We start from the raw sequence: 122,369 nt of genomic DNA, 5'->3' as shown, positions 1-122,369 counted from the left end.
CAAGGCTGAAATCAGAGGTCTGGGTGGCACTGGGTCCTGTCCGCCCTCACCGCCCGCCCCCTGGCCTCTCAGTGTTATGCTCTAGTCGCCCTGAGCACCCGCTGGTCAGCGCACTGTGCCTCCATCTGGGCCTCATGGAAGCGCCTATACTTCCTGCAAATCAGAGTCCACACACGCTAATCCTTGTGGGGGCCGTGTCTCAGCCTGACCCCAGAGTTGGTAGACGCTCCTTGTCCCTTTGTCCCCAACATGGCATCTGTCCGTTCACTGATCTGCTTTCTCTCTCTGTGAGATCTCCGAAGGCAGGGCTGTTCCCTGAAGCCTGACACTGTTCTCTCTTCCCGTTAATGTCGTTAAGGGCTTAGCATGAGATGTTTGATGATGTTAGATATCAAGCTAGGGACACAAGAATACCAGAATCCTGGATTAGCAACGCTGGATTAACCCGGCAATGTTGCTAAGAAAGACACAAGTTCAAAGGCCGGTGGCAAATCAGAGCCTGTGGCTGAATATCTACCGCCAATTCTTCTGTTACTGTATGCTTTTAAGTGGGCAATTATTCCCAGCCTCCCTTGTGACGAAGACTAGCCATGCATAAAGGTGTGTGAGCGACCTGTGAGGTGTGGCCTTTCAAAGGTTTGTCTTTAAAAGAACTGAGTGCACCCCCCACTGGCTCCTGTCTCGATTGTGGCAGATGCCGCATTCCTCATGGACCCATAGATGAAACTTTACAGAGGAAGATGTGAGCCAGCCTACCAGTCCAGACTGGTAGGTGAGAGAGGAAATGAATTTTTTCCTTGGTTGCACTACTGTATTTTGGGGACTTTGTGACAGCAGCTTTGTCTTAATGAATTCAACTACCGTGCAACCATCATGTTGGAGAGGTTGTGCGTACACAGTTGAGTCAACTGTCCCAGCGGAGCCCAGCCTTCTAGCTGAGCTATCAAGGCACCAGACATGTGAGGGAAGCCACCTTGGACCCTCCAGTTCAGTCTACCCACCAGCTAACACCACCGGTGGCCTCTGTCAAAGCCACATGGAATCGGAGAACATGCAGCCAAGCCCTACCTGGATTCCTGACCTATAAAATCATGATATATAATAAAAGACGTGCTGTTTTAGGCCACTGAGTTTGGGGGGTAGTGTGTCATTCAGCAGTAGCTACCTGGAGAGGCATTAGAGGAAGACCTCACATCACGGCATCCATCGGTTCTGTAACTTTAAGTGAAATGATGTATAATGAAACCCATTTTACCACAGGCAAGTTGATAGAAACAACAGCTAAGTACCTATGGCATCTCACTCACGGCACAACAAGACGATATATAAATGTTTTTAAACTAACGAGCTAATAAACAGACAGCAGGTCAGATACCCAGGTAAGGACAATGGCCAGAAACTGGAATCATTTTCGGTCTTCTCATTAGATAATCCAAGACCTAGTGTTGCCTCCAAAGGGTTTCATTTCCCCCATTCCCATGGCTGACCCTATCAACTTTGATTTTGCTACCCCCAAAAAAGTCCCATACTAATTAACAAGAGAAGACATTGATTATTTGAAAAGAAATATTTTATCCTCTCCAGTTTTGCTCCAGATTTTGCTCCGTTTTGCTCTCACTTCTGCCTGCAGGAGGCATATGTCGGGTGGAAGAACGGGGAAAGGCAAGCATGATACTTGGGAAAATCTTTTCAAGGCAAGACATCAGAATCTCCAAGTGAAAAGTGATGTTAATATTGTATTATTCAATAGCTCATGCTGTGATTGGGATGGTTCCCACAGAACGCGACTACTTTAAATGGACTGCAGGTATGTTTCCTGATTGCCCCCAGGACCCCCTAAACAGTTCTAGAATGATTCTCTGTTAACAGAACCTCATACAATTCCAAAGATAAACCAGTAAAACCTGAGAAAAATTCATCAAATGCTCCCAATTTTCTTCACGAGATTTGGGGCTTTAATTTCAGGATCTTCATCTCAGTAGAGGGAACCTAGATGGGGTTTCACGGGGAGCTGAAGGAAGGACGAGGAGCGAGACGTCTATGAAGGCAGGACCTCTCCCACACTGGGGACAATCTTGCTGAGCACACCCAGACCTGTGGGAGAGGAAGGGATGAATTTCAAATGGGTCTGCTCAGCACCAGTTCCCAAACCAGGTTCTCTAGGCTGGGGGTGAAGACCTGGGGAGGAAGACTTGGTTAATTCATCGCAGATCCAATAGCCTTCACTTTCCTCCCTCCCTCTTTCCTTTTTTGTTCTAACTTCTCTTAATTTTCATCTGTCCACATGGTTAATTCATTAGGCTCAACTTCGCTTCAACATCAAGACAAGTTGCCGTATCTTCTGCATTATTTTTTCATAACTAGATGTCTACTTGCCTTTTGAAGGCTAAGACGTGCTCCTGTCCCCATCATTGCTTGCTGTCATCTGACAAACTCCAGGACAGCTCCCACCTTTGATGACTCTAGCCCACGAATCAGCACTCCCACACCACATCAATCCACTGGGTCACCAGTGTGACTGCAACGTCACCATCTGTGATGGGCCAAGACTTTGACATGACGATGGCAAGCTGTGTCTTCCTGGTTCACATGGCAGTTGAAGGAGGGCTGCAACGTTGAGGGATTGTCAAATGTGACGATAGGAAAGGGGTTTCTTTCTAAATAGTCATGCATGTCTTCGAGTCTTACCCCCTTTTGAGCTAGGCAGCTTCTAAAAATCCATGCCCACTTTCTGAGTGGTCCAGCAATGTGGCATTCACAAAAATCTCCTAAGATTTAAAAAATGTAGACTCATGTTTGTCTTTGCAACCTTACCAAAGAATTCCCCTACCGTACACACAATAAAACTGGGGAGGGGGGGATCCTTGTACAGTTTACAAACAATTTGCATGAAAGCTTTATTTCTCTTTCCCACCTGAGAAAGGAGGTAAAAATGGATTTCCCAGACGGGGGATGGGGGGGAAGGAAGTAAAAATTTTTCTTTCCTTTAACTGTGCTTTGAGCAACCTGCTCTGTCCATTGTGCTGAATATTCAATAATCTCCCTCAATCAGTTCTTCCTGACTTTAGACCAAAATGAAGGGGTTACCGCGCATCCTCTAGAGGACACAGGCTATTTTGGGGGTTTGGAACTTGGGGTAGAATGAAGACCCCTCTCCCTTTCCTGCCCATCACCCACTCAGTTGCAAATTGAGTCACAGCATGTAGAGTTCAGACATTTCACATAAAGATCTGGATTTCTGGCTTCTCTCAGTGTTGTAGGGCGTCTGTAAACACAGGACCCAAGTCCCCAACTGACGGCCACCAGCCAGGGTGGGGTAGTAACCTTGGACAAGGCTTGTTCTTTCCAGTTCACCACAGAGCTCACGAGTCCCGCTTGTTACCTCCAGGCTCTAATATGTGTATCTCACTTTGAATCCCTACCCTAGAATCCCTCTAATGCCTAAGATTACAAGACGAATCTGAAGCTTTCCCTTGGGTTTGGTGATGAGAAGGGGGTATGTGCAGTGCATTTTAGCTGGCTCCCTGCCCTGAAACTCAGCACTTTCTTGTGTCTTAGTGTCCTGGCATCTCTCAGTCACTGGGCTGCTGTGTCTTTTTCTGCTCCTGTCTTACGTCCTGTCTGCCTCACTCTCTGCCTCTCTGTTTCTTTGGAGGAAGAAAGGGACACGGGAAGAGAATGAACTTTGGGACCAGATGTGCCTGGGTTTGCGTCCCAGCTCTGCTTAAGTACCTACCTGAGTGTCGATTTCATCATCTTTAAAATAGGAATAACAATTTTAAAGAATTTCTTTTAATAATAATAATTTAAAAAATGATATCCTCACAGAGTTGTTAGGACAATTAAGGATTGAGGACCCTGAATATAAAGCAGGCAGGGGAGGGACTCACTGTGGCAAGGTCTTCATCAAAGATCATCCTATTAACAGTGATTGCCAGCACGTACCGCATTCCCAGCGACGTGCTCAAGACTTGTGTGCCCGACCTCACTGAATCCTCCCCCCATCTCTATGACATAGGGATTATACTCCTCGAATGCATGACAAAGACGGAGGCTCAGAGGGGTTAAGTTACTTTCCCAAGATTGCACAGCTAGCAAACAACCAGATTCAAACCCAGGCACTTGGACTTCAGAGCCTGTTTGCTTAATCATCATGCAATCGTGCCTCCCAGTCATAGTCATGATTAGAGAAGGGGCCATGGTTGGCTCCCAGGTCACGTGTGAGGAAGGAAGTGGAGGACATTTCCTGCCTGAATGGTTCTTTTCCCTATACTGATTCACACCCATTTGCACCGTAACAAAGCCTCAGTCCCGTGCTTTTATCCTCTTCCCCCTCTCCTCTGTTTTCCACAAGGCAGCCAAAATATTGCTTTTACAGTACAAATTGGATGATGCAACTCCTGCCCACAACCTTCCAGTGCCTTCCCAGAATGCCAAAAATAAAATTGCACGCTAACTTTAGCCCCCAAACGTTCATGACTCACCCCTCCTCCCCCTCCTTGGTCCAGCCGCGCTGGCTTGCTCTTCCTGCGGCGTGGTCCCGGCTGGCCCCTCTCCCTACATCGCTGTGCCCCGACTTTTGCACGGCTGGAGGCTGGACTGGCGTCATCCAGGCCTCCACCCAAGTCCCTCCTCAGAGACCTCCCATGACGACTGAGTCTCCACTGTCCATCCCCAAAATGTCCTCTTCATCGCATCACCTGCCTTATTTGAACCAAGTTTACCACTGTTGCAACCCCTTTAGTCATCTGTTTACTGTCTGTGTCATCTTCCTTCTCTCTCCCCGGACAAGGACTTCTTCTTGGTTCCCTGCTATTTCCACCGGCCCCCGACACCAGGCAGGCACAGATGCTCAGTAAATTGTTGAATAAAGGAAGCTTTTAGAAGTGATTGCACTGATGGCCACAGTTCTCCACCCACCCGCCCCAATCCAAGCCCTCTGCAACCCCCGCATCGAGGGGCAGGGCCTTTTCCCTCACCCTTGAATACAAGCTGGTAAGACAAGGTGGCAGTGGTTGTGCTGGCCTCAAGAGGCCTCGCACAGCTCTGCTCTGTCACGCTCTCTTGGAACCCTGCCACTGCCAGGTACAAAAGTCCAGCAGAGTCTGCTAGGCAAGGCTGAGTTTCGCTCAGTGGTCACTCACTCCCGTCTCCCTCATCTGCGCCTCATGCCCCAATGTCATCGCTCACAAGAGCAATCGAGCCGTGAGGTAAGTTTTAAGAAGGAGGGAAGGAGAACGAACACACACGGCTTAACCCGGAGGAGGGGTGGTAAAGATTGAGGGACGGGCACGGCTTTGGGGTACATTTCAGAAGTGGCATCAGAATGGATTCTGGGGACCAGTGAGCAATCACCCATGTGACCTGGCTACTCCTGTCATTCACCTCCTCGTACACTGAGTGGAGCAGGGTTGGGACCTGGTATGTTAACCTCCTGTAACTGGGAGTCGGACAGGTGACAGGAGGTGGGTGCAGCAGCCAGAGGAGAGACTGAGGAAAACTCAGCTGACCTCCGCTGGGTTCTGACAGAGCCCCCTGCACCAGGACACAAGGACATGGAGCAGGAAGGAAACCACCGTGTCCTGATCCAGAGCCGCTGACCACCTGCCGGTTCCTACAAGGACTTCCATGGGCACCCATCTGGCTCCTCCCCCATCTGGCTCCTCGTCACTGCAGAAGCAGCAGGAAAGACTCCAAAACCACAACCCAGGTTTTCCGTGATGGAGGCCCAGCCACTTACGCTTCCGGTGCCTCAGTTTCCCTGATCTGTGTAATGGGGATAACGACGCTGCTTGCCTCTTTTGCCATGACGATGAAATGAGTGGATGGGTTTAAGCACTTGACAGAGGGTCTGGCCCGCCCACAGTACGCCCCATTTTTTTGCTGTTATTATCAGAACCCGGTCCTCAGACCCCAGCCTGGCCTCATCACCCCCCACCACCGCCACTTCATGTCCCTCCCAGTCCCCTCTTACAATGCTGCAGCTGATGATGGGGCTTCTCCAAGCCAGTTTTCTCTGCCAGACAGTGGGCACGGTGACACGGACCTCCCGGTGCGAGGAGACACTGCAAGGAAAGGCTCCTGGGGGTGCTCACACTGGGCTGGCAGCACCAAGCATTTGCATTCATTCCTTCCCTTTATTCCAACAATGGGCCTTTCCAGCAGGAGCCTCATCCATTGTCTAAGCAGGTGGCACTCAGGCCAGGGCCTTGCCCGGGCACCCTGGTGGTCGCTTGTCACTCCTTGAGACTGCCGGGCACCCAAACCTCCCTCAGCTGCCTGGGCACTTTCCTACCTCATGAGTCTTGTGAGTGTAACTGCGTGTGAATTTCATTTCTTTAGCACACATTTTGTTTTAATCCAAGCTAGCTTTGTTTATCCTGGTAGAATTATAACTCACCTGCATTCTTTCCCCAGACCCTCCTACCTGTACGTATGCTGTATGTGCGCTCCTTTTAATCATTAAGCCCTTAGGACACTGGGTTCTGGTCAGCTCAGACTCACTTCAGGGGCAGCCAGATGGCTCAGTAGGTTGGAGCGCTAGCTCTCAACAACAGGATAGCTGGTTCAATTCCCACATGGGCCAGTGAGCTGTGCACTCCACAACTAGATTGAAGACAACAAGCTGCCGCTGAGCTTTCGGGGAGGGGGGGTGGGGAGGAATGGCCGGATGGCTCAGTTGGTTAGAGTGTGAGCTCTCAACAACAAGGTTGCTGGTTCAATTCCCGCGTGGGATGGTGGGCTGCACCCCCTGCAACTAAAGACTGAAAATGGCAACTGGACTTGGAGCTGAGTTGTGCCCTCCACAACTAGATGGAAGGGCAACGACTTGGAGCTGATGGGCCCTGGAAAAACACTCTGTTCCCCAATATTCCCCAATTTAAAAAAAATGCTTTGTTAAAAGAATTGCAGATTAAAAGTCAAAAAAAAAGAATAATAAAGCTTCAGGTCTATCAACCATGACTAGGACACAATAACCAAACCTCAAACTAGAATAAGGCTTTAGTCAAAGGTAACAACTTGGCCTGTTATATTCCAGCTCCAGACTCAAGAAGGTGGAACGGCCCCATGTACTGCATGCCCTGCAAACTGGACCAAACGACGCCATGACAACAGGACCTGGAGCCATGATCAACTGCTCCCTGCCTCAGCCCCAACAAGTCACTATGGTCAATGACCCCGACTCTCACAGCAACCATGAATAATGATTCTTCCCTTTCCTAGCCTGGCCACTAGAGGCCATAGGGAGACAGGTTTTTGAGAGCACTAGCTCACCTTTGTCTCTGGACTAGGTGCCAACTCCTTAAACAAACTTTTACTTTGCTGCACACTTCTGTTCGTATCTTATTTTGGCTTGGATGTGCACAGGTGAGTGGACCCTTTCAAGTCCACGGTAACAGAAGGTGGAGCCAGCCTCTGGCTGTAGACGCTGGACAGTCTAGCTACTTGCTTTCTCAGACTCCCTTGAAGCTAGGACATGGCCCATGGCCTGGGGTTTACTGGCCAGACGTTGGTGCATCACCCTGGAGAGAAGGAACCAGGGCCTGGACCCAGGACACTGTGCTAAACTGAGGACCAGGGGTGAGACAGCAGCCCCTCACCCCACCTCCAGAGGGCCTCAGAGTGATGGCCGCCGGGAGAGATCCCTCTCTTGGCAAAATGGGTCACCCAAGAGTCCTACTGACAGTAATATTTGGGGGTCCCCTATGAAATGGGGTCAAGTACTCCAAGTAATACTCTTAGCAAGAGATGTGGGTACCATTACTCACAGATGTGGAAACTGACAGGTGTGACCTAAGATTATTGCAGCCAGGAAGCAATTGGGTAGACCAAACCCGGGCCAGCTTTGCACTGAGCTGAGTCCTTCCACCAGCCTCCTGCCTGCCTTGAGATGGAAGTGGGGTGATCTTTCCTGGGCCAGTGGGCGGCGGTTGATAAGCAATGTGTGTGTCTCCCATGCTGCCAGACATGGGTGACCTGTCCTCTCTCACAAAATCCTTTGTCTTTGGCTCAAGTACAGGAACTGCTGCCCTAGGGTTAAACCCATACTCCCCAGGCCTCTCCCGCATTGGGTGGGTCCCAGAGAGCCCCTCCCCAGACACTCTGCTCCTGGAGGGTGGCGCCTAGGACAGAACCTGGGACTCTGGTCTGCACACCTCATCAGTGACTTTATTACTCTGCAGATGCTGGTGAATTGTCTGCAACGAGCTTCCCAGAGCAGGCATCTCTGTCCATCTCATGCCTTCCTGGGTGCAGAGAAAACCAAGACCAAGGAGTCTACTGCCAGGCGCCTTCCCTGTCCCCCAATCTGTCCTGGGGGGGGGGGTCTCCTAGGAGCAAGACCCAGTCCCTTTCCTTTAGCCTTCTCTCCATCAAGGAGCCTGCCTGCTGGTCTTGCCCTGTGCTCTTCTGTGCTCCTGGCCAGCCTTGTTCCCCCTTTACCCCCCAGGGTAGGGGATAGGTGGAGAGGGAGACGGGAGCGGTGGGTGCAATGTGGAGGCCCCTTTTCAGAGGATGGGAGAGGCTGGGGGGTCAGGAGGTGAGATCCGAACAGGAAAGGGAGATTCGGGACAGAGCTAGGAAGGAACGCAGGATGTCAGGGCATCGGGCAGTTCAAACACGGGGGTGGAGGAGGGCGGAGAGAAGCGGGTGCTGGAGGTGGGCTGGGGGCAGGACGACGGCGGGCGGAGCGGCTACCCCAGGGGCCAGGGTGGGAAGGGCCCCCCGCCCTCGGGACCGGGCGCGCCTGGCCCGCCGGCGCCGCCCGCCGCCCGGCCGTGGATGCGCTGGTGGCGCAGCACGTGCTCGCGGCGCCCGAAACCCTTGCCGCACTCCCAGCAGGCGAACGGCCGCGCGCCCGAGTGCGTCTTGCGGTGGCGCACAAGGTGCTCGCGCCAGTAGAAGGTCTTGCCGCACTCGCAGCAGGCGTGCGGCTTCTCGCGGGCAGGCAGCGGGCGCAGGGCCGGCCCGGGGCCGCCGGGGTGGGTGCCGCGGTGGCGCCGCAGGTGCTCCTTGCGCCGGAAGGCCTTGCCGCACTCGGGACAGGCGTGCGGCTTCTCGCCCGAGTGGCTCTGTCGGTGGCGCAGCAAGTGCGTCGGCTTCAGCGCGGCCTTGCCGCATTCGGGGCAGGACGCGGTGCCCGGGACGGCCAGGAAGGCAGGCAGGCCCGGCGCGGGCGGGGCCGGCGGGGCCAGCGGGGGGCTGCCTGGTTCCTGCTTATAGGGGCGCGGGGCCCGGGTGTCCCCCGTCGCCGGCTCCTCAGCCCCCGAGGCCGCGTCTCCTGCCAAGCAAAGGCGCAGTCAGGGTGGCTCCGGGCAGGGCGGAGAGGGCAGTCCCGCAGGGGTGAGCCGGCGGTGACGACGCGGCAAGGGCAGGAAGGGCAGAGCCGGGGCGGGGAGGGAGCGCGACACCAGGGGACACCGGGGTGGGTTCTCATCACTCCTGTGATCCCCACAGCACAGTAAGTGCAGATGGATGGGAGGGGGTGGGTGAACAGGTGGGGAACGTGGTACAGCACACAGGTGAAGAGATGGTGTAGGGTGGACTGACGGGTGAAGGGCAGGTCAGCAGGTGCATGGACGGGTGGAGGAAGAAATGGGGAGGCAAGTGAGTAAATGGGTGAGGGGTGGGTGGGTGGGTGGGTGGAGGACGGATGGACTGGGAGGTGAGCAGGTGAATAGATGGATGGTGGAGAAGCAGTAATGGGGAGGAAGATGAAGGCATGAGGAGGACGGCAGACGGAGGGGTGAACGGTGGGTGGGTGGGTGACTGTCCAGTGTACGCGGCAGCAGGCAGGCATCTGCGTGGGAATTCAGTGACAAACGGGTGGATGGGTAACAACAACAAGTGAACCATGTATTTCCTTTCTCCACGTTTTCAAACTGTTCTATGGAAACGCAGGGAGATAAGCAACATGTTTTACACACTAGGACGGGCTTGACAGACACAGCAATACTAACACCTGCCATCTGTCCCGAGGGCCTGGACGGGCTGAGCAGGGTAACTGTACACTTCGGTTCAACCTCACACACCACAGTCAGAGCAGGTCTCTCTCGTCCCGGAGGCAGGAGGAGGAGGGCACTGAGCTCAGAGGCAGGTCTAGGTGACCTGCGCAACCCTGCTGGCTCCCCTACCTGCCCTCCTGCAGGGAACACCAGGGGACTCTGACCCTCCTTCCCGGCCACACAGATACACTTGTACTTCACAAGTCCTTCCCGTTTGTTTTTCTGCTGTTCCTCACGCAGGACCGGAAAAACTACGATCTCCCAAACATAACCTTGGTCCCTGTCCCCCCTGCGTCCTCCAGCCTCTTCTGTCCCCGTCCTCCCTGGTCCCACATGCTCCCCTGTCCCCATCCTCCCTGGTCCTCCATCCTACCCTGTCACCGTCCTCCCTGGTCCTACATCCTCCCGTCATCGTCCTCCCTGGTCCTCCATCCTACCCTGTCCCTGTCCCCCCTGCGTCCTCCATCCTCCCGTCCCCATGCTCCCTGGTCCTCCATCCCCCCATCCCCGTCCTCCCTGCATCCTCCATCATCCCATCCCTGTCCTCCCTGAGTCCTCCGTCCTCCCTGCATCCGTCCTCTCTGCATCCTCCATCCTCCCGTCCCTGTCCTCTCTGCATCCTCCATCATCCCATCCCTGTCCTCCCTGCGTCCTCCGTCCTCCCTGCATCCGTCCTCTCTGCATCCTCCATCCTCCTGTCCCTCTCCTCCCTGTGTCCTCCATCCTCCCTGCGTCCGTCCTCTCTGCATCCTCCATCCTCCTGTCCCTGTCCTCCCTGTGTCCTCCATCCTCCCTGCGTCCGTCCTCTCTGCATCCTCCATCCTCCCATCCGTCCTCTCTGCATCCTCCATCATCCCGTCCCTGTCCTCCCTGCGTCCTCCGTCCTCCCTGCGTCCATCCTCTCTGCATCCTCCATCCTCCCGTCCCTGTCCTCTCTGCATCCTCCATCATCCCATCCCTGTCCTCCCTGCGTCCTCCGTCCTCCCTGCGTCCGTCCTCTCTGCATCCTCCATCCTCGTGTCCCTGTCCTCCCTGCATCCTCCATCCTCCTGTCCCTCTCCTCCCTGTGTCCTCCATCTTCCCCTCCCTGTCCTCCCTGTGTCCCCCTCATTCTCCCCAGGTCCCTCCCTCTCCATGGCCTCCATCCTCCTGATTCCACATGCGACCTCGAGATGGCTGTCAAGCTGCTCTGTCCTCCACACCTTTACCCCCAGCACTGGCTCCATGCTGACTCCCACAATCATCAGTCTCCCTCTGATGGACATATCAGGTTTCTGCCGTCCACTGTCTGGTCCCTTCTTTGACCTCCCTTCCTCACCCTAAAGTGTGGTCTGGATGGAGCTGGCTCCAGCCCCAGCTCCAAGGGCGGGTGTGTGTGCCAGGCCTGTGTGATTGGCACGGGATGCTGACCCCTGGTCACGGTGCCCAGAGAAGGAAGAGCATGGTTGAATGGGAGCCAGCGAGCTGTGGTCCTATGCCTCTGTGCAGCTGCAGGAGGCAGCACCTTGCTGAGACCGTGGGCACATGTCTTGGGGTGCAATCCTGGTTTTGCCAGCACCTGCTCTCGGGCAAGCTGTTTCATTTCTCTGCACCGGCCTGTGTGGCTCTAGATGGCAGGCAATGCTGCCTCTCTACAGGGCTACCACGGGGCTTTGCCTGACCCCCCACCTGCTGTGCCCTTCAGTGCAGGGGGGCAGGGGAGGGGGGTGTCTGATTCATCCCCAGCTCCAGGCCTGAACAAATGAATGATGGGCAGGAGGGCGAGACCCCACCCCCACCCACAGGGCTGGGAAAGCCAGTGGTGTGGGAGCCACAGGCCAGCTGCTCACCTAATGGGATCATACCCCCTTCTTCTTTTCCGAGGCCGACCCCAGAGCCTTCTGTCACATCCTGAGGGGCCCTCATCGCTGGTCCCTGAAATGAGAGAGACCACATTCGCAAGTGAGAAACCTGAGTAAGGGCCTCCATTTTTCTCCTTCTCTCTCCCCTTCACCTTTAACCAGTCAGTGAGTCCTACTCCCACTATGGGGAAGCCAGCTGTCCTGGATGCCCAGCTCTCCCATGGCGGGGCCCCTGAGGAAGCTACCGCAGGTCAGACCCTCCAGCCCCAGGCCAGCCTTCAGGTGACAACGGCAATCTCTCAGAGACCCTGAGCCGGACCCGCTGCAGCTTCCTGACCCACAGGTCCTGCGTGAGGTGACAAATGCTTATCTTTTTAAGCCACTAAGTTTGGGGTGACGTTACACAACAGATGACTGATACACCTGGTTTGAATCTTGCTTTAGCTTCTTACTGCCCTTTGCAAACTCCTTGACAAAATGCAGAAGAAAAACATGGAAGCTACTTTTAACTCGGAAAAAATTAAGCAAGCTCAGACCCTTCTGTTCCTGGCTTGAGTGGCAACAGCCCCGAGGGAATGGCACCAGCCAGGAAGGTTAAAGAAAAAGCTCAAAGTGGCAATTTCCGGTTCTTGGACACTCGTCATTGCTCCTCAAGCCCCTGCCCCCCAGTGAAGACCAGACTTCTCCTGGTGCCCATGGAGAGTTGACTCATGAGCTGTCTGAATCCAACCCACTTCCTCACATTTCACTTGTTTCAAATGCTTTTGGATTAAAGCAATGGTTAGGGTGAAAATCAGCGATGCCAACATTCTATCAGCTGGGGAGAGGACTCAGCAGGAAGCTTCTGGAGCCTTTCGTAAAAGCACGTTGTTTGGGATGTATGCCCACTGTCTGGGCTGTGGCAGGATGGGTGAGTTGCAGCTGTGAACCGACTCCTGGCCACTTGGGCTACACAGGCTGTGATGGGGCCGCAGGTGCTGTCCTGTTGCCTGCTTCTGCAGCTGCCCACGTGCGCTGGCCCCTGCCACCCCCTGCAGCCCCACCTCTGGCCAGGTCCCCGCCTGGAACTCTAGTGCATGCCACAGTAAACAGCTTATGTGTCCTGTGCATGCCAGGCTCCCACACACCTCCACTCTTGCCTGAAACACCCTGTCCCATCCCGTCGACCTTGGGAGTTGGCTGAGCCCCTATCTCAGCCACACACACAGGTTTACAAGGAACGTCCCTTTTAATAACACCGCACTTTTTAATAGTTTTATTGAGGTTTAGCGGACGTACAATAAGTGCATGTAAAGCACATAACGCGATGAGTTTTGACATACGTACATGCCCAAGAAGCCACCATGTCAATCGAGTATACAGCTACCACGCAACAGTCCTCACACACAGGTGGGGTCCCCCCACACCAATGCAACCACTGATGTGCTTCCTGTAACTACAGAGCGGGTTTTGTCTTCTAGAACTTTACCCAAATAGAACCACTCAGTTAACAGGTGGTCTGTCTGTTTGTTTGTTTGTTTTGGTCTGGTTTCTCTCACTCAACATAATTATTTTGAGATTAGGATATTGGCTTATCGTTTTCTTGTAACATCTTTGGTTTTGACATCAGGGGAATGCTGGCCCCATAGAAAGAGCTGGAAGCGGCCCCTCTTCTATTTTTGAGGATAGTCTCTGTGGAGTGGGTGTCATTTCTCTCTGGGATGTCAGACTTCACCGATGCAGCCACCTGGCCCATCACACCAACTATTCGCGTCCGTGCTCGCCCGTCTCCTCCAACAGACGGCAGGCTCCCAGGGCCCAGGGCCTGCCCTGTCTTGCTTCTGTGGTGTCCCTGGTGCCAATATTTTTATAAGAGCTCTATTTAGGTATGATTCTCTACCACAGCATTCACCCACTTACAACACAATTCAGTGGTTTTTAGTAGATCCAGAGCTGTGCAAGCATCACCGCAGTCAATTTGAGGGTATTTCCATCCTCCCCAAAAGAAACCTTAAACCCATCAGCAGTCACTGCCCTTCCCCGCCCCCCAGTCGCTGGGAACCACGCATCTACTTCCTGCGTCTGCGGATCTGAAGCGTCTGGGCAGTGCATAGAAACGGACTCACGCAGACACGGTGTTTCTGACTGGCCTCGTACACACAGGTCCTCAGTGCTCATCCACGCTGTGTCGGGGCTCCATGCCTTCTCATGGCTGAGTCACAGTCCATGCTGTGACCACTGTGTTTGCTTTCCCATGCCCCTGCCGGTGCACGCGCGGTTTCTACTCTGGGACTATCACGAGTGATGGCGCCCGGCTGGCCCTCATCCCACACAGGGTACAGATCAGTGTGGACGTGTTTTCATTTCTGCTGGGTGCACACCCAGGAATGGAACTACGGGCTCACAGCACGCAGTACGTCCTCACTTAACCTTGGCAGCGGGTCCTGAACTTTAAGCACAACCCGCTTCACCACTGGCTGACGTACACAAGAGTTAAGTTCCCATGGCATCTCATCTGCGTTGTACGTTTAACCTTCTGGAGGAAATGCTGGACACTTTCCCACCGCGGCTTCCCCACTTAACACTCCCGGCAGCATGGAGCATGGAAGAGGCCTGCAGTTCCTGGCACTGAGAGAGTGAACGGATGGATGGATAAAGGTCAAACCGTCTGCCTTCACGGTGAAGAAGAGGAGGAGACGCGGCCGTGCGCAGGTAGGGCTGGGGTATGGCATGAGGCCAACCAGGTGCCTGGATACCTCCATCCACAGACCTGCTTGCAGGCGCTGAGCGAGTTCCCTGCCACCCTGTCAGTCCAGAAGGGGCTGGGCAGCACACGGTCTTCACCCTGAGCCCCCATTCAGAGAGGTGGAGGCTGAGCGCACAGCGTGGAGATCCCCCAGCATCTTGGTCAGCATACCTGGGAGTGGGGGCCAGGAAGCCGCACTGCCGGCGGCTCTCCCGGGGATGCTAGAGCACTCCCAAGCCTAAGAACCTTCAGTGCTCTGCAGGACCCCACAGATGTCCTGGGGCTCTGGCCTGGGGTCACGGACACGGGATGCTGCCACGCAGAGGCCAAGCACTGCCCACAAGCAGAGCGACCACGGGTGCTCAGGGACCAGAGGCAGGCATCTGGGGCCACAGCATGTTAATTCTGTGCCTCCCACCACCCCCTAACTAGCTGTGCGACCTTGGCCAAGTTGCTTAACATATCTGAGCCTCCTATCGTCACCTGTGAGACAGAGGACAGCAGTACCCAGTGCCGACCCCTCAGGACCATATGGTCAGTGGCATTTATTGGGGGCTTTTAGCCATGCTGTGGCAGTCCAACCCCCAGAGGGAACTGGAGACTGACGCCAGCCAAGGGGCAGTCAGCTGTGTGTATGTGCCCGACCCCTAACAAAAGCCATGGACAGGCTCGGGAGCCCCCGGTGCCTCTGCTCCACCCCTGGGAGAGGAGACCAGAAGCTCCACGTGTGCAAGTCCCCGGTCCCTGGCCCTGCACCTCCTCCCTGGGCCGATTTAACCTGCGTCCTTCTGCTGTAATAAACCATAACCGTGAGCACGCCGGCCTTCCCTGAGTTCTGAGTCCTTCTTCTACTGGGCTGTCAAAGGGAGGGTGGTCTTGGGAACTGTTCCATCTACACTACACCACCAGTCTGACCCCGTACCTGCCCTCCAGCGCCCCTACTCTCCATCACACCCTTGATGCCAGGGTTCATGGAGCCTGTTTTGTTTGCACACGAGCAAAGTGTCACTCCAAGCTGAGGCCGGGTGGCCGTCTGCAGAGCAGACAGTAAGGCCACGAGGGGCAGGCAAGTCTCCGACCACCGGGAGGTGGCTGCTGAGGGACGTGGGTGCACGGGCCCTCCCACCAGCCGCCCGCGGCTCACCCAGAGCTCCTCCAGCAGGGCCACGGCCTCCTCCCCGCTCTGGGGCCGCCGGCTACACACCCAGGCCTGGATGTCGGCCGGGAAGGCGCTCAGGAACTGCTCCAGCACCAGCAGCTCCAGCATCTGCTCCTTGGTGTGCACCTCGGGCTGCAGCCAGTCCCGGCACAGGGCACGCAGCCGGCCCAGCGCCTCGCGGGGGCCCGGCGCATCCCCCAGGTGGAAGTGGCGGAAGCGGTGCCACGGCGAGTCGAGGGCCAGGCCCTCAGCGGCCTGGCCCTCCTGCTTCACAGGCTGGGGGCATGGGACCTCCATGGGGGCTGGCGAGCACTGGGGGGACAGCACCACCTGTGGGGAGGGAAGTTCAGCATGGTGAGAGCCCAACCAGATGTTCTGGAACCCTCCACTTCCCACTGTGGGGGAAGGACAGCAGAGGTGCGGGGTCTGGAACCATACCACAGAGATGCACACCCCAGCACCCCACTTAGGAGCGAAGTGACCTAGAATAAGTGGCATTGCCTCTCTGTGCCTCAGTTTCCCCCCTAAGATGAAGTGCTCACCCACCTGGTGGCTGCGGATGGCTGCCTGAGGTTGCTGAGGGGTGCTGCTCTCAAGTGTCTCACAGACGACAGGTGCTGGAGGAAGGGGGGCTGTGAACCCCTCCTGGGACAGGACAGGTGCAAATCCTGGCTCAGCCCCTCCTGGGGGTGACCGGGGCACCACTGTACCTCAATCTCCTCCACGGCCTCATTGTGAGGGTTAAACAAGAAAACACACACAGGACTTACAGAAGGCCTGGCACACAGCAGGTGCTCAGAAATGTGAGCAACCATCGGCACCACTGGTACTACGATCCCTTTGCCTGATCCTGTATCAACCAGTGTCCCCCACTGCAGGATGGCTGCTCAAAAGCCACCTTCTGCCTCTTCCTTACTAACTGCTGTGCTAAACTGTGATTCCCAAATCCATTAGGTTCAAGCTCTAACCCCCATGTGACTGCATCTGGAGATGAGGTATTTCAGGAGATAATTAAATGAGTGGGGAAATTGGTCAAAAGGCACAAACTCCCAGTTACAAGATGAGTATGTCATGGAGACCTAATGAACAGCACGGGGACAATAGCTAACAATACTGTGTTGTATACTTGGAAGTTGCTAAGGCAGTAAATCTTTTTTTTTTTTTTTTTAATTTATTGGGGTGACAATTGTTAGTAAAATTACAGAGATTTCAGGTGTAAAATTCTGTATTACATCATCTATAAATCCCATTGTGTGTTCACCACCCGGAGTCAGTTCTCCTTCCATCACCATATATTGGATCCCCCTTACCCTCATCTCCTACCCCCCACCCCCTAAGGCAGTAAATCTTAAAAGTTCTCATCACAAGAAAAAAAATTGTAACTATATGAGCTGGATGAGATGGATGTTAACTAGACTTACGAGCATTGTGGTGATCATTTTACATACATACATATCAAATCATTATGTCGTACAACCTAAATGAAGACAATGTTATATGTCAATTATATCTCAATAAATAAAAAAAAAAGGATTAAATGCAGTTCTAAGGGTGGGGTCCTAATCTAATAGGACTGATGGCCTTCTAAGATGAGGAAGAAATATGTCCCTACGATCTCTCTGCCAAGTGGGGACACAGCATGGAAGCCCCACCTATAAGCCAGGAGGAGGGCTCTCAGCAGACACCGAATCAGCCTGCATTTGATCTTGGACTTCTGCTGTGCAGAACTGTGAGAAGTAAGTATCTGCTGTTGAAACCGCCCCTCACTCTATGGTATTTTGTGATGGCCTCCCAGGCATACTATGACATTAGTGGACCCAGTCGTGTTTGGGTCCTGGGAAATGTGGCAGGCTGTGCGAGTTCCCCTATATCCATGCTCCCATTTTTCCTTTGTGTAATCACCCCACTCTATCCCAGAAGAAGCTCTGTGCCCTCCACTTCCTCTTCCCCCTTCCCAAAGCAGGGAACACAGATGTGGTAGTGGCTTCAGTTATGAGGATGACACAGAGCCTAGAGCAATGGTTCTCAACCAGGGGCAATGTGACCCCCCCCGCCCCCCGCCCGCCACTTTCCAGCTGGAAATGTCTGAAGACACTTTTGAATGTTGGAAAAGGGTAGGAGTAGCGGTGCTGCTGCCTGGGGGGATGGGAGGGAGCAGGGATGCTACTACGGATCCTGCAGTGCACAGGACGCCCCCACGGCACAGAATGATCCCTCCCCAGTGTGAGCAGTACTGGGGCTAAGAAACGCCAGCTTATAAGAGTGGTCCTCAATGATCTGGGGACGCCTGAGGATGCAAGACCCTCCTGGGGGACACTGCAAGGTCTGAACTGTTGTCATCCTGACACTAAGACAGTATTTGCCTCTTTGCCTCTCATTTTCTCCTGAGTGTACAGTGGGGTCTTCAGAGGCCGATGGCCACAAGCTGAATGCAGAAGCAGATGACCCAGCAGTCTTCTTTTAAGTCAGACATGGGAGAGATTCACAAAGAAACGTTTCCAACTGTTCCTTTTGGAAAACACGGTTGTTTTGTATTTTTAAAATGTTATTTATATTAACACATGAAGAATTGACTACTGCTATTTCTAAATGCATGACTACTTTGAAATTTTCTCAGCCTTCTTTTCTTATAAGATACATACCTTATCTTAAAAGCTGTAACTCCTGTAAACTCTGCTTTGGGGCCTTCGATAATTTTTAAAAATATAAAGGAGTCCTGAGTCCAAATTGACAGCCCCCGACCTGGGGCGGGGGTCAGCAAGCAGCTGCCTGTGGGCGAAATCTGGCCTGCAGCCTGTTTTTAAAAAAATGATGCATGCTGATTAATTAAATGGTTAAAAGATGGGCTCTGGCACTGGGCTCCAACTTTCAGCTCCGCCATTGCTCTGCTGTGTGACCTTGGACACACGACTTGCCTCACATGGTTTGTCTACCTGTAATACAGGACTAATAATGGCTCCTTCCCCATAAGGGCTTTTAGAAATGGGCCAGCACTGAGTAAGCACTCAGTGAAGACCCGTCTACTCCAGGTTTCCTAGCCTTGGCTGGATAATTAATTCTGTGTGTGGCAGCCATCCTATGCCATGAAAATGTGGAGCAGCTTCCCTGGCCTCTTTCCACCAGATGCTAGTAGTATCTCCCCAGTTGTGACAACCAAAAATGTCTCCACGTATTGCCCGGTGTTCCTCAGGGGGCAAAGTCGCCCCTGGTGGAGAGCCACTGGTCCACGGGATAAATATTTACTCAGAGCACAAGGGCTCTGGAGCAAATCCCAGCTCTGCCACCTCCCAATTATTTGTCCTTGGACAAGGTACACCAAAACTCCATTCCAAAGCAGTAAAATCATACTAACCCAAGAGCCGCAGTAAGAATTCAACATATAAGGAAACAGGTGCTGAGAACAGCACCTGGGCTAAGCCAGCCCTCACCCAGAGTTAGTTACTTAAATTACTGTTACTTCCTGAGGTGCTGGGGATGCCGCTGTTACAACCACCTACATTAAAATCTAGCTATAAATTGGAATAGGTGTTAAAATACGAAATAAAAGAGGGATAGAGTGGAGGCTGACTGGACTAGAGGTGGGGGGCGGGGGGGGGCAGCCTCAGATGATAACGGCAAACACAGCCTCGAAGCACTGCCCACCCCCATCAAAGAATTTAATCCCTTGCAACAAGCTAATGAGGTGAGTACTCTTCAAGAAAGAAATAAAACCAGGCAATTCATCTCATCCTCAGGAATCCTACAACTTACAAAAGTGAGACTGCGCTTGTGAAAACAGCGCAGAAAACGGACCACCTGCACCCCGTCTATGTCGATGATCTTCCCCTAAATCGTATTCCCCCCAACCTTTCCAACGGGTTCGGTCCCCGAACTCCTCGGTAGGGCCCAGCCCCACCCCCCGCCGGAATCCCCTCCCCCTCCCCCTCCCCCTCCCCCCTTCTTCCTTCCCTCCCTCCTCTCCCTCCCACTTCCTAAGCCCTCCCCAATTCCCCTCCCTCCATTTCCAACTCTCACCTGCGATATCCACCTCGGGAATCCACAACCCCCTCCCACTTCCCAACCCTCCCGCTCCCCCCAGCCCATCCTCCTCCCCTACCTCTCCCTTCGCCCAGACCCCCTTTTCATCTCCTCCCCCTAACTCTCCCATCCCCCTCCTCCGGCCTCCAGCCCCCCCCAAAGAACGTCCAACCGCGCCCCCCATCTCTCCCTCTTTTCCCCTCACTCACCTCACTCTCCCAGGCGAGGCCCCCCAAGCCCCCTCACCTCTTCGCACATGCGCACAAAGCCCATTGGGGCTCCATGCCCCGGCAGGCTTTGCGCCAAACTCCTCCGTCCCTCTCCCCCACAACACTCGCAGAGATCTAGTCGTCCGTTCCGCCCAACAAACCACCCCACAACTTTGCCGGTCTCACCCAGAACTACATTTCCCGGGAAGGCTCGCGGCAACGGCGGCTTCCCATTGGTTTCGCCGTGGCGACCCACGCGCTCCTATCCTCGAAAGTCTCCGCCCGCGCCAGAACTACACTTCCAAGGATGCACCACGGCCTGCGAGCGGCCTATTGGCCATCGCAAACGGCCTCCCACTGGCTCTCCGGGCTTCGGACTACATTTCCCAGAGCGCATACAGGCTTCCCATTGGCCCGCGCGCGGGACCCGGGCATGCACAGATGTGCCGACAGGGAGCGGTGGAGCGCCAAAGGACGGAGGAGGAGCCATAGTGGCGTTGTCGTGGAGATCGGAAGAGGCCGGTGCTGCCGGGCACTCGGGAAATGGGGCCCCTGGACCCGAGGAATCGGCAGGCGAAGAGGACGGGCCAGGACGAGAGTTCTGCGCCAATCGGAGCCTGTCGGGTGCGTCTCCTTGACAATGGGTCGCCTTTCACCCCTCCCCCACCTTGCCGAACTAACAAGGTCCCAGGTCGGTTCGCGGTCTGGACGTGACCCAGGCGCCCTGGTTCGGCTCTGTCTGTGTGAACCTGACACACAAGTCTCTGGCCTCAGTTTACCCTCTGTTAATCGGGTGAGGGTACCACCTACCACACGTCCTCCACGTATCCTCGTTGGACATGGAGACTGCCACCGATTCCCCATCTCAGAAACGGGAAGAATATTTGGTTGTTAGAGCGGGAAAGAATCCGAGAGATGGGTTACAGCTCCAGCTCCAGCTGGTTCCAGGCCTGAGGACGGCTCACCCAGGCCGCGTGGACCTGGAGAAGTCATCCCCGCCCGTATACACCGCGTTTCCTCATCTGTTACAACGACCTGCATTAAAATCTAGCTATAAATTGTGAGGTTGAGGATGAGACCCCGCCCGCACCTCCACGGCCCGACTGGTGTTAAGACAAAGTATGACAATGGCTGGCACGTAACAAGGACTCTTCTAATGGACAGTAACTTTTTCCCCAGGTTTCACGAGCGGTTAGTGGCTCAGTCAGAACTTCCTGCTCCAGAAAGCCAACCGCTTTGCTGTGGCCTCCCCTATCCCGGCCACCTCTCTGGCCCCTCTGCCCTTTTGCCTAATGTGTTCCAGTCACAGCGGCTTCTTTCCTGTTCCAAGAACCTGCTGATCTTTTCCCCACTCACATCCAATTGCCCACTTGACGGCTCCACTTGGACTTTATTTTTTAACAGTTGACATACAATATTGTGTTAGTTTCAGGTATACAGTGTCTGGTTCGACATTTATATACCTTAGGAAGTTTACATACCTTAGGAAGTGATCACCTTTAGTCTAATACACATCTGACACCGCACGCACGTAGTTCTTACAATAGTATTGACTATATTCACTGTGCTGTACTTTACATCCCCATGACTGTTTTGTAACTACCAATTTGTACCTTTTTCACCCAGTCTCCCGACCCCCCTCCCATCCTCCCACCATCAGAATGTTCTCAGTATGAGTTTGTTTCTTTGTGTTTGTTTATTTTGACCATTGCTCTCCACCCTGTCACCTGGTTCCCATGACTCTCACCTGAACAAGTGCACAGGCTGCCTAGAGAGTGTCCTGCTGGCCTCCTTCCCCTCCTGCACCCTGGTGCATCCTCTACACAGCAGCCAGAGGGATCATTTTTCCCTAATTGTGGTAAAATATACATAAAATTTAGTATTTTATCCATTTGCAAGTGTCCAGGTCAGTGGCATTAAGCACGTTCACATTGTTGTGCAGCCATCACCACCATCCTCTCCAGAACTTTCTCATGTTCCAAAACCGAAACTCTGTACATTAAACACTGACTTCCTACTCCTCCCTCCCCTAGGCCCTGGCAACCACCCTTCTACTTTCTGTCCATGAATTTGACAACTCTAGGGACTTCCTATAGACAAATCACACAGTATTTGTCTTTTAGTGACTGGCTTATTTCACTTCTCATCACATCCGGTTCATCCATACTGTAGCAGGTGTCAGAATAATAAAAGACTGAATAATGTTCCATTGTATGAATGGACCCCATTTTGTGTATTCGTTCATCAGAGGGCTCTTAAAACTTAAATAGGATCATGTCACTCTTTTGCTTAAAACGCTCCAGTGCAAACACATAATTGCACCCCTTCAGACCCAGGATTCCTCTGGCTTATATGTGCCTTTGTGCAAATTAGAAAAGGGCGCCCGAGCAGGGCATAGGGCTCTGTAGGTAGATCGGGAGGTGGATTCAGCCCCCATGTCCCGCTTGCCCGGGTGCCGGTAGGTGGGATAAAAGTTGTACCCCCACCCTCAGGCAAACGCCACTCCCCCTCATGACCACTGTGCTACACCACTGTGCCTCACCAGCCTTTAACAGTGGTTCTCAAAGGCAAGGACCCAGAGCATCACCGGGAAGACTTAGAATTGTAAATCCTGGCCCCCACCTGAAACCCACTGCATCAGGCACTGGGGTGGCCCCCGAACTTTGACACGGCCCCCAGGGGATTCATGCACCAGCCGGCCGGCCCGTTAGAATAGTAACCACAGGGCTCTTGCCAGGGTTCCTGAGTGAGTACCTGCAAAGCACCTAGAACGCTGCCCGCCCAGCAGAGAGGAAGCAGTCGATAAGCATTACTTGACCTACAGCTGAGAACTAAGAAAAGCAAGCCCAACCCAGATGCAAAGTTGATCCCCCCGCCCCCCCTGCACGACCCCACCCTGTAATGAAAACTGCTGATTTTACCACACAATGTGCACTTCACGTGTGCTGGACTCTATGCTGAGACATCCCGAGTTTAGGGCACCACGCAGCAGGTGTGTCAGGCTTCAGACTGCCACCCAACACCCCCGGCTGCGACACCCTGGGCAAACCAGCTAATTAGTGTCTTGATCTGAAATGGAGCTGATCTAGCCCTACGATCCTAGGGGAACAATGAGGACCCGAGTAGGGGCCCTGCCTATTGGCCTAAGCCCATCATGATGTTCCCATTCTTGCTAGTGATTGGCTGAGGGTCGGGTGAGACACGGTTCTGGCCAAGAAGTGTGAAGGAAGCTTGGTGGGGTACCCTCAGGAGAGGTTTCCCCACTTCTTAAACAAGAGGTGGGCAGCAACAGGTATCCTTCTGCATTGTCCTGTCTGTGGGAGACACTACACTGTGGCAGCCACTAGGCTGCCATAGAGGTGATCTTCAAAGACCCCACGTAGGCTGGGAGGGAGGAGCGGGCAATGGGGGAACCAGGCCTTCCTGGCACCAATGAAATAATAAGTCCTCTCAAGGCTTTCCAAGTCAAGTCCAAACCAGAAGTGACAAAGTCACACACATATCCAGGGCCAGCTTCATGGGACTGCAGCCTGGACAGTCTCATGGGGCCCCACGCTGAGTTTAATGCCCTCATGTGGCCATCGTGAAATTCTTAACACTGTTGTTTCCCCAACACGGGGCTTTGCATTTTCATTCTACTCCAGACCCTGCAAATTAAGTTAGCACTTCAGGGAGCATCTCCTTGCTGATTTGTGCAGTGTCTGCCCTCCACCACGGTCGTGCGGGGTGGCCTGCGGGACCTCTGCTCCCACTCCCCACACAAGAACGCAGGACATGGTGAGGCCAAAAAGGAACACCCACGGAGCCATAGGTAGGGGAGTCACACCACTATACTCTCACTGGCGGCTGGGTTGGAGACACAGGAAGCAGGAGCCACACAATTCTCACCCCTCACTGTGCCGCTTGCAGGCTCAGCCACCATCTTCTTGCTAGCCGCCCATTTTATGCTAGCGTAGCCACGGCAGTTATATTAGTGGCCAATGGCTCACTGGTTACAGCTGACAGCCAACTCGCCACAGCTGATGGCCATTTGATCACAGTCGATGGCCATTTACTACCTGAGCCAGCACCTTTCTATGTGAGGCCGAGAGCCTGGAAACTGCTTTCTGGGGCACTGTCCCCACAACCACTTTGTGTTCATCATTCAAGTGCATCGTAAACATTAGGGAGGAGTGGGATGAAGGAATGACTCCTTGAATGTCCTCCCTCCAGTTCTTCACCTGCTAATATTGTACATCCCTCAGTGATCAGTTCAGATGCCACCTACTCCGTGAAGCCTTCCCAGACCACTTCCACCCCAATCAAACTGCTTCATCTGAACTCCTGAGGTGCCCCTACTCTCTCCACTTGGTGCCTGGCCAATTTTTTGAGTCAACCCCACCTACCCTCTGGTGAGCAACTCAATAAGAGAGGCCCAATTGTTGCCAATTCCCAGCTTGAGGCCTGCCCAGTGAAAGACTAAACAAGGTTTGAGGGAAAGTGGTTCTCACCCTACTTCCTGGGCCCAAGGGTGAGGATTCCTTTGGCAACAAGGTTAGCCCATACCTTACCAAAGCTTGCAGTCTCCTTTGTAGCACCGCTATAATTATAACCCAAAATAATAATTAACATTTCCCTTTGCATGAGGCTTTAAAGCAGGTCGATCCCCCAGGGCAGGGACGTGTCTGGTTCATCTCTGGGTCTCCAACCCCTGACACCCAGAGGCTCAGGTAATGTTTATTGGACAAATGGATGATGGATGAGAAGGTGAAAGTGGGAGAGGACAGACCTGGGTGGTGTGTCCCTGTCAGTCTGCACCTCACAGTGAGGGCTCCTGGGGGGCTGAATTTGAACATGAGTCATCTTCACCAGGAAACACTGGAGAATGAATAATTAAATTGTTAATGCATTGCTTAATGACGGGCTCACACTCCCCACGGTGCTGTTTCACCCTTACGCTCACCCCAGGGGATGGCAGAGCAGATCAAAGCATCAGCCCATTTTACAGTCAAGACAAGTGAGGCTCGGGGAGGTGACTGTGCCTTCCCCAAGGGACACAGCAAGAGAGAGACAGAGGTGGGGCCACACCCAGGTTTCACCACCAGCCTTGTCTCCCTCCTGGAGGACCCTGGGCCAGCTGAGGCGGCAGGTCTTCCCTGGCCAGGAAACCCTCTTCCCTGGACACACTGTGAGCAGGGCCTATGACAAGAAAAAGTCAAATTTATCTATCATCTCACAGTTCTGGAGGTTGGAAGTCCAAGTTCAGGGTGTCAGCAGAGTTGGTTTCTCACAAGCATTGACTTGGGGGTAACAAGTAAATTTCAGTGAGTAGGCAAATTTGCAGATATGGAATCCACATATAATGAGGACTGTCTATTTTTTACAAATAACTTTTATTTCTTTGTCAAGAGAGAATACCAACCAGACCTGAAAGTAGTGTTCTTGTGTAAACATGAACTACGGGTCGCTGTGTGAAGTGGCCTTTTCCCAAGGTCAGTTATTCTGGGATACTGAGGACTTTGTGTGAGGTTTAGTGTCCTTCCACAGAGGCTTGCAGGGGTTCAGAGTTTCTCTCTCCACCAAATTATGCATATATAAATATAAAGAAGGTGCCAAAAAAATGTACACACATTTTAAAAAAAGAAAACAACCGTATTAAAATTGTAATACTCGATATACACCAATAACAAAAGATGAATACAAGTCACGTTTGATTTCTGCAATTACAAGAGGTGCTCAAAGTGGTTACCCTCAGCGTCCAGACACTTTTGATTATGGCAAACATTGTTTTGTAGAAATGTAACACATAAATGACATCACTTAAAATGTGTATACTTTTTTTGGCACCCCTGGTATATATACATACATGTATAGGTATAGGTATAGGTATATGTATATGTATATGTATATGTATATGTATATGTATATGTATATGTATATGTATAGAGAGAGAGGGAGAGAGAGAGAATTCCGATCTGGGCAGCCTGAAGTCAGAGCGGGCTCTTCACCTTTGTAAAATGGGGCCCCACCTCACCAGTGGCCCCTTTGGTGTGCCAGGGAAATGTGAGGTCAGATATGGAACCAGCAACCCAAAACATCTTATGTCCTGTGATAATGTCAGGAAAACCTGCCAGAGATAAATAAGCATTTATTTAAAAATGAACGCCTGCGGCAATGAAGAACCACTTCTGTGGTCCCTCAAAACCACTAGGAATTCATGCTGAACTTTTTATAGTTCTGAGAACAATTCACCGCCTGAAGAAAAAAGTATAACCGGTTTTACAGTTTGTTTACACTAACCAATACCACTTACACCTCTCTCGTTAATTTTCTCATAACATTTGTAATTGCCAAAGCAGGTGTCTGTTGAAATGAGCTGAAACCTTAAGCCTCACATATTTTTCTTGTTAAATAAGGAGCATATTTTTAAAAATGAATTTACAAAAAGCTTATTAAGTTAGCGTTATAGTTAAGGAGGTCTTTGAGGGGATTTTTTTGTTGTTTTTTAATTTTCGTTTTTTGTTACGTTTTTGGTAATCCATCTCTCCTTGGTGTCAAGAGTTTTAAGGGACAGAAAGTGCAATGTAGGCCAATTCAATCTCATTTGGGGATTTCAATTCTTTAACAGATGTAGTTAGAAAAGCATTCTAGTGAGACAAACATTTATTTCACAATTAAAGAAGAAATGCATATTTACGCTTTCATATTTGTTTTCAAAAAGGAGTTGCTGTGGTGGGGGAGTTTGCTTACCCCACCAAAAAACTCCCTTTGAAATACAAATGCCCCACTAGTAGTGTCAGGAGGTAGGGCCTTGGGGAGGTAACTAGGTCATGAAGGGATTAGTGCCCTCGTAAAAGAGGCTTCGGAGAGATCCTTTACTGGCTTCCACCTTGTGAGGACACAGCGAGAAGCTGGGCGTGAACCAGGAAGGGAGTGTTCCTCCTGAAGGTGACCATGGTGGAGCTTTGATCCTGGACTCCCAGCCTCTAGGAACAGTGAGCAATACGTTTCTGTTCTTTATAAGCCACCCAGTCGGTGGCATTTTTGTGATAGCTGCCCAAATGGACTAAGACAAGAGGAAACACACTTACGCGTGTGTGTCTACAGCTCTGTCTTCCACATCTACAACCTGTTTCATGGGCTTCATGGAAGGATGCAATGAGATCCTGTGAACAGATCAGCAGTGTCCAGCTGCCTAATTTCAGCTGGTACCATTAACTCCTTGGACTGTGACTTATAAGATGTCTGGTCTTCATCCAAGGTTCCTGGCTCACAGCTCTGGCCACCCTTGGAATTTTCTAAATGTGGAGTAGGACAGGGGTGTCTTTTCTTATGTTAATGAGGTGGCTTTTGGCCGGGGCTCATTGTTGGGAGAATCAACCACATGGTTAGAGGTTTGGAACTTTCAGTCCTAGGGCTCCCACCCTGGAGGTCTGGGAGGAGAGCAGGGCTGGAGGTTGAATCAGTTGCCAATGGCCAGTGACTTAATCAGTCGTGGCTTGTAATGAAGCCACCACAGAAACCCAGGACAGCCCCTTGCCTCTTTTTTCTGAGAGCCTGGGAACCGGAATACGCAGGGCCCCAAGCTCGAGGACAGAAGCTCCTTCGATCGGGCTGTTGGTTCATATCCTATAATGTCCTTTGTAATAAATCGACAGTCCTGTGAGTACACAGGTTTTCTTGAGTTCTGTGAGCCATTCTAGCAAGTTGACGGAACCCAAGGAGGAGTCACTGGAACCTCCAATCTCTAGCAGGTTGGCAGGAAGCACAGGTAAGACCCGGGGCTTGCACTGGTGTCTGAAGTGTGCGTGTGTGTGCGTGCATGTTTCAAGAGTTTCAGAAACAGATAGATATGGGTTTCAGTCTCAGTGCTGCCCTTGCTCGCTGTGGGTTCAGGACAAGAGGGCTCATCATTATAACCAGGGGTGGCAGGTGGAGGGGACAGCTGGCACAAACACTTAGAAGTGGGGAGATGGCAGCACATCTGGGAAACTTTCCAGTAGTTCCCTATGGCCATAGCCTAGTGTTACCTCGGGGGTCACCCGTGGGGCACTCAGAGATGCCGAGTCTGGAACAGTAGGTCAGATGAAGGCTCTCGGAGGCTGGGATGAGCAGCTCTGCCTCCCTCATTGATAGGAGGATTTTGGACGGGAGAGGAATGGTCATAAAGGGGTGTTAGAAAACTCTTTCTGAGGCTGTGTTCATATCCCAGCCCCACCACTTGCTGTGTGGCCTTGAACATATTATTCAACCTCTCTGGATCTCAGCATTTTTGTCTGAAACTTGGACAAGAGTCTTCCCTGCCTCCTTCAAGCAATGTTGTAAGTTTGAAGATGCTTTGGACACATGGAAGTCTTAGGTGTCTCCATTACTAAGGAGCTTCCCCAAATTGGGTGAGCAGGGGCATGGCTGTGAGCACAGCCTTTGGCATTACACACCCTAGAATTAACACGGTGACCATGTGGCTTTGGGCATGGAAGCTCCCCTCTCCCATCACCAGTTTGCTCCCGCATGCAATGGGAACAACAATACTTTCTATCCAGATTAGTTGGGACACACTCAGTTACAAATCCTAGGAAACTCAGCTACAACTTGCTCAAACGCAGAGGACTTCTTGTTCAGGAGGAAAGTTTCAAGTGAGGGATCGGGCCAGTCAATGTGATTCAGTGGCTCAAGAATGTACCATGGGCTTGTCTTCTTTCCCACTCTCTACTCTGCTTCCTATGCTGTGGATCTCTCCCCAGGCTGGTACCCCTCATGGTGGCAAAATGACTGCCACCATTCCAAGCATCACAGCCCATATCTCACCATCCAGAAAGAGAGGTGGGGTGAGCTTTTTGTCAGAACCTCACTTGCAATACTTCTCTATCACATTGGCATGAATTGGGCCACATCTGACCCAAAGACAGGGCTTGTGGGCTAGGAATTGACTTTGACTTGCTCAGCCCGAAGGCAGGTGTTACTCCCATTTTTTAAAATCCAGGGGTGGAGTTGCCTCCTCCCTCCCTCCCACAGACCCCTCAGCACTTGGCATGGAGGAGGCTTGGAAATCTGGGGACATCAGTGCAGAGAAGAGGGTGGCTGGGGTTACAGAAGCACCCATAGTGTCTGCTACCAAGAGTTGCCAGATTTAGCAAATAAATACACAGGATGCAGTTCCACCGGTTTTTTAAAGAAATGACAAATAGTTATTTTGGATATGCATCTTTCAGAACATTTTCATGCTAAAGATATTACTTTTGTCTGAAATTCAAAGTTCGCTGGGCATCCTGGAGCTTATCGGGCACCATCTCGTGGGTGAGAAGCACTTGAGAGTTGGGGAAAAATGCAGATTCTGACTTGGTAGTGGGAGGGGGCCTGAGACTGTTATTTCTTGAAGGCTCTTGGGGCACGGATGCTGCATGTTGGAGGGAGGGTCCATAGTGTCCCACGGGGTAGGATGAGGAGTAAGGACGGTAATTGAAAGAAAGCACTCAGCACAGCGTCCAGCCCATGACAAAAATTCAAGAGATGGTTGGTCACTATCACGATAATGATAATGTGGAAAGTGTTATTATGTGTGTGTGTGTGTGTGTGTGTGTGTGTGTGTGTGTGTATGTGCACGTGCACATGTGCGCCTGTCTGTCTCAGGGCGCTTCTCAGCAATTGTATTTCAACAGCTGCAAACTCTGCATCTCCAATTTGACCACTGCAGCTGTTCCCAACACTCAACAGAGATGTCATAGGAGGAACTTGTGAGGAGGGTTGGAAGGGTTGTAGTGTGGGAGCTGTTCCTTGGGTCCCTGCACCCGGGATTTCTGTGAGCACAGCCAAAGCAGAGGCTTACATATTGACTCATCCAACCCGTCTTCATTCCCTCATTTCAACATCAAACGAGTCTTTGTGGTACACAATGTGCTGTGGGAGACTGGGGGTTCTTCTGGTTACAAGTGGCCGAAACCTGAGTTGAATTCACTGAGGCCCGAATAGGGATTTCCTGGAAGGAATCTGGAGAGACTCACTAAAGAGAAGAGCTGGACATTGAAACTTCAAGAGAGTTAGGGGTGTTGGGGCACCAGAACTTAGGTCATTCGCTCTCTCCATCTCTCACTGCTCTGTGTAGCTTCATTTTCTCCTGCAGACTGCCTTCCTCCACATGGTGAGAAACAGGCTGCCATTGCTCCAGAATCTCGAATCCCAGAGAGGTGACTCTATTTTCTCAATTCCAGAGAGAAAAATCCCAGGGAAGGCCACTGATTGGCCCCACTTGGGTTACATGACCACAGATAGATCTGCTTGTCTCTCTCTTCCTCCTGTGATCCTATTCAGTCCCATGGGTCTTAATTATGTCTAGATGCTGATGAATCTCCAAAGGGGAGTCTTGCCATTGTTTTCACTGCGTAGCATCTGATAACCCTGTGTTAGTTAGCATAGAGAAATCTTCCAGAACAAAGAAACACATATGTCTTAATCCCTTTGGGCTGCTATAACAAAATACCACCAACAGGGTGGACTATAAACAACTGATTTACTGCTCACAGTTCTGGAGGCTGGAAGTCCAAGATCAAGGTGCTGGCATAGTCACCTTCTGTTGGGGGCCGTCTTCCTGGTTCATAGCTAGTGAGAACCAATTACAAGGCCACACTCTCATGGCATGAGAACTGGTCAACGAAGTCTCTGGGTGGGAGCAGCGTTCCAGGAGTAATCCCATCCTTTGGAAGGGAGAACAGGTTTTGGTGGTGAATTAGCCATTTCTACTGCAACCCCATCCTATGTCTGGGAAATACCCCAACATTAGTTTGGCTGATGAGACTGAATGACCCATGGTTTAAATCAGAAAGTCGTTTCTCAAGTAGTATCTCAGCTGGCACAGAAGCCGTCAAGTGTCTGTCTTGCTCCTTTTAGATTATTGATTTACTGTCTACACTATATGGCTTCCATCTAATGTTCCAACATAGATGCTCCAGATCTTACATTTAGGTTCTCAGTTTGGCCATCTGGGAGTGAGCAGCTGGAAGGAGAGAGAAGAAGTTGTCCCCTCCCATCACCAGGCCACTGCAGACGTAATCATCTGATTTGGAGGAGCACACATGTGTGACGTTTCATATACACAGGTATAAACTTCACACCCATAATAATTCGTGCTTATTTTTATTGTCATAGCACTTTCCCTCTGTTCTAAGATGTATTGAAACATTTACCTTTGTGATATTTCTGAAGGTGAGATAGACATATCTTGCTATTTACATGTACATTTAATACCGTCCTGTTTTTTTTTCTCCTGAAAAATGTTATTAAATCAACCGTGCACATCTTATGAGTGATGGTGACTGAGAATTTAGAGTATACAGGGGCCACAGTAGTAGAAATACTACTACTAATAACTAATATTAATCACTACCATTTTCACTGAGAGCTTACTATGAATCAAAAACGGAATTAAGCAAATTTACACTGACTATCTCGCTAAATCGAGGCTGTGAAATGTGTTCTTCAACGAGTGAATTGTACATCCCCTTTCCAACTCCCAAGCTTGATGACTGTTAAAATGATGACAATAAACTTGTTATAAATAATAGTAAATCATCAGGCTCTTAGGTGAGAGCCAGCCAAGTACAGAACACGGAAGGGACTGCAAGGACTCTATGGTGTAAACAACAACTTAAAAATGTATTTTATGTATATACGAACAAGATCAGCTAACATTCAGCCAGTGCTTACTAAAATGCCTGCCTCGCCAGAGGGAAGCGGGTGAATCTTTAGCTGCTGATCAATATTCTATTCTAGGGGTTTAGCCGAGGTTAAAGTTGGGAGCCAGACGGGCTTCAGCCCGGGTTTTGCACACTCCGCGTGTGGCATTCTGCAAGTGCCTTGACCTCTGTCCCTCCTTATCTGCAGAATGGGACTGCATTATAGGATATTAATAGGACCTCATGAATGTAGAGCCCTCGGAGGCATACACTGTTAATACTCCAGAAGGGGGGAAACTGAAGCTGAGAGAGACATGGACATGGGCCGGCGCCTGTGGCCAACACGCTCTGTCGGGTAACGAAAGGACCAGGGTCGTAGATTACAGACCCCTCCAGCATGCGGGCGCGGGTCACTTGCAAGGAGCGACGGCAGGGAAAGGGTTACGATGATAGAGACTACTGGAGGACCCGGGGTGGCACGAGCGGCCCTCGCCACCCTCCTCATACCTCCCACCCACAGCCGGCGCGGGGAGCGGACTGCGCAGGCGCGAGTGCCAGTACCGGGGGCGGGGGGCACCTCCCCAAACACCGGAAGTCTCCGCCTAACGGGCCGAGCCCGCGCCTCCGGTCCTAGGAGGGGGCGGGGCCGCAGCCCCTCGGCGCGCGGAGCCATAGAGCGCAAACGGAGGACCCGCATCCTAGACGCGCCCGGAAGTGGCTCCCTGAGAGCCGTTTCGCACCATAGAGCTCGGGGGGGCGGTGGCTAGGGGGTCGCGGGCTCGCCTTCCTAGAGCGGCGAGGACGGGGTGGAGGCCGGAGGGGGGGGTGGAAAAGGGAGGGGGGAGTGGCGCGGGCGGAAGCGGCCTGGAAGGTCACTTCCGGCCTGGGCGCCCGTCCCCCTGACCCCAGGGTCTGAGTCGCCGCTGCCGCCACTGCCACCATCCGCGAGGGAGGAGAGAGGAGGAGGAGTGCGGCGCGGCGGCCCCGGGACCGAGGAGGTGAGGGGAGGGTGCGGGGGCGGGGGGCGTGCGCCCGGGGCCAGGGAGGCGCGCCTCGGCAACCGGGCTGTGGACGGGGGGCGGGCGGGGAGGCGGGCGGCGAGCGCGACTGGGTGGTGAGTGCGCGTGCGCGCCACTGGGGGGGCGTGAGGGCGCGCGGCCGGCGTCGCGGGGCGGGGCAGACGGGGGCGCGCTGGGAGGGCCGCGGGCGAGCGCGTGCGCGGCGGGCAGTGCGCGTGCGCGGCGGGAATGGAGCGCGCCCAGGTGGAGCGCGCGTGCGTCGCGCCGGGGGCTTTACCCTGGAGCTTCGCTCCGGGTGGGGCCGCCGCGTACCCCCAGCCTTCCCCGCCGGTTGTGGCCGGAAGTGGTGGCGATTCCGGGGGGAAGTTGAGGCTCCGTGGGGGAGGGGGCCACGCTGGCCGAAACGGCTTGACCGGAAGCGGCGGCCCGGGGGGGCCAGTCCAGGTCCCGGCCTGACCCCCACTGCTTCCCATTTTCAAAGCTGCCCGGGTCCGTTGCTGCCTCGGGCGAGCCGCGTGCGGCCTTTGATCCGAGCGGTAATTACGAGCATTCTGGCCGACGGAGGCTCATTCATTCCCTGGCGCGGGCGGGGGCAGGAAGCGCGTGCGCCGGGAAGGAAGCGACTGGGCCAAGGTCAGGCCCCTAGTGCCCCGCGGTGCAGGATGAAGAGGGTTGCTGGGCCTCCTGGCGACCCGCAAGGCCTTCTGGGCGCCGAACCGCGCGCCCGGTATCCCCCGACTCTTGGCCACAAAAGTGGACACCCCAGTTCGTGGAGATGAGTGCCCGTGGTGTCCTGCAAGTTCAGGATGGCGTGTTCAGACAGAAAAGTGACCCACAGGCGGGAGAGCCAGCAGCGAGCCTGGACGCAGGATCTTCAGTGCTTGGCACCAAGGACAGGGCCTGAAGCAGGCCAGTGGAGAAGCACATCTGGAAACAGAGTGCTCACCTGGTGACCAGAGCCCTGATGGATAGGTTCAGGGACTGTGGGAGCCTGAGGAGGGCACCCAGCCCAGCCCAGTGGACAGGGGCCGTCAGAGTTTTAGGAATGGAGTGATTTGGTCTATGCGTTTTCCTGTTTCCTGGTGGAAGACCCCAAGTTGGGCAGTGCTGAGGATCCAGCTGGGAGGCAGATCTGGCCTGGCTCCTGGAAGCACAGTTGCTGTTGATCCTGACTTATCTTCTTCCTAAGACCATAAGCCTCTTTGCTAAATGCAGCTGGCATTCACCTGCTGCGTCTTCTGCAGTCCCTTCAGCCCTCCTTAGCCCCAGAGAACACTCAGATCAGGTTCTTCCTTGTGTTATTTCATGTCTTCGCTCTTTTCCTCTTGGAAGCCTTCTAGACCTACCCCCCACCCTGGTGGTGCTGAAGAATGACAGTGCCTGGTCCGTGGGTACTGTGTTTCCCCAAAAATAAGACCTAATCGGAAAATAAGCCCTAGCATGATTTTTCAGGATGACATCCCCTGAACATAAGCCCTAATGTGTCTTTTGGAGCAAAAATTAATATAAGACCCGGTCTTATTTTCGGGGAAACACGGTAGATAGCACTGCAGCCTGTTAGCCAAGAGCTTGGGGGTCAGAGATCTGCGTTCAAATTTCAGTTCCATCTTTCATACCTTTGTGACCTTAGGGAGCTTTAACCTCGGTTTCCAACTGGATAAAAGAGGGATGATGATAACAGTATTGATCTTGGTAGGAAGGCTCCTAATCCTTTCCTTTTAGAGCCAGAGAGGTGGGTGTAGAGAGTGTGGAAAGGATTCTGGAGCCAGACGTTCCTAGGCCGCTCTCCTCCAGTCCTCAGCTTCCTCTCCTCCAGTCTTGTGACCTTGGACCTGCCACTTCCGCTTTCCCAGGCTCAGTTTCCTCTTCATCCCCTAAGGTGGGGAGCACAGTTCACCATTCACTGGATCAGCCTTGTCCAGTGCTGGGCACATGGACACAGTCCTTTGCTGTAGGGTAGGAGAGGAGGGTCAGTCAGCACACATTTCTCAGTGTCCCCCTGGGCCAGGCCCAGATTTGGGTGACACTGGGCAGCAGTTGCTCTCCTGGAGCCACTCAGAGGCCTGTGGGGAGACACACGCACAGGAGCACGCGGCAGAGGGGCTGGGGTTGCAGACTAGCTCCTGGGAGCTGTCGAAGCCCAGGGGGGCCCTCTGGTTGCGGGAGGATATCCAGGGGAGGTAGCACGTCCTGAGTCTTGAAGAACAGAGGAGTTGGCCGAGAGGACCCTGGACTCCAGGGAGGATGGCGGTGAGCTCTGGGCCGGCAGTGCCAAAGGTCCGCCATGTTCTCCGGCGGCTGCCTGGCTGTCCAGGGTCGTTGGTTGTCACTGCTGGGCACTGAGCTTTCAGGGTACCTGCGCCCAGATGCATCCCCCTGCCCCTAACCTGGCTCGTTCCTCCTCGGTGCTGCCTGAGGCCTCGCGGCGGAGGCAGACTGCAAATGATCACAACTCGCTTGCTGAGCACTTGGCAGGTGCCTGCCCTGTGCCCGGTGCTCACTGTGCTAAGCCCTTAGGATGGAGGTGGTCCCCCATTTTAGGGGGTCGGGCCTGAGCCCCAGACCCCACAGCAGCATTGGAGCATGGGTCTACGTCAGATTCCAGATCTTGGCCCTTTACCATAATGGTGTCGTCTTTGTTGACTTAATTTCTTTTGGCCAAGGTTGGGGTCTGGGAAGACAGGCTGTTCTGAGGCCTCTTAGGTGTCAGTCATTGGGCTGGGGACTCGGGGCTCTCACTCCCGTGGAGCACAGCCACAGGCTGGCTCGGGACCCCCAGCTGCAGCCCCTCGTTCAGGTGTGACTTTCACAGGTGGCAGGAGGAGTTGGGACGGGTACACTGCCAGTGTTAGCAGCACTGTTGGATGAGCACAGAAAGCTATGGGGTTTCTCTGTTCTGTCTGCTTGGACGTTGGTCTCATAGAACATGCTTCTGTCTGATGCTGAGTGGGGAGTCCCATGTGGCCTTGGAATGGGCGATGCAGTGGACCCTGAGAGGCGTCAGGCATGGTCCCGGCCTTGAAGCTCAGGCCGTTCAGAGAGTCTTGGATTGTTGGGGCTGCTGCGTGGGTGTCTGTGCTGGGAGCTAGTCCCTGCCCTCCCTTAGCATGAAGTCTGCTGGGTTGGGGGTGGGGGACCCCACCTGCGGCATGTAGGACTCAGCTGTAGTGATGGGAGTTACAGGGTCAAGTGCCAGTGTCCTCAAAGAGAGAAGGGGAAGAAGCTGCCTTTGCGTCTGGCCGACCCAGTTCATCCCCCCCGCTGCTCTGGCTGTGTGACGTTGGGTTGGCCCTTGAGCTTGTCTGAGCCCTGGCATTAGGCTCTGACAATCCAGTCAATGTGACAGCGGCACTAGGCACTTACTAGGTTCCTGGCTTCTCGTTGAGCACCTCACCGGCATCATCTCATTGTTCACAGAGAGGTGAAGGGCTTTGCCCAAGGTCATATGGCTGGTGGGTGGGGGGCCAAGTGTAACCAGCCTGCCTGAAGAGGTTGTCCTCCGTCGCTCCATGTGCTTGTGGGATTAGGCTTTTGTGCCTACAGCAGCCTGTGCCCAGAGTCTGCCATGTAGCCTGTCCTTGATGAATGCCTTCTGCAATTTGAGAAGTGAGGACACTTGAGCTGAGGGAAGAGAGACATCTGGGAAGGCTTCCTGGGGGAGGTGCTGTTTTCGCAGGGCTCTGGCATCAAATCTTTAGGGAGGAGGTGGATGAGGTGGAAGTGTCTGCAAGAAAGGCCAGGGAGGGGGAGTCACATCCACCCAGAGGATGGGGCGTCTGGCCCTTTGGCCCAGTTGAGGGGTGACAGCTATAAGATGGTCCGTAGGTGTGTCAGGTCATTTTGTGGGGGGGAGTCTAAGAGTATTTTCGTTTGTTTAAACAATTGTCAACATTTAAGAATCAGGAGCATTCACAGTCCTTTCTGAAGGCCTGGGAACCCCAGATGGCGGCAGGTGGCTAGGGTGGGGCAGTGGCTGCTCTGCTCTCTGCCAGTCCTAGGTGGGGCTGCTGCCATAACAGTAGGTCAAGGTTCTAGAATTCTAGAATCTTCTCTTTCTCTTACGGCGAGAGTGGGGAGTGGTGATGGGCTGCACCTGTCCACCCTGGCCTAGCTCATTTTCTGGCCTGGCCCCTGGGGAGGGTTGGGAAGGACTGGAAGGTGAGCGGGGAGGGGGAGGGTGGGGGGCTCGGGGGTATGGCTGGTGCCTGATCCTCAGGATGTGGGGAGGGTGGGTGGCTGACAGCAAGTGTGTGAGTCTTGGGAGGCCAGGTGGGAAGCTGCTGGGGGGTCCAGAAGTGACAGGAGGGGGGGAATACTGTGCTGAACTAGACTTACAGGAGGCACGCAATCACGGAAGACGGTGAGCGAGAGGAGGAAACGGGGCAGGACGCTAAGGGACTGTGATGCTCAACTCTCTAAATACACTGGAAAACCCGAATGGGGTGCAGGGCATAGTCTGCGGGATTGGACCTACCTGCTGACTCCACACGGGGTGGAAAATCTACAGAGACTAGTCTCCATGGGAAAACCAGAAAAAGCTCCAAAGAGACCCCCCAATATTCAGACCACAGGATGGCCCACAGGGAGGGAGGGGCAGGATGGGTTTCAGGCCTGGAGTGGGGGGAAGCTGCTCACGGGAAAGGAAAGAGAGGGGGGCTGGTCATGGGGGTGGAGAGGCTTGTCTGCAGCCCATGGGACCACTTGGGGATCACTCCAGGAGTGTCCAGCTGGGTTGCAGAGGGTCTGAGGGGCTGAGGCAGCCCCCGAGATTCCGGAGTTGAGCTGCAGCCATGAGACCAGACCCTAAGGAAGGAAATGGGGGACATGCTTCTAGACGGTAGTAGATGCTAGGAAGGAAATCAGCCCTGCGCTGTGATATGGGGCAGGGCCTAGGAGGCCTGGGCAGTGACATTTGAGCTGTCCCTTGAAAGGTGAGACAGCCCAGGCAGGTGGAGGACTAGGACGTGGCTTTCTAGGGAGAGGAGGTGGGGCGGTGGGCAGTGGAAGCAGGAGGGGGAAGTGCTTTTGCAGGGGTGACCGCCAGGTGGGCCCATGGGGCCTGCGGAAGACTTTGGATTTTGGACTCAGTGCAGGGGGTGCTTTAGGCAGGGGAGTGATAGGAACTGAGCTGCCTTTTGAAAAACAACAGTGTTACTGAGATACAATCCTACTGTGCAGTCTACCCAGTTGCAGCATATTTAGTGGTGTTTAATCACAGACAGGTGTAACTGTCAAACTGTCACCACACTGCTTTTAGGACATTGTCATCCTTCTGAAAAGAGACTACCCCTCCCCACCCCAGGAGCCACTGAGCCATGTTCTGTGCACATGCCTATTCTGGACACGTCATGTACATGGAGTCACGCCTGTGTGGTCTGTGTTTGGCTGCATTCCCTGGGCATGTTTCGAGACCCACTCGTGATGCAGCAAGCGTCAGTGCTTGCTTTGTGGCTGTGACATTGTGGTGTGTGGCTGAAGCACAGTTTACACGTCCGTTCACCTGTGGATGGGCATTTGGCTCCAGCTTTTGGCTGCTGCACCGTGTGTTCCTGTGAGCACGTGTGTGTAGTGTGTGATAAGTGTGTTTTCACATGTGTTGGGCATGTACCCAGAAGCAGAGCCGCGGGTCACGTGGTGGTTCTGTGTGTGGCCTGAGGAGCCGCCCGTGTCAGCTGCCCCCTCTCACATTCCCACCCGCAGTTTCTCCATGTCCTTGACACACGTGCTGCTTTCGGCTTTTATTCTGTCCCCCCGGCACTGTGTGATGGGACCTCAGTATGCGTTTCATGAGGAGTGTGTCCCTGAGGGCCGTGACATGGAGCATCTGTCGTGTGCCCATCAGCCTTTGCGTGTGTTCTTTGGGGGAATGGCGAGTTCGATCCTCTGTTTTTAATTGGCTTGTTTGAACTGAGTGACTTACAAAGATGAGTTGCTCTGTGGTCTGGGGAAGGGGCTGTAGGGGTGAGCGGGCGGGGGGGAGGAGGAGAGGGGTGGGCTGCACGAGGCTGCGTAGGGCGGAGTGTCCAAGCTGAGAAGTCCTTACTGCATTTGGTGCCCAAAAGGTTGCAGGGAGCAGTGGGTAGGGACTGGCTGGGAGGTAAGGGGAGGAGGCGAAGGAAGGCAGAGAGAGGGGTGAGGGAGGGACGCAGCGAGCAGGCGCTCGGCAGCAGGTCTGGCACAGATAGGAGGGGGCAAAGGGCGGACTGGGGCAGGATGAGGGGCGGCTCTTTCCTGCCTCGGAGCAGCTGGGGCAGCGGCTGTGGGAGAAGCCGGAGCCGGGCTTGGCAGCAGAAGAAAGGGCTGGGTAATTGGTAGGCAGGCGTCCAAAGGAGGTGGGTGGGTCTAATAACAGCAATAACAATAATTTGTCTACAGCTTAATACCCGCGGGCCCTGTCAGCTCTGCGCTAATTGGATTGCTGGGGTGGGCTGCGCAGTGCAGGTTCTGCTGGGTGAGGACGCGGCCGCATGGTGGCAGTATGACTAGGGGCTTTGAGCTGCCAGCTGAGAGGTGGGGCACTGGGTGGGAAGGTTGGCAGGGCAGGATCCACCTCCTCCCTGAGGAGGACATCTGGACTGGCCCGGGCCTTCTCCAGGGCACGCTGGGGACCATGTGCTCCAGGGAGCTGTGGGCCCTGCCACCTAGGTCGGGACTGCCCGGGCCACAACCCTGGCGCTTCCTGTCTGCAGGAAGATGGAAAAATGTTATAGCCAGTTCACCCCTAGATGGCAAGGGGCTGCAGCCCCCCTACTCTGAGATCCTGGTAGGACTCAGAGTCCCTGGGATCAGGACGAGAGGCCTCAGCAGCTACGTGAGTGAGCAGGACAGGAAGGACCTGGCTGAGCTCTGCTGGACGCCCTTCTTCACTCACAAGGACCCCGCAGTCACACCGCCTGGTCCCCACACCCAGCTCTGCGCTGCCTGGGTCCCTGGATGCAGAGGCCCAGTGCATGCACAGAACCCATTGGGAGCTGGAGGGCAGGGTCCAGGCAGGTGGGTCGTGTGCCGAGGCCCACGCCTTCCCTCTGGGCTGCAGTCTGGCCTTTTCTGCCCGTCTTTAGGGGAGTGAGCTTGGCCTCTGGCCTCTCAGGGTTTCCGGCCAGGACTGATGCAGGTTAAGAGAGAAGCCTAAGAATCGTATTTCCATGAACACGAGGACCCACAGAAGTGAGCAGGCCAGAGCGCTTGTCCTCCAGGCGACAGAGTGGTAGGTAACTGCCGGACCTGGGAGATGAGAGGAGCAGCGATCCTTGAACCGCTCTGTTCGTGCAGATTTCTCTCCCGGTCGCGACTCTGTGCAGCCCGAGATAAGCCTGTTTCTTCCTCCTGTTCAGGAAGCAACTTCACGTGGGGGTTTCATCTGCTTCAGCACGAAAGGGGAGGTGGAACGTCCTTGTACCTGCTGCCTCCTTGAGGTCAAGATAATCCAGCAGAGCAGCCTGTTGTGTGTGGTCTCAGGGCCAGCCCTCCTGCTCCATTCCTGCCTCACAGCCTTCGTGCGCGCGCGCGCTGTTTCTCCATTGGTTCCCTGTCGGCCGTGCCCTGGGCAGTGGGGCTCCTGGCCATCAGTAAGCACCTGCCGAACATGCCGCATGGCCCCAGGCAGGTACATGGCCCCAGACACCTTGCCTTGAGCAGACAGAAGGAGCCCCAGCTGCCTGGCCCAGGACTGCCCCAAAGCCTCGCAGGTTTCCTCCCTGCGGGAAGCCAGGCCTGAGCTGGAGGCTGGGGCTGGGGAGTCCTTCCACTCCAGTTGTTCCACTTGGCAGGCACGTTTGGAAGAGAAGAAGGCAAAGGCGTGGTCTCTGTCATCTCACCTCCTCAACCCCCATAGCGCTTGGCGTCTTTCTTCCTGTTCTTTTTTTAATGTTTATGGTGTATTTGTACAGTTTTTGAGTCTATTTTTTAATTGAGATATGACTCGCACACTGTAAACTTCGTCCCTTTGACGTCTACAGTTCAGTGGTGGTTAATATATTCACAGAGTTGTGCAGCTATCACCACTGTCTGGTTCCAGAAGGCTTTCGCCACTCTAAACACCCTGTGCCCAGGAGCAGCGCCTTCCATCCCCACCCAAGCCCCTGGCAGCCACTTGTCTCTGTCCTGGACATTTGTGTGTGGCCCTTTGTGACTGGCTCCTTTCACCCGGCCTTTGGGAGGTCTCCGATTTTCGGCTGCTGCGAACATTTGTGCACAAGTCTTATGTGGACATGTTAGGTTTCTCGGGTGCATACCCTGAGTGGAAACCGCGAGACCGATTTCCACAGAGCCAGCTGCCTAATTTGCACACCGCCACTGTGCGTGAGGGCTCGTGCGGTGCTTGTGTTGACTGTGTGACCTGAGTGCCCGCACGGCTCTGTCTCCTGCTTTGCCCCTCAGGGTCCTGCGATTGTCCTCTTGTGATGCATAGACCTCATGGCTATCAAAAAGAGTCAACTTAACAGTCTTTTTCAAACCCTTATTACAGAAGCAATTACCCATTATTGTGGGGGGAAAATGAAGATGGAAAAATGTTATAGCCAGTCTTCCTGTTATCAGCGGGCCTGGCCACCGACCACTGTTGCCGAGCCTGTGACACCTGTGGGCCCATGTCCATATGACATATTTGCAGTGTGTCCCCACACGGGACTGATGGGTTCTTTCCACTTTTCCTGCAAGAAGCATTTTCTGAGGTTTAGGTTTCCCCCTCAGATGAGCTGGGGTGGGGTCATCGGTCAGGGGCCGACTCGCGACTGTGCCGTGTCATCTGGCCTGCAGATCTCACTGTCCCTGCTCTGCCATGTTGCAGGTGCTGGCACCCAGTGGGTCTCAGGGCAGTTCGGGGAGGGGTCTTGGGGGCTGAGAGGTGTGTCTGAGGAGCTGGTGCCCCAGCTCACCAGGAGACAGACTGCTGTAGGCAGGTCCGTACGCGGGGCCTGGCTGAGTGGGCCAGCTGGGCAGTGTCCGGACACCACAAGTCTCCTGGGAGTTGCTGTGCCTCTGAGCCCAGCATCACCTGTGCTAGCGACCTAGCTGCCCCGCCATGGCTGCTGGTGTCCAGGTGTGCTGCTGCATCTCAGCCCATTTTCCCACCTGTAAGGCAAGTGTGACGGTGCCCATCTCAAAGGGACCTGCATTTCAAATGACTCCTTTGTCCCCTGTGGCCTGTGAGGCTCCACAGGAGGCTGCCCACATCTGTGGCACCCCTGGCTGCTGTGGCCAACCTGGGCCTGCCTTGGGCCTTGTCCCCATTGACCCTGCTGTCTGTGGTCCCTCCTCCTGGGAGATCTGCTGGGCCTCCCTGATCCTCCTCCTGCCTCCATACGTGACAGCACGTGGCAGCACTGGCCTGCGTGCCTGCATGTGTTGGAAAGGGGCCGCTGCAGCGAGTGGCTGCAGCCTGCGAGCTTCCCCCCAGATTGTGTGTGTCCTCAGGTCTGTCCCCTGCCGTGGGGCTGGGGCCAGGCCTCCCCAGTCCCTCAGATACCCACTGCCCTGCACCTTGTCTGCGGGTCCGTGGGGCCACTGTGAGCTGGAGCGCAGATCGGAGCCGATGCGTCCCTGCCCTGTGGGCCCACTGTTCATCTGCCGTTCTGTAAACTGTGTCCTCTTTTCTCGTCCCTTTCTAACAGGGACCCACACATGGAGCTGCGGGAAGAGGCCTGGTCTCCGGGGCCGCTGGATTCCGAGGACCAGCAGATGGCCAGTCATGAGAACCCAGGTGAGGTGGGCTTGGGCAGTTGTCAGCTGACCCCAAGCCCTTCCCCGGACCCTGGCTCCCTTCGCCTCCCCTCCTGTGGTTCTGAGATCCCATCTTTTCCTCCAGAGGCCTTGGCCTCGGCCTCGGCCTCAACCAGGCCGTCTCCTGGGCTGGGTAGAGTCAAGTTTCCTTCCAGCTGCACATCCCTGGGGGCCGGTGGGGACCAACTTGTCGCTGTCTCTTGTCAAGGGTGTCCCCTCCTTCCTGTCCCTCATGGCGTGGCCCCTGTTCCCCCAGTGTCTTGGGCACTCAGCCCCATTTCTAGTTGGTCTCTCGATTCTCCCAGGCAGGAAACTCTTTAGACCAGGGTGGCAACTCCAAATACTGGCAGGGCCTAGGATGTGACAGGGTGGGGATGAGTCGAGGCGTGTGGGGAATGACAGGACTGAAGAGCAGGGTGTGGGTCGATTGTGGGTGGGAAAGCTGGGTGTCTGCGTTTTTATGGGAAATCTTCCACTTTACATATTGGCGACGTGTTTAAAGCTTGGGTTGGATAAAAGTCATCCCTCAGTGGCAGCGGTGCTCCCTGTTTCCAGGGGCTTTCACACAGGGCCTCTGAGAAATAAAGTGTGGGCTTTTTTTCATGTGGCTGTTGATGCGTCTTCATGCCGGGCGTCATGCTGGCACTGGGTCCGCATGTTTCTTACTGTAAAGGGTCAGAGCAGAAATATTTTCAGCTTTGCAGGCCACGAGCTGTAGAGCAGTCACCGACAGACTGGAAATGAATGGGTGCGACCATGTACCAATAAAACTTTATTCACAAGACAGGCGCTGAGTTGGCAACCCCTGTGCCACCATTGTGTAGTCGTCTTAAGAGAAAGGTTATGAAGACCTGGATGAGAGTGGGGGCAGGTTTTATAAAGCACCTTGGCTCCTTCTGCTTCTAACACCAGAGGAGAATGAAGAGAAGCTTTCTGCGGGCAGGTCCAGGCGGCCTTGATTGGGAGGAGGCCCGGAGCCTTAGGGCCGGGTGCTGCTGAGGACCCATGGCCAGTGGGGTGCACACTCTCCCGCCCCTGGTGGTGAGGACTGTCACCCATCCTTCCCCTTTTTACCCCTGGGCTTGCTCCCTCTTCTTCCTGTCATACAGCCTTGGCCTTTGTGCCTTGTAAAAATTAACTTGAAACTCTTGTTCATTGTGGAAATTTCAAACACAAATATTAATAAATAAAGTGATGCCTCTCCATTTTCCCCCACCCATCTTCAGCAACTAGCAGTACTTGGTCAGTCTTATTTCACTATTTGTGCCCCAAGTTTTGTGGATCTTAATTTCCTGGAGTATTTTAAAGAAAATCCCAGACGTTACATCATTTCAAACCCATAAATTCTCCAACAGATAAGGACTCAAAAGAAAAAACCAAGCAAACCAACAACAACCCAAAACAACTACAAAATGTATAGCTCACCCAACAAAAGATTACTCCTTAATGTCATCTAATATCCAGTCGGTGTTAAAATACCCAAAATTGTCTTTAAAATATATGTTAATTTTTAATTTTACAAGTCATCCGTTAAGTCATTCTCTTTATAAAACCTTTAGAAAGTACAGGTGGGTTCTCATGTTCCCCTTGTCCAGTCTGCTTCCCCCCACCCACTCTCCCCCACTGGGGGTCTGTTGGAAATCTCTGCTGGGGTGCCACCACCTGTGACCTCCCCCTAGCTCAGCTGTAAGCCCTGTGGCCTGGATGCTTCCAAGTGCTGTGTTGAATCGGAGTCTCCTGTGACGTGACAGTGCTAGGTGACCCGCCGGGTGGGGGGCGGGTAGGGGAGCTCCCCTGGTCTGTTTCCACAGGTTTCCCTCTGGCCTGTTGGTGAGGGAAGTGGAATCCGGGGGCAGGACAGGCACACGGAGGAGGGGCATGTGGGGGACAGGCCGAGCTCTGTGGAGAGGACGGGTCTGGATTGTGTGAGCACTCCAGGTGGAAGGAAGGTAACCTGTGGGCTCTCACCCCTGCGCAAGGCGCAGCCTGGCCCTCCGCTGCTCCAGCGCCCCCGGCTGAGTAAAGTCCTCACCTGGCTCCGAGGCCCAGGGGTCTGCAGAGGAGGAATGGCAGAGGGGAAGGAGAGAAGGGTGCCGTGTGGAGAGAACAGGCAGCAAGGAGGCAGGGCTGAGCCCCGGTGGGCAGAGTGGGGCTGGGAGACCGTGGGTGGGGCGCAGAGGGTTCCTCCGAGTCCCAAGTCCCCGTGTAGGGCCAGGTGCAGGCTGTAGCTTTGAGAAGGTGGGCGGATGCCAGCCCAGACTCGCAGCCACGCTGTAGGACAACCCTGACCCTGGCGCCGGAGCCTGGGCTGCGGCCCTGGCATCTCCCTGCACTCAGCGCCCTGTGCACCTGATCTGTGCGTCTCCTCTCAAAATACATCCAGAATGAGGCCAGTCTGCCCTGCTAGGCCCAAGCCGCTGGATCTCAGACCTGGATCGCCAGCTGCCCTGACCTTCCCGCCATCCCGGCATCTACCATTGTCGTCCACCTTTGTCCACAGCTGCCAGCAGGAGCCTCTTGAATTAGAGGTGAGGTCCTGGCTCACTGGAGTGGTACTGGTGCCCTGCACTGCTCACCTGGCCTGCGGCCACCTGGCACATCGTCCCCAACAAAGATGTGGGCAGCCTAACTCATGTCACAAAGAGGATTCCAGCAAAGACCGCCTCTCCAGAGAGCTCTGCCTAGTGGGGTCAGCATAGACCTGCATGAGGAAAAAGGGCTGCCTGCTGAAGATGTGACCAAATGGAGAGGGCAGCGGCTGGCATAGATCAAAGGCCCCATGAAGAGCTTGAGGAAGGAGATGAGGCAGCCTGGCAGGACGGCGGGGACCCTCTCAGCTGCCCAGAGAACCCACCCAACAGCCGGCTGGAGGTGGGTGGTTTCAGGGGTGGTTAATTCAGTCATTTCTCCATGAGCCACTGATACAAGGGCCCTGGTGGCCTCTGTGCCGTCCTGAGATGGCACTTCAGCCCCAGCCATCACACCCTCCTAGGAAACACCAAAAGAAGTAGGACAGGAAGGGTAGGATGAGGGAAGCTTTTGGGCATCTCTCCCTCTGTCCGCCCCCCTCTTGGGTGTCACTGGCCATATTGAGACACATGACATGGGGAGGTGGCCTCAGGGTCACCATGACTGGCTTATTCCAGGTCAGTCCTGTGCTTGGGACTTTCTGGCCAGGAAGAAAGCGGATCGACTGGGCAGCACCCAGAAACATCCCCTGACAGAGCAAGGCTTTGCGCAGTCTCAGCAGTGCTTTGGGACCCCGGGCACATTGTCCTTGCTGTCCACTGAGGAGCTGTGGGCACCCTTTCCCCAGGCAGGAGCTATCATGAGTCCAAGGCTCCTTCCCTGAGGCCAGTGGCTTTGCAAACTCAGTGTTCTCGGAGACTGTGGGCTGGGTGCAGTCGAGGAGGTGGGCGTGGCAGTTGCCAGCAGGCCGGGCTCCAGCATAGGAAGTCTGCAGAAAAGATTCCAGCCCTTTCTTTCCTCAGAATTTTGAACCTTCCCACCCTAATGATAGTAAAGCACCTTGAGAGACATGGCAGAGGGGACACTTGTCACCTGGGGCAGGTCCAACTTCCTCTGTTTTGGTGAGCTGGCTCTGGAACTCCCATGGTGTGTTCTTCCAACTGTGCCAAAGCCTGAAGTCATTTATGTGCTCAGTTCCCAGGTCTGCATACACCCCAGCCCCACGTTTGTTTATATGGGACTGAAATAAAAGCTTCATAGAAGAGTCCTCGTGTACTGACAGCACACACAACGCTTGCTGCTCCTGCCCTTTGTCATTCACCCGCTAAATCAAGTTGGCCCCCACTGCCAGGCTGTGACCCTCAGGGACCATGCTGCTCGGCACAGCTCCGTCAGTGACTGAAAAGAACTAAAGTCAGTTTTTCTTCCAGATGAGATGGACTTACCCAGGGCGTTTGGGGAGCCTCAGAAATGTTACTGTTTCCCCCCTGTATTTGAACATTTGCGGCAAGAGTGTCCAGAGTCCCCGAACTAATGCTGTTTTCAGTGGCGGCGCTCCACAGCTCATCGGGGCAGGTCATGTCACAGAATTGTCATCACACCCTGTGGGCTGGGGGTACTGATCATAGATGCTGGGGCAGGAGAAGGATGGCGAGGAGGGCAGACCCACTGGCCCGTGGTCAGGCAGTGCTCCCTGCCCGGCTGCGGGCCCTTTCTCCTGGTGGCCTCAGCCTGGAGGAGGTGATGGCTGTGGGTCGGGAAGGGGGTGCTGGGAGAGCCATCCCGGTGCGTCTTGAGCCTTAGCTACAGGCATTCAGAAAGAGAAGCAACCCGACAAGTGAATGCACATGCGGAAGACATCCTGATTCTGAGGAGGGAGCTCTCCCGGCAAAGATGTCAGCTGGTGTCATGGAAATCAGTGGCCTGGGCCAGGCTTCTGTCCCTGTCAGCTTGCTCTCACGGCCCAGTGCGCTTGAGACTCCTCTGAGAGGTCACCCAGGACGCCCGGTCTGAATCCAGGATGGTGCAGCCTTTGATCTCAGCAGATCCCTCATGAAACAGCAACCGCATGGCAAACCCATCCCTCCGGGCCACTATGAAAACATGCCCTAAGTGCGAAGGTGTCCCCATGAGCCCCAAACTAGAGTTGCGTCAGGGTAAATAGCCGCCTCACGTCTGTGTGTGAGCAACGTCATACATCACACCCTCTTCGCATGTTCGCTAGCGTCGTCTCGGGGACAGTATTGGAGTTCTTTGTGCCTGCTGTGCGTGGTGTTGGAACATGGGGACCCCCGCTGCCCACGTGGAGCTTCAGGTCTAGTGAGGAGCGGGCTGGAGAACCTTGCCCGGGATTCGTACTGGGAAGGAACCTGCAGAGCGCGCCTGGGGCTGCCGAGCCTGAGGCGGGGCCAAAGCCCAGGGGCGGGGCTGTGCTCCATGGGGCGGGGTCAGAGCCCTGCTGGAGTCACCATCCCACGGTAGTTCAGGCCCAGGGACTGGCCCAAGCCGCATGGGGGAAGCAGAAGTGGCAGGTGCACACAGACCAGTATCCAGACCGGGCGAATTGGGGGGGAGGCAGGCTCATTTATCCCGGGAGACTGCTCGGCCAGGCGTGGTGCAAATGTGTGATTGGCTTTGTTGGGCTGCTGGTCTCTGGATGTATCCCCACTTTGCAGACAGCAAGACCCTGGCTCCACTGGGTACACGGATCCACAAAACTAGGGACCAGTGCGAGGACGTCTGTAATAAAGGCTACATTACGCGGAGGTTGCTCACCCAGTTAATGGGGCCAGCACGCTGGTGCTGGTCTGTGATCCCATTAACCGTTCCTTTTTCCCTTCCTCTCCTCTCTACTCCACCCTGCGGTCCGGACAGTGTCCTCGAGCGCAATTGTGGCCCCACTCTCCCTGGCTTGTGCACTTTCAGGGTGCTGCCACCCACTGCCCCTGGCCCAGGGTCCGAAGGCCCAGCGCTTCCTTTACGGCTGGCTTTGCCGCCCTCTCCCTCTCTCTCTCCCAGGGAGCTCTCCCTGGAAGCCCCCTGCCCCCAGTTTGGTGTCCCTACTATGTCCCAGGCATTGTCCTAGATGTGGGGGAAACTGCCGTGAAGGAGAAATCCTAAGGGCTGGGTAGTGAACAGATGAATGTTTCCTGAAGTGCCAGGGACTGATGGGCACGCTGAGGAAAATAGGGAGGGTAAGGGGTGGAGACCGATGGGACACCTCCAAGGGCCAGGTCTGTGCAAAGTTGCGCACTGACTGGGCGCATCCACGTCCTGTGTCAGGTGAGCCTGCGAGGCACACAGGTGAGTTGAGTGGGTTACCTGTGGCCTCTCTGACTCCTCTCTCCTCCCATCTTCTTGCCTTCTAGTGGACATCCTCATCATGGATGATGACGACGTCCCCAGCTGGCCCCCGACCAAGCTGTCCCCTCCCCAGTCGGCACCCCCGGCCGGCCCCCCGCCCCGGCCGCGGCCGCCCGCGCCCTACATCTGCAACGAGTGCGGCAAGAGCTTCAGCCACTGGTCCAAGCTGACACGGCACCAGCGCACGCACACGGGTGAGCGGCCCAACGCCTGCGCCGATTGCGGCAAGACCTTCTCGCAGAGCTCCCACCTGGTGCAGCACCGGCGCATCCACACGGGCGAGAAGCCCTACGCTTGCTCCGAGTGCGGCAAGCGCTTCAGCTGGAGCTCCAACCTCATGCAGCACCAGCGCATCCACACGGGCGAGAAGCCCTATGCCTGCCCCGACTGCGGTCGCAGCTTCACGCAGAGCAAGAGCCTGGCCAAGCACCGGCGCTCGCACAGCGGCCTCAAGCCCTTCGTGTGCCCGCGCTGCGGCCGCGGATTCAGCCAGCCCAAGAGCCTGGCGCGCCACCTGCGGCTGCATCCGGAGCTGTCGGGGCCTGGCGTGGCGGCCAAGGTGCTGGCGGCCAGCGTGCGCCGGGCCAAGGCGCCCGAGGAGGCGGCCGCGGCGGACGGCGAGATCGCCATCCCGGTGGGCGACGGCGACGGCATCATTGTGGTGGGCGCGCCGGGAGAGGGGGCCGCAGCGGCCGCGGCGGCAGGGGGCCCGGGGGCCAAGACGCCGGGGCCCCGCTCGCGGCGTGCACCGGCCCCCAAGCCGTATGTGTGCGTGGAGTGCGGGCAGGGCTTTGGGCACGGGGCCGGGCTCTTGGCACACCAGCGCGCCCAGCACGGGGACGGGCTGGGGGTGGCGGGGGCCGAGGAGCCGGCGCACATCTGCGTGGAGTGCGGTGAGGGCTTCGTGCAGGGCGCGGCACTGCGCAGACACAAGAAGGTCCATGCCGTGGGCGTGCCCTCGGTCTGCAGCCGCTGCGGACAGAGCTACTACCGGACCGGCGAGGACGACGAGGACGACGAGGACGAAGCGACTGGCGCCAGGTGCAGCGAGTGCCGGGGTGGGGAGGCCCGGTAGGGGCGGAGGGCCCGAGGGGGCAAGGCCCCTCGGGCTCGGCGGGAAAGACGGCGCAGGACCCAGAGAGCCGTGGAGAAACGGACTGACGGTGGCCACGGACCAGCGGCGACCTCCACGGGGTGCAGTGGCCTCCAGGAGGCGCTGGGGGGCGCTCACTTGGTCGCCCACCCTCCCTGCCCCCTGTCCCTCGGCCTGGCCTGCTCCTGCTAGGTTCTCGGTCGAGCCCGAGATAGACGTGAACTAGAGACCAAGAGATCGCAAACCCCATGAGTGAAAGACCGTTTCCCGCCTTCTCTTCCCTCACCGTCAGGGAGCGTGGCAAGGAATGGAGAGCAATTCAGCCCTTTCGGTTTAGAGGGTGGCCCCAGAGAGGGAAGGGAAAGAGGGGTCCTTTTCCCTTTTAGAATTTTCTTTTAATCGTCCCCATCTGACTCCACCCACCACTATTTTTTCTCATCTCCCCTTTGGTCCCATCCTTTTTTTTCCGCCCGAGCCCTTTCTCCCCATCCTGGGTCTGGCGGTGCAGGAGTGTGGAAGCAGAACCAGCCCTGGTTCCAAGCATGCTTCTCGGAGAACGGGGTCTCTACTCCTTGGCCTGGGCGCGGTGGAAGAGGGGTGTGAGGGCCAATAAATGGCACTATCTGATTGTCCCTGCTGTGCTTGGTTCTTGGGGAGGGAGAAGGTAAGACCTCTGGAGGGGACACCTGCCAGGGGCCAGGCTGGAGGAGAGGCAGCCAGCAGGGCAGCTGCCCAGTCAGTCCACATCCTGCCAGGGTGTAGACCTGGGTTGTTGTGGGCTCTGAGTCACAGAGGGGTGGCTGTCATGTGTCCAGGCTTGTGAGAAACGGGGCTCACATTCCCCCTTTTTAAAGGAATCCTGCAAGTTTGTTCAAGGGACAGCGGCCGGTGGCTTTCCTCCAGCAGCCCTGAAGCCCCTCCCTGTGTCCAGCTGCTGGGAGATTTGGCACCTGTTCCCCGTCCTCACATCCCACCGCAGTGGACGGCAGTCTTGGGGGTTGCGTCTCCCTGCAGGAGAGGCGAGTGACCCTGCCTGGGCCACTACTTACAACGATAAAGCTACACGGCCGAAGGAGAGAGAGGACTGGTGGGCCCCCAGCTGTCCCCTCGGGTTTGACGGCAGGAGCCACTGGGGGGCGGGGGAAGAGGAGCAGGGTTTTGGCAGCTGTGTTCAGGTGCCACTGGTTCCTGACGGCTCCACAGTCATCGCAGCAGTGCTGTGAGGTGAACACTGCTAGTGTGTCTTCTGGGGTGGGGCCCTCTCATGCCAGTTCCAGTTTCCTGCGACCCGCAGCCGGAGTCCTGAGGACCCATGTCCTTCATATCTTGGGATGCTGCAAGGTGCTGTTCTGTAGGGGAGCGAGCCCGGCCAAGGGTGCATTCAGTCTGGCTGGACGGTCACAGTTGTGCAGAAGGGAGTTGGAGAAGGGACATCGTTCCTGTCACTTCTGCAGAAGAATGGACAAGTTGACAGTAGAGGAAGAGCTGAAGTTCAGTCCTGAATCTGCCACATGGCACTCTGCAGTGTGGACAGATTATGGCCCCGCCCCTGGGGGGCTTCAGCTCCTCATCTGGAGAGACTCAAAACCAAGCTCTGTGTGGCCATCTGGCAGGTGGGAGTGTGGCTCCCTGGGAGGATGTATTAGACCTTCGCGGTTGGGATGGTAGGTCAGAAAGGCCTTGCTTGGAAATTGGTGAATGCAGTTTAGTTTGAGGTCTTGGGTCACTTGAAAGGAGGGAGGGATGAAACTTGTTTGTCCAGAGAGGGCACAGGTACTCAGGGATGGAGACAACATTGCCTAATGTCTGTAGGACCCGTGGGTGCTTCTGGAGAGAGGGAGAAGAGTCGTGGGAGCCTGGGTGGCAGGAAGTGCGCCACTCAGAAGCCGGCAGTTTGGTTTCCAGCACCAGCTCAGGATGGAGCTGGAAGGCAGGACAGTGAGACTGCTTTCACACCTGCCTCGTCCTCTCCTACCCCAGGAGGTGGTGACAGGAGCTGACACCAGGGCAAGACAGGTGCAGGGCCCATTCCCACGGCCACGTATAGGCTGTGTGACCCTGGGCAAGTGAAGTAACCCCTCTGACCCTCGGGTCCCCCCTCTTGCCTGTGACTGTTTCTAGGGCTGCCCCAGGGTCAGTAAGTGCTGGTGCTCAGTCTCTGACAGCTCTTTCTTTAAAGCCCGGGTGAACCAACCTAAACACGTTTGTGCCCCATTTTGGTCTAAGGACCTTCAGTTTCCGATTCTCTCTTTAGTATTCATTCAAGAGAATTAAGTTCTCACCAGAAACAAACATGAAATACGCGAGGTGATAGGCGTACTAATTAACTAGATGGTGGGAACACTTTCACATGTGTACATATGTCACATCAACACGAAGTGCACTTTAAATATTTTACATTTTATTTGCCCATTATGCTTTAATAAAGCTGAAAAAAATACAAAGAGAAAATTAAGGTTTTGGCAGCCCACACCAGTAACTTTTGACTCCTTTTCATGATCTTGAGCCAGAATTTTAAATCAGATGTGGCATAAAAATAGTGGGTTATCTGGCTTCTGTTGAAACAATCCAGGGCAACACGAGCTTAATGTTGACAGGACAATTGGCTGGAGTTGTGTGTGTGTGACCTTCAGAGTCTGACACGCCCCGCCCCCCCCCCCACCCCCCCCAGCCCAGAGGCAGGGTGGCTGTTGTTCTTGGTAACAGGACCCTGAAGCAGGGATCTTTACAGCTTGCAGATCCAATGCATCTTGAGTTTCCCTTTTAGCTGGTACAGTTGGTTCTGGAGGCCAAGGATTTTGACTTTGGGACAACCACTCCACATTGTAACTGGAAAAGGCAAATGCTGGTTCCAATGCAAATTCCACGTCATTTTATATAAGTGACCAGAGAATCCACGGAGTTTGGTATCTGCAGGTGTGTGTGTCCTGCAGCCAATGCCCCATGGATGCTGAGGGACAACTGTGTGTGTTTTTATGTACATGTTTATACATGCATGGGTGTCTGTGTGTCTATGTTTCTGTGTATTTGTGTGTGTGTGTGTGTGTGTTATAATCCATTCGTCTTTTCCCTTCCACTTAACTCCCAAAGAATTTTGGATGGGAGTGGGTTGTTTCTGGCCCGGTCCGTTTCACCTCCTCTCCTGCCTGGATGGACAAAAGTCTATCCACGAATCCCCGCCTCCCCATGCCGCTGGGGCAGGTCCTTCAGCACCGCGGACAGAGCCCAACTGCTGCGTCTTGGTGACAGAGCTCAGCTTCATCCCCACTCAGCACCTTTAAGGTTTGCAACTGTCACGAGGGGGCATTATCCCCATTTCACAGACGGGGAAACAGGCTTAGGCGAAGCTCCGTGTTGCCTGCAGCCTCAAGCTACTAAGTAGCAGAGCTTACGAGTGAATCAAATGCCCCCACTCACGCTGGTCTAGACTGCATGGAACACTTGAGGGACTGCTGCGCCACCAGCTGGCAAAGCAAACAGTCTGTTTTGGTGGATAAAGTCATTATGACGGATGGGGGCTATGCCAGGCTCAGGAGTTGATATGATTGGTCACAAATTAGACTTAAAAAGAATAGATACTTGGAGGAAAAGCTTACTTACTGAGACTCATATTGATTCCCATATTCCTCATTCCTCTCCCTACATTATCCTTTGAGATACTCAGTGCATGCACACGTGCCTTTTAGAATTAATCTTTCAAGCAGAATGTACCATGTGTACTGTTCTGCCACATGTATGTATCTGTGTATCTGTGTGTATCATGTATCTATCAATCCTTGTTATTTCTAATCTATGTATCCTTTTATCTATAAATCTGTGTATCTATATCTATCTTTGTATCTGCGTATATGTATCTATCGGGGGTGCCAAAAAATGTATACACATGACTTGTATTCATCTTTTGTTATTGGTATATATTGAGTATTTAATAGTTTTTTCCTTTCTTAAAGTGTGTATACATTTTTTTGGCATCCTTTATTTACCATCTCTCTATACACATATGGCTGTCTATCATCTATGTGTGTATGTATCTATGTTCTCATCTGTTTTATCTATCATCTATGTATCTATCATCTATTATATCTGTGCATGTATGTCTATCACTTATGTATCTATCTACAGATATATCTATGTATATTATCTATCATGTATGAATGTATGTATATATGTATGTATCTATATATCATCTATCCATCATTTATACATCTATCATGTATCTATCATCTGTCTATCTATCTATCTATCTATCTATCTATCTATCTATCTATCTATCTCTCTCTATCAAGATTGTTCCAGAGAGGCACATATACATCGTGTTATTTGCTTTAATATTTTCCAAACGTTTCGTTGTGGATAAATTTTCCTTACCTAGTCCCAGTCTGATACACAGTTAGATTGTCTCCAGTCTTGTGCTACTATACCAAGGCTACAGAAAAATCTCTTCATTCCAATGCTGGCATCCATGAGCTGCATGAAGGGGTGTGCATTTGAATTCTGACAGATAAGGCCTCTCCCCGGAGGTTAGACTGTGTCCCCAACAGTGTCCGCAGTGACTGCCTCTGCATACCCTCCACACGTGAGGGTGTTGAGATGGCTGATATCCGAGAGACTCTGGGAAGGACGATACAATGTAACACACATCTACTACGTGCCTGGCACTTCACGGATATTATCTTGCCTGATCGTCACCCTAATGCTGTGACGTAGGAACTGTTCCCTCTTGCGCAGAGGGAGAAGCGGCCTCAAAGAGATGACATAGAGACACTGGGTTCTGGCCCCTGGGTTCTGCCACACACAGTATAGACATAGCTGGATTGTGTTAATTTGTTAAGTGAAGTGCTTGAAGATCTGTTCAGCACTGTCGTTACCAACAGGATAAAAACACTGCTCAGAACCCCATCTTGTTCTGAAGCTTCTCTGTCCAGCCGCCTGGTCCTGGACCTCAGTGGTCTCTCTCTCTCCTTAGCTGCGTTCACTGCTGTGGGTTAATCCAGAACGGTTTGGCGGCAGCCTTCTGTGTGCCGACTCCATCACCGATGCAGGCTAGACTTGCTCGCTGCAACCTGGCGAGGTAATAGCTCCTAGTCTAGAGCTTCCTTGGGGGTGGGGTGAGAGGTGGGAGCCTCTAGAAAAACGCTGGTCTCTGCTGCCACCGTCTGGATTCTTGAGAACAGCACATGTCTGTGAAATGAAAAGACTGGCTCCAGAATGAGGAGCAGTGGATTTGTGGTCACCATAGGTTTGCCTTTTCTAGAATGTCATAGAGTTGAAATCACACAGTGTGCAGCCTTTTCAGATTGGCTTCTTTCACTTAGTCAGATGCAGCTAAGTTTCCTCCACGTTTCTTCATGCTTTCATAGCTCATTTCTTTCTTTAAGTAACGAATAGTATTGTATTGTCCGAATTGGCCACCGTGTATTTATCCACTCACCTCCTGAAGGGCACCTTGTTTGTTTCTGAGTTTGGGCAATTACGGATAATGAAGCTACACTCTTGGGTGTCCAGTAAACAGTTGTCCCTCCTATGGAAGAAGCAAGAAGTGGCTGGCACCCTCAGCACTGTGTGCTCATGTGGGATGGCCTGTGAGCCCATCCGTCAGTGGGGTGCGGGGAAAGCTGCTCGCGGGGCTTCTGAGGGAGGTTTCCCCACTGAATGTAGGGCAGGGGTCGTCAGGCGGGGGGACTGTGCCCCACAGGTAACATCTGGCAATGTGTGAAGTCACGGCTGGGGCTGTGCTCCTGGCGTGTAGCGGGCAGAAGCCAGGCATGCTGCTCAACCTCCTACGCACACAGCACAGCTCCCTCCGCGCCGCACGCGCCGAGGCGGCCGCACACGTCAGCAGTGCCGGATCGGCGCCTGTGAGCACCTCATTTCTCCTCGGTCTCCTCTTTACAAAGATAAGAACGGTGCTCTACTGTCACCTAGTGAGCACCAGCGGAAGTTCAAGGGAGTTGCAGAGAGGCGGCATCCTGACTTCCCAGGGACGTGGAATTAGCTAATCCTGCAACTGCCCATTGACGGGCTCCTGAAGTGGGGAGCGGGAAGCTTCTAGTCAGTGACTGCAGGTCAGGCAGGTCAGGTATTCCGTTACTTGTAGCTTAAAGCTTCAGAATGCGTATGGCTTCACACAAACACAAACCCTGCACTTTCCCCATCTACAAAGTGTACACAGTGGGTAGAGGTGAATTCTTATCGTATGACATGGGGGAAAGGGTCCTACTGGAGAAAATGACAAGTGAAGAGCCCAGAGTCATCAAGGAGGCAGCTTCTCCCCACCCCGAGTCTCCACCCCATGGACAGAGGTACCAGTCAGGGCAATACTGCTGGGATCGCTAAGGGTTGCCCTCCAGGAGAGGGTCCCTGTCGTCTTGGGCTCTGCCTCCCCTGTGCAATTGTAGATATAACTGTGCATGCAGGCTCTGGACAATGGGGACATACACACCCGACACTCGGACTGTAAATCTCAGGGCTTTGGGAGGTAGTCTGAGAACCTCAGTCGCCAGGTGAAAGGACCTCTGCTCTCATGGGAGGAGGGGCATTGAGGATCTCCAGACCCAGTCCATTTGCTGTCAGGTGGAACCTCTCCAATGACTTCCTACTGTGCTTAGAATAACCCCAGTCCTCACGTGATCTGGGTCACATCCCTCTCTGCCCATGTTCCAGGTGCCCCTCTCCTCATATCCTGGCTCCAACCTCAGGGCCTTTGCACCAGTTGTCCCTGTGCCCTAACACCATTCCTACGTGGTAAACTCCTCCTTGATATTCAGGTTCTGCTTAAACATTACTTCTTGTGTCAGCCAGGGTTCTCTGGAGAAACAAGACCAATAGGATATATAACAAATAAGATCTATAATAAAATACAACAAAATCTATTCACAGCATGTACCTGTGTTTATTATGAGGAATTATTTATTATGAGTGATGATGGCAGCTAAGTCTCACCATCTGCCATCTGCAAGCAGGAAAGCCAGTGGTGCGATTCAATCTGAATCACACAACCCACGTCCCATTGGTCTAATGGACAAGCCTGGTATAGTGTGAACTAATTCTTCCAGAACACGTAAGTGATTAAAAGGTATTTCTGCAAAGAAACCACAGATTGAAGATAATGCTAATAACATAAGCCCCAGTAGACGACGGGGCTGATAATTCTCGTACGCCTGCCATAAACCTTTCCTCAGCCACACACAAGGGCGAGGGAGGCTGGCCAATCACCATCTGATTTGATCTGACAGAGAACAAGCCTAAAAAAGTTTAGGTGTGAAAAATTATGCTTGAATTTGAAGATCAAATGAGTTCATTTATAGGTAAGTGCTTAGAAAAGAGCCTGGCACACAAGAAGGGGTGTGTATTACCTATCATCGTCAAGGATTAGAGAATACATATGAGAAATCATAAAAAATATCTATTGGTAAGAATGCAAGAATTTCCCAGCCTCTGGGAAGAGATTGTTTGTTTTGTAGCCATGGTAACAAGTAGCTCCCCAAACAGGTTTAAACCCGTTCAGTGGATCCAAAACAGCTTGCCTCAGTGCATATGCCTTTGTAAGCCAACCAATGATTCAACTTTAGCTCCTGAAATGCAACCAATTAGCAATGATCCACTTTGATGAACACACCTGTTAGTGCCAATCAGTCTCACTTGAGTAACTATGTGTCAACTCTCCCCAGTCATCAATCCCTAAATTCCGTGTTTCCCCAAGTTCCTACCGACATAAGGTCAGAGAAATGGTGGTAGACCAGTTATCTTTGACTGCACTAACCAATACATTTGTTTATATATCAGGTTTTTGAGTGATAGTCACATCATTCTTTGACGTTCAGATATGGGCTTAACATTTTTTTTCAAACACCAGCAGAGTTATCAAAATTTGGGGGCCATGTGTAAGGACCTAAGTCCTGCTATCTCTGCTCTTGAATCACATCCCCAATGACCAAGAAGGCCACTTGACACTTTTTCCAAATGCTCAGTATTTATTTGATTCTCTCTGAGGTAGGACAGACATTTCATAGAGAATGAGGTCCTACAACTTGACAGTCACAAGCCTACATGCAAGGGAAATACAATAAACAAGTTGTACTGGACACACAAGTGTCACTACCAGCGAGGGCTTTGTGAGAATTAGAAAGCATTTTCCATCTCTGAGGAGGAACTCCTGGGCACAACTTTCCCCACAAAGACAGCTTTTAAAGTTCCTCTGTCAGAGTGGGTGTGGATGGGGAGGGTTTCTCATCTTCAGTTTTTCCACCAATACCGGTCTTCTTCGTCAAAAGCATACCAGCCATCGCTAATCACAACCTGGGGCTTCAGTAGTTGCACCTCCTCCAGCAACTTCCTCACTTGAGCTGGATATTGCCATTTCCACAGCCTGCGGACAGACGAAGAAAGGGGGAGTCACGGCTCTGGGAATTTGCTCTTACTCTTCTCCCTTCCTCCAAATTTCTGGAATCCCCCACCAATGATCTGAAAGCTCTTCTTGTTGAGGAGCCGGAGTGTGTTCCCCAGAGAGTAAAAGCAAGTCCATCCATGTAAAGGGACGTTTCGATGTGTCAATACCACACTGAGTGTTTGTGGGCATCTGCCCCTCACAGGAAAACTAAAAGGCAGCCATGATTAGTCATCCATCATGATCTCCTTTCCAAGAATCAACTTTATGCCTGGTCCTATTGTAGGGTTTGGGGGCACAATGATGAAGAAGGCAAAGTCCCCACCCTTACACAGCTTATATTCTAGGCCAGGAGAGAGAGAAATGGGTATTTAAATAGACACATGGGGAAACCAGCTCCTGAAAGGCCAATTAGGAAAATCCAGGTCTGACTCATCTACTTCAATTACTAAGTCCCTTTGTCACAAGCTGATTTTTGTCTAAGGCTAACTGCCTCCTGAGTCATTGATACCAATATGCTCTCTTTCAACCCAAGTTTCTGCCTTTTCAGCTCATTTGCTGAAGTGATTGCTGTAATATTTCTCTTTGACCAAATCAAGCTCTCCAAATCCACGGAGCCATGCAGCCCGTCTCCCTTCCTGTCTCCGTGCCCTTTCCCCCCTCAGATCCCACACTACAACCCCTCTTGAGGTCCTTCTGGTTACATCCATCTGCCAAAACTTGACCGCTGTGTATAGCTGCAAGCTGGACCACAGGAGAAGATAGGACCTCAAATGGGAAATTGGCTATTGGTACAAGTGCATGACAACTGACGTCAGTGTGCTGCCCATCCTTACCATCCGTCAGTGCCCAGTTCAGTGGTGTTGAGCACATTCACACTGTTGTGCAGCCATAACCACCCCCCACCCCCAGAATTCTCATCTTCCCCAGCTGACACTGTCCCCATGAAGCACCCCGTCCCTCTCCTCCCAGCCCCTGGCACCCACCATTCTCCTTTCTATCCACTCTAGGGACCTCACGTACATAGGATGATATTTATTTGTCTTTTTATGTCTGGTTTATTTTACTCCATATAATGTTCTTGAGGCTCATCTATGTTGCAGCATGTGTCACAGTTTCCTTCCTTTCTAAGGCTGAATGATATGCCATTGTATGTAGAGACCGCATTTCATTTATCCACTCACCCATCAATGGACACCTGCGTTGCCTACACCTCTTGGCTGTTGTGAATAATCCTGCTTTGAACACGAGTGTGTACATATCTCTTTGAGATCCTTTCGATTCTTTTGAGTGTCTACCCAGAAGTAAAACTGTTGCCTCAGACAGTTCTATTTTGAGTTTTTTGAGGATAAACATTTTATTTGTATGTTGTCCTTCTACTTTCCCAAATCCAGCCCAAAGTAAGCCCCATGATAGCGACACCTTGCCTCAACCTCCCATTTCCCTGCATCCCCAGCACCCAGCACAGTGCCTGGGCATAGTGGGCCTTGTTAGTTGAATAAAGACCTGGGGGCTTAGCCAGGACCTCAACTTCTCTGATAAAGTCTGTAACAGAGGGAAGTTTGTGCCTCAGAAGACATCACTAGGGACTTACCCAATAATCTGTAGATTCGAGTTGGGATGTGCAAAAGCTGGACACAGCTTCATTATTCCTTCAGGACTGAAATTATTCCGCATCAGGTTTAGGCTGGTCAGACTCTGGTTGCAGGAGAGAGCCAAGGAGAGGGCCTCACAACAGTCAGAAGTCAAGTCACACGCCTCCAACCTGCAGGGCCAGGACCCCCCAAAATAACCCCAGAGATCGATGATCCATCCTTTTCTCTTCAATCTGTTTGACTTCCACTTTGAAGTTTCAAAAAGGAGCAGTGGGCTCCACCCCTAGGGTTTCTGGTCCAGTGGTTCTAGGGAGCGGCCTGAAATTTGCATTTCTAATGAGTTCCCAGGTAGTGCTGCTGGTTCTCACATTGAGAGCTGCTGGACCACTCAACTACAGTTGTGGAACTAATGAAAGATAAAGGTTGAGAGAGTCTCCGACTAGGGAACAAAACAAGGAACATGGAGAGAGACCCACTGAGAAAGTGGCTTGTCACCTAAAACTCAAAAGAAGAGAAGAAGGAAGCTCAGTGAATGGGGGGCAGGAAGTAGTGACACTTGCTTATGAAACTGTATGTCTTGTCCTCGGTGAAGGAAGGAGTGGGCGTGTCTGAGACATGGACTATGGGCTAAATGGCCAAAGTGGAGTAGAGGCAGTGGTGTGAGATGAGGCCGGACCTTTTAGGTCATGTTAAGGAGTTTAGGATTTTGTCCCAAGAGCAGTGGAAAAACCAAAGAATGGTGTTAAGTGTAATAATGGTATCGTAGCAGTGTTCTTACATTTTAGAGATGCATGCTGAGGTATGTACGGGAGGAGCATCAAAATCGGTAACTTGCAATGAGGCAGTGTACCTGACAGATAAAATTAGCTGGTGGGTATATACTGTGCTTCCCCGAAGATAAGATCTAACCAGACAATCAGCTCTAATGCGTCTTTTGGAGCAAAAATTAATATAACACCCAGTCTTATTTTACTATAAGACCAGGTATAATATAACATAATATATAATACTGGGTCTTATATTAATTTTTGCTCCAAAAGATGCGTTGGAGCTGATTGTCTGGCTAGGTCTTATTTTTGGGGAAACAGAGTCGGTCTTAGATGTCCTAATCATCATAGATTTTGTGTATTTGGTAATTCTTATGATAAGGAGTATGGATGGCAGCTAAGTAAGTGTAGCCGTCTGTAGCTAGATGTCGAGATGGGATTGAATTAAGGCTTATTGTTATTATTGGCTTGCTACCAAAATAATACGTAAACAGTTATGAAAACAGAAAATTTCTGTGAGGGAGGCTGACAGAGGCAAGGGGGCAGGGGACAGACAGACGATAACAGGTTCCCAGACATGGGTAATGTTAACCTGTGGTCACGGGAGACGTGCTTCCCACACTGTTTTGAAAGAAGGGAATGTAGGCATAGCTATTAATTGGTTTCCTGGTAGAAGGTCGAGGACTTTCCTATTAAATGGTTTTATATTGATTTGAAGGGGGTGAGGTCATCTCTTAAGCCCCAGGAAGAACAGAATAGGTTAAAAAGTGTCCAGATAATGCAGTTGGTTTGAAATCATTGTTTCAGGAAGAGAAGCAAGCAAGCAAACCAGAAAAACATAATGCTGAGAAGACAGAAATCTACATCAATGACTACTGACTGTACATTATACCAACGTACCCTTGTCTGTTTTTTTTTACTCCTGCAATTCTCAGCTACCTCAGTGAGAAGGTGGAGAGTTGGGTTTGTCCAGGCTTAGAGTATCTCTAGGTGGATGCAGGCAAGAACAGAAGACTATAGCACATGGAAGCTAAGACAGCTGAAAGGGGAGCTAGGGATGGGACATGACTGCAGAGGGAGAGGGAGAGGAACAAGACAGTGGAAGTGGTGATGAGCCTGAAGAACGGAGTGTGATTTAGAGAAATGGGTCCTCCAATTAAACCCCTTGCCCAACAAAAGAGGAATACTACCCTTCCTTCCAGTGTCACGGGGGTTATAAATAACGTCTGCATGATGCTGGCACATGGTGGGTGCTCTACAAATGGTAGCAAATACCACATTTTACAATAGTTCACAATGTCATACAACCACTACCTCTATCTAGTTACAACATATTTTTATACCCCCAGAAGGAAATTGGTACCCATAAGCAGCCCCTCCGGCCCCTGGAAGCTACTACTCCACTTCCTATCTATGGATTTGCCCGTGCTGATATCTCATACAAATGGAATCCTACAACATGACCTTTTGTGTTTGTCTTCTTTCACTCAGCCTCATGTTTTCAAGGTTCGTCCACGTGGTAGCGTGTGTCAGTGCTTCATATCTTTTTATGGCAGAATAATATTCCATGGAATGTACCCACACCCTGTTTTAACAAACCTCCTGCATGATTCTGACACTGACACTAAAGTTTGAGAACCGCCAAAATCATCACTTGCTTTGTGGTTCACCTTTCTCACTGGACTGTATATTCTGCAACACCGTGATCTTTTCCCCTCAGTACTTCCACCACTTAGCACCGTGTCTACCACACACGGGTTGTCCTATACACACTTCCTGAGTGCACCAGACAGCGCTCTCAACCATATGACATTTCACTCATTCCACATTGATAGGAGACCCGCTGGAGTTTCTGTCTCAGCCTGTTACTCTGCCAAGGTTGTGTTCTGCCCTGATTGAATGGGAGCGTGAAAGTCAGAACATCATCTCTGTTCAAGCAACTTCACTCTCAGGTCCCCCTTCCTCTGAGCCCAGCCCTCAAAGGGGTGATCCCAGGACCTTACCCGAGTCTCCTCAGAGAACCCTGCTTTTGCTTCAACCCCTCACACAGTGCTGCCATCCCACCGTCACCCAGGGCATTGGCAGCAAGATCCAGGCTCCTCAGGTGTTTGCTTCTTGTGATCACAAAGGATAGCTTCTTGCAGCAAGTGGCAGTGAGGTGACACTTCACCAGTCTGCAGAGAGAATATCCAGAGATTATCTTGAAGCGAATGCTACAGTGGGACAATGCTGAGAAACATTATGGGGATTCCCTTTATTTCTTCCTAATTGGTCACATTTCTGTCCATCGCTGAAGTGCCCAGGCTATGTGGCATCCTTTGGCTCAGGAGAGGGATGACGGCAGAGAGTGGGGGGTGATTGATGGGACTGGAGGTATTTTTGGAAAAAGAAATGAGCACATTAGAGCTTGCTTCCAACCTGGAAGTGGGATAAAGGTTCTCCATGGTGGAGGGGGAGAGACAGGAAACACATGGGTGAGCAGGAGTTGGTAAGGTCCCTGAGAGGGACAGAAAAGAAGACAGCAGGTACTGAAATACTAAGTAGGGTTTGGGATCCAAAAGGAGAGGAGTCTTGTGCTTCTGTTCCCAGGACACGTGGGGAAAAAGGGGGGTGTGGAAATGGCCCCTGCAGTAGTGACTGGATGATTCACCTGAAATGATCGGAGCAACTTCAGTCTCATTTCATCAGGTTAGTATGCTAAGGATAGAATGGTTTCATTGGGGGACAAGAGAGTCTGTCTTCATGAGGCATTCACGTCAGGAATGACGAAGGACCCAGCCGTGAGGTCTCACACTTGAAGATCAGGTGGGAAGGACCATGTCTTTGATGCCAGGTGGATAAATGATGGTGATGAAGGCCACATAATCTCCTGGTATTGAAATGCAATCCCAAAGAAATGGCACCCCCAAATGACTAAGCTTAAGTTTTTACACCATGCTGAAGTAGGGCTTCAAATGTCAATTTCATGAAAATAGAGGAATTCATACTTGGGGGGCAGTCAGAGTTTTGTGGACTTTGATCGCTATCAATACTTTTGTTTATTTTTGGGGAGGGAGAAATCTCAAATGGTCCCACTTTTTGATCCATTAATTCTACCTTTGTAATTGAGCATAAGAAAAATGCTACCAAGTACACAAAGGTTAATAAGATACACATGATTAAAACATTGGACACAAGCTAAGTGTACAGCTTTAGGGGATTTAAAAAGTTGTGATGCACCATTAAACAAAATACTGTACCATGCTTTAATTACTATTCTGCATACAATAGTCCCTTATCTTTGGGTTCAGTTACCCACAGTCAACCACAGGTAACATATTAAATGGAAAATTCCAGGAAGAAACAATTTATAAATTCTAAATTATGCGCTGTTTTGAGTAGTGTGATAAAATCTCACACCATCCAGCTCCATCCTGTCCGGGACGTGAAACATCCCTTTGTCCAGCATCTCCATGCTGCGTATGCTCCCACCTGTCAGTCACTTAGTAGCCATCCAGGTTATCAGATGGACTGTCATGGTATCACAGTACTTGTGTCCAAGTGACCCTTATTTTACTTAATGATGGCCCCACAGCACAAGAGTAGTGATACTGGCAATTCGGATATGCCACAGAGAAGCTTCCTTTAAAAGGTGAGTATAGTACAATAAGATGTTGAGAGAGAGAGAAAGACCACATTCACGTAACTTGTCTTACAGTATATTGTTATAATTGTTCCATTTTAATATTATTGTTGTTAATGTTACTGTCTAATTTATAAATTAAACTATCACAGGTACACATGTATAGGAAAATACATAGTATATATAGGGTGCAGTACTTACCACCTATGGTTTCAAAACATCCACTGGGGGGTCTTGGAACATGTCCCCCATGTATAAGGGGGAACAACTGTATCTTCAAAGACAGAATGTGAGATCAAAGGCAGGGTTTTGGTCCCTTGGGAGTTCTAGTCCCTTCCCCCTTCTCAGTTATGATTGGTGGGGGACTACCTGAGACTAGACATGCAAAATACTTACGGTCCTGTGCCTGCCACCTGGTAAAAATGCTAGGATTCTTTCTTTGTAACACGTTAAATGCTACTTCTGCATCCAGGAGAGGACATGTTTTGAGAAGTGAACAGGTTTTGGAGATCAAGGGTGACCTAAAACTCCACAGGTCCTGCCATGGGGTTCCGTTCAGAAAATTGCGGTCCTTCTCATACTCACTGTAGCGTCACTGTAGTGTCCACTGGACAAAATGAGACTCAGTTCACCCTGGGACTAATTTTTGTTTCCCATCTCCCTACTCATGTCTCCTGACCTTCTAAGAACCTCAGCCCCCACGATGCAGAGGTGACCCCCACGACCACGGGAAACTTACTCCAGGTCCTGGAGGTGACAAGATGGTTCCGCGATGGCCTCACTCAGAAGGATCATCCCATCATCTCCCAAGGGGTTCATGCTAAGGCTCAGATGCGTCAGATGTCGGTTGCCCGTAAGTGCAAGAGCAAGAAAGCCACAGCCAATGACATCCAGGTTGCATTCATTTAGTCTGTAGGGCACATGCGAGGGAAAGAGGAAGGTCACACTTGTGACTTGGTGTGACCTTGAGTAAGCCACTTCTCCTGGCCTCAGCTTGCCTCTCCTTTGGGAGGGGATTAAGTTCGTAGTTAAGAGGGCTGTTAAGCGTATGTAATGGGATGACCTCGGAATGTTTGGCACAGCGCCTAACGCCCATGCTGGATGCTAATCAAGGTCCTCTGACCATCTCTTTTAGTTTTTCTGCATATTCAGTGTATTAGCTCCCTGTTGCTGCTGTAACAAACCACCACAGACATAGTGCCTTAGAACATATATGTCATGTTCACTCTGGAGGTCAGTCTTACTGTTAGCAGGGCTGTGTTCCGTCTGGAGACTCAAAGGGAGAACTGTTTCCTTGTCTTTCCCAGCATTTATAGGCTGCCCATATTCCTTAGGTCCTGGTCCCAGCCAGCAGTTGCATCCCTCTGACTTCCATTATGCATCCCCTCCTCTAACTCTCCTGCCTCTTTCTTTCCCTCATAAGGACCCTGTGATGACATTGGGGCCACCCAGATAATCCAGGATCATCTCAAGATCCTTAATCATACCTGCAAAGTCCCTTTTGCCATGTAAGGTTACATAATCACAGGTCTCAAGGACTAGGACACGAATATCTTCTTTTGGAGGGGAGGCCATCATTCTACCCACCGTACTCTTTATCATCCCATCATTTAATCACCAGGGAACTTTAGAACGTGTCATAAGGTAGACATGCATTAAAGTTCTATTCTTTAGCAGAATTTTGGGCTGTAGGGCTACCATTGGTGGATTAATTGGTGAAAGCGATGAAATGACAGAAAACAATGTGATCCCAAAGGAACAAGTTGACAGCATGGAAGAGGAGTGACAAAAACTTCTCATTTTCATTGTCAAATCGGAGATTTAGGATAGCAATCTGACATCACAAGGAGACAGTTAAAGTGGTGACACGGACACCTCATTGTACAATAAATAGCAGAGCACAGAACATGCTCTAGCTGTGTGTCTGGTATCCCTGCTGTTGTGTCACACAGACTTTGTGACTTTTGGCCATGTGTCACCACTACACCCTCTGAAAATCTCATTTTTTGATTATCCAACTCCACCCTACCAGAATTTAAGCTACATAAAAATAGAGACCCCCGTCTTTTATCTTTGTATCACTAACAGTTAAGAATGTTACTGGCTTAATAAATACAGTCGTTTCCTTAGGATTCATGGCTGTATTTGTGACTTTGCCTGCCTGCTAAAATTTATTGGTGACCCACTCAAAATCAATATTCGTGGCACTCATCGTCCTTCATGAACACGCACGGGAAAATCTGAGTCGCCTGTCGCACACGTTGGAGCTAAGGTTGAACCCATGTCCTACTTTTGTGAATAGTGTCCTTTTCGTGGTCCAGTTAGTGCCACATTTTTTTGCTTTTCTGTGCTTTTTGGGGGTTGTTGATTGAATTGTTTAAAATGTAGAGCTGAAGTGCTGTTCAGTATCCCAATCTCATCAAGGCCATGATGTGTTGTGGAGAAAATACGTGTGTTATATACATAAGCTTCACTCGGGCATGAGTCCCCATGCTGCTGGCCACCAGCTCAATACCAACGGACCAACAGTCCATCAGAAGAGGGCGTTTTTAAACAGAGCCACACAAAACAAGGTGAGGTATTGACCCGTTGAGGAAAATGTGAGCAGAGGCTACAGGAAGCTCATTGTCCATTTCCCCCAGGGACCATGGTTCAGCCTCAGTAGCTCAATGCTCTGTGACTTTATAGGACACAGCTAACTGCCACACCTCATGAGAACCCACCCTATGTGAGTGAGTGATGACCTCCCTCTGTAAGAAAATGCAAATGCAGAGGTAGCATTTTCCAAGGAAGTGTGAGATGTAGGAGGTGACCAGTTGGGATAGAATGTAGCACACGGCAGGTCACTTCCTTCTGACTATTTCTGCACTCCCTACTCTGAGAGGGGCACACACTATTTGTCACCAAGCTATGAAGTCTTCACAGGGAACTGAGTTGACTCACATAAGCCTCCGTAGGGCACAGCTGAAAAGTTTTAAGGCACGACACAACAGATTCACGCCTTCACTGCCCAGGTTGTTGGTCGACAGGTACAAGTGTGTTAATCTCTGGTTGCTGATGAGGGCCGAGGCCAGATCCTGGCAGCCGGCAGCTGTCAGGCCACAGTCTCCCAGTCTGCAAGAAGCTCCAGAAAAGAGATGATGAGGCCTCAAAGGGGCATCTCTCCCTCCCTTGCAAGGGAGAGAAAGAAACGTCACCCCCACAGCTCACATGCCCTTGCAGGTATAGGGTGAAGTCACATCATGTCTGCATTTAACTTGGGAGCTCAAAACCAGTGCTTCAATCCAACAATAACACTCTAAATAGACTGGGTGATTACATCTGTGTCCACCAAGGGAAACATCCGGGCAGCATAATTCTGCTGTTTGGTTGTTCCTGCTCCCCACATGTACTGTGCAGTGAGGTTTTTGCTGAGATGAGTGACCTTCCTATTTAGAAATACCTACGTTTAATACGTCATGACCCTTACATGTAAACGAGACAGTCCACCCGTTTCTCAAAGCTTAAGAAGCAATTGTACTTGAAAATAAGAGTTTAATAATACCTCTCTCATGGGGTTGTGACAAAGTGAAACGAAATGACACATCTAAAGTGCTTAAAGCAGTGCACTGCTTATAGCAAACACTTACTCCATATTGATGGTGATTTCTTTCAGTAAAGGAAGAAATGCTGGTTGGCTTGGACTTGAAAGGGATCAGGATATGACATCCCAAAATATGCCACCTTACATTATTTTGAGTTGATGGCAATGGAGAAAAAGCAGACGCAGGAAGAGCTGCCATCCCCCTCTGCCTACAAGCAGGGCACAAATTTCCCTTGTGCAGGTGTTCCCCCCTCTCCTGTACCAGGAAGAGGACAAAGACCTTCATCACTAGAGATGGAGATGAGTCTTGATATAACCCTTACCGACCATTAATTTCCCCCATACACATCCTAGTCACCTTCTCACAATTTACCTGCCATAGAAACCCAAACACCCCTTTTCTTTGTCTAGTCACTTCTCGACAATTTATTGCCTTTTGTTAAAATGGTATAAAGCTCCTGAGTCTAACCACTTCAATGGATTTTTTACTTCCTTTCTGTGAAGTCCCCATGCACTTAAAAAAGAAAACACCAATAAATTTGTATGCTCTTTCTCCCATTAATTTTTCTACTGTCAGTTTAATTTGCACACTCAGACACAGAACCTAAGAGGGTAGATGAAAAGGTTTTGTTTTTTGTTTTTTTTTTAAGCCTCTCCTATAGTCTGATGGAGAGAAGATACATTGGCTTCTACTATTTATCACCTTCTACAAAGGGTGATTTGTGTTATTTGGTTTTCAACTTTTGCTGTGACTTTAGGACCAAACTCCCACTGAAGGACGGATGCTACAGCCACGGCATGCTTTGGAAGTGTGGAGAGAAACAACCTTGCCCAGACTGTAGGACACCAAGGAGGAAATCCCCAGGTAATAGATGAGTTCTAATACTGCAGGTATCATACTCCCTGACTTTAGCTTGTATTACAGGGCTACAATAATCAAAACAGCATGGTATTGGCAGAAAAACAGACCCATAGACCAATGGAATAGAATTGAGAACCCAGAAATAAAACCACATAAATATGGACAGATAAGTTTTGACAAAGAAGCAAAGAACATACAATGGAGAAAAGACAGCCTCTTCAATAAATGGTGCTGGGAGAACTGGATAGCCATGTGCAAAAGAATGAAACTGGACTGCTATTTGTCACCATGTACCAAAATTAATTCAAATTGGATCAAAGACTTAAGCATAAGACCTGACACAATAAACTGCATAGAAGAAAACATAGGTACTAAACTTATGGACCTTGGGTTCAAAGAGCATTTTATGAATTTGGCTCCAAAGGCAAGGGAAGTAAAAGCTAAAATAAACAAAAGGGATTATATGAAACTTAAAAGCTTCTGCACAGCAAAAGAAACCATCGACCAAATAAAGAGGCAACCAACTGAATGGGAGAAGATTTTTGCAAACAGTGCCTCCGATAAGGGGCTAATATCCAAAATATACAAGGAACTCATGAAACTCAACAACAAAAAAAACAAACAATCCAATTGAAAAATGGGCAGAGGACCTGAAGAGACATTTCTACAAAGAGGACATACAAATGGTAAATAGACATATGAAAAAATGCTCAACATCACTAATCATCAGAGAAATGCAAATAAAAACCACAATGAGATATCACCTCACCCCAGTCAGAATGGCTATCATCAACAAGACAAATAGTAACCAGTGTTGGAGAGGCTGTGGAGAAAAAGGAACCCTCATACACTGTTGGTGGGAATACAGACTGGTGCAGCCACTATGCTAGGCAGTGTGGAGGTTCCTCAAAAAATTACGAATAGAATTACCATATGACCCAGCAATCCCTGTCCTGGGTATCTACCCAAAAAATCTGAAAACATTTATACATAAAGACACGTGTGCTCCAATGTTCATTGCAGCTTTGTTTACGGTGGCCAGCACATGGAAACAAGCAAAATGTCCTTCGATAGATGAATGGATAAAGAAGTTGTGGTACATATACACAATGGAATATTATTCGGCAGTAAGAAAAAATGATACAGGAACATTTGTGACAACATGGATGGATCTTGAGATTATAATGCTAAGCGAAATAAGTCAGACAGAAAAAACAGAACCATATGATTTCACTGATATGTGATAATATAAACCAAAAACAACAAAAGAACAAGACAAACAAATGAGAAACAAAAACTCATAAACACAGACAATAGTTTAGTGGTTACCAGAGGGTAAGGGGGGTGGGGGGTGGGAGATGAGGGTAAGGGGGATCAAATATATGGTGATGGAAGGAGAACTGACTCCGGGTGGTGAACACACAATGGGATTTATAGATGATGTAATACAGAATTGTACACCTGAAATCTATGTAATTTTACTAACAATTGTCACCCCAATAAATAAATAAATAAATAAATAAATAAATAAATAAATAAATAAACAAAATAGATGAGTTCCTGAAGTGTCAAAGAGGAGCTCATGTTTTTGCTGTGCCTTTTATTCCCTGTGCGACCTTAGACAAGAGACTTCTTGTCGTCTTCCGCATTGTTTTCCCTATCAGCCAACGGGATGAACAGAGTTCCTACCTGGGGGGTTGTTTGTGCAGGTGATGTTACTGAGAACAGAACACTTAGCACAGGGCCTGGCACTCACTCCACAGCACCACAGATGGCTCTAACCACAAGCCTATGACTCTGGGATTTTGGCATTGCTGAAACGTTCCAGTGTATAATACAGCACTGTCAATTATACTCAGAATGCTGTACACTGAGCCCCAGAACTTACTTATCTTATAACTGGAAGTCTGTACCCTTTGACCCACACCCCAATTGCCCCCACCCCTGGTAACTGGTAGCCCTGGTAGCCCCTGGTAACCACCCTTCTCCTCTCTGTTTCTACAAGTCTGGCTGCTGCCCTCATCTGTTACATGTTTAGAGCTCAGTAGGAAAGACACAGATGTCATTTATTGGGTCTTTCTCAAACCTCAACATTGGGGCACTCCCATGAGGTTACAACTGCCCTTCTGAGCCTTGGCTCATCATCTGTTAATTTCCCTCCCCCGTTACCTGGATGACCTCAGTTAAGACAAGATAATCCTGACGAAAGGAAGCGCAACTCACAGCAGCTTCTTCAGGGCGCACTGCGAGACGGTCAAGGCGTCACAGAGAGGCGTGGCGCCCCGGTGCGTCACCTTGTTTCCTGTGAGGCTGAGGGATTTCAGTCTGGTGGCTGTGAGCAGGATTTGGGAGATCAGCAGACAACAGGTGTGGGTTAACCCACAGTGATCCAACCTGCAGATGCAGACACGGGCTACGTGAGACATATCCTCATCTGCCCCCAAAGGCAACCCGCTTCCCTTTGTTCACCACACGCCAGCCACTCCGGCCATTCTGCTGCGAGTCCCGGCTTCCGAGACACTGCTTGCCCCTGCCCTCAGGGTCTGAGCACTTGTTCCTCATTTGCAACATCCCTCCTCATCCCCAACCCCAAGTCTATCTGTGGGACTATTTTTCATTCAGGTCTCCGGAATGTTACCTCTTCCGAGTAAGCTGGGGTCACTGCTGTCAACTGTGACGGCCCCACCCCCCTCCACTCCACTCTCTCCAGCATCATTTTATTCACAGTAACGATGACCAGCAAACATTTCCTATATTTCTATGTGTACTTTTTTCTTTTCTTTTCTTTTCTTTTTTTTTATGGAGGGCACAGCTCACAGTGGCCCATGTGGGGATCAAACCGCCAACCTTAGTGCTACCAGCACCACGCTCTAACCAACTGAGCTAATTGGCCAACCTTGCACTTGTTTTTTTCATTGAAATATACCTGACATATAACATTGTTTAAGTTTAATGTATAAATATGTGGATTTGATACATTTAGATACTGTAATGTGATTGCCATTGTAGCAATAGCTAGCTCCTCGATCATGTCACATAAGTATCATTTCTTTTTTGTGGTGGGAATAATTAAAGTCTAGCCTTTTAGGAGAATAGGAAGTGATTTCCTCTGCAAAGAGAGCCCAGGAAATCCCTTCCTCCAGGGAATTCTTCTCAAGCTCTCTTTACTTGCTTTCCAATGGGCAAACACTTTCAGTATTTTTCAGTTAGTATAGACGGTTCATCTCAACACAAAACTTTTATATTCCTTTTGCTTACAGAACATAGAGGCTTTTGCAAAGACAGTTCTAAGTGTTTATATACATTTGTATAGTATACTCAGCTTTATGCAACTATTTTTCCCCAAAATTTATGTAAATTAAAACATAATTGAGTACAAAAAGAAGATCTAGTCTCTTAGTAAGTTTTATGTGTCTAACCCAAGGTTGTTGTCCGTCACCATTAGACTGTGCATTAGATCCCCAGGACCTACGTATGTATCTAGTAGGGCACGTTTGTCGTCTAACACATTGCCCCTGGTAACCACCATTGATTGTACTGTTTTATGAATTCAGCTTTTTTAGAGTCCACATGTAAGTGAGATCCCACAGTGTTTGTCTTCCTTTGTCTGAAGCTCTCACTTAGCACGATGCCCTGAAGTTCCATCCATGTTGCTGCAAGTGGCAGGACTTCCTTCTTTCTCATGGCTGAATAATTACTTGCAGTAATTCTTTGTCTATCTTCCTCCCTAGAATGTAACCTCCACGAGGGAGGGGATCTAGCTTGCCTTGCTCCCTGCTGTATCGTTAGCAACTACAATAGTGCCGGGTACACAGTGGGCACTCAAGTGTTTGCCGAAAGGTGCAGTCTCCCGAGAAAACTGGCAGTGCTTATGAAAGTTGAATGCGCGTCTACCCTACGACCCCTCTACCCAATTCTCCCCCAGCGTACATTCCCAAGGTCTGCCGAGTCAGGGTGCCATTGTGCTGGGAACGTCACCTGAACCCAAGCTCATTGCCCTGTGGTACAACTCTGTCTCATGGTTGGGGGTGGGGTAGGTGGGAGGCTGCGGCTAGGAAACGATGACACAAGGGTGACGGCAGCTCCGTGGCTTGGTTGCAGTGTGGTTTCGTGAATCCATACACATTCACATTTTATGTGACAAAATGACACAGAATGATGTCTAACTATTACATTGTTTTGTACACCTGAAACTAATACTACTACTAATAATAGTAATAGTAACAAATGACACAGAATGACACACATGTCCTGGTTTTGACGTCATACTATAGTTATGTAAGACATAACCATTGGGAGAAACTGGCTGCAGGGTACTTGTGACCGCTCTGATTTTTTTTTTAATCTCTATCTATGAAACATTGAAAGTTACCTTTTTACTGTAGTAAAATATACATCACATAAAATTTAGCACCTTCCCCATTTTTAAGCGTATAATTCAGTGCCATCAAGTCGGCCACTGTTGTATGACCATCACCACCAATCATCTTCAGACTTCGTCATCCTCCTAACTCTCTGTAATATTTTTGCAACTTGCTGTGAATTATTTCAAAATAAAAAACTGAAAACAAACACCAAAATCCTGAAATAAAAAATGCGAAAACCATTCCCAGGACTTACCTCAAAGACTCCAACATACAACTTGGGTGTCGTAGGGCTTCACACACCATCCCCATATCCTCCTCCTTCAGGTGAGTGCCTTCCAAGCTCAAGTATTTAATACGATGGTTGATGATGACAGTCCTCCAGAGATATTGGAGACCAAAGGTAATTTGTGCCCTTTTAAATCTACAGAACAGACACAAGAAAATATGAATCAGACACTGGCGACATTTACTTGTGCCCTAATTTTTCCTTTTCATGCTTTTCCCATTCCAACGCTCATCCCTCTCACTATTTGTGTTTACTCCATTTTAAAGCAACAAATACTAAGCCACCTATGATGCAGCAGACACTGGGAAGAGAGCATTAAATGACGCCAATGTTCGTACTTTCATGGAGCTTCATCTAGTGGGGGAGACGCTCAACAAAGAGTTGGAAAAACAATTAGGCTTAAGAATAAAATATGGTAAATGAACAAAGCAGAAACAAGTCATAGATACAGAGGACATTTTGATGGTTGCCAGATGGAGGGTGGGGTTTGGGGGACAGGGTGAAAAAGGGGAAGGGAATAAGACGTACAAATTGCCAGTTATAAATAAAAACAGTCACAGGGATGTAAAGCACAGCACAGGGAATATAGTCCATAATATTGTAATAACTATGGACGGTGCCAGGTGGGGACTAGATTTATGGGGTGGGGGGATCACTTCGTAAGGTATATGAATGTCTAGCCACTACACTGTACTCCTGAAACTAATTAAGAATAGGCTAGAACTGCACACAGTTATATGGCCCAGTTCAAGTTGAAGAAAAAAGTCAAATGTAAGAACAATATGTACACCGTGATACCATTTTGATTTAAAAGAAATTCATACGCCATGGAAAATGTATGAGATGTGAAAGGAGTTAAGTAGGGAAACTGAAGAGGCATCAAACAATGTACTTAACACCCTTTGTCATTCCTGAATCTCTTTGCCATTATCATGTATTACTGTTGTATGACAAATACAGTGACGACACTCAGGTTAAAGCAAATTACAGGCTGTAATATGAGTTTAGAACAGGGACAGTTCGTGGGGAGGGGGTCCCCAGGGAAAAGCATTCATCTAACAGCTGACAGAGGAGTGAAGATCGGTGTAAGCCTTACGGTGAAAAGGTCGTCATTCACAACGCTGGGCTCACCAAGATCCGTGGCACAGCCCAGTTTCAGGACAGGACTGAGAGAAGATATAGACAAGGCAGGAATAAGATGTTTGCAACCAAGAACGTGACTTGCTCTAGTCTTGGGTGTCACGTGTGCTTCTCTTGGTCTTGGCGGAGCGAGCAAATAATAGAATCTTTGTCTGATTTGGACCTAGCACTTCATCTCCTGCTCTAGGTGAGTACCCCGGGGTCTACAACAGACCCAGAAACTCATTAGGTGTCCCCATATTTGCTACTCTATGAATTAGCCTAAACGCACTAAGGACTGACGGAAAGCCTCCTGTAAATCGTGCCCTTTGATCTTGCCATTGCCTCGTGCTTACCATTAGCTTGAAATGAGCTCCCCTCCCATTTTCCCTATTAACTAATAGCATTCATCCTGCAAAAGCCACAGCAAATGAACCCGCCTCAGTAATCCCTTCACAATGTCTTCAGTCAGTCCCCATCCTGTGCTTTCGGGAACTTGGTTCCTGCACCTCCCAGAGCACTTATCCCCTCTGATTACGTTATAGCTCGGTCTTCTTTCAGGAGGTGGGAGAGGAGAGCTGTGACAAAGGGGCAGTCCAGAGGCTGGAAAGACTTACATCAGATTCTGTATTTTACAGGTTGGCTGTCTGAGCTTGATGCACAGGGTCCTCATTGCACATTCGTTCAGGATGCTGCCACTGAGGTCTAGCTGTCGTAGGTTTGGGTGGGTGCTGAGCACCAAGCAAAGATTTTCCCACCAGTCGTCAACCAGGACCTTGGTCTGCATCCTACATCGGAGAAGGGAACAAACATCTGCTTCACAGGGTGGATATTCACACAAGCCAGTCGCAAGAATGTTCGAGTTGAGAGATCAGTCTATCAGGGCGAGACTGGAATGGCTTTAGAAGCTCGGAGGCCAGTTTATGACATCACTTTGTGCTCTGCACGAGCACTCTCATATCCACCCTGCATCCTGAGTGTTTGGTACGCCAAGGGTACATTAAGATGATTTGGAGCCACGGGCTCTCAAATCAGACTTATGCTTAAATTCTAGCTCCCCCTTGAATACTAAATGGTGCAGCCACTATGGAAAACAGTATGGAGGTTCCTCAAAAAATTAAAAATACAACTACCTTATGACCCAGTGATCCCTTATATAAAAGAATTGAAATCAGGATCCTAAGAGATATTTGTACTCCATTCACAATATCTAAGATGTGGAAACAACCTCAATTTCCGTTAATGGATGAATGGATAAAGAAAATAAGACACACATATGAAAATGGTGGCTCTGTCAGGTCATAGATATGCTAATTAGCTTGATTGTGGCGATTATTTCATTATATCAAAACACCAGTACCTCCATAAAGATGGAAAGAATAAAACTACCGAGGAGGGTACTCACCCTTGTGGAATCATGGGCCATGCCTCAGTAACCTCATCTTCTGAGAAGATCTCTCTGACATCCATCTGAATTTTCCACAAATACTGGCAGTGCTGGAGACAGTAGGAAGATACTAGTAAGTCCATTCGCCGGTTAATTGAAAGCCATACTGCTTGGAAGCTGTTCAATGCTAAGCGAACAAACTCTTCGTCCTGAGTCTCAAAAAGACAGTAGAAGCAGTCCAGGAAGTCTAGCGGGGTGGTGGTGTGGGCCTGTTGACCTAACAGACGGATCCAGTGGAGAAGTGCCCGTTTCACTACTGCGGGGATGGGACACCCCAGCAGGTTTTCCAGAACCCTCATCACCTCCTTGTTCATCAGGCCAAATAAGAAACGCTTCACTTGCAGCAAGTGGGCATTGATGCTGATTTGTTTGAGCTCCATTAAAGTCCTTATATTCTCCACGAACAGAGGGTGGGTCTCCCACTCTCTTTCCAATCCTTCTAGAATGTAGTACAAAGCAGCACAGAACTCTTGGAGGCTGGGGTGGGGGAACGTGTAATACCTCTCACCGGGGCCATCTGGGAGAAGGATGTCCATGTGAAACAGGGCACAGAGCTCCGACGGGGTCAGTCCATGAACACGCAGGTCATCGCCGTAAAACACAAACTTGGCATTCCACACCCCTTCCACGGCCATCCGGCAGACAGCCTTCAGGACAGCCCTTTCTTCACGGCCGAGACAGCACCCGAAGGCATCTCGAGGGGTGAGCTGATGGGCCACAAAGGTGACGTACAAGCCCGTGAGGATCTGGCAAGTATGTGGCAGGCTCTTCCCTGACGCCTCTTGCATCTGGAGAGCCTGGCAGATAAGCGACCACACGACCGGGACCTGGCACTTGCCAAACAGCTGGTCATTGTCCACCACCGAGTGCAACACTTGAATTTTCTGATGCTCATTCTTCATGTGCTCCAGGAACAACTGAGTCCTCCTTTCCATTGACATTCCTTCAACTAAGAGGTAACGGGGAGACGTGACCACAGCTTGGAGATTTTCCACGCCCACGTCTCTGACGGTGATGATTAGGGACGCCTCCGGGAGCAGGACCTTCTTCAGCAGACTACGCATCAGGACAGACACGGGCTGCTTCTCCGCCAAGTCGTCACAGAGATGAGTGTCATCCTCTTTGAAGGCAACGTCCAGGTCATCGAAACCGTCGACCACAAACAGGAGCCTTTCTGGTTGAGACAGGATGTCCATCACGGGCACCAGGGAATCTGGCCACTCCCTGGAAATTAACTCCATAAAACTGCTCTCCTTCCTGGATTGGATCTCTCCAGCGTGGAGAAAGAAGGCGTAGGAGAACAAGCTGGGGTACAGCTCCCCTCGGGCCCAGTGCAGCAGGACCCTCCGGGCCAAAGCTGACTTGCCGACGCCTGACTCTCCGTGCATCACCACAGTGAGGGGCCGAAAGCCGCACTGGTCCGGGGTGAACGCGCCAAACAGCATGTGCATTTGCAGACAGTCAGGGGCCAGGGTTTTGAAATCGTGGTGTGTATCCGACATCATGGCAAATTTTGTCATCACGTGAGCCTTGTAGTGCCATTCGTCACCTCCTAATTCGGAGGGAAGGGGAGAAAAAAACCAGGAAGCAGAGTTTGGAGACAGTCTGGACTTCAGTCTACATAGGTACGTGGGAGTTCTGTTTGCTCCCAGCAACACACGGATAGCTGCAACCCTCGTTCCTCCATTCGACCACATCCTCTAACACTTGTGGACTTTCTACAAAAGAGCTCTATTTGTCCCTTCAACCCGATTTCTCTATTTAGCACTTAATACCTGACACGTTGCAATTTTGTCTGCTTATGGTGTGTCTCCCCCAGTAGACTCTCTGCAGGGACTTTTACATTTGCTGTTGTAGCTCGGTATTTATAACAGTGCCTGGTGTCCTGCAGACCTGCAAGTGTTTGTTCAGTGAATAATTACTCCAATGCTGGTATGAGGTCTGTGAAAGACAGAGGAGCCTGGGGGAACTGAGGCCATGTATGCCATGGCCTAGATCTGTAGGAGCAGCATGCATCTCCAGGCCCATCCAGTAGGTCCAGGCTACAGTGGAGAAACGCCTCCGTGGGATGCACACAGAAAGGCAAGGGCAGCCCCAGAAGTTAGATCCTGCGGGGTCCCAAGCTCTGCCCTGTGGTGCCTTTGTGATTGGGACCATGTTGCCTCACTCTCGGGGCCTCAGCTTCCCCACTTCTGAAATGACATTAACATCCTTCTGAAAGGGTTGTGAGAAATAGTTAAGAAAGGATGTGCATTATTTTAGCATAGGACTTGGCAAAAATGGTCAATGGCCACTATTGTCATTACAAACCATTAATCTTTTCAAAAATTAAAAAAATTTTCAATTACTTGACATTCAATATTATATTAGTTTCAGGTGTACAACGTAGTGGTTACACATTTATATACTTTACGAAATGATCTCCCTGATAAGTCTAGTGCCCCCTGTCACCGTACATAGTTATTACAATACTATTGACTATATCCCCTGTGCTGTACTTTACATCCCATTAATATTTTTTAACTGCCAATTTATACTTCTTATTCCCTCCCCCTTTTCCACCCAGACCCCAAATACCCTCCATCTGGCCACCATCACAATGTTCTCTGTCTCTTTGCGTTTGTTTCTGTTTTGTTTGTTCATTTATTTGGTTTTTTAGATTCCACAGATAAGTGAGATCATATGGTATTTGTCTTTTTATGTCTAATTTCACTTAGCATAATGCCCTCTAGATCTATCCATGTTGTCACAAATGGTAAAATTTCATTCTTTTTTATGGTCATGCAATATTCCATTGTGTAAATGTACCACATCTTCTTTATCCAGTCTTCTATTGATGGACACTTAGGTTGCCTCCATACCTTGGCTACTGTAAATAATACTTCAATAAGCACAGGTGTGTGTGTATCTTTTCAAACCATAATTCTTTCACATTATCTTGTTTTATTTTTATCCCAGTGTTTGTCATAAACTGCAATTCTTTAATTATCATCTGTCTAGCCACTAACTTACAATGCAAGTCCCATAAGAAAAGTATCTTATCTAATCTCAACATCTCCAGCCTTTTCAACAGTCTCTGACATCCGGTAGTTACTCGGTAACATGGGGAAAAAAAACCCTCTAATTCTGGGTCCTTACATATGTTGGTATTACCATGATCTTTTTTAAAAAAGACAGGAGTCTTATATGCGTGTATATAAGACAATTACCAGCTCTACATAAAATCTCTCCTCATAGTTCTAAACCTTACACTTCCTCACTCTGTATCATGTCTGTGCCAAGAGCTCCAAACATCTCTCTCTAGTGCTGACCTCTTTCCTACAGTTCCAGGCTCTGATGTCTAACTCACCACCTGAAAGTGTCAACGGGGACCTCACATTCAATGTATCAAAAACTTATTTCGTCTTTGACCTCCAACCAAAAACGTACTCCTCACAAGTTTTCTATAAGTGATTAATTAGAAAAAAATCTTCTATTTGTGAACTTAATTTTGAACAGCTGTTTGCCTGTTTTACACATAAATCTAATTTCAGTCTCACAACAACCATCTGTGGTAGTCTGGTCACCTATAAAATGGGGATATTCATTCCTTCTTTATGAGATTGGTGTAGGATGCCATGGCCTAGTCATAAAACGCGAGAACAGCAGCTGGCTCATAGGAAGCACTCTAGAAATGTCCTCAATATTGGTACTCAGTACAACTCATCCCAACTGAAAATGGACAATACTGGCAGCCATTAGGTTTTCAAGTATTTGTCCAGTGAATGATTAAGTAATGCACACCGTGCCATCATGTTATGTTGTACAGGTGGGAAAAAAGCCCAGCTTGAAGTGATTCCAGAGTTTGAAATTTAAATCATTCACTCCTGGTATAACCATCCGTCAGTTGTCCAAGCAGAAGGTGGAAGCCATTCATGAAGCTTTTTCTTCTGAAAACCTAAACCCCAAATTCTATTAAATACCTCACAAGTCAAATCACTTCTTTCCATCACCACTTTTTTCTATATGAATGTTAATAGCAGCATTATTCACAATAGCCAAGACATGGAGAGCACCAAAATGCCTATTGTCTGATGAATGGATAAAGAAAATGTGGTCTCTCCATATGATGGAATATTATTCAGCAGTAAAAATGAACTAAGTGTCAATATGTGCTGCAACAGGGATGAACTCGGAAAACATACTAAATGAAAGAAGCCAATCATATATTGCAAAGGGCCACATACTGCATGATTCCACTTATAGGAAATGTCGAGAACAGGCAAATTAACAGAGACAGAAAATAGATCCGTGGTTTCCTAGGGCTGGGGGAAGGCAGTGGGGAGCGGCTGCTTGTGGGTATGGGGCTTCTTTTCCGGAGAGGAAATCCTCCTGGAATTAGATAGTGGTGACAGTTGCACAACCTTGTGAATGTACTGAAAACCACTGAATTCTATACTTTAAAAGGGTGAGCTGTTTGGTATATAAATTACATCTCAATAAAAAAGCTTCAAGTGACATTTCCTCAGAGAAGCCTGTTGGCTGGTCAACAGGCGTGACTGGTCAACTCTCATTTCACACAATTGTAACACCTGGGATCTTCTCTTCATTTTATATTTTGTTTGGTTTAATTAACGTATAATTGAACTGTCAACAGTATGAAGGCAAGAAATTGTGTGTGTGTGTGTGTGTGTGTGTGTGTGTGTATTTTACTACTACTGTGTTCCCCGAAAATAATACCTAGCGGGACAATCAGCTCTAATGTGTCTTTTGGAGCAAAAATTAATATAAGACCCAGTCTTATTTTCCTATAACATATGATTGGGTCTTTATAATACAATATAATATAATATAATACCAGGTCTTATATTAATTTTTGCTCCAAAAGACACATTAGAGTCGATTGTCCGGCTAGATCTTATTTTGGGGGAAACACGGTATAGTCCTGTCACAGTTCTTCAGATGGTATGTATTCACTAAATAAAGGTTGAAAGGAATTATGAAAAATCAAAATAAAAGGAAATTTAAAAACAAGTCAGCACTAGTTAAGTAATTTTGAACAAAGTACTTGACTTTTTGTTTCCATATTTAGCATCTGTCAAACAAGCTTGTCCCAGGTACCCACATTCTGTAGCATGAACTTTGGAATTTATCTTCATAAATCTGACCGCTGATAATCACAGTGAACACACATGACTTGTCTGTGGTGATCCCGGGATCTCTTAAGGGAAGCGACTGATGCACCAGAGACAAATGAGGATGAAGAAAGTGAAAGGGAACTCCCACGCCACCTACCCTCCACACACTGCTCTTCTCCCAACTTCATTCCAAGATGGCAAAAAAATATTAGGTTGGTGCAAAAGTAATTGCGGTTTAACAGGTTAAAAATAATTGCAAAAACCACAATTACTTTTGCACCAACCTAATACATATATGAATAAATAAGATTTCTTTACCTTGATCTTTTGTCTCTGCTGCTGTGGCACCATCTTGTTCCATAGCGTGTGACATTTCTGAGAAAAAAAGGGAAGAAGTATAAACTCCCATGCATTTAGGTGAATTATCCAAGTCAGCGATGGCACAGACCCACTAAGTCCCTGAGATGAGTTTTGCAATGCCAGAACTCATCTTCTGAGCCATCTGGAATGTGGCAACCAGGGGCTCAGCTAGACAGGAAGAGCATACATAAAATGAGCACTAGGTTCAAAATTAGAAGGCACAGCTTCTGGTCTCATTTCAGCTTTTTATTCTGGCAGATCTTTGGGCAAGTCACTAAAATGAGGGGTTAAATCTAGTGGTTAAGAACTAAGAGCCTGGAGTCAGACACAATTTAAAGGTAAATTCTGTCACTTACTACCTATGAGGTCATAGACAAGTTAATGGGCTTACGTGCTTCTCTTTGTTCATCTACAAAGCAAGGATAATAGTCCCTGCGTCAGGAAGTTGCTCTGAAGATTGCTGAGGTGATTTGGTAGAGGAATGGCACAGTCTCCGACATGTAACAGCGAGCAGTTATTAAAAATAGCCACTCTGTGTGCTGATTAGGAAACAGTTTCTAGGTTTTCAAGTATTTGTACATATTTGTCTTAGAATATGTGAGAATGACCTTGCCATATTTAAGGAACAGTTACAAGGGTGGGGTTAGTCTTGCCAGTCACAGAAAAATCATATCACAAATGACTTGCATGCAGCCAGACTGGAGATTGATTAGAGATTCAAATGGAATGACTGTGATATATACAGGCTCCGGGAAGAAATGCATAGAAATGAATTGTATTTTAGAGATAGGTCTCATATGAGTTCCTGATTCATTAGGTAGAGGGTAAAGAAAGGAAAGAGTCAATCAATAAACAAACAGACTAAAAAATGACCAGGATTTTGTTGTGAGTAGTCCCTTGGTCCCATGACCAACATAGGAAACCGTGGAGGCAGATATATAGAAAAATAATCAATATCAGAAAACATGTTCTTCTGAAGCACACATGTTATCCTGTAAAACACATTCCCAATTTAAAAGGATTGAAATCATACAGTATATGCTCTCTTGGTTCAAAAGGGTAAAATTATAAATCAGTAGCAAAAAGAAATTTGAAAAACACAAATATGTGGAAATTAAACAAGGCAATCATAAATAATCAAAGGGTCAAAGAAGAAATCATGAAGGAAATTAGAAATTTTGTTAAGACAAGTGGAAATGAAACACAGTAGACCCAAACTTATGGCATAGAGCTAAAGCAGCACTTAACAGTGAAATTGAAAGCTGTCAATGTCTATACACGTAGAGTTTTGGCCATTTAGCCTCTGGGTCTCAGTGTTGTTATTGGACAAGTGGATTACAGTTACTACTACACAGGCAGTATGAGAATTTTGAGAATGATGAGGAAGGCACTTGACATGATGCTGACATAGGTCTCGGCGAGCGGTGATTCTTGTGTACAATAATAATTTAGAGGGATTTCCCAAAGTGGCCTATGATAAGACTCCAGCTTCTGTCACACTGTCTCTGTGTCATACCATTGCTAAACCACCACTTTGTAATCTAGTAAAATACAACTTCATCACTGGGGAGAGAATAACCCACAGGACTTACCCTGTTAAACCTAGATTTACATTAAACTTAGAACAACTGATAACCTCTAGGATTCTGGGACTGACTCATCAATTCCTGCGCCTTGATCATTCGAAGTGCTTTTCTGCCCACAGCCTGAACAAAGCTGCACCAAAGTGAGGTTGGTGTTAGAGTTCATGGACAGCACCGGTGGCTGGAAGAGTCATAAGATACAGGCAATAGTGAAGGTAATAGTGAGGAGTACACACTGTGTATACAAGCCCACCTCTCTCCCTCTGGGTTGTGGTCTCACTGGGTTACATCCTATCTGGTTCATCTCCCTTCTGCACTTGAAGTGTAAGCTTCGTGAACTGTGTCCATGGATGTATCACAAGTACACAGAGCAGTTCCTGGCATGTCGTCAGTACTCAAATGTTTGGGGAATTGTACTGAGTCTGGTTTCAGACTCCATGGTTCTCTCCACCAAAGTCTCCAAAACAGATTATTAGGAGGGGCTTGTTTTACTAGGGTCATGAAGTGGCCCAAACTGAAGATGGGAACCCAATGAGTTGTAAGAAAGCCTTAAGACCACAGCACTCCCTGGGACTTAGACAAAGAAAGACAACGATTACCAGATCCTCAGACCCTATCCAGTCAGCTAATTATAGGCCATTGAACTCGAAGGAACACCATCCTATCAGAAGCCATGCTTCCAGTCCTAGACGTGCCACTAACTAATCACCCACCATGTGGCTTTAGGCACGTACATTTCTCCACCACCCTCACACTGACCTGGCTCTTCTTCCATGCTTGTTCCTTGGTCAGTCTTCATCAGTGTAGAATCTTCTGGTACTTCAACCAGTGAACATTCTGCAACAGAGTAGATGAAGAGAACGGCCTCATAGCAATTACCCAGACCAGGGATGAGAGCATGCCCTGCACAAATTACCAAGGGGAACCAAGAAGAAACCCAGGATCTCAGTTTATTCCATGACTATCCTGTAATGGAGACAGTGGAGTCAGAGAGCAACAACAAAGATTTATAGTAAAGAATGCTCTGATTTTGAACTTGGAAACACACATTTCAATCCCTGTTTTGTTGTATGGCCTTGGGTAAATCATATAATGAGGAAGTATATTATGGTTATTGTGAATTTATCAAGAGTCATCCTAAATACATCTCTTGAACTTCAGACTAGTTAACTAGTCATTAGATGCCTGTGGCTTACCCAAATAGAGGCATCTTCAACTCACAAGGTCTCCCACTGACTACTCTCCTGGGGCTATGTGCTGCAAACATCTCTCCTGGGCTAAGGCCATGGAAACCCATCCACCCAGCTTCTTGTGCCAGAAACTTGGGTATCATCCTTGATACTATATTCTTCCTCTGCATGTAGTCCTCAAAAACTGCTGTGTCTTCTTCTGAAACATCTTCCGATTCCATTTCTACTTCTTTCGCTAACTGCCATTGTCACCCCAGTCCAAGCTGCCTTCATTTCTCCCATGGGAGATGAGCATGGACTCCTAACTGTTCTCTCCACATCAACTCTTGACTCTTTCTGGACCACTCAACCCTTCCACAACATTGCTGAAACACCAGTCTGATTATTTTTACCCCCACTCCTTTAAAACCATTCCATTGCTCATGCGTTGCTATTAAAATTATTTTCAAGATGCTACGTTATCTGACTTCTAGTCCATCTCTCCATGGTCATTTCCTGCCACAGTCCCTCCAATTCCCCATGGTCTGTTCAGGCTATTTCTTGGTTAAATGCTTTGCTCAGACTGTTCTTTGCTACCATGCCAAATTAGCTTGGCTAACTCCTTTTCTTCATTTTTGTCTGAGCCTGAACCTTGTTTCTTCTAGGAAGTGATTCTAGTTTGTACTTCCCTTTAAACGGAAATAGGAACATCTCATGTTTTTCTATACCATTTATTTAAAAAAAAATGCCCATTTATCCCTCTTCCTTACTTCACTGAAAGCTATAGATCTCTGGTGCACGACACATGATAATTTAAAGATATACTAAATGAATGTTAAATAATGAGTCTCTTCTTTGCCATACATTAGCTCACAAACTTGGTCAGGTTGTGTAATTTGGAAAAACTATTTGAGCTTCTGCCATGGGAAGCCTGTTTTGTTGAGTAGGTTTCAGACTCAATGGCATGGCACATAACATAGAGCCTACTTGGAGTACTGACCCAGTAAAGATCAGCTATCATTTTAATTTTCCTCATTTCCTATGAATAATATCAACATGCTTTCCACACAGGACTTTTTGAAGTTCAGAAGGTATAGCTTTTCTTAAAGTCCTTTGGATTATGTCACAGAAATGGTGGTGTGAGGTGAGGCCCTTGAAATCTCCCCTGGAATTTACAACAAATTGAACAGCAATACGTCCACAAAGGACTCCCTGCACAGTACACAGGCCAGCCTAATAGACGCACAATTTAAATCATGTAAAGGTGGGCAAATTGGGCGGGGGGATGGAGAGAGAAGGGGAGAGCGAAGTGCGGAGACGTGGGCCACAGGATGCAGACCGGAGATTGGAGCTCCCTGCATTCCAGAGCTACTGCAGTCATGGGAGAGGGAAGAATTCAGACTGCTAGAGCTCCCCTTATGGCCCACAGTCCCACCTGAGGGATCAGCATATAACATGGCTGAACCAAAAGTTCACGGCAGAGACCTTGGAGCAAAGACTGAGGGAAGAAGGGTAAGAACGGTGGTTTAAGCCCTCACTGCCAAGCAGAGGATGGAAGACACAGACATGGTGCCTCGCCGACCTCACCCCCACTCCCAGAGCTCACTCCATCCCCCTACTCCCAGTGCTAGAAGAAGAATGGTAGCAGTGTGAGATCAAAAGAACAGAATATTTACAGCTCTGAGAACTGCAGCCCAGCAGCCACAGACTCACGGCCCAACTAATTTTGGCGAAAGGGGCAAGACAATTCTGCTGGTAGTTGCCGCCATTGCTCACAGCCACCTCTCACAACTCACCCCTGCCCTGACCCCACCTATCTGGGCAAATCCCTGCATGGACAACCAGAGCCACTGAGACACACAGGCTCTGAATCTGGTTGCAGGAAGAGCATTGAGACTTCAGAAACTCTCTACACATACACCCCCCCCAGAGGTGGTGCCTTGAGACCCAGGTGACCTACTCACAGAGGAGAAGCCCACCTTCCATGGAACCCCTCCCATTGTGTGAGAAGCTGGAACAGTGTAAGAAAAAATGTAACACTACCGTGTGAGAGAGAATAGAAGGCTGCAGTGGGAGAGAAAATAAAACATTGCACCAACACCTACTGGAAAGCAAAAGAAAGACCTCTTCCTATCAACCTGTTGCAGAAACCACTCCCATAGATGCCTAGGAAGAGAAATAATTCATTAATTGCCATGAATAACCAATGTAACAAGGCAGCTCAGAAAGAAAATGAAAAGTCTCCAGAAAATGAACTTTAAAATATAGAAATATGTGACTTAAATGACAGAGATTGAAGACTGCAGTTCTGAAAAAACTCAACAAGATACAAGAAAACAGACAAGCAGTTTAATGAACTCAGAAACACAATCAGAGAACAAAATGAACATTTTACCAAAGAGATTGAAATTTTTAAAAGAACCAACTAGAATTTCTGAAGATTAAGAAGAATGAAATAGCCAGCTTAGGTAATAGAGCTGACCAGATGGAGGAAAGAATCAGTGACATTGAAGATAGAAATCTGGAAATGACACAGATTGAAGAAGAGATAGACTTGAGAGTTAAAAGAAATGAAAGAACTCTACCAGAACTTTCTGACTCCATCAGAAAGAAAAACATTAACAGGTGTACCAGAAGGTGAAGAAAGGGAGAAGGGAACAGAGACTATATTCAAACAAATAGTTAACGAGAACTTCCCAAACGTGTGGAAAGAACTGGATGCTCGAATCCAAGAAGCAAATAGAACACCTAATTACATCAAATCCAACAAGCCTTGGGTTTCTAATCCTGCCTCTGTCACTAACAAGCTGTGTGATTTTTGGTAAGTCATTTAACTCTATGTCCTTGGCTTTGATTTTTATACCTGAAGATAGATAATATCTTTCTTCTAGGAATTTAAAAATATATATGAAAATGAACTGAGAATTACCATACAGATAGGGTTTTTTATAACTTAATTGTGCAGTCACAGGTATTTTTGTAGTGTGACAATCTTAACCATTTTATCATTGTCATAGGAATCACCTATTGATATGATAAATAACTATCTTTTGAGCATGGTATAGTTTTATAAATAATCATCTAATGTATATGAAACTGCTTTTGAGTACTAATAAAATCTTCTTTCACTTAAAAAACATCAATGCTAAAGAAAGAATCCTTAAGGCAACCAGGGAAAAGAAGACAGTAACCTACAAAGGAAAGCCCATTAGATTATCATCAGATTTTTCAGCAGAAACTCTACAAGCCAGGAGGGAGTGGAATCAAATATTCACACTATTGAAAGAGAAAAAGTATGAGCCAAGAAAAATATATCCAACAAAGACTTCCTTTAGCTATGAAGGAGGAATACCGAAGCTGAGGGAATTTTCTAACACACGACCTGCACTACAAGAAATACAGAAGGAGGCCATTTGACCTGAAACAAAATAGCAAAAGAGTACAAAAATATGAGTAGTATTATGAACAGACAGATGGAAGCAGGAAATGGCAATCCCTACACCAAATAGGACACTGTACACTTAAACAAAACATACAGGGTATAGAGAAAAAAAAAAATAGGAGAAAGACAGCTTGCTCCTGCAATGCAGAAATCAACTCACAGCATAAATACGTATAGTTTGTGACAACAAAAATATAAAAGGGGAGTGAGTAAACGTCTGAACCAGCAAAGAGGAAAAGGAGAAAAGAAGCACGATGAAGAAAATGGAATACTCTCTTTTACATAAACTTAATGGTAACCACTCAAAAAAAAAAAAAATCCAGGGCCGGCCCGGTGGATCAGGCGGTTAGAGCTCTAAGCTCCTAATTCCAAAGGCTGCCAGTTTGATTTCCACATGGGCCAGTGGGCTCTCAACCACAAGGTTGCCAGTTCAATTCCTCTAGTCCCGCAAGGGATAGTGGGCAGCGCCCCCTGCAACTAAGATTGAACATGGCACCTTGAACTGAGCTGCCTTTGAGCTCCCGGATGGCTCAGTTGGTTGGAGCGCATCCTCTCAACCACAAGGTTGTCTGGTTCGACTCCTGCAAGGGATGGTGGGCTGCGCCCCCTGCAACTAGCAACGGCAACTGGACCTGGAGCTGAGCTGCGCCCTCCACAACTAAGACTGAAAGGACAACAACTTGAAGCTGAATGGCACCCTCCACAACTAAGATTGAAAGGACAACAACTTGACTTGGAAAGAAAAAAAGTCCTGGAAGTACACATGGTTCCCCAAAAAAGTCCTGTTCCCCTCCCCCAATAAAAACATCTTAAAAAAAAATCAAAAAAAAATCCGGAACTGAAAAATATCACATATAAAAAGAAGAAACAGAGGGAAAAATTATAGTATACCACAACCCAGAAATAATACACAACAACAAAAAGGCAAAGAAACAATGGAGACTCAGTCTTACCACAAAACTAAAGATAGAAGAATAGGAAATCCTCACATATCAATAATCACCCTAAATGTAAATGGACTGAACTCACCAATAAAAAGGCACAGAATAGCGTTTGGATCAAAAAACTAAACCCAACCATATGCTGTCTCCAAGAAACACATCTCAGCTACCAGGACAAGCATAGACTCAAAGTGAAGGGGTGGAAATTGACACTCCAAGCAAATGGTATCCAGAGAAAATCAGGTGTAGCCATACTGATGTCGGATGAAACTGACTTCAGGATGAAAAAGGTAACAAGAGACAAAAATGGACATTTCATAATGGTAAAGGAAACTATACAACAAGAAGACATAACAGTCATCAATAGTTATGCCCCCAATCAGGGAGCACCGAAATATGCCAAGCAACTACTAACAGAACTAAAGGGAGAAAATTGACCAAAACACAATTATACTAGGGGACCTAAATATATCATTGACAGCTATGGATAGATCATCCAAACAGAAAATAAATTATGAAATAGCAGCCCTAAATGACACATTAGATGAAATGGACATAATTGACACTTATAGAGCACTTGATCCTAAAATATCAGACTATGCATTTTTTTCTAGTGTACATGGAACATTCTCAAGGATTGACCATATATTGGGACATAAAACTAGCCTCAGCAAATTTAAGAAGATTGAAATCATACCAAGCATATTCTTGTGATTACAAGGCTTTGAAATTGGGTATCAACTGCAAAAAGAAAGCAGGAAAAAACAAATACATGGAGATTAAACAACATACTTTTAAAGAACAATTGGTTTAAAGAAGAAATAAGAGATCAAAAGATAATAGAAGCAAATGAGAATGAAAGTACATCCTATCAAGATTATTGGGATGCAGTGAAAGCAGTAATAAGAGGGAACTTTATATGATTACAGGCCTATCTCAAGAAAGAAGAAAAATCCCAGATAAACACCTCACATTACACCTTAAAGAACTAGGAAAAAAAGAGCCAATGAAACCTAAAGTCAGCAGAAGGAAGAAAATAATAAAAATCAGAGCAGAACTAAATAAAACAGAGAGCAAAAGACAATAGAAAAAATTAACGCAACCAAGAGCTGGTTCTTTGAAAGATTAACCAAATTGACAAACCCTTGGCTAGACTCACTAAGATAAAAAAAAGAAAAGGCACAAATAAACAAAATCAGAAATGAAAGAGGGAAAGTTCTCATGGATGCCACAGAAATACAAAGGATCATCCAAGAATACAATGAAGGACTATATGCCACCAAATTCAATAACCTAGAAGAAATGGACAAGTTCTTAGAAACTTGTCTTCCTAGGCTGAATCACAAAGAACTGGAAAATGTAAATAGACTGATCAATAGTAAGAAAATTGAATCAGTCATCCAAAACCTTCCCAAAAGCAAAAGTCCAGGACCAGATGGCTTCACTAGTGAATTCTACCAAACATTCAAAGAGGATCTAATACCTGTTCTCCTCAAACTCTTCAAAAACATTGAAGAAGAGACAATACTCCCTAACTCATTTTATGAGGCCAACATTACCCTGATACCAAAACCTGGTAAGGATAATGCAAAAAGTGAAAATTACAGACCAATATCTAAACAAAATCCTAAACAAAATTCTAGCAAATCGAACGCAACAATGCATTTAAAAGATTATTCATCACGATCAAGTGGAGTTCATTCCAGGGGGCACAAGGATGGTTCAACATATGAAAATTGATCAATGTGATACACCACATAAACAAAATAAAGGACAAAAATCACATGATTATATCAATAGATGCAGAAAAAGCATTTGACAAGATACAACATCCATTTATAATTAAAACACTCAATAAAATGGTTATAGAAAGAAAACATCTAAACATAATAAAGGCCATATATGACAAACCCTCAGCTAATATCATAATTAACAGTGTAAAACTGAAGCCCTTCGCTCTATGTTCAGGAAAAGACAGGGCTGTCCCCAGTGGTGATACACTGCTTTTCAACATAGTATTGGAAGCCTTAGCCAGAGCAAACAGGCAAGAGAAAGAAATAAAACGCATCCCACTTGGGAATGAAGAAGTTAAATTGTCACTTTTTGCAGATGACATGATGCTATATATAGAAAACCCTAAAGACTCCACTAAAAAGCTATTAGAAACAATAAACGAATAAAGTAAAGTTGCTGGCTACAAAATCAATTTACAAAAATCCACTGCATTCCTATATACTAACAATGAAATCTCAGAAAAAGAAATTTTAAAAAATCCTTTTGCAATTGCAACAAAAAAGAATAAAATACCTAGGAATAAATTTAACTAAGGATGTGAAAGACCTATACATTGAAAACTATAAGACATTTTTAAAAGAAATTGAAGAAGACACAAAGAAATGGAAAGACGTTCCATGCTCATGGATTGGAAGAATCAACATAGTTAAAATGGCCATATTACCTAAAGCAATATACAGATTTAATGCAATCCTCATCAAAATCCCAATGGCATTTTTTAAAGAAATAGAACAAAAAAACTCATCAGATTTTTATGGCCTGAGAAAAGACCCTAAATAGCCAAAGCAATCCTACAAAAAAAGAACAATGCTGCAAGTATCACACTCTCTGACTTTAGCTTGTACTACAAAGCAACAATAATCAAAACAGTATGGTATTGGCAGAAAAACAGACACGCAGACCAATAGAATAGAATTGAAAACTCAGAAATAAACCCACATAAATATGGATAGATGCTTTTCGACAAAGGAGTCAAAAACATACAATGGAGAAAAGACAGCCTCTTCAATAAATGATGCTAGGAGATTTGGAAAGCCATCAGCAAAAAAATTGAAACTTGACTGTTATCTGTCAAAGCGTACCAAAATTAACTCAAAATGGATCAAAGATCTAAACGTAAGACCTGGAACAATAAACTGCATAAAAGAAAACATAGGTACTAAACGTATGGACCTCGGGTTTAAAGAGGATTTTATGAATTTGACCTCAAAGACAAGGGAAGTAAAAGCTGAAATAAATGAATGGGACTATATCAAACTAAAATGCTTCTGCACAGCAAAAGAAACCATCAACAAAATAAAGAGGCAAGCAACCGAATGGGAGATTTTTGCAAACAGTATCTCCAATAGGGGCTAATATCCAAAATATACAAGGAACTCATACAACTCAACAACAACAAAAAAACAAACAATCCAATTAAAAAATGGGCAGAAGACCTGAATAGACATTTCTCCAAAGAGGACCTACAAATGGCCAACAGACATAAGAAAAGATGCTCAACATCACTAACCATCAGAGAAAGGAAAATGAAAACCACAACGAAATGAAAATAAAAACCACCTCATACCAGTTAGAATGGCTATCATCAACAAGACAAATAGTAACAAGTGTTGGAGAGGCTGTGGAGAAAAAGGGACCCTCATACACTGTTGTTGGGAATGCAGACTGGTGCAGCCGCTATGGAAGGCAGTGTGGAAGTTCCTCAAAAACTTAAGGATAGAATTACCATGTGACCCAGTAATCACTCTCCTGGGTACCTACCCAAAAAAATCTGAAAACATTTATCTGTATAGGTATATATACTCCACTGTTCATTGCAGCTTTATTTACAGTGGCCAAGACATGGAAACCACTAAAGTGTTCTTTGTTAGATGATTGGATAAAGAAGATGTGGTATATATACACAATGCAATACTTTTCTGCCATAAGAAAAGATGAAATAGTGCCATTTGCTACAACATGGATGGATCTTGAGATTATGGCAAGCGAAATAAGTCAGAAAAAGTTGAGAACCATATGACTTCACTGGTATGCGGAATATGAAACTGAAAGCGACAAAGGAACAAAATAATCAAAGAAACAAAAACTGATAGACACAGACAATAGTTTAGTGGTTACCAGAGACAAAGATGGGAGGGGGCTGGCAGATGAGGGCAAAGGGGATCAAATATATGGTGATGGAAGGAGAACTGACTCTGGGTGGTGAACACACAATGGGATTTATAGGCGATGTAATACAGAATTGTACCCCTGAAACCTAGTAACTTTACTAACCATTGTCACCCCAATAAACTTTACTTAAAAAAAAACAGTCCTTTGTAGCTGCAGATGCCAGGTCACCTCTAGGCATGTGCCACCTGTGGTCTTTGAGGCCAGTCTGACTGCCCACATGTGGGACTCGTCTAAGTTTTCTGTCCACAGATGAAGGAGTGAAGGAGAGCTATGATTTTTATTTCTTACTACCTTCCCCTTAACCCCCCTAAGATAATCCACCTAATCCACCTGTTGATCTAAGTACATCCCTATAATATGGCACTCACGGTCTGAGTAAGGTCAGTCCCTGGAAGAGTTCCTTGAATTTGGTCCCTCAGCCTGGGGCAAGATGCCTGTTGTACAACAACTGTATGTTCTCAAAAGACGGATTCAGCTTCATTAACCACTTTCTATACATTATCCTATCAAACCCTTGCAATGGCTTGTATGAACATCACAGCTACTGTCGCAAGATGTGGAATACAAGGGTCAGAGGAGGAGGGGGCTTGCTCAAAGTCACACATGTAACAGATGGCAGCTCCAGAACTCAGGCTTAGTGTTCACAACTCTGAATCCTTTCTATTAATGTCCACTAAATTCTGACTGGCTAGAGGGTCTTCCACCCATCTCTCGTCCTTTGTTGTTTCATAGGCTAGAGACTACAGTAGTTTCCAGCCAGGGAGGGTGACCAATGAGTTGCTTCTCAGGATTTAGACTCAAGTTGTAGAGGTGGACCCAATGAGAGGACAATGGGACCCTCCCTGTTCCCATGGGACCTGCAGGTCCCCCTTGCTTGTCTCCTACCCCTAGGTAGGCCCATGTCTTACTCACTTTCCATGTAATCCCTTGCCTTCTGAGCGAGTGCTGGCAGGTCCATCTCGTCAAAGATACTTATGGATATCTTCCAGACAAGAGGTCCCCTACAATGCTCATGCAAGAGGTAGGCTAAATGTTCCATATTGGCATTATCCACTTCAATCCACGGAAAAGAGCACGCTGCCAGTTCTGAAGCTTTTTCCTTTACTAAGTCCTTGAATGTTTCAAACCCTTCTTCTCCCAGCTGCTTGAAACACCACTGTAGTCCGCACTTGGAAAGGGAGGGTAAGTTGGCTTCTCCCATCTTAAGTCAAGGCTGAGGGCTCAAGTGTTGATGGAAAAGTAGACTCTTTGATAGTAGAGAGCAAATGGGACCTGTTGGAAGAGTGACAAGATTAAGAGAATCTTGCATTAAATGATCACGTTCATACAACCAACCTCAATCAACTCAGTAGAAGGACCAACATTTTTCTATGCCTTTGGTGAAACATACCAAGAGAAGCCCAACTCCCAGGTAACAATTCTTTATACACTAAAAATTCCTTGCCATTTTATCTGTCTATCTTGTTACTGGACTATAAGTTGTGGGCTATTTTCCTACCTATATCCCTGGTTCCTGGAACAGTACCGGGCATGGAGTAGGAGTCAAAGCCCTTGTCAGTGAGTGCCCTTGGCTAAGACGCTGTACTCAACATAGCTCAGAGGTAGCGCTCCACAGACAGTGGTCACAGACTGACCCATTTCCTGGAGAAGCGAGTAGTTTCCTCCCTTGCGTTCTTCCATCTTCTCTTTCTAGCCCAGAGAGTGTTCTGCTACAACGAATTGCTAGTGTTAGTAATTGTGGCAGACGGCATCTGTGTCCTCACGGTGCCCAGTCTGAAGGTTTAGATTCCACAGAGGTGGATTCTAAGAAAATCAAACTCATGAAAACAGAATAGTTTGGTAGCTGCCAGAGGTGGCAGGTAGAAGATGGATAAGTGCTGGGGACCTAATGCACAGTGAGGTGACAATAACTAACATTACCATATTGTGTACCTGACATTTGCTGAGAGGAGCTTAAATGTTCTCACCACACACACAAAATGGCAAATATATACAATTTTTATTTGTCAATACCACAGTTAAAACGGGGAAAACATCCCACACAGGTAATTTGATTTTAAGAGGGTGTCTACTTCTGTGATTACAAGGGCTCTGAAATCAGAGTGACAGCCCTAAATTCAACTCCTGCTCCACTAACTTTATGATACATCACCTTGGGCAAGTGACCGAACCTCTGAGGTTGGGCGCTTTCTCCTCTGACAGGTGGGAATCACAGTACCTGTACTTCCGAGGGCTTTGTGAGATTTCAGGGAAGGAACACAAATGAGTGAAATCCTGGATAACATCTGCTCTAATGGTTACACAGTGGGAACAAGGTTTCCTAAACAAGTGCTCGGGGTCACGTTTAGATTTAGGATTTAATTGTTTGATTTCTGGGTGTGTGGGTGAAGCTGAGATAACCTTATATTTTGGTAACTCTGCAGATTAGGAAATAAGGCATTTGAAGTCAATCTAATCCAGTCTTTGGAGTTCCTAATTAATTTTGTCAAAAGAGGCAAGATTTCTATGAACCCACTGACCTTCTGGGGGGGATAATGTCTTTTTATGTTACTGTTTGCTATTCACATGATTAAAACTTTTATGAGTGGTTAATACTTTTTCCCCTCTCCATGTGGAACAGAAACCTCAACTGGTCCTTAAGCGCAGAATATGAGCCTATGGTTTTTACTAAAAGCAGTTCCGTTTCTCTTTGTAAGTCTTTTCGTAGGCACGATGACCTCAAGTTTGAAGCATTAGCAGCATCTCTACACTGCAGTCAGTTTTTACCAGTATTTTGTCACAAGAAAGAAGAGCTTTGTACAAAGAAACAGACTATAACCCCCGTACAAAGGCCGCATTAAATAAATAGACTGGCGCCAGTGCTGAGAATTAGGACTCAGAAGAGAAATAGCTAAAAAGCAAAAAAAAAAAAAAAAAAAAACCCAAAACACACACACAGGAGGACAGCTTCTATTTAGGGCAGAGAGTCGTGGCCATACACAGTCCCGTGAAAAAAGTAGGTTTAAAACAGAACAAAGTGAGTCTTCCACATTTCACAGAAAAATAGAGAAAATCATATGATCTCAAGGAATGTATAAATAGTACGAGAGAAACACTTTGCAAATTCAAACTAGACATCCTTCAACAAATTAAAACTTTCTACTAATAAAAGCAAATATACTTAGTGGTGAAACATTGATTTTTTTTTTTTTTAAAGCACAGAGCAGAGGTCGGCAAACATTCTGAAAAGGGCCAGCTATTTTCAGTTTTGTGGGTTATTCAGTCTCTATTGTAACTAATGATGACCATTGACAATATGTAACCATTTGGGAAGTTGTGTTCCAATAAAACGTTTACCAAACCAGAAGGAATTAAGAGTACAAATTGGTGGTTACAAATAGTCACAAATGTGAAGTACAGCACAGGGAACATAGTCAATAATGTTGTAATAACTATGGACGGTGCCAGGTGGGGACTAGACTTATCGGGGTGATCACTTCGTAAGTTATATAAATGTCTAACCACTATGCTATACACCTGAAACTAATATAAAATATTGAATGTCAACTGTAACTGAAACAAACAAAAACATTTACCAAAACAGTCAGTGTGCTGGGTTTGGCCCTGAGGCCGGAGTCGGCTGACCCCACATGGAGAGATGAGGATGTTAGCTGTCAGCATTCCTACTCAGTTTTGTGCTCTCTACACTATTATTTAATGAATTCTGTAGCAAAGTAATTGGACAAAGAAATGAGAGGTATAAAAGTGGCAGAGAAAGGTAAAATATTAACACTTGCAGGTGGGTCTCTGCCTGATAAAGGCAAGGAAATCACTCGAAAAACTATTATAAATCATAAGTCATCGTTAAAATGGGTTGGTAACAAATTTGACATTGAAAATACCACTTTAACAAAATAAAACAAAATCCCACCCTAATTCTAATAACCAGTCAGAAAACCTAAGACATCAGATTAACTGCAGCAACTACAGAGATTAAAATGTGTCTAATTTAGGAAAGTGAAGTGTCCAGTTTGAAAGCTTTAAAATGCCTGTGAGAGATTAAAAAAAAACTTGATGGGAAAAGATGGATTGTATATTTTCAAAATACCAATTGTCCTTAAAGTAATCAGTATGATATCATCCCAGAAGTCCTGCTGATATTTTTATTGGGACTAGACGCTCATTAAAGATCTTATAAAATGCCAAAAACAGACAAGAAAATTCTGGATAAAAGTTTATTTACTTTGTTAATGTTTAAGTTAGACCATAACTTCTATGAGAGAATGTCACTGTTCTAGGGTCTAAGATAGGAGAGATGCTACATTTTAAAAACATTTATGTTTGCGAATTCCTATTTCACATGTAACCCCACATAATTTACAGCTGGAACAGAATGTCTTAATCTATAGTAGAAATGAGACAAATAAGACAACAAAAATTCATTAAACTCAAAACCCTCCCCCCTTCCCAAAAAACTTTGAAGCTCTAAAAATGAATTGGTATAATTACATTTGAAACACAGGACAAAGAATACATTACAGAAGGAGCTCTTCCAGTTGATGAAAGTTACCAATAGTTCAATTTATTAAAATGAGCAAAGGACTGGAACAGCTCAGAAAACCTGAACATGGCTTTTAAACGTACTTGAAATCAACATAGTCATGGAAGATAATAATGATCCATAAGAATTACAAGGACACACCATGTTGGACATACCAAGCTGGCCATGTCCATGATGTTTGATCACCTACTGCTTTGTTGTGGGTGAGGAAAAAAATGTGCCATCTCTTTGAAGGGTAATTTGGCAAGACCTATGCATTTTAAACGTAAATAACAGACAGTCTTGTTTGCAACAGCAAGACTGAAGGCCATTTGGGTTTGATCAATAACAGGTGCGTTAATTCAAGCACTGACATACTCTGCATCCTTAAAAACGCCTGATTGACAATTGGCACAGAATGGTCAGCCTGTAAGATATTAACACCCCCACCCCATACACACACACTATTTTGGTGGGATAGCGGAAATGGATTGACTGGCGGGGGGAGGGTGAACTAAACATGCCAAGGAAAGGACGCATTTCACTTTCTACCTTCTCATATTGTTTGCTTTTTCAAAACTAATAAAAGGTATCTCCCATGAAAACATCATTTTAGTAGTGGAAGCTAATAGAAATAAATGCATTTTACTAAAATAATTGAGATATTACAATTACTGGTCTATGAATAAGAGGGAGAGAACGAGGACGACAGGGGTCACTGATGATGGAGGAGGTTTTTGTGCTGAATTACTCAAAACAGAACCTAACACAAGAATAAGCATTTGTGCACATTCCCATATATTATCTAAGAAAAATATTGACCCTATTGGTGGTTAAAAGGAAAAAAATACTTATTTCTAAGAACAAGTTTAAAAGGTTGCATCCTAACCACAGAACAATGAAAACTTCCTAGGTTAAAAGTAAATTAAGATTTCCTCATTTTTCACCTCTAACATAAAACAACCTGGATACATGGAGACTGGAAACAGAGCACAAGAAACCACCCCCCACCCCCCGAAATCTCTCAGCTATTTGGCTAAGCGATTGAATTAATAAGGGAAGTTTACTTAAAAGAGAATGAATTTCAGATGGCTACCCCTGAACACATTTATCTATACACGGTTTGAATAAAACCTTTGAAAACCTTTTACAGGTTCAAAACCTTTGAACCTGTAAAAAGCTGCAAACCCCTGAGTGATAGGGGAAAAAAATCAGTATGATGCAGGACGAGTTATTTTTAGGACCAGATGATTGAGACAGTCTATATGCACCCCACTAAGAGTGAGCAAAGGAAGAGCAGCAAAGAAGGAAAAGGAGTGGGTATTCTTTTCTAAATCCTGTCTTAGGTGACTGACAGCATCTCACTTATACTTTCCATAAATAATCTCAGTGTAGGAAGATTACTGTCCTCACTTTACAGAGTTGAAAGCTGAGGTTGTAACAAGTTAAAAGGTTCGCTCTCTTTTAGGGAAAAGCATTTTAAGACACATCTGACATAAGTCTCCACTTTTCCCAATACACCCCAGAGTGGACACTGAGGAATCAAACCAAAGGACAGACCAGTGGGTGGGGTTAGAGCCCAGGTGAAAAGGGTAATTTGGGGTAGGCACACGGACACTTGTTCTGTAAAACTGGGGCAGGACTGGGGAGACGGGAAGGACACTATTCCAGTCCAGGCAGGATTATAGGTTGGAGGCTGTGAATTAAGACTGGTGGTTAAGACTACTTTCTGAGGATAAAGACTTGTCAGAATTTCATTTTGTCCCATCCTTTCGCTACACTCTCTGCCGCTCCTGTGACACCACAGGTGTCTTCAATGAGCGCACAGAAGCACTTAAAATTACAGGGCCTCGTTTTGGCTTTATCTTGGCACCCAGGTAAAGCTGGTTACGCACCAGCGACTCAGTTTCCTCACTTGACAAAGCACACCCTCAGGATGGATGTTGGTAAACCATAGTTAACGTAGTTACAGTGAACACAGTCAAACACCCATATTCCCACAAAATGTGGACGAGACATCAGCTGATCCTGACCTGGAGCTACAACACCCCACTTATGTCCTCTGTTTTGGACCTAGAGACTGGAAAGGGTAAGGCACGTACCTAAATACCCCAAACATAAATGGGACCCTTCATCCTTTCAAAGGGTATATTTGGGTCCTGGGCTCTCACTAGTCTAAGTGGAGATGGTGGGAACACAGACCAGGGCTCAGTGAATAAGTTCTTATCAGTCGTGGAAGAAGAAAGGGGGGATAAAGGAGCTGGAAACAAGATGGGAGAGCACACTCACAGACCAGACTCCTCACCGCCAGGTCGGATCCCAACTGGTAACCACGTGATGCCGTGCTTTGGGGAATCCTGGGCAGTGACGTTGTCCCTGACCATTGGCTGCCACGGCTCAGAGTGGGCGGGCCCAGGGTCAATGTGCTGCAGCTGCTTGCTGGCCCTGGGCCCCTCCCCTTCCCACCTGTGCTGAGCCTGCAGGTGAAGACAGCGCATGCCCCTTGGCGTACCTGTGCCGGGGCCTCTGCGTGCGCACGGTCTTCACCTGGTCTTCCCAGAGCGACAATTGTGCGTGTGTGTGTCCTTCTCCATGACCTGGAAGTTTCATCTGGCAGCTACTGACCACTTTCTAATGATGCTGTTTGCTCAGTCGACTTTCTCCATACGACTCTATTATGTGCGTTGCCCGTGAACTCACAGTAGGCATTTCGGTTTGTTATCAAAAGCATGTTCTCCAACATTCTAAAGTGTCCACCTCGGGTAACAAACACCAGCTCCCTTGTGCCTTGAGTCTCTACATTAATGATTATGTCCCATCGCTTTCTCCCGCCCAGCTTTATTGATACACACTTGGCAATACCATGTGGGTTTAAGGTGGACAACGCGTTGATTCGATACACTTATATACTGCGAAGTGGTTACCATAGTAACGACATCTCCTATTCCGTTCCCAAACTTCACCACAGGTTAGACTCCCCCGGGGAACTTTTAAAATCCCCGTGACTGTGCCCCATCCCATTCCAATTAAGTCAGGACGTCTGCGGCTGGAAGCCAGGTTTCTGTTGTACTTTTAAAGATTTGCATATAACAACGTGCACAGAGATCAGGAACCACCATGCTACTTCCAGCCCTGTTCTTCTCAAGGCATGTTCCCTTATTGCTTTAGGAAAGGGGGTATCCCTAGGCCCTTTGGGGGAGCACATCACTGGGTGAGATCTCTGGCTTTGCACTGCCCACCTCTGAGCCTATTGATGGCAGGCAAGGCCATTGGGGCAGCCCCACCTCATTCCGGGGGGGGGGGGGGTCATCTTAGTGCTGCTTGATCAGCTCCAGCTGTTACATTCTGGGCTCTGGAGAACAAATTAAAGCTAACCTGTAACAGAGCTTGACTTTGGATGGGCCTTTCTTTCTGTCTGCTCCTTAAGAATGGGGTGGGGTTGAGGATCTCAGCTGCTCCAACTTTTGCAACAAAAACCCCTTTAGAGAGTTGAGAAATCAGCAGGGGGTCATACCTGATCATTACTTTATGTAGAGAAAGATGACTGTTTCAAAATAAAAAAGCCCTACGATTATTTTCTAGATCTTTGAGTTCCAAATGCTACCCTAACTCCTTTCGTTGTGTACTGAATAGGTCAGACCTGACAGAATTCAGGGTCTGCCCCATGATGTAAAGTCCCTCCCCAAAGTGTCAGAAGGGAGGGCACCTGTGTACTCATTCCTGACCTCCTCAAAGTCCTGCAGACACAAAGAATAAAGGACACCACTGTCTACATCCAGTCTGGAGCTAGGTTCAGCCCACTACACGTTCCAAGAAAAATTTGCTTTGATTTACTCCATGAATGGATTAAACTCATTTTTACAAAGTTATGAATCATGCTTTTTTTTTTTTAAGAGTTCCTTAAACATGAGGTGATTTCTCTTTTCCATCACTTGCTAGTATCAGGGCTCAGGGCAGCCTGGCCCAAGAGATCCCACAATGCATATTGATTATTTTGAATTAACGTTATTTCAGCAGCAGCCCATGCCAGAAGGAAATCCTGACCTCTCTGTCCTCCTGAAAGTGGGAGGTAAGTGCCCTCCCCACTCCTGCAGGAGATAAGGGCTGACAGACAACTTATCACAAGAGTTAAAAGAATTGAGTCGAGAGCATGTATAAATAAGCCTGGTGACAGCTTTACTAATTTATCACCAAGCCCAAACTTTGTTTCGAGTCCTCACTAACCAACACCCAAACCTTGCGTAGGTGCCTTCCGGATGAGCACTAACTTTCTTTGTTAAAAGATATTAAATTTCTGATTAATTTATTGTTTCTTTGTCTAAAAAGTATAAATAGGTATCTGGTTTGATCATTTCTTCGACATTCTTTTCATGATCTGAGCACCAGATTGTAATTCTGCCATGAGCACATATTATATTGGTTTTTCTACTGTTAATCTAGTCTGGTGTCAATTTTATTATTGTGTTATTAGTCCAGCTGTAAGAACTGAAAAAGGGTGATGGGGGGAGGAATTCTCCCTCTCCCTGACACTGTTATGATCTTTCTTGGCAATGTCCTCTGGATTCTTTATCCGGACAAGTTAAGGAATAGATTTCTTCCTTCTTAACAGTCGATGTACCAGTCTACAGGTAAATAAATAATACTCGGAAAACAAAAATGCATTCATGTACATTTTTAATTAAATTCTCCCAATACTCCAGTAGGTGAGACAGACAATTCCCAGAGACAACATGACATATCTAAAGACATCTAGAAGTCAGGAGTGGAAGTGGGCTGAACTCTCTCCATGGTGCCCCCAGTTCAATGACTAGTCTCCATCTGACAATGACCCTCAGTACCTCCAAGGAAGCTGTTTGAGGGTCATGCTTGAAACCATTTTCCAGAACTCACTGAGCCAGCCATCCCAGACTCAGAATGATCCGTAGAACAGGCAACCATTTGTGGGTTGGCTCCACGGGGAAAAAACTCTCCACGGGGTCACTGGCTCAATTCATCCATACTGCCCTCAGCATTCTAGTCCTTTATTATCTTCAGGATTTCATTTTTCACTTGTGGGCCCTCCAGCCTTGTCATCATATCCACTCTACAACTCTGTTTCTTCTCCCTGTGAAGGATAACAATCAGGTTGGTTTCTCATACTCTGGTTTTCGTTTGGAGTCCTAGAAAAGTATGCAAAGCCTCTAGGACAGAAATGTAGCCCCCAGGACAACCCTCTGGTCCCACGGAGCAGACTGAGACTGATGGTGATGCTCTCAAGAGCTCAGGGGTGGAGTCAAAGTGCCTTGGCTCCACCACATACCAGGTGGGTATGGTAGGCCCCAGTGATTTTCCCCATCACACACACTCTTGTGTTGTCCCCTCTTCCACTGACCAATAGAATAAGGCAGAAGTGATGGGATTTTGGCATGTCACCTACAAGATGAAGTAATAAAGATGAAGTAATAAAAGACTGTGGCTCTGTTTGGGCTCTTGTTTCTCTCTCTCTCTCTCTCTCTCTCTCTCTCTCTCTCTCTCTCTCTCTCTCTCATTCTGGAGGAAGCCAGCTACAATGTCACGAGCAGGTCTATAGAGAGCAACTGAGGCCTCCTGCCAACAGCCACATGGGTAAGCTTGAAAGTTGATCCTTCAGTCCCCATTAAGCTCCTGTCAAAAGCTTAACTTAGACCTCATGAGACACTGTGAGCTAAAACCACCCAATCACACCTGTATTTCGGACCGTCAGAAATTACATAAGAAAATAAATGTATGTTGTCTTCAGTTACTAAGTGTTGAGTCAATTTGTTACAGAGCAACAGGTAATGAATACACCAGGTGTAGTTATAACCTTCACCCAGAACCCACCACTGACTAAAAATGTCATGGTGTCAGGTACTGTGCTAAGTGCCTTACAGGTGCACTTTCTTTCAATATTCATAACATCCCCCTGGAGGGAGATGCCATCCAACTTTACAGGTGGGGAAACTGAGACTCAGAAGGTAAACTACCTGTTAACAGTCATAGAACCGGTAAGTGGTGATAACAAACTCAGTTGTTTAAGACAAGGAGAGAAGATTGGCAAAAAGAAAGAATTTAAAATCAGACAGGTGAATCCAGGTCATTTTTCCCATTACACTCAATCAGGAGTTGGGGTTTGAACAGCCACAGAAAGGGAAGTATAAATCCCCGGGAAATGAGAGAAGAATGTCAGCAACACCTTCAATAGCATTTTCATTCAGAATCTCACTCGTCAGGAGGAGCTTTCCTTGAGCTGTTGTTTCTGCAGAGGGAACCTAGTAGAGAGACTTACAGAACGACCTTTGCTCTCAATCTCCGCTTCTGAAAGGTCTCACGCAAGAGCACCATGCCACTGGGCCCAATGTCATTCTTGCTCAAGTCGAGATACCTCAGACATTGGTGGTTGAGGAGCATGGAAGCCATGGCCTGGCAGCAGATGCAGGTGAACAGGCACCCATCCAGCCTGGGGGATGGAAACAGAACAGTCGCCACATCCCATAGCTAAGAGTTCAGCCCCAACAAAGGTTGACAGCCTAGAAACCACACTTAGACGGGAACAAGTCCTTTCATTCCAAATATGTGAGTACCTACCAGGCGTAGGTTTCTTAGTGTGTTTTGGATGATTATTCAGAGTCGGCTATGCAGTTCCTAACTCTGAGATGGGATGAGCCATATCATGTTAAAAATGGATTGTGACCACTCATTGCCTTTGCTCATTCAGAACATATCTGTTTGGCACCACCTGTGTGCTGAGCACTGCACTGGGCGTTGTTGACGCAACAGTGAAGAAAAACAGTGCAAAGGTTACACCATTCCTGGCTTCCTGGAACTCAGACTTGATTGGGGGGTGGGAGAGAAGGAGGCAGGAAATCAAGTAAGTATACTCTGTTGACTTTAAACAAATAGCCAGATGTTTCTCCAGCAAAACTGATTTATTTGGGAACAATAAAGAATTGCCATTCGGTAGATAAAGAAGAGATGGTGTATATATACAACAGAACATTCCTCAGCCATAAAAAAGAAGGAAATCCTGCCACTGCTGACGACATGGATGGACCTAGAGGGCATTGTGCTGAGTGGAGCGTCAGACAGAGAAAGACAAATACCATATGATCTCACTTATATGTGGAATCTACAAAACAAATGAACAAACAAAACAGAAACAAATTCATAGATACAGAGAGCTAACTGGTGGTTGCCAGATGGGAGCGGGCGTGGGGGGCTGGGTGTAAAAGGTGAAGGGATTAAGAAGTACAAATTGGCAGTTACAAAACAGTAAACAGGATGTAAAATACAGCATAGGGAATACAGTCAGCTATACTGTAATAACTATGTGTGGTGTCAGGTGGGTGCTAGACTTATCAGGGCGATCACTTCGTAAGGTATATAAATGTCTAGTCACTGTGTTGTACACCTGAAGCTAATATAATATTGGATGTCAACTGTAATTGGAAAAAAATTTTAAATTACACAAAAATACCTGCCAATATTATGACAGAAAATAAAAAAAGAATTGCCATTCAGGACAAGTGGTCTAAGGGCAAATCACACAGGCACGCAGAGAACCAAGGAGGGGAACGCTCAGTTATGGACTTGGGAGGGGCTGCTGTAAACAGCGTCCATTGCAGCGTTACTCACAGTAGTTAGGATAGAAACAGCCTAAGTGTCCATTGAAGGATGAGTGGATGAAGAAGATGTGATGGTTACATACAATGGAATGTTACTCAGCCACAAGAAAGAAGGAAATCCTGCCATTTGCAATAACTCGGGATGGACCTAGAGGACATTATACTAAGTGAGATAAGCCAAACCCAAAAAGACAAATTCTGCCAGAATTTGCATTTCTAACAAAGTCCCAGATGACATTCCTAGGCTGAGGACCGCACTTTGAGAACCACTGTTTTGAAGCTCCCCAGTCCTCCAATCAAATGGAGGGGAAAACCCAGAAATGCAAAAAGACGTTCCCATATTGTATCCTGAGAGAATTCTATGCACCTTTGTCCTGATCTCAAAGAAGGAAACTTACTCAAGAATCTGTAGTCCAGAGTCAGGGTTCATCAGGCCCTTACAGAGCAGGATAACCCCTTCATCCTTCAGGCTGTTAAAACCCAGGTCCAGACTTCTCAGGTTTTTGTTTTTATCAAGAACAGACGCCATATCCTGACAGCAGTCAGAGGTCAGGGCACAATTTCTCAGCCTGCGAAGAAACACACATAAGGGGAAAACCAAACCAACCAAAACACCCTTAAATTTGACGTCTTTCCTGCTTTTTTTTTTAATAACAGCTTTATTGAGATATAATTAACATGCCATACATTTCACCCATTTAAAGTGTACTCGCGTTGCTTTTTAGTATGTTTACAGATTTGTGTGACATTTACCACAATTTTAGAATATTTTTGTTACCCCCCCAAAGGGAAACCCTGTACCCCTGAGCAGTCATTCCCAATTTCTCCCCCCACCCTACCCTTAGCAACCACTAATCTGCTTTCTGGATATTTAAACAAATATCTGCGCCCCATGTTCATTGCAGCATGACAGGTTTGCCTGTTCTGGACACTTAAGATAAATGTGATTACACACGATGTGGTCTTTTGTGTCTGGCTTTTCACTGACCATAATATTTTCAAGATTCATCCACGTTGTAAAACATATTAGTACTATGCTCCATTTCACTGAATAATATTCCACAGTAAAGATAGACCACACTTTCTTTATCCATTTATCAGCTGACGGACACTTGGGTTGTTTCCACGCTTTGGCATTATGAATAATGCTGCTGTGAACACAATGTACAAGTTTTTGTATAGATGTAAGTTTTTATTTTGCTTGTGTCTATGCCTAGGAAGTGGGGTTGCTGACTCGTGTGTGTGTCTATGGTTATTAGCCTTACAGGTGCTACTACCTCATTTTCCAAAGCAGCTACACTATTTCTTGCTTCTTTTTGGGGACACTGAAAATGTCAGTGGGTTCAGGGGATATTTTGCGCCACTTCTGCATTTCTGGTTTTATGAGCCAGCAAATTTCTTCACGGTTTAAGACAGTTTGAGTTTATTTTCTGATGATAATAATAATAATATGATAGAATTGTCTTGTTAATAATAAAAGCATCCTGACACCTAAGGGAGATCATTTAAAGGATTCCTCATAGAGTGAGATAAACGTCAAGCAGGACATCATTTATCCTGGTCCCTACCTTTGAGTTAGTGGCATGACCCTCTTCCTAATGCCTTATCGTGTTTCCCTGAAAATAAGACCTAGCCGGACAATCAGCTCTAATGTGTCTTTTGGAGCAAACATTAATACAAGACCCGGTATTATATTACATTACATTACACTATATTGTATTATACCTAGTCTTATATTATAGTAAAATAAGACTGGGTCTTATATTAATTTTTGCTCCAAAAGACACATTAGAGCTGATTGTCTGGCTAGGTCTTATTTTCAGGGAAACACGGTATGTTATTCTGATCTCAAAGGCATAACACTCACTCTGAATGTCAGGGCTCATGGGAACACCTTAGAGCAGAGACTCCCAAACTTTGTCAGTTCATGTCACCCTTAGCATCTCAGCGGTTGTCTCATTTCGCCCTGTTCCCCATTAAATTTTGTGAGCACTCACATGACAGCAGTGGCTGAAAACCTAGCTTTGCCAAGATATGACATCACTGAAAGGAACGTACACAGTCTGAGGTTGAAGTGAAACCACCTGAAGCTAATAGTTCTTGCAGTGATGAGCAGATGTTGCTGTTTCTTAAATTTAAACTATCCTTTCGTGCCTCTCTGCGGTCACTGTGGGGTGTCTTGGCACGCAGTTTGAGAACTCTGCCTCTAGATGCCTCGCCTCTGAAACCGAGGTAATAACAATGTTCACCTTACTGTGCTTTCCTCTAGCATCCGCACAGCACACATACGCAGGAGGTACTTAATAAATACATTGCGTATGTGCATATATGACAGGTCCTGTCAATGACGCCGTTCTATTGCAGGGTGTTCCAAGAAGAGAACATGTGGGGACTTACACGAGCCTCTGCAGAGGATACTTGCTGTGTCGTAAGGCACTCAAAAGTTGTTTTGCCCCTTCGTCCGTCAAGGCATTTTCTGCCAAACTCAGGTGGGTCAGCATATTGTTGGGATTCTTGAGAGGCAAAACGAGACTGTTACAGCAGAGCAATGTGGTGTCACAGTTCTCCAGCCTGTAAGGGACAAACACATAGGTGGGAGGCAACTTAACTCCTGCCTAAGACTGGGTTTTGTCTCCTACTGAGCAATGAAAGTTCAGCCTGGGCTTTCCTTCTAAATGCAAAAGCCTCAGCATTACCTCCGGGACCGCCTCTTAGGGCTTCCAAGTTTTAAAGGAGAGGACAGCAAGTTTGATGTGAGAACAGTAGACTCAAGGGACTATGGGTCAGGGAACTCATTACATCGTGGGACTAAGAGGGATGGGAAAGATCATCAATGACTGAAGAATAAATAACAGATATGGAGATGGCTCAGGAAGAGACATCATTTTCATGAATTGAAAAAATAGAAAGATGCATTAAAGACATGAGCAGGTATTCATGTTAGAGAAACTAAGATGAGTAGTAAGGTTATGAAAATATTTTCATTAGTAATGAGGGACATGCAAATTTAACAACATGATATCCTTTCTTGCTCAACAGATTGGCAAAAACAGTAATGGGAATACTGAGAGTAACAAGTGTTGGATGAGATGTGTGTGCGTGTGTGTGTGTGTGTGTGTGGGTGGGTGCTGTTTGAACCTCGGCAGCAGGTAACATAGGTACCTACATTGATGCATGTTCATATAACTGTTATCATTCAACAGTGAAGACTAATGGGCTACAGACGCAATTGAACCCAGATGAACACTAAAATGTGAGCTGCTCAGAAAAAGGGCACATAGTAGACGAAGCCACTTATGTGACGTTCAAGCAGTGTAAGGCTATGTGATGCTCTGTTGGAGGACACGTGGATAGTAGCCCTAGGTGTGCATAAAAATAAGGAGCCTGGTCATCCCAATGCAAGATGGCTATTGTGGGGTGGGGCAGGGTTCAAGACAACCAATGAGGAAGGAAAACAGTACTGGTGAGGTTCTAGTTCATAAACCAGTGATGGGTATATCTGGCTCATTATAATTATATATTCTAGGATATTGGGTATAAATATGTACTTTTATAACGATTCCCGCCCCCCCATGTAATAGACCCACCGGTGCAATTGTATCAATCACAAGACTCAAGTTTGTTCCATAATACATGCATTCCTCTATTACTTCTTTACCCCCCCCCCAGAAGCACTGAACCTACCAAACAAATAAACAACAGTCACAACAACAATAAAAAGACTTACGATAGTCTCTCTAGTTGGGCCAATGATAGGTAATATATCCCAGAGTTCATCAGGGAGCTACTTCTTAGCATTAGAGTCTTCAGGTGTGGGTTACTTTTGAGATTCCTGGCAAGATCAAGCAAACTTTTGGGGGTGATTGAGCAGTCTTCCAACCTGTAAGAGTCACACAAAAATGTCAACCCTCAGCTCCTGGGGAAAATGGTGCCCATTTAGTTACATAAGATCTCCACTACGTGTCACATTCTTGTTCCTCACACCAGAGTGACTCTAGGGGTTATCTGCCTTTTCCGTGGCTGGTAGACCTACATCAAGTTCAGCACAGTCACACATTATCAGTAGAAAAGGATACATGCTTGGGGCTATTATCAAATGCCCAACCATCACTGGCTCTAACTACCGTGTTTCCCTGAAAATAAGACCTAATTGGAAAATAAGCCCTAGCATGATTTTTCAGGATGACATCCCTTGAACATAAGCCCTAATGCATCTTTTGAGCAAAAATTAATGTAAGACCTGGTCTTATTTTCGGGGAAACACGGTATGAGCCAGGGACGCAATTCAGCCCTTGAAATACAGCTTCTTGTTACACTTCTTTGCCAAACAACCTTTATGAGGAAGAAATGACACTCAGTCACATGAGACAGCTCTTCCTAAGTCACATCGCTGCCATCTTGTCAAGCGAAGTGTCCATCTCAAGTCGACCTGTTCAGACAGACTTTTAAGCAAACAATTATCCTTTATTTACCACCCCCTAAGACCGTTCTGTAATGTAAAAGAAAGGCAGGAGAATGTAGTGAAGATCCAGGCTCCGTCCAGCTCTGACATGTCAGGGAGCGCAGCCGGCAGATGGAAACGAAACAGGAGGCAGCGTAACATAGCAAAAGGCTGTGGGGGCGTACAGTAAGCCTCCATGTGCTGGTGTGGGGGCTTCAAAAATACTTTTCCTCTCACCTTCTAAGTTCTTCTGGATGGACTAATAAGCAAATTGAACAGAGACAGATTAACAGAAGAAAATGCCCCAAGTTCATTAGGGATGTAGAGGTGGGGGTGCCACTAAATAGGTGACTTAAAGAGGTATTGGGCAGGTGAGATTTATAAGCCATTCTGGAGCTAAGGAGAAATGGGGGTTGTGGTTTGGGGCTTCAAAGGAGAGGAAGGCAAGTCACATGGAGATGGAAACTCAATGTTTGGTAAATAAATGTTTGTTGGGCCATCTGTAAGAATGGGACACGGAGAGAACTTTGATCAACAGGCCTTGCTAGGCTCCTCCCTCTCTCAGTCTAGTTCATATTAAACATACTTACTACTGATGATGGCCAACTTCCCCAAGCAGGTCAGCTGTCTAAATTCCTGTTAGGTAGTTGGGGGTGGGGAAGTCAAAGGTTTTTCTGAGTCTTTTGTTCCTTAATTACCAACTTAAAAGCAATATCCCAAAAGGCATATTTCTGGGGTGGCAAGCTCTGCTTCCCCTGAAATGTTGATTTGCTGACTCTGGAGAAAAAGGCTCTGATATACCGTATCTGCCCATGTCTGCTGTGTAGACACCGCCACCAGGGCTGGTTTCAGGCGACTGCTGTGAAGTCACTGAATGCAGAGATGGGAAGAGATATGCAGCTGCACACAAAAATGGTAACCACGCAAGGCGCTGGTGGACGTGTTCATGAGCTTGACTGTGGTGGTCATGTCACAACATCTATGTACATTGCACCATTACGTGGTACGCCTCAACAAAAAAACAAAAAACAGCTGAGTGATCTGGATCAAAGGTGGCCTGCAGACTGACCATGTGGCCCCCACCTCTGAAAACACTACCTGGGTGTCAGGATGCTCTCTCAATCCCAGCCTCGAGTCTCACCTCAGACACTGCAGACAGCACTGCCAGCATGTCAAGGCCATGCATAGAGTTTCCATGGCCTCGTGTCCCACTTCTGTGCCTTGTATTTCCAAGTATCTCAGATACTGGTTTTTCATCAAAACTTGCATCAAGTCTTCAGTCAATAGGGAAGATTTCACATGCCTAAAGCTGGAGAGGTAAGCAGTGCCCAAGTTATGGATCCCATTATTTGTTCTTTTTAAATAGCATTATTGAGGTATAACTGATGTATCAAAAATGCATCTGTCCTATATTTAATGCTTCCAATTTGATGAGTTTGGACATATGCATACACAGAGAAACCTTCACCACACTCGAGGTGGCTAATTAGTTCTTTTATTCCTCCAGCTTTATTAAGATGTAATTGACATATAACAATGTGTATGTTTACTCAAAGAGGGTTTTATGAATTTGACCTCAAAGGCAAGAGAAGTAAAAGCTAAAATAAATTAATGGGACTATATCAAACTAAAAAACTTCTGAACAGCAAAAGAAACCATTGATAAAACAAAGAGGCAACCAACCGAATGGGAGAAGATATTTGCAAACAATGCCTCTGATAAGTGGCTAATATCCAAAATATATAAGGAACTCTTACAACTCAACAACAAAAAGACAAACAATACAATTAAAAAATGGGCAGAGGACCTGAACAGAAACTTCTCTCAACAAGACATACAAATGGACAACAGATGTATGAAAAAATGCTCACCTTCACTAGCTATGAGGGAAATGCAAATAAAAACTACAATGAGATATCACCTTACACCAGTCAGAATGGCTATCATCAACAAGACAAATAGTAACAAGTGTTGGAGAGGCTGTGGAGAAAAAGGAACCCTCATACATTGTTGGTGGGAATGCAGACTGGTGCAGCTGCTATGGAAGGCAGTGTGGAGGTTCCTCAAAAAATTAAAAATTGAATTACCATATGATCCAGCAATCCCTCTCTTGGGTATCTACCCAAAAAATCTTGAAAACATTTATCCATAAAGATATATGTACTCCGATGTTCATTACAGCTTTATTTACAGTGGCCAAGACTTGGAAACAACCAAAATGTCCTTCGATAGATGATTGGATAAAGAAGTTGTGGTATATATACACAATGGAATATTTCTCTGCCATAAGACGAAAGAGTGCCATTTGTGACAACATGGACGGATCTTGAGATTATTATGCTAAGTGAAATTAAGTCAGAAAATGTCAAGAACCATATGACTTCACTGATATGTGGGTATAAAACTGAAAGCGACAAAAGAACAAGACAAACAAATAAACAAAAACTCATAGACAGAAACAACAGTTCAGGGTAAGGAGGAAGGGGAGTGATAGAAGAGAGTAAATGGGATCAAATATATGGTGATGGAAGGAGAACTGACTCTGGGTGGTGAACACACAATGGGATTTATAGATGATGTGTTACAGAATTATGGACCTGAAACCTATGTAACTTCACTAACCATTGTTACCCCAATAAACTTTAATTAAAGAAAAGAAATAAATAAAATTTAAAAAACCAATGTGTACGTTTAAAGTGTGTAACATGTTGAATTGTTAACTTTATATACTGTAATATGATCACCATGTAGTGTTAGTTGACACCTCCTTCAAGAAATCACACAATTTCCACTTCTGTTTTGTGGTGAGAACATTGACAATCTATTCTTCGAGACTCTCAAGCATACAAAACAGTGTTCTTCACTATAGTCACCACACTGTGCATTAGATCCTGAGAACTATTCATCTCCTGACAGGAAGTTTGTACCTTTCATCAATGTCTCCCCATTTGCTAATTAGTTATACATTCAATCAGTCCATCAATCTGTGGGCCCTTTCTGTGCAGTCCAGGGCTGCAGACCTACTTCTTAGGATGGTTATGAGTTTTAAGAGCACTGAAATGTAACGCACCTAAGACAGCCCAGCAGGGCGTAAATGTTTGCTGTTACATTTTTTGCTATTGGAAATAATGTTGCCGTGAAGTTCTCACCCATTCCTCTGGGTACCTGGGTGTGGATTTATCTTGGGTGGGTTTTAAAAGTGGACCTTGGGGTCAAGGCGCACATGCACTTTCCTTTTCGTATAGCCTGCCACACTGCATTGAATCTGTATCACCTCTGCCCCCCACCATAGGAATCCTATCCCTTCCAACACAGCTCCCACTTACCCTCTTTGGGAGGCTTAGCACATGCAGGGACCTGCTAATGGTGACATCTCACTGTTGTGTGCTGTCATGATGGAGAAGATGGGCTTCAGACTGAGATGGAGAATCACAAAGCTTATCCGCTGCGTGATCTTAGACAAGTCACTTAACCGCACATGTTCTCATTTTCTTAAAAAATTGGGATAACACTACCTACCTCAAAGGAATTCTGGTGGTAAACCACACCGAGTGCCTCCTCAGCACAGGTGCCTGTCAGGCAGAGAGTAAAAACCACTGAGATTTAAAATCGTAAAGGAACCTCCACACTGCCTTCCATAACGGCTGCACCAGTCTGCATTCCCACCAACAGAGTATGAGGGTTCCTTTTTCTCCACAGCCTCTCCAACACTTGTTACTATTTGTCTTGTTGATGGTAGCCATTCTGACTGGGGTGAGGTGGGGTGGTATCTCATTGTGGGTTTTTTTGTTTTGTTTTTTGTTTGTTGGTTTGTTTTTTGCATTTCTCTGATGATTAGTGACATTGAGCATCTTTTCATAAGTCCGTTTACCATTTATATGTCTTTTTTTGAAAAATGATCTCACTTATATGTGGAATCTAAAAAAAACCCCAAGCTCATAGAAAAACAAGTCAGATTTGTGATTGTCAGAGGTGGGGCATAAGGGAGTTGGGTGAAGGTGGTCAAAAGGTACAAACTTCCAATTGTAAGAGAAATAAGTACTGGGTGAGACGTACAGCACAGTGACTGTAGTTGACACTGCTCTGTAGTATATTTGAAAGTTGCTACGAGAGTAGACCCTTCTCATCACAAGGAAACATTTTTCAGTAACTACATGCGGTGACGGATGCCAACTAAACTTATTGTGTGCCATGTGCGACAACATGGGTGGACCTAGAAGGTATTATGTGAAGTGAAATAAGTCAGATAGAAAAAGTTGAGAACCATAAGAGTTCACTGATATGTGGGATATAAAACTGAAAGCAACAAAGGAACAAGACAAATAGATGAAGAAACAAAAACTCACAAACATAGACAATAGTTTAGTGGTTGCCAGAGAGTAAGGGGGTAGGAGAGTGGTAGATGAGGGTAAAGGGGATCGAATATACGGTGATGGAAGGAGAACTGACTCTGGATGGTGAGCACATTATGTAATGTGATATATAGATGATGTATTACAGAACTGCACACTTGAAACCTATGTATTAGGTTGGTGCAAACATAACTGCCGTTTTTGCAATTATTTTTAACCTTTTAAACCACAATTACATTTGCACCAACCTAATAACTTTACTAACCATTGTCATCCCAATAAACTTTAATTTAAAAAAAAAGAAATACTGTGTGATCTCACTTATATGTGGCATCTAAAACTAAAATAAATGAATAAACAAAACAAAAGTAGGCCCACAGATACGGAGAACAAGCTGATGATTGTTTACAGGGAGGAGGTGGGAGACGGGAAAAAACTAAACTTACAATGGTAATCATTTTGCAATATATATGTCAAGTCAAAAGACTACACACCCTAAACTTATACAGTCTTGTATGTCGATTACTTCTCAATAAGACTAGAAGGAATAAAACGATGGACATGGAGTCCTCCTGCAAATCTAGTGTGAGCAGGGAGGGAGTAGAGAAACTGGGTGGGAAATAGACTCTCTCCACGGAATTCCTTCCAGCTGGGGTTTGTTTCATACTCACATCAGTTTTCGTAGCTTACATGCAGGGTGTTTCAGGGCTGTGGAAAGAACCTTCACCGCATCAGGCTCCATAAAGCTGTTTGTCACAGCCAGGACTTCCAAATTCCTATGTGTCCTAAACACAGAGCACAGGTCTTGCCACCAGAGGAAACATCGATTGCTGCCTTCTGGTCTGAGTGGAAGGGAGAAAACAGAATATGACTCGTGTTTAGAGATCATACTGGAGAAAACAGGAGTAAACCCAAGGCCGGTGGCCCCTACCCTGGTTATGATCAGACCCCTTGATGATTCTAACAAGAGTCCCTTATTTTAAAAAATGCCCAGAAGAACCAGTACAAGATTTCTCACTTCATTTCAGGAAGATTCATGGCCTCAGGTAAAGATACCTGTATTTCCCCATGACGTATGAAGAAAGGAAGTTGTTTTTTAATCACTTAGGATTTCTATGGGGTCAGAGACTGAATTCTATCTTACATCCTATATTCTTATTCTGTGTTTATAAAACTGTTATTAAAAAAAATGCTACATAGGAGAATAAGAAAAAACTTAAATCTGGAAGGATCTGCTGACTTTCTCTTCATTCTTCTCCATGAACCCTTTCAGAGAAGCTGACCAAGCGATGCAGGAGGAAATGGGTGAAGGTGGTCAAAGGGTACAAACTTCCAGTGATAAGATTAATGCATTCTGGGGATGTAATGTCCAGTAGGATGATTAATAATATTGTATTGTACATTTGAAAGTTGCTAAGAGAGGGGATTCTAATAGTTTTCATCACACACACACACACCAATTGTAACTATGTGAGGTGATGGATATTAACTAACCTTGTTGTGGTCGTCATTTTTCAATATATACATACATAAAATCACCATGTTGTGTACCTTAAACTTACATAATGTTACATGTCAATTATATCTTAGTAAAACTGGGGAGAATGGTCCAACCACCTTCAAGAACTTCCACAGAGTTAGCAATGGACTAATTCATGTGAAAGAAATCTGTCATCTTTTAAGAGTTCTACTAATGTTAGGTTTTAAGATTAATCAGTCGTTTTTAAAAAACTGTTTTGAGGTTATTTTATTTTCTAATGTGATGTGTGACTTAGTAAATTTCTAAAAGTTTTAATTTTTCAATTACAGTTGACATACAATATATCAGTTTCTGGGGTAAATTTTATTTTTAATTATAGTTGACACACAACATTTTATTAGTTTCAGGTGTACAATATGGTGATTCAACATTTATATACCTTATGAAATGATCACCACAATGTTTAGTCACCATCTGTCACCACTGTTATTATATTTTTGGCTCTATTCCCTATGCAAAGATAATTCAGTCTTATAGCAAGACATTATGATTAGACTCTTGACCAATATGCAGCACCAAGTTGAGTATCAAGCTCTTGGCCTTCATTCCTCTCCCAGACAGAAGGTACTTGGGGCTGGAAGGCCAATCAGATATGATGTGGAGCGACTGGGTTTATCCATATAAACTGGGAGTGGACCTGGAAGAGCCTGTCCTGTGAAGTCATTTAATACCAGTGAATAAAATTCATTCCACCTATGAAATACTAACACTCCTTGGAGAGCAACTGGTGATAACTGTGATGATAAAGTTAAAGATGTGATATGTGGACTCTGTGATCCAGCAATTCTAAAAATATACCCTAGGACAGGGGCTGGCTAACGTTTTCTGTGATTGGCCAGACATACGCTTTGTGGCAACTACTCAATTCTGCCGTAGCTGTTTGGTAGCAGTCATGGGCAACACATCACAAGCAACTATGGCTGAGCTTCAGTTAACTTTTATTTATTAAAATAAGCAGCAAAGTCAGTCTACTTGTCCAGCTCCTCATCATAGCTATTGGAGGCCCAATGTTAGTTCAAGCCATAGCTTCAGCCAGTTGTGTGACCTTGCGCAAGACATGACATCTATCTGATCTCCAGGGCTTTGTGGTGTCAAGTGGTGACAATAAGAGAAATAATTCACATAAAAGTACCTGGCTCTGTGTCTGGTGTATGGCAAAGGCTATACAAATATCAACCAGTATGAAAACAGTATGGGAACAAATGGGTAGTCAGTGGCTATTTGCCATGTCTTAAGAAAAACAAATCCATTGTATTTGTTAAAATATAAATTTGTTTAAGTGTTTCCCGAGAGAGTCTTAAGTGGTGGGGATAAGAATGATACTGGAACAGCTGGAGAACTCAAGCCCTTGTCAAGGTTAAGGTCAAGGTCAAGCCCTTGACCAGGGCACTAGACACCCACTTCAGACTTCAGTGGGGAATAAGATACAGGCAGGAGACATGATGATTTCAAGTGGTTCGGTAGGAAAGCAAGGAGGGAGATGGAATGGTCCCTTGATGAGGATTTGCAGTTTTCATTTATTTTCTTCCTTATTTAAAGATGGGAGAGATGTGTTTACACTGAAAGAAAGACTCCCAGAGCTGTGCAGTCCAATATGGTGGTCACTAGCTGCATGTGGCTATTTAAATTTAAAAATAAGTAAAATTTAAAAATCCAGTGTCATAGTCACACTAGCCGTATTCCAAGGGCTCAACAGTTCCGTGTAACTAGTGGTTCCCGTATTGGATGGCACAGATAGAAAATGTTTCCATCATCATAGAAAGTCCCATTGGATAGCACTTCCCCAGAGACTAAAAGACTGATGACACACGGAAGTAAGGGTGACAGAGAAAGTAAGTTCCCCACATATATAGGAGGGGACGGCATGCAGAATAGAGATAAGGAAGGTGATCAACTCATCTTGTTTTTCAGGACTTCCCCAGTTTTAACATGGAAACCTGCATCCCAGAAACACCTTCTGTCCTGGTTTTCAAACTGAAAGTCCTATGTGTCAGGGATCCCGTTGAGATAGGTGGTCACCCTAGATGCCCTGGACAAAGCAGACTGGCAAGGGAGCGGTTAGAGCACTCACTCAGGGCAAGAAAGGGGGTCTGAGCCGAGACTGCACGCTTTGGTGACGGTCAGGGTCACAGTCAGTTCCATTTCCCGCAAATGTTGACAGTGCTTGAGGCAGAAAGCAGACACTTGCATGTCTTTCTTCTTGCTAATGACCAAAGTTGCTTTATGACAATCATGTAGGGTGTGACTCACAAATGCCTCCTCCTGGATTTCGTGCAGACAGTAGAATAATTGTGGGACCCGGTGGTGCGCGGTAAGTGACAGGGCTGCGACTTTCAGCAGTTTCTTTTTATTCTCCAAGGACACCCTGCATCCAAAGGACAGCTCCACAGCGCGAGCACACCTCTCATTTAAAAGGCCAAACAGGAAAAGCCCCATGTAAGTGAGGTGATTTCTCTTTCTTCCAGTATGTGACATCAGGCGTATGGCCTGAGCGTAGTCCAACACCTGGAAATTGCAGAGTTTTTGTGGGAAGTGAAGGACATACAACAAGGCTGCAAAAAATTCCTGGAAGCTCAAGAGGGTGAAGGCATAGTGGTCTTCTCCCCCTGCCACCCTTCGAAAAATATTTGCATTGAGGAGAGTAGCCACGGCCGCCTCATCCAGCTTGGCCCGCTCAAGGTCTTTCTTATCAAACACCCATCGTATGTTCCACATACCTTCTGCCGCCACTTGACACAGGCCTTTCAGTTGTTCTTGGTGACTCTCATTGGCAAGGCTTTCAACCTTGGTTGGAAACACGCTAGACAGATACTGGGCAAAGACAGCTGTGGCGTTCGGATACACGTGGGCGAGACTGGCTCCTCTCTCTATCTGATGTTTCAGACACAAACACACCATCCAACAAACCACAGGCACCTGGCACATGGAGAAGAGGATCGTGTTCCCTGCAACAAAACCCAAGGCTTCGTCAGCCTGCCTCTTGTTTCTGAAATACGTCCTGAAATACTGAGCTCTTTCAGCCACACTGAACCCTGTAAGGGTGATAAAAGAGGGACATTTCAGAAAGGGCTTGAGGGTCCTGTAGGAGGAGACCCTCAGGAGGACCAGGAGCGTGGCCTCAGGAAGCATCCTTTTGCTCAGCACACTGGCCAGGAGGACAGACGCAGGCAACTTCTGGCTCCAGTCTTCACTCAGGTCCTCTGGTCTGTCCGTGAGGGTTAATGTCACTTCCTCGAAGCCGTCAAGGAGGAGCAGCAGTTGTTCTGGCTTGGACATCACCTTAGACACCAGAGCTTGAGACCCGGGCCACTTGCGTGCCATCAGCTCAGACAAGCTCTGCCGGTCCACCTGGGCCATTTCCCGGCAGTGGACATAGAAAGTGTACCAGACCTTGTGGGAGTAGAACTTGTTTTCTGCCCACTCCAACATCATCTTCTGGGCCAGGGTTGTTTTCCCAACCCCAGCAACTCCCTGGAGGATGACAGTCTTGGGCTGTCGACCTTGAGGTCTCCTGGGAAGAAACAGACATGGTAAAAGTCCGTTGTGCCTGTGAATGTCTTGGTAAAAGAAGTCCACGTGGTTCCTGGGCCACGATGTCTTGTCCCACAGGGCGGAAGACTGGTCCATCACATGCAGTCTGTATTCACGGAGTCCATCTAGATTAGCGAGATGGGAGAAACACAGGACACATCATCAGAGTTATTTGTGAGAACCAATTCACCAACAAGAAAACTAGCCTTGAGGTCTGTACATCAAGTCCTATGAAACACTTGCATAAATCACACACTTTTCGGGAGAGTGGGGCTTCACTTGCAGTTAAGACCTGCAAGTCACAGAAAAATCCACTTCACAAGGCTTTAACAAAGCAAGGACTGCTTTTTACAGAAAAGGGGGTGGGTGCGTGGGTGGAAATAAAGCTGTTGAAGTTGGATGATTGGCTCCAAAGCTTAAGGGCCAAGTAGAACCACAGTTCTATTAGCCCATTTGTCTTATTTCTTGCCTCACAGATAGAAGATTGTTCCTACAGATTTCTCTATGTCATCTGCATTCAAAGCAGGAATAATAGGGAGAAGGGACCTGCTAACAGCTCCTGTATACTTTTATGAGGACAAACTGAAGCCCCCAGAAGACATCTACTTATATCCCATGTCCTAGAGCTGTCACCCCAACTTCAAGGAAACCTAGGGAAATGGTATTTCCCACAAGGCTGGGCACATTTTATCTGTTAGCACATGAGAATGTAGAGTTAGATATAGGGTCAGGAGTTAACAAAATTGGTCACACACCTTCTTCTCAATTTGTGATTCTTTCTCTCTCTCCTGTCCACTGGACATTTCACAAATTAGAAAAGTGTTTCCAATTGTGTCCCCTGCTGATGGGTAGGAAGGAACTTACTAGAAGTCTGAGAGCTATTAACTTATTAGCTTTATGACCTTAGGAAAGTCAGAGATTCTCCAAGCCTCAGACCTGCCATCTCTAAAATTAAAGTAGGATTTATGACTCTGGCTCAGCTCATAGTGTTAAAACTTTATCAGCTTGCCAGGATTTATTGAGGGAGTGAAATCTAAGTAGGCTAAGGCAAGAGCTGACCATCCCACATTCCGTGTACTGTGTGTTTTCATGACATTAAAATGTTTTCCTTTGGCTCTTGTTTCCTTCTGACCTCATCTCTTTATGAAACCCAATTGAGAAGGCTGTTTTCACACTAACACAATTTGGGTTCTTTCTAGAATCCTCCTTTTGATGGTCTAGGTAAGTGGCAGTGGGGGAATGAGGGAGGAACTAAGAAATCTGCTGTACCAGCCACTTCTATTCTGGTCTCAATTTTTCTTTGGAGAACTATCCCTTCCCGCTTTCGTCCCGTTACATTGCACGTGGCTGGACTTACCACCCAACTAGGTCACTATGCATAAGAGCCAGTGTCAAACAACCAGACATTTCATCATCTCCTCCATGGATGAGCTCACGACCCCAGTTCACTCAATGGAGTCAATTTCGGGACACTTTTTTCTGCTGGTGTTACTAAGATGGTACAATACATACTTAGAATGTCTGTTGGCAAAGGTGGCCACTGTGTGGAAGAGAGACCACCCAAGACTGAACCCACCAGAAAAGAGAAAGTTAGGAGGAGAGAAAGGATGTCACAGCGGTGTAGTCTGAGCCCCGGGGTCGGTAGCCGGTCTTCCTAACTAGGCGTGTCCTCAGCCACTCTTTGTGGAAGAGACACCAGGCCAACTTGTTTACAATCCACCACGCCTTAGGAACCGAGCTTCTCTTCTCAAGCCACAGCCCACGCTCTTCCAGGGTTTCTCACAATTCCGGCACATACCAGAGTCTTCTTCCTCCAGATTCATTTCTGTTCCTCTTTGGTACAAGTCCTCTGGCTCCAAGTGAGGTAGAAGTTCTGGAACAGGCAACAAAAGAGGCTGTTCCAGACAATAGTTTAGTGGTTACCAGAGGGTAAGGGGGGTGGGGGTTGGGGAGTAGGAGATGAGGGTAAGGGGGATCAAATATATGGTGATGGAAGGAGAACTGACTCGGGGTGGTGAACACAATGCGATATATAGATGATGTAATGCAGAATTGTACACCTGAAATCTATGTAATTTTACTAACAATTGTCACACCAATAAATTTAAAAACAAAAACAAAAACCACCCACATCAGAAAAAAAAAAAGAGGCTGTCCCATTAGAACGGTAAGACTGACAGAACAGGAGGGCAACATGTGCCCTTTCTGGATCGTAGTGGCTATACCATTCAAGGGTCCCCACCTTCGTCTCCACCTTCTCTCACCATCTTAGTTCACGGAAAAGAAAGTTACCTAGACTCTATCATGATGTCAGGAAGTGAGGAAATGGTGCTGTTTTACGATGTACTAAGGAAGGTGTTCAAAGACATACGAATTTATAGCCCAGCCAAATATTAAGACAAATACACACAAGCACAGGCACTCACACACGTACATATATGTAAAATACATACACATCTCAGTGTCTACGTATGTGCATGTATGTGTATGCGTGTATATGAGTATATCTGTGTGCGTGTATGTGAGTATATCAGTGTATGTATATATTTATAGGTATATAAAATTATATGGTCATTGATTCTTGTTACTCACAGTAGTTACGCTCCATAAAATCACTATAAACACTGAATTAGCCAAAACTGAACCACTGCTCCCAGGAAAATACAGGGCTCGGTTCCTGCAGCCTCTGATTACAACGTCATCAATGACTCTTCAATGCATAACCTTGGTCTATGTGTGTTTTTGTTTAAAGACATCTTATTCAATATATATATTGCTGATTCAATCACCTTGCACTGAGAGTCAACAGTGCTACAACTCATGGCTGAATGAAGCTTACTTAAAACAACTATTTTCTCCACACAGTACATTACAGCCTACTTGAGATTAGAACACTAGACAACACTTCAGCACTACACTTGGGGGGTCATATGAAACAGGGACACCACCAACAAAAAGCACAAAAACACAAAAAAATATGGTAATAAATAGACCATCGGAAGGACACTTTTTTACAGGATGAGAGCTGAGGCAAGAAGGCAGAGTCGTGTCACCTTGTTCAGCTGGGAATGTGAACGTTCACATTTTTCACCACTCTGTGCATGTCTGTGAATGACTGTGATAGCATCTTACACATTGATTTTGGGGTTATAAATAAATTTTTAGTGAGTAGGAAGAATCCACAAATAATGAAGACACATATACTCGTATGTGTATATGCATATGCATCCATATACACATAAACATATGTATACGTACACTCTTTCTCTTATCTCATCAGGGTCTAGTCAATACAGACCTCTCCTGTTCCTCAAGTCTTCAAGGTTCTTTCCACCTCTGAGCTCTTTTGCATAAGGTTTTCCTGGCCTCTGATTCTGTTTTCTATTCACTCTCCCACCTCCTCCCGTGGCTGTTTCCTCATTTGTTAGATCCCAAGCTAGTGTGACTTCACCAAAGAGAACTACCTGGGGCTTCTTATCATAAACAGGCACCTCTTCACAATAAATGATTCTCTATTCCTTCAATATTTGTGCACCTATGATATACCAGGTGCCGCGCAAAGTGCTGGCTGATGAGATAGAAAAGGGACCTGGTCGCCTTCTGTGTAGGATTATGAATTGTGTTGTTCACACCTGCTCTGTTCTAACCAACATTTGACAACTTGTTACATCAGCTATTGGGAGAGCTGTGTTAATGTCTCACGTCCTATTTGTAAGTTTGTCTAGTCCTCCTTTTAGTTGTCAGATTTGGCTTTCTGTACTTTGAAGATGTGTTATTGACAGAGAAGTTTAGGATTGCAATGTCCTTGGGACTGACCCCCTTGGTCATTATGAAATGGCCCTTTTTAGTCCTCAATCTGCTTGCCTTAAGTATTATGTTGGTGACATCACTGTAGCTATACCATCTTTCTTCTGTTTAGTGGCATGTTTTCCCACCATCTTACTTCCTATTTCTCTGTCTTTATTTATCTCTCTGTGTTCAAGGCTTATAAGCAGTACCTGGTTAAGCTTTTTTTTTTTTAAATATGCTCAACAGAATAGCCTTTGCCTTTGGAGTCAGAGCCATCATCTTACTCTATTTGCTTTCTTGTTCAGCGTCCCATATGGGTGGCTAGCAAAATATACAGTTTTTCAGCACCTAAGCCCGATCCCATTTCATATATTGGATTATTACTCACCATTTAGCTCCATTTGTACCCGAAGACACAGTTCTGTCTGGTTCATCTTGGCAAAGATGTCGTGAGTCACATCCCAAGCTAGTCGTCCAGGGAAGGACTCTATCAAAAGATGAACTACCTCCCCCCATCTGGCTGTCTTCACCTGGTCCCAGGTGATCTGGATGGGGCCAGGTCTGGGGTTCTCCTCCACTAAAAGCTGCTTGAACCTCTGTAGTTCCTCGTTGCTTAAATAAAGCATGTACAACATGACTCCATTTTCGAAAGGGGAGTTGGAAGAGGGCGAGGATGGCAAGGATGAGATGAAAGGA

The 122,369-nt window shown here is 47.7% G+C and overlaps 4 protein-coding genes across 15 annotated transcripts; 1 reads left to right on the top strand and 3 right to left on the bottom strand.

Annotated features, from left to right (window-relative positions):
- Positions 1-6,960: 6,960 nt before the first annotated feature.
- ZNF444 (zinc finger protein 444) lies at positions 6,961-20,135 on the bottom strand. Of its 8 annotated transcripts, none has more exons than XM_033127787.1 (6): positions 19,956-20,129; positions 18,372-18,523; positions 16,276-16,457; positions 15,715-16,059; positions 11,834-11,918; positions 6,965-9,280 (listed from the first exon to the last, which is right to left on the bottom strand). In XM_033127787.1, the coding sequence occupies exons 4-6, from the start codon at positions 16,024-16,026 to the stop codon at positions 8,694-8,696; spliced, it is 984 nt and encodes a 327-aa protein (XP_032983678.1). In that variant the 5' UTR covers positions 16,027-16,059; positions 16,276-16,457; positions 18,372-18,523; positions 19,956-20,129; the 3' UTR covers positions 6,965-8,693. The 8 variants fall into 8 exon arrangements, with proteins under 8 accessions (XP_032983684.1, XP_032983682.1, XP_032983678.1 ...); XM_033127789.1 differs by having other exon boundaries at positions 16,276-16,374; XM_033127790.1 differs by having other exon boundaries at positions 16,276-16,346.
- Positions 20,136-32,235: 12,100 nt separating this feature from the next.
- On the top strand, positions 32,236-49,899 carry ZNF787 (zinc finger protein 787). 5 transcript variants are annotated; one of them, XM_033127778.1, is made up of 3 exons: positions 32,236-32,601; positions 42,234-42,322; positions 48,180-49,899. In XM_033127778.1, the coding sequence occupies exons 2-3, from the start codon at positions 42,244-42,246 to the stop codon at positions 49,247-49,249; spliced, it is 1,149 nt and encodes a 382-aa protein (XP_032983669.1). In that variant the 5' UTR covers positions 32,236-32,601; positions 42,234-42,243; the 3' UTR covers positions 49,250-49,899. The 5 variants fall into 5 exon arrangements, with proteins under 5 accessions (XP_032983669.1, XP_032983671.1, XP_032983670.1 ...); XM_033127780.1 differs by lacking the exon at positions 32,236-32,601 and adding an exon at positions 32,848-33,158; XM_033127779.1 differs by lacking the exon at positions 32,236-32,601 and adding an exon at positions 33,508-36,780.
- A 7,603-nt stretch (positions 49,900-57,502) lies between these two features.
- Positions 57,503-93,188, bottom strand: NLRP5 (NLR family pyrin domain containing 5). Its single transcript, XM_033129300.1, is given in 10 exon segments — positions 57,503-57,635; positions 59,248-59,418; positions 62,019-62,189; positions 64,377-64,547; positions 66,581-66,751; positions 70,306-70,476; positions 72,703-72,870; positions 74,472-74,642; positions 75,260-76,853; positions 92,792-93,188. Coding segments are annotated over 10 exon segments (3,318 nt in total).
- Positions 93,189-101,364: 8,176 nt separating this feature from the next.
- Positions 101,365-122,359, bottom strand: NLRP8 (NLR family pyrin domain containing 8; the record flags this gene model as incomplete). The annotated part of the gene is made up of 10 exons (XM_033129299.1): positions 101,365-101,502; positions 102,685-102,855; positions 104,419-104,589; positions 106,418-106,591; positions 107,748-107,900; positions 109,603-109,770; positions 113,485-113,655; positions 116,425-118,009; positions 119,683-119,757; positions 122,062-122,359. Coding segments are annotated over 10 exons (3,057 nt in total), but the record flags the coding sequence as incomplete, so codon positions are not given.
- Positions 122,360-122,369: the final 10 nt, after the last annotated feature.

The sequence above is a fragment of the Rhinolophus ferrumequinum genome, chromosome 15 (assembly GCF_004115265.2).
Source record: "Rhinolophus ferrumequinum isolate MPI-CBG mRhiFer1 chromosome 15, mRhiFer1_v1.p, whole genome shotgun sequence".
Classification (NCBI taxonomy): domain Eukaryota; kingdom Metazoa; phylum Chordata; class Mammalia; order Chiroptera; family Rhinolophidae; genus Rhinolophus; species Rhinolophus ferrumequinum.
This window is presented reverse-complemented; position numbering and strand designations above follow the sequence as displayed.

Bases quoted from the DNA above. Each gene is read 5' to 3' on its own strand.
- ZNF787 (XM_033127777.1), top strand. From the start codon at position 39,768: ATGAACACGAGGACCCACAGAAGTGAGCAGGCCAGAGCGCTTGTCCTC. The intron at 39,830-42,233 runs GTAGGTAACTGC...CCTTTCTAACAG, and splicing joins GTCCTCCAGGCGACAGAGTG to GGACCCACACATGGAGCTGC. The intron at 42,323-48,179 runs GTGAGGTGGGCT...CTTGCCTTCTAG, and splicing joins GGCCAGTCATGAGAACCCAG to TGGACATCCTCATCATGGAT.
- ZNF444 (XM_033127785.1), bottom strand. From the start codon at position 20,019: ATGGGCTTTGTGCGCATGTGCGAAGAG. The intron at 16,060-19,992 runs GTGAGGGGGCTT...CCCTCCCCACAG, and splicing joins TTGTGCGCATGTGCGAAGAG to GTGGTGCTGTCCCCCCAGTG. The intron at 11,919-15,714 runs GTGAGCCGCGGG...CTCTCATTTCAG, and splicing joins CCCTGCTGGAGGAGCTCTGG to GGACCAGCGATGAGGGCCCC.